Source organism: Sturnira hondurensis, unplaced genomic scaffold (genome assembly GCF_014824575.4).
Source record: "Sturnira hondurensis isolate 20B ecotype Veracruz unplaced genomic scaffold, ASM1482457v3 Scaffold0004136, whole genome shotgun sequence".
Taxonomy (NCBI): domain Eukaryota; kingdom Metazoa; phylum Chordata; class Mammalia; order Chiroptera; family Phyllostomidae; genus Sturnira; species Sturnira hondurensis.
In genome coordinates, this window is record NW_028076767.1 from 555,010 (window position 1) to 695,993 (window position 140,984).

At 43.7% G+C, this 140,984-nt stretch overlaps 1 protein-coding gene and 1 long non-coding RNA gene across 5 annotated transcripts; one reads left to right on the forward strand and one right to left on the reverse strand.

Annotated features, from left to right (window-relative positions):
* Positions 1–12,112: 12,112 nt before the first annotated feature.
* Positions 12,113–96,241, forward strand: KLF7 (KLF transcription factor 7). Of its 3 annotated transcripts, none has more exons than XM_037043492.1 (4): positions 12,113–12,655; positions 52,254–52,887; positions 85,586–85,709; positions 92,506–96,241. In XM_037043492.1, the coding sequence occupies exons 1-4, from the start codon at positions 12,554–12,556 to the stop codon at positions 92,555–92,557; spliced, it is 912 nt and encodes a 303-aa protein (XP_036899387.1). In that variant the 5' UTR covers positions 12,113–12,553; the 3' UTR covers positions 92,558–96,241. The 3 variants fall into 3 exon arrangements, with proteins under 3 accessions (XP_036899387.1, XP_036899388.1, XP_036899389.1); XM_037043493.1 differs by having other exon boundaries at positions 52,254–52,884; XM_037043494.1 differs by lacking the exons at positions 85,586–85,709; positions 92,506–96,241 and adding an exon at positions 67,609–67,810 and having other exon boundaries at positions 52,254–52,884.
* A 33,472-nt stretch (positions 96,242–129,713) lies between these two features.
* On the reverse strand, positions 129,714–131,856 carry LOC118985858 (uncharacterized). 2 transcript variants are annotated; one of them, XR_005066205.1, is made up of 3 exons: positions 131,735–131,856; positions 131,354–131,392; positions 129,714–130,861 (listed from the first exon to the last, which is right to left on the reverse strand). It is a non-coding gene; the product is annotated as an uncharacterized LOC118985858 (long non-coding RNA). The 2 variants fall into 2 exon arrangements; XR_005066206.1 differs by having other exon boundaries at positions 131,132–131,392.
* Positions 131,857–140,984: the final 9,128 nt, after the last annotated feature.

The window sequence follows — 140,984 nt, forward strand, 5'->3', positions numbered from 1 at the left end:
TTGGGGGTTATAATGATAGGTACATATAGATGTAGAAGTGTTATATCTTTTTGGTGATGTTTATATTATAAAATGTCCTTTTTATGTCTGTTTGTTTATTAACTTAAAGTCTAATCTGTTTAATATTCTTAGATTTAAGCCAACTATATTTTGGTTTTATTTGCAAAATTTATTTTTTCTTCCTGTTACTCTCAACCTTCTTCTTCCTTATATTTAATAACATCTCTTATAAGCACCATATATTTCAGGTTGAAGAATGTAAAGTATTAATATAAGACAACTTCTGATCTATAAAAATGGAAATTTTATTACAGTGAGTTTTGTTTATTATTTAGTTTGACACCATCTTTTAATTGAACACTAAAGTCTTTGAAATTATTGAAATAACTGACATATTTTGGTTAAATTCACCAGTTTACCATTTGTTTTCTATTTGTATTACTTATTCTATTTCTTTTTTCCTTTTCTAGATTAATAATTTTATTCCTCCTCCTTTATTAGCTTGTTATTTAATATTCTTAAGCTTTTCCTTATAATAGGAATTATAATATTCTCTTTGATTTTTAAAGTCTAATATACAGAGTCTGGCACAAATAACACCCCTTTTACTATAAAATCTTTTATTACAAAATCAAAAGCATGTAATTCTGTAACGTAACAATATCATACTCCAACATACCATATGACATTTTAGATAAAATGTTCAAAGTAAAACTATATCCCTGGCTAGTATGGCTCAGTGGATTGAATGCTGGCATGCAAACCAAAGGGTCACTGGTTTGATTCCCAGTCAGGGTACATGACTAGGCAGCAGACCAGGTCCTGAGTGGGGGGCACATGACAGGCAACCACACACTGATGTTTCTCTCCCTCTCTTTCTACCTTCCTTCCCCTCTCTCTAAAAATAAATAAATAAATACATAAATATTTTTTTAAAAAATTATAAATTATTACACCCATACATTACCTTACCAATCACACTCAGACAGGAGTTATTTCTGTAGGACCCTGTATAGTAATAATTTTTCCATGACCTGGCACCACCATGAAAGTGCTTTAGAATATTTCAAGTCCACTTCCTTCCCCTTTTTTGTGCTATTTTAATTCCACATAATTTAAAACCTCATAGACCTTATTATTATTTTATAGAATCAATATTTCTATTTACCCCCTACCCTATCTCCACAGCTTTATCTGGCACCATCATCTGATTTACCATCCTGACGGATGAACTCTTCTTAGTACTACTTCCGGGTGGACCTGGCAACAGTTTTGGAAGGACATTTTCACTGGGTATGAAAATCTAAATTGGCAGTTATTTTCCTTCAGTACTTTAAAGATTTCATTCCATTGTCTTCTGCTTCCAATGTTTTTATTGAGAATAAAAAAGTTCAGTCTTATTTTTGTGTTCATGACAGTAAAATAGCTCTTACCTTAAATGCTTTTCAGATTTTGTCTTTGGTTGTCAGCAATTTTTCTGTGAGTTTCTTAGAAATAGTTTTGTTGTATATATCTATTTTGGCCACCTATAGCTCTTTGTAATTCATGGATTTGATATCTTTGTTTAATTTTGGAAAATTCTTAGTCATTGTACCTTTACATATTGCTCTGTCCTATTCTTTTTCCTTTTATAAAATCTAGTTATACACATGAGAATGTTTCACCTTGTCTCATTTGCATCCCCATGTGTTTGCCTGAATATTTTCTTCTAACCAACTTCTAGTTCTCTGTTCATCCAGTTCTAATCTACTTTTAAACTCTGTATTAGTCAGAGTTCTCTAGAGAAACAGAACCAATAGGATATGGAGATTTTATATATAAATATAAATACATTTACTATAAGGGATTAACTCATGCAGTTATGGAGGCTGTGAGTCCCACAGTCAACCATCTGTGGGGTGGAGACCCAGGAAAGCCAGGGGTACGACTCAGTCCGAGTCTGAGGGCCTGAGAACTGGGGCGGGGGGACAGCGGGATAATGATGTAGATTCCAGGCTGGGCCTGAGGGCCTGAGAGCCAGCTGTGCTGAGGCCAGAAGATGGATGTCCCAGCTCAAACAATTAGGTGGGAAGGGCAAATTCTTCTTTTCTCTGCCTTTTCTATGGGGATTGGAATCCACACTGGGGAGGCAAACTTCTTTACTGAGGCCACTGATTCAAATGCTGATTTCATTCTGAAACAGCCGTGCACACCCAGGCAGAAATAATGGTGAGCTAATATCTGGGCACCATGTGACCCAATCAAGCCGACACAAAATTAACCATCACCATTACATTTTTACTTTTAATCATCCTGATTTTTTTGTTACAGAATTTTTTGTTATGGTCTCCAGTTCTGTGCTGAAGCTCTGCATCTTGTCATTTGATTTCCGGTTATATTTGTGAGGCTTATTTCAAAGTGTGTGTTTGGTCATGACAATATCTGGATTTCTTATGGGTGTGCTTCTATTGTCTGTTTTACCTTTTTATGTTTGTTTGTTTTTAATTGAGCGATGGGCATTGTAGAGTTAGTTTGACATTCTAGCTTATCTTTTTTGCAGCAAGGGCTCACTTCTTCCTTCTGAAGGCAGCCTGACTTGGAGCAGATCGCCTTACTGCAGTCAGGTAGGACAGTATCTCAAAGGCAGACTGCAGTCCTGGTCAGGAGGGGGTAGTCTATTTCTGAACTCCCCCCCCCAGCTGCTTGGAGGACCCCATTATTGATATCCTCACCCTCTTGAATTAATGAAATCTTCGCCCAGCTTTCTTTTCCACTGTGTTCTCTGATCATTTTCATAGCCACTCAGCCTTTTCTTTGTTAGTTACTTGAGTGGGATAAGATCATGCTGATTTGGGGGACTTACTTCTTTGTGTTTCCTAACTCTGCGGGACCTAGGTTTGGCTAATCCTTGCTTTGTTGCTACTTCATCACGCAGCTTTTATAATTCATCCAAATTTTCTAGTTGTTCTCCGGGTGGAGGTGGGGTTGATCCAACATCTGCTTGTCTGCCTTTGCTGGAAGCACACAGCACCCAACGATATTTTTAAAGCTCTTTCTAACACACAGCCAGTAGTGGGAATATTGAGTTTAACAGTGCTCACTGCCAGAAGCACTGCTGAAGCACATTCTCACTTTGATTTTGCCCAATAATTCCTTATTATCTTGTCCATTTATCAAGGCTCATGTCCCAGCATTTTGGTTATGTTATCATAGAAGGAATCTATTCCAACAATCTAGTCTGCCATATTACCCACATTACTTTTTAATTAGATTTTTATTCAAATCTGTTTTGGGATAGCAGGTTAATTCCAGAGGGGCAAGCATCATATCTCATTCATCCTTCTAGCCCCGACCCTAACCTACTGTCGGGCAGTATAGGTGCTCAGTCACTGCTGAGTAAATGAAATTACGTGGCTTTAAATGAGATGACCTGGCTACAGCTTAGTGGGTCCACTAGAACTGAGAAATATGAAGAAACTGAAGCTCAGTTTTGCCAGTTTAAAAATGACTAAGTTTATGAAGATGAGATTCTGTGCCCTAGGGGCATTAGTTCACGTGAAGGAAATTTACAAGAAACTAATTTATAAATAACAATGTAGATTGCTCATGTTTAATGGGAAATACAGTTCAATGATAATGAATACCTATTATATTACTTCTTTCCTTATCTTTTGATGCTTGACTTCTGTCTTGTTTTTAATGCCAATAATTTTCTGTGTTATCATTCTTGTACTTTATTGTCTTTATTTATACTCCTCTGTAAATAGAAGAAAAAATAAACAGGTATGTAAATAAATAAAAATTGATATTATGTGTTTACAAAGAACAATCTCATACAAGTCAGTCCACTCAGAAGATGAAATTACAGATCAGAAGACTACTGTGCTAAACACAAATTAGAAAGGGGAAATTCAAGTTTGCCAAATACTTACTTTCAAGCCAAAGTAGATCTCTTTCTATTCTGTGATCTTTAAAGGTCATTTAGCATGAAGACATCCTTTACCCCAGGACACTATAAAAGAAACTGAAATTGAATAAATTTTTGTTCCTAGTTTTTTCTTTTGCTCATGTTACCCATTCCCAGAAAAGTCTGTCATTATATCACTTTTTGAAATGTTACAATATTTAAGATTATGGTCTCTCTTAAAATGTAACAAATGTAATAGTGGCTATTTCCTGACAGACTGGGAAGTGTCTTATTTAAAGACATATCTCTTAATCATTCTGTAAAGTGGGTTCTTTGACAATGTTTCTCATATACTTCATGTAAGATTGGGTCATTTTAATTAGAGAGATTTGTTACTAGAAGTCTTAGATCTTCTATTTTCTTTCAACCACATTTGACATCACTTGAGGTAAAATCATTTCTCCCCATTTAGGCCAAACTAATAGAAGCCTACACAAACAATACCATATCCAAACAATACTGAACAAAGAGTAATTATTATTTTTAAATTTTACTAAACATAGTTTGTGTAACCTTTTTAAAGTTGGTTTTAAAGTTTACATGAGCCCTGGCGCAGTAGCTGAGTGTCGTCCCAATACGCCAAGGTTGTGGGTTCCATTCTTGGTTAGGGCATAAACAGGAGTCAACCAAAGAATGCATAAATAATAAGTGGAACAACAAATCAATGTTTCTTTCTTTGGTTGACCCCCCAAATCAATTAAAAATTAAAAAATAGTTTATGTGTACCACAACAGATATTAGATTACATATAAAGTGAACAGACAAATTTCCCTAGGAATTTATAATCTCAAAAGGGCAATGATGTACATGAAAAAAAGACAGAAACAAGAGGGGGTTTAACACTGATGTCTCTCAAATATCAAGAGTTGAGACTTTAGAAAAGCAAAGGATAGTTTCATTTGTGGCACAGAGGGAACTGGGTAGAATTTCACATTCGGACGCACTGGGTGGAGGGAGGGAGACTTCTACGGTAGGTTGCCCCCTGGCCCCCAACAAAAGGGATTTCCCTAGCTTTCCAAGTAACGGCCAACCCTGAAGTAAAGCCGAAGAGCATGCCACACGTGGCACCCAGCTTGGGAGAGGCCGAATGAAATACCCCTGCGTAAAACATGAGCACGTTTGCTTCGAACAAGCATTTGCAAAGCAGTAGGGAGAGATAAGAGCTGGCATTCTGAGGTGGACACTGGAGCGTTTTCCCCCATTAGACTGCATAAGTGGAAAGTTAGGGCATTTGCCTTGCTCCTGAGAAGAGCAGTAACCAGTACTAATGTCTCAGTTGACTCTTCTAGCCATTCACATAAGCATCCTCCTGGTAAAGAAAATGCAGTGAAATTCAAATGAGCAACCTGTCAGCAAAAAACTGCTGCTGACATTATTAATCTTCCAAACTACCCAGATCTATCACAGGCATAAAAAGTCATCATCGGGCACTTGTGGAATAGGCATCCCTCACTTAGAGGAATGGGCACTGTCAGCAAAGTTGGAAGAACAGAGACTTTCCATCAAATCAATCTTATTCTCCCATTGATTTCCATTACAAAATCTGAGATGCATTCTGCCGTTAAATCCCATTAACTGTGTACCAAACCCTTTGGAAATGGCATGTTCAAAAGAAAAATGAAATTCTGATAAAACATTGACGGTGATATTTAATATATTATAGTAATGCTGTGCTGTATTCAACATGTCAGAACACAAATGCTCAGGATAAAACACAACGTGACCCTACAAACTGTGCTTCACATACAGCAAACGGTAAAAATTCCCCAACATTAGCAACTTCATTTCTTACTAGTTTCACAACTGTCTTGGCATTTCTATCATGACATAGCCAAAGGAGTGTTTTCTTTTTCTTATTTAAAAATATTTTCTCCTTTTCTGTTGATCTCTTCCCCCAAATCTTTGTGCAGAACCCCTGAATAGCTTGTGATGCTATTCTTGGGTGGGGAGAATCAGCCAACCTGGCCCAGTCATAGTGGTTTACTGGGTCCTCAAACAAATTAAGCCTGGAACAGCACTGAAGGCAAAACTCACGAAGCTGAAGCTGTCTACCGTCGGCACATCAAGAGAAGACAGCGTTCTTTGAAAAGACAGTCAAGGCGGGGAAAGCATAGGAAGCAGGAAGAGAGGAGACCAATGTGAGATGGATTGGCTCTGTGAGCGAAGCCATCATCACGAGTCTGCAGGAGCTGGGCAGGGCTGTGGAGGACAAAGCACTGTGGACACCCCTCGTGCATAGGGTCACCAGGAATCGAAGCAGACTCAGTGACACACAGCACACACACTCCTGAGATGTACCCACCAGTGGAGCAACTGCCCATCTCCTAGAAGGAGTGCTGCAGAGGGAAGCAGGCGTCTCTGCAGGCTGGACTAGACACTTACTTCGGAGCTATAGTACCACTGTCTGCCGTGGGCAATGTGTCTGAGTTTGCCATTTTATTTTCACCCTACGTCTTGCATAATCTATGTTAAATGATGAAGTGTTTTGTACCATATCTGTTGAATGACCAATTCCATTTACATAAGAGTTCTACATTAGAAGACAGTGACACTTCTAAGTGCTGGTAGCTCATGCTGGAAAACTGACCTCAGTTACCAATCTTCACAGGATTTAGATACCACAGGTCAGAATGGCATTGAATGTCCAACATGCTAAGGTCTGGGCAGGACCTTCCAGACAGTAAACTTTTGCTGAATTCTTGAATTCCTTCCCCTATCATAGTGGGAATTCAGTTGTGTTAAGCAATGCACTACTCTACTGAGGGCAGCATGTGCATCACCAGCAGTGCACCCGGGCCCCCCTTTAACCCCTTTGTTATGACCCATCGCATTGCAAAATTCAACATTCAGCGTTGGATTTAAGATTTTATTAAAAAATAAATGTTTACTAAACTATAACATACGCACAGAACCCTGAAAAGTCAATAGCAAGATTGAGATGTTTTCTGGAGATCAGCAGGCTACCTGCCAAGAGCTTTTGCTTAAATCACCAAGACCAAGAGGGTTTTTGCCCCCCATCCTATGTCCAGAAATCTCAACATGTCAGAGTCTCAAAAGTGACACACGCAGGGAGTCAGATCCACGCTAACTAAACGCCAGAGGAACACAGTTCCAACTAAAATGTCTTTGCAGGGACAATAACAACCAGAACCGTGACAATGGTCACCAGGCTCCCCTGGTCGTAACCCGCACATTCTTTCCCTGCAGGTGGGACACGTGGGAAGCCAAATTATGAGCTGAGTACACAACAAAAACAAAAGGAGATGTGTATTCTCGAGGAACGTTTTATGTGGGACACGACAGCCCTGGTAAGGCTGCCACCTCCCTCTCAGTCATACAACAACTCTCTGGTTGCATGTGTGCACGTGTGTCAGTGTATGGAAGGCCCCCTCCATTTTCTTCCAGACTCAAATCATGTCTCTCGCAGACTGGTCTGCTGACCTCCCTGTCTCTGACACTCCTGTTTTCTATGATACAATCAAAGCAGGTTACCCAAGTTCCCAATACTCCACTATAGTAAGATTGTGAAGGGAAATAAGTAGTTACTTCATGAAAGTATTTATTGATGATATGGCCACTTATACATTAGTCCACCATTCAAACACCTGTTTAAAACCCCTGGATTCCAGCCCCTTCAACCCCCCATGGTGGCAAGCGGTTTACAATACAATGCAAATACATTGATTCCATTACAAAGTGAAATTGCAAATCTTGCAAAAGGTGTAATGTTTCATAATGTCAAGGAAAGTGAAGTTGGTAAAGCAACAGGCAAATGGGGATCTACATAGTTAAACAAACAAAGGAAGGTAAAGTCAACAGGGATGATGGGTATAATGACGCTTTACAAGAGAAGGAGGGAACACTTTGGATATCAAAAAATTAATTGAGACCCTTGGGAAAACTATGAAACCCTTAAATATTTATGCAAAATGACCCTCTTTTCGATGATGGTGTAAAAGTCAAATATGAAATAAAGCATATTTGATAAGGTATTTCATATTTTGTAGAAAAAATTAAGCCAACACTAACCTCCTTGATTTATTACTTATTTATTCTATATTAGGACATAGTTGTACTTACAATGTAAATTTTGATCAATATTGGATAGAATAAATGTATTTTAATAGTGTTGTTTTACTTTTTTTTTAAGTCCCCAGCAAAGCTTTCCCCCCCACACTAATTGCTCTGAAATTTGGTTTGTTTTAAGTAGCTTTACTTTAAGGAGGCTTTACCAGGGCTAATCACATAGTGCTAATGAGCACTATGTACTCATGTACTAATGAAGCAGAACTTTTCTAGTAGGAAAGTTTGTGTCTACTTGCAAATTAAATTTTTACTCTTTTGTTCATAAAATATCCTCATTTCTTAATTCTTAAGAGGGGGTAACTTATTTACTCTTAGGTGTTTCCTATAGGATCACTTCCAAAGAGTGGTATTATTAAAAGTAATATTAGTGTTTAGAACCTAACCAGCAAAACAAACAAGCCAGCAAAATAGAACCAGAGACACGGAATAACGAACAAACTGACGGAGACCAGAGGGGAGGTGGGTGGTGGGGATGGAATAACAGGGGAAAGAAGGGGAAGGGTCAAGTCCAGGAACATGAATAAAGAACCCATGGACAAAGATAAGGGGGGGTGTAGACTGAATGTGGGAGGCAGGGGTAGGTAGAGCAGGGGAGAGTAACCAGGAATAATGGGGACAACTGTAATTGAACAACACTAAATTTTTTAAAAAGTAGTATTAGTGTTTCCAAAGGCAACTCATTTAGAGGACACAGACTTTGGAGTGAACTTGGAGTCAGACTTACATCTGAATCTGCTTCTGCCATTTAAGATATATATGTTAATGAGCAAATTATGTGCCCTCTCTGAACTTTGGTATCTTCATTTGTGAAAAAGGAGCAATAATAGCTCTGTCACAAGACCGTGGTGAAGGTCAGATGCAAACATGCGGACAATGCCATGTACAGAGAAGGCATTCAATATGCAGTAGTTAGTGCAGTGCTGTTTATTCTGGGTTTGTTTGACTGCCAAAATTCCCTTGTGATCTTAATTTGCTGATTAATTTGTACATTCAGAATCTTTGCATGTGTTTTACAATGTGCACCTAAAAGTGGCTAACTATGACTAATACTGAAAATATACCTTTAGGAGTGCCTTGTTGCGTAAATCTCTTGGAATGAGTTCTAAAATATTCTGTAAAGTTTTGAAAAATGTCACAATGAGGTTTTCAGGATTTACACTGCAAAATTTTGGTTGACTTCTTCTGTAAGTTAGATGGCTGATATTTACATGGGAAAAAACCCCAATGGAAGCCCCCCTTCTTTACACCCAAGCAATTTTTACAAACAAATCTTGACTTAAAAGCAAGAAACTCTGCCTTTTACCGCACAGAGAGTCCCATGCAAAGTGCAATCTTGAAAGTCATATGCTTCTGGATTCGAACCCCTGCTCAACTGCTTCTTAGTTGTGTGACCTTGACTGACCAACATAATATTTCTAAGCTACAGCATCTTCATCCATAAAGTTGGAGATAACTAAAGTACCTACCCCAGGGTTGTCACAAGAATGAAGTGAAACTTTACATAGAAAATGTTCACATGCCCATACAGCCCAACACATTGAAAGTACTTAATAAATATTAACTATTTGCAATAATAGTTAATATTAATTATTTGCAAAATCTTCAAATTCACAAATTAACAGGTATGTCATGCTTTGTGAAAAAAATGGCAATAGTGTAACTCAAAAAACAAAAATTAAGTTCACTTAAGTCTTAAACATCAAGTTATAGGCTTTGGTCTTTTGCCCCTGGAATTTCCTATATCTGAGTTCCTCTCCTTCCCCTTACTTCCTCATGAACTTGGCTTTCTCCCCAGTGCTTCTCAATGGCCTCCTCCCATCCCCACACACAAAAGGAACAGCATGGTGGACAGGATCAGGAGGGGAGACCTTGTTATACATTGGCAAGGGCCTTCTACTTCCTCTCCTTCTCCAAGAGTCTGGTATATACCTCTACGGGTCCCACTCCTTCAGATACTCTTTCATTTACTTAACTAAAGTCAAGGATAACAATGGCTAACATTTGGTATTCACCTAAGAGCACCAGAACTATGTACTAGATGAGTTACAAACACTACTTTGACTCTTCATAACAACTAGGCAAGATAGATACCACTGTTCCTATTTCTGAGGTGGGTAAGCAGAGGGCCTGAGCTGGTAAGTTGCTTAAAGTCACACAGCTAGTAAATCGCAGCAGCATCAATGACCATAAGGATCAAGTTAATGCTTTAATCAGGATGTGATGTCTCTAAGTGGTTTTCTATGTCTGGGAAAGGCCTGCCCCGTCTTCCAGAGGCACAGCTGCTCTCTCACACTGGCGCTAACACCCGTGTGTGCTATCATGATATCATCTTAATCATGTATGACTTTTAATCTTTTTATATCATTTATCACCTAGTAATTCATTTGCGTATGCGTAATACTAAACGAAGTCCCTCACGCATACCATGCATTACTACAATAAATACACCAATTATACAATGGATGCTGTAGATCTGGCCAACAGAATTCCAGATATCAGAAAGTAAATAAACTACACTCTGCGCAATCCCAGTAATTCCTGATTAATTCCCTCTAGCAAATATTTAATTTCAAATCTGTTCGTTCTAGAAAGCAGAATCTTTCATATATTATGATACGGAATTCCATAGTCAGGAGGGAAAGCTGAGATGAGCCACTAAGGTGGACATGTTTCTTCCACTACAAGAATTAAGGAACTGGATAAATAACTAATTCAGCAATCATTCCAAAAGTGGAAGTTCAGCTCACAGTCCATTTGGGGGAAGCTTGAACTACACTAACCATTTAAGGTCAAGAAAACAACCGGTCAACCTTAACAACGAGCGCTCTTCAGGGTTTTCACCTAAGAGATTGCAGGATCACTATACATCTCTACATGCCAGCTTCACAGCACAATAGGGTTCCACCTCCACACAGACACCTCTCCCGAAGCCACATGGGGAGCCAGGCTAACGTTTAACCCCCCTAGAAAGCTGACGGCTCTCGCCTGTGCCGCACACCTACTACCTAGAGTCCCTCCATTCTTTTTAACACACTCGAGCGAAATGCCCCCTTCATCAATTCTCACTGGGAGTCGGACCCCTCGCCTGGCCCCGCGCTGGGGGTCAGAAAGAAGGGGCAGGCGGGTGGCCGCGGCTGCGCGAACCCGGGCGCTGGCGGGGCGGGGCCGCGCACGGCGCGCCGGGCCACTCTCGGAGCCGCTCCCCTTTGTTCGGTGCTATTGTGTAGCGCTTCCTCTCCTGGCGCTCGGGCGCTGCGCCCGGGCAGCCTGTGGGGAATTTGTGAAGGGCTTTTTTCTTCTTTCAGTTTACTTTTTAGTAAGTGAGGCTCTCCCTCGCACGGCCTCTCCTTAAGGTTCCTTAAGTCCTGGTGCCCAGAACCCTGGCGGAGTGGAAAGTGTCATTCCCTCCCTGCCGACAGCTTCTCCGCGGGTCCATTGCCCCGCTCCTCCTGCAGGAGGCGTCCTAACCCCGTATTCTAGACCCCGTATTCTAGACTTGCACCTCCAGACCGGCCGAGTTCACGCCGTAACGGCGGCACGCGGACCCCTTCCGCCCCACCCCACTCCGAGGGGCGCAGGCACCAAGGCGAGGATCGGAGGCCGGTAGGTATTCGGCCCGAGTCTGGCCGCCCAGGCTTCCCGGTTACCGGCGCGATCGTCGCCCAGACCCTCCCCTTGCCTCGCGCTCGCGCTCCCAGACCGCCGAACAGCCGGCTCAGCCCCCTTATATAGCCCTCTAAAAATAGCTCGCCTCGCACCGCCTTGTATGGCAGCAGGGAGATCCTCAGTGCACCAATCCGCGCTCGCCGCCAGGGACAAGCCCCGCCTCAGACCCCGTTTTGCACTACCCATTGGTTCTCAGTGACTTCATGAGCCTCCTGTTTACCTTACATGGTCACACGCGGCCTAATGGACGCCCTCCTCCGAGATCCCACGGCTGCGCGGAGAGCCGGGCGGTGGGAGGGAGTTTGGGGAGGGGGAAGAGCAGGAGGAGGAGAAAAGGAGGAGAGGCGGGGGAGAGACTACAAACTAGCAAGGATGGGGTGGGGGTGGGGAGGGAAGGGAAGGGGGGGTGGGGAGAGAAGCGATCGCGAGAAAAAAAAAATGCAACCTCCCAAAATAAAGAGCAAAGATTGCATTAGGAGCGAACAGCGCTGCAGAAATAGATGGCAGCTTCGTGTCAGTGAGTTTGCATCCCCTTCCTGATCCACGAGCTGGAGTGATTAGAGCCCTGGAAGGCAATTGCTACTCCCGTGGAGAAGTCCCCTTCTCCTGGCAGCCGTCTGCACTGTACACGCTGGATGCCTTTCTCCATCCACCCCACTCTTTTCTCTCTCACCTTCTCTCGCCCTCTCTCCTGCATTGATTTTTTTTCCTTTTTAGTTGACTGAAACAAAACAAAACAAAAGGGCCACTGGATGTCTGCCTTCTTGGGGGGTGAGCCAGACAGACTGACAAACAAACAGACCCAACTGTGTTCGGGGGAGGGTTTCTCCTCCCGTTTTGCCCGGCAGCAGCAGCATGGACGTGTTGGCTAGTTATAGTATATTCCAGGAGCTACAACTTGTCCACGACACCGGCTACTTCTCAGCTTTGCCATCCCTGGAGGAGACCTGGCAGCAGGTGAATGATTTAAATTACTTGTGTAAATAGTGTGGTGGCGGTGGAGACGCAGGGGCTGCGTTGGTGTGGGCTTTGGGTTTGAATTTTTTGTTTTATTTTTTTCCCCTCTTCTTGGCTGTTTGTTGTTTAAAATGTTTTCGGAAACAGTCATCTGCGCTTTACCTCTCCACCCACCCTCTAACCCCTTAGAGTGCCGAGCCGAGCAGCCGGTCGAGCTGCCTGCCTTTCAGTCGCCAACATACATACATCCTTGCGCCCACGTTGTCGGTCTCACTGTCCCCCAGCAGAGACCTGCCTAACTTCTGGGGTTTGGAGGAGCGGAGAGGGAAGGTGGTTTGGGGTTTTACGAGCCGTGGCTGACAGGATACCACGCACGAGCTCACCTACCTGATACCTTGAATCAGGCTCATCTCTTTCAACTGGTACTGACAATTGTCAGTTGGGGGGTGGGGGTTAGTGTCAGTAAAGAATAGGAACTTGATTTCGAGATCAGAATGTGGGCAGCAGCGAGAGGAGCCCAGTGACAAAAGATACTCAAGGCTGTCAGGAGGACGGGAAGACGTAACGCTGACCATGCATTGTAGTTTTCCCCAATGCAATGCCTCTAGAAAGAAAACACCCTCTCTGTGTGTCCTTGTTTCCCCCTTTTTTTTTGTTATTTGGGGTCCCTTTCCAGTTAGCAAAATTTCCGGCAAGGGACACGGTGTGCTTCCATGCCTCTGACTTTGTCTTAGAGGACTAGTTAAGAAACTCCTTAGGATGCTGAAGGGCACCAGTGCCAAGTTGGCTGGGCGTCCTAGCGAGGGCAGCAAAGTGGGGCCGGTGACAAGTTCACTGGGCTTTGTGAAGTGGAATAAAGTGCTGGTCAGTGGAAAGTGCTAGAGGTCTGCTGCAGAAACCGTGGTTTTCTCAGCAAGAATTATTAGCTACCGAGGGGACATTCTGCAGGAAAGACGGTGTGTGGGAGGTGGGGGCTGGTGTAGGTCTTTGAAAATTCTACAATGTGCACCCAAGAAAGTCCAAGAAAATGGTCTGGATTTACACTTCGGAAGTGTGAACTTGCACAGTCCATCTTGGAGAAATCCAGTCGCCCTTGGGGAGGGCTACGGAGGCTTGGTGTGTGGCTGCTCTTGTAACTTCCCCGCTCCGTGACAGCAGCTTGTTATGGCTAATGAACGGGCTGATTTTCCTCTGCCAGGATCCGAAGCGGGATTTGCCAGCTTGAGGCTGGGATGTAACAGTTGCTGCTTTACTGAGTGAGGTTTGGCTTTCGGTACAACTGGCCGAGTGGCAAAGCTGATCCTCTGTACCATTGTTGCTAGTTGCTGCTGCCCCTTGATTGGAGGCTGCCAGTTGTCCTCCAGGTATTGGCATCTGTTGTCTGTGTGTCCACGCGTGCATTCCTGCCCAAGGATGCTGGCAGGTATCCTTGACTTTGTCTCTCTGAGTGCACACACAGTACGTTTTTAGCATAAGGCATTACTCCAACCTTTCCCTGTCCTTTAACAAGATTATTTTATGAAGGGTCTCGCTACATCTTCTTCCTCCTTTTATATCACATGCTAATTGAACCAAAATGACCGAGTTTCATTTTCTGAAATAGCTGTCATTTCACACTGTCAGCTCACTGGTGTCAAATGGTTGGGTATTAACAACTGTCTAGACAGGTTAGGAAGGGAATCTGTTGATTTAGTCAGCCTGCCTAAGGCAGCTCTTGTTTGTGACTAACTGTTAAGCAGTGTTGGAGGGAAGAAAGTTGGCTTTATTTGTTACAACGTTCCCTCCTGATGAATCACACAACTTTGTTTTGGTTCAAGTTTTCACAGTAGTAAAGCCTGCTTTGGGGGGAGGCCTCTCCAGAGGAAACCTGCTTTTTTTTTTTTTTACATCAGTTTATACCACGCAGGGGAAAATCTAGATCTGCAAAGAAACATCATTGGTTGGGTAATTAGGGGATGTATTAGATCTATTGTTTCCTCTGAAGCCTTCTCGGCTTTTCCTTAACCCCTCTCCTCCCTCCCCACTCCATCCACCCCTTTCAAGGAACCTTTCATAGTTTCTCTCAGCCGGCAAAGGAATTTTCAGTTCCCTCCCACCCCCATGTCTTGCCTTAACCCTTTCCAACTGCCAACTACCATCCTCTTAGAACCCTCTGCCAAGCTATGTCAGAGGCACACACGCAGTCCATACTGCAACATGGCTTGTGGGGCAGCACTCCTAAATCACGCCCCTCAGAGAGCTTTCTGCTGTGGACGCTGTAGTCACAACTGCTCTATGTTAAGGTGACTCTGACTCTTAAGTTTACTGATGACAAAACCTCCAACCTCTCTCTCTCCCTTCCTCCCTCTCCCTGCCCCCCCTTCCCCTTTCTGAGTGTAAGGAGGGGGGGTGGCATATGCAACTGTTGGTTCCGAATCAACCATCAGATGGTGAAATTTTCAGAGTCCTTTGCTCAAAAGGCTCAAGAAGGTTGCCACAAAGAACCCGAGGCAGGAGGAAGTTTCTTCATGCTCTGGAGTAATGAGATTTTAGAGGTCAAACAAGGAGCAATTATTAGATGTTCTTTGGAAAGTGAACAGTGTACCTGGCCTTGAGGAGATGGGCAAAATACAGAGAGTCCAGTAATCCGATTTGATTTTGTTTGTACAGAAAGAGTGGCTTGGATGATAAACCCAAGAGCCTCTGTGCATTTGAAAATTGAGGATGAACAATTTGGGGATTTTATTTTAAACATACGTTCTGGGATAACTGTCCTGCTTGATAGTCAGTGACCCTATGATGATGGCCCTTCTGTCCCAGGGTCACATTTTGACATTGAGTTTTCAGGCAATGATGCCTTATCCACATAGAGCACCAACTCTGAAAATCATTATTGGTGTAATTTTAAAATCCAGATGGATATCCGACATTAACTGTTCTGTTCCTGGGCTCTGACTGCGTACTTAAGCACTTGGCCCCGGTAGCGTACTCTCTACCTGTCCGTGTAGCTGTAAATTACACGGTGCTTATGTGGTCTGTTATTTTATGGAATTCAGCTGATGCGCAAGTCTCCAGCTACCAGCCCTAACCTCTTTGGAAACTTGCAGGACAATTTTCCAAGAGCTGTATGAGCAAAAGTAGGAAAACGTCAAAGGGATGACAGAAGCTGGAGTAGCTCATAGGGTACCACTTGGGATGGATAAGGGGAGAGCCATTGATGAGTTTTGTTGCCAACAGAAACCTTGATTTTTCTGGATCCACTGTTGACTTTTAAAATAAAAAGGATTTGATAAAATATACTCGGTTGTTTTTCTTCGGGAAGCTACAAAGACTTAGAATTTGGAGATATTCTTTATACCCCGCCTGCTGATTTTGTAAGTGCAGGTCAAGTAATGAGGTTCTCAGCCTTGTTTGCGTTTAGCTCTGCTTCATGCCATTTCGTGGCATGGTGTTATTTACTGGAAAACTCTTACAGAATTATGCTTGTTGTTAATGCTGATTCATAATTGGCAGATGGGGTCAGTTTCAGGCCTCCTTTTTGCTCAGAAAATTTTCCACTGCTACTGGAAACAAATAAATAAATCATAGAACATTCCTCCCTCCTCCCCCATTTCCCCATTGTTTTAAACTAATAGCATACTTGGCTACTGTAAGAACTAAAACGTCCCCATAACACTGCAATATCATCTTGGTTTCAGGCACCCTGAAACACTTTTACAGGCCTTCGGAATGAGGCGTCTCTAGGGGACAACCTACAAAAATGGTTGCCTTCCAAGAACAGCCTCATGGTACAGGGGATGGGGTTGGATCTGCGAGCTACTTTGCTTCTCCCTCTGTGCGGTGATCTTGCCTTCGCACTCTGCCTTCTGTAGGCCCGAGTGGCCAGGTGCTGTCTCAGCCAGAAAGACAAAGCAAACTGGTCCCTGCATCCGCAGGTTTGCCTCTTTCCCCAATTCGCAGAAACCCTTGTCACGAATTAGAATTTCTTGGCAACAGCACCACCCAGGGAAATTTGTAGACACAAAGGAGCCTTGCTAACCACACTGAAAGGATGAAATAGCTGGTGCTTCTTTTTTTTTTTTAAATGTGATTTGTGTGCTCTTCAGTTACCATAGGTCTATTTTTTTTTGAAACAGTGTCTTGGTGGATAAAAAAAATGAGAACTGTCCCTGTTAGCCAGATTTTTCTGTATAAGGATGCAATCACTACGTAAAGTGTAGCTTTACAGATGAAAGCACATGTGAATGCGATCAATCACATACTTAGCCTCTCGTTAAGATTCATGCCCATGCTCTTTTTAATAGATACATCTTTGTGTAGGTGTAGGTGTTCTCAGACATCATTCAGTCTACCTGTTTGTAGTTTGGCATTTTAAATGTTACAATGCAGATATTTTTACTATGTCTGTCTTTAGTGGGGGGGGGGGATATAAAGGAAGTGGAGACTTCTTTGTTCTCCATGAAACTCCCACCCCCACTTCTTACCCTGAGGAGAATGTGATGTTGGGGTCCAATCCATTTAAAGGGCAGAGCAGAAGATGCACTGTGACAGGCTCACCCTGCAATGATTTATGTATGGGCATGCCAGAGACCTGCAGCCTTCAGATGTGGGCTCTTGCTCCCTCCCAGCCCGTTCTAAATATAAATAAATGCCAGTGGGGACTGTTTGCCTCTCCACTTAAATGGGAAGAGTTTAGAGAGGGTCCTAATGGGGCTTTTAGTTGCCATTCTTTTATAAATCGTCAGATTCTTCTCCTTCCAGAGAATTCCCGTATTTTACATTTTCAGTACAAGAAGGCATTGCAATCTTTAAGCCTGTTGGGGAAAGAAGAATGCAGTTAGCTCTGGCCAGTCCCAGCTGGCTCATTTTGGTAGGGCAGCTGCCCGCACGGGGAAGTAGAGGCCCCTGTCTTTGCCGTCTGTTGTAGCGTGTCAGGGGCTTTCACCACCTTTTGCTGGACCCCAGGGTGGGCAAACGCAGAAGCCGCCTCTGTGATTCTGGTTCACTCAGTTGTATCAGTCAGTGTGTGTGCAGGAATTGGGATTTGCTGAAACTTTAGGACAGCTCCCCAACTGAACCTGCCTGGCATCAGGAGGGTGAGGGGTAGAGGTACTAGTCTCTGCAGTAAATCCCTTTGCTCTCCCTGATCCGTGGAACTCTTCTTTTGCGTAAACAGGTGGAAACATTTTAACCCAAGGTGCTGAATCTTACCAAGTGCAGTGATTAAGAAACTCTACAACCACTAATGCTGTTAAACTCCCTGAACAAGTGACTGTGTCTGATCATTAATGTCACCGGTAACACTCACAAGTTCAGAAGCACTCCTTTGCCCAGTTACATCATGTGTTATCTTAGAACATCTGCATAAGAAAACATCTTTATTCAATTTAGTGTCAGAGTCCCCCAAATCAACGAAGTACTGCTGTTGATAGGACATGCTTTACCTGAGACTGACCGTCACTTCTTGCTCCTCTCCCTACTTTGCCTTTATTTTCTGCGGCTGATTTGGAGGACTGTTTGTATTGCCTGAGTCCCTTTTGTCTTCCTCACTCGGTATTCTGGTGGGACCCTGAGAACTGGGTCCTGCTGAGTACGTTGTGTCCGTTGCAGTCCTCACTGGGGCAGCTCCCCGCTGCCCTGTCTGCCACGTGTGTCATGTGTGCGTGTTACAGTGGAGCAGTTGTCACTTTGAAGTATGGGCCCAGGAGCAGCCCGCTGGAGATGTGAGTGACTTCTGATTGCCTGGTGAAGCCATTCCTGATTGAGCTGGTAGATGTACCTAGTCACACCTTGTGGGAATTTTTTGTGTGTGTATGTTAAAATGTGGTGTGAAAAGGATTTCACAGAAAATACCTCATTTCTTGATTCTAGTTATGTGCAAACTACTGTGTGAGTGATTGCAGAATTGACTTGGATCCAGATTCCGCCTTGGATAAACTTGACTTCAGTAGAGGAGAGTAAGCATGTTCAAAACTAAGCAGGACTAAATTAGAGTACAATTTCCAAAAAAAGAGAAATTTTAAGTTCTCTGAGTTTTTGTACACTTAACTGTGCCTATCTGTATTTACCCACCTTGTTATAACCGTGTTTACAAAACCTGCTTGAATTTTACTAAGTTCTGTTGTGCTTTTTTAGCTAATGGCACTGGTGGGGGGCTGGTGGCCCTTTTAGGACAAATGAGTATACAGTGTGAATACACGTCTGTCCATAATGGCCAGGAAACAGCATCCATGTCTGTGTCATTCGGAAATGATTAGAGGTAATTAAAATAATTAATGTAGAGCCATATGCAATATCTATTTCTGAAGATGGGTTTATTGACATTTCCTGAGGGTCATATTGAAAGTCAGGCCCCAGGCCTTGTACCATAGTTAGGACCATAGACTCTTAGAATTTCATATACTGAAAGGGTCTTTGTTTCCCCAACTCCAAAACACTAGGGTTGCCCCAAGTGATTGTTAAAGCCAGATGAGACATTCACCCTCCAAGTTCACTCTGCTGTTACCACCAGTGGGTCCCAGGCTCTTCTGGAGGCCCAGATCAGTTCACTTGCTTTTCATCACCTTGTTCTGAATATACTTTGAGCCATTTCTCCTTCCCCTTTCTCTCTTTCCTGTTAAAGGGAGGCAAGAAAATCTCTCTGACTTTGGACAGTACTAGTACATGGGATTTTGGAATTGTTTGATCCCTAAATGAATGTGTGGGAGAAGGCTTATATATGCAACTTAATCCCTTTTCCACTTTTAATAATGTTTGGTAACCTGGAAAATGTACACTGCCTTGAAAACAAAACAACAAAAGCCCCCAGTTACAACTTGAGCCCTATAACAACATGTACTGTCACTTAGCCCTGGCTGATGAGGCTCAGTGGATTGAGTGCTGGCCTTCACACCAAAGTGTCCCTGGTTTGATTCCCAGTCAGGGTATATGCCTGCATTGTGGGTTAGGTCCCCAATAGAGGGCGCTCAAGAGGCAACCGCACATTGATGTTTCTCTTCCTCTCATTTTCCCTCCCTTCCCCTCTCTCTAAAAATAAATAAATATGATCTTTAAAAAATGTACTGTCACTTAAATAATAACAAATGGAGGGGGAGTTAAGGAGGGGTATTGAGAGAACGCAGAGGGTAGTTGGGTGGATGATGGAATGGGTGTGAAATGGCTTTGTCTCTGGTGCCTCCCCAACAGCAGGCCTCCATGAACCTGCAATAATGCTAGTGGGCCGATCCAGAAAACTCTTTTTGGAAGTGTTTTTAAATTTATTGAGAGGATTGGATGGACAGTGAGGTTGTAATGTTTTCCAAATTTAAATGGAAAAGAATGTTGTGATAGGCCGTTGGGAAGCAAGTCAGCTTCTGTGAGGTTTTTAAAAAGTCTTTTTTGGGGCCAGAGGATGAAGCAGACCTAGTGTTCAAAATGGGCTAGTGAGGAAAGCTAGTGTAGGGTTGCTCTACACTCCTTTGCCCAGTGAATTTTTGCCCTCGCTACCCAATCTCTGGTGGTTATGATGGTGAAAATTCTTTGTTGGAGGTTGTTTCACAAATCTGTTTCACCACTAAGATCTCTCAAATGGAAATTTCCATCCCAAACGGAGACCACTCGATTTCCTGAAAGCTGCAATCTACATCACTAACTCTGGACCTGTTCCTGAGTTTCGGGCCCACACACCTGAACTGGGTCGTCCTGTGATCACCTCAGCTGGATACACTGCAGAGTTTTTCTGCCTTTCCTGCCTTTCCTGGCTTTCCGATTTCTTTTACTGATAGGAGCGTTCTCCCTGTAATCTAGGTTTGAAGCTCCGGACTTCTTCAGCCCCTCCCTTTTCCTCAAATCTAATCAGTAGAAAAATCCTATTGATGTGGCTCCTCCCACATTTCAAGGTCTGCAGCTTTCTGCTCCTCTGCCCCTGCCTGGGGGCAGCCCCTGTCGCCCAAATCCCTGGGACTGACTTTCTACTTCCACTGTGGGTGCTTCAAGTGGTCAGGGGTGCCCCTCGACACCAAGGATGAGGCCAGACTTCCACGAGTCAAGATGTTCCAAGACTAGGTTTAGAGAATAATTTACACGCTCGTCCTTTTGTGTATAGCAAAAGACATCCAAATGGATGACTCTGCTTTTCCTGCTTCTGTGTTTATTTGTGTCATTTCTGCCAGCCTTTTCCTTCCTCCTCCCTCTTCCCCTCTGATCCTCTTTGTCCAAATCCTACCCATCATTTAACTGGGTTGCCACGTCTTCCAGGAAACTCCCCCCACCCCTTTCTCAGCCAATAAGAATTGCTGCTGTTACTACATTCTTGGGTAGAACTTTGTATTTCCTCATGAGGCTTTTCAGTTTTGTCTTGTAATGCAGGTTTCTTTTTTATTTTCTTTTTTCCCTGTTGTCTTATTTTTCCAGTTGGGCTGTATGATTTAGAGCAGACTTGATGCCTTAGTTATCATTTTGATGATAAACTTTTGGTACAGAATGCTGCAGGTTTTTACTGGGCATTCCATGGATATTTAAGGGTTGTCACTTGACTTAAGATTTGCTTGTCTGTAACAATGGGTTTTCAACCATGGGTGCATCCCAGGTCAGATAAGTGAGTATCCATTTGGGTAGAATGCATAGCACTCAGTGTTTTTAAAAGCTTCTAGGGGTTCTGATGTGCCGCCAGGGCTTACAGGTTTAATAGTGTGTGTGTGTGTATGTATATATATGTCAGAGTTGTAGGTGCCCACTCCATTTATGGAAATACTTCGTTTCCTGTATAACTCGAATCTAAGTGTGACAGAGGCTCATAATGAAGCAGGACAGTGCTGGTGGATGTCATTCATCTAGCTCATTGATGACTCGCGCCCCCCCACGTGTTAGTCCATCCTTTTTGCTGTGCTTTCCCTCACCTGAAGTGTCTAATGCAGTCCCGTTTGGCTCACATTTCCTATGACCCACTAGAGGTTTGCTTAACCTGGTCAAATTCCATTTCTGGTAACTTTGTGTTGTTGGGCCTTAAACGCCAGCCATGCTGTGCTTCAAATAATCCATTCTCGGAAAGCCCTCGACCATGCTTTTCCACACCTCAGCCTGCACTGTGGTTTGAAAGGGATGGGTGTGTGCATGAACATGCGTAGGTTGATGCCAGATAGGCATTAAGGAGTAGCTCTCCATATTTGTTACTGACCTCACTGTTTGGAAGTAGACTCTATTTATGTGGAATTTCACACGGCCCATGCTTCTAGTAAGAGGAACAAAAATAAACTGGAAGAATTGCTGCTGAGGACATTCAGTCAAGGAGGCTACCTCCCTGTCCATAGAAGGCTTAGCTCTTGTGGTAATGACTTTGGGCATGTGGTGATCTTCACAAAGAAGCCTTAGAAATGCCTCTGTTTCAAACTGTGATGTTTGCCAAAACGTATGTACTGTAGTTACATCCTTTCATCTATAAACTGCCTTTGATAGGGGTATGGTTGGCAAGAAAGAACGTTCTGAGAGGAGCTCAGAGCTTAGGGTGCGAGGATGCCTTTTGGAAAGCTCAGTCCAGCTGTGAAAACGGCAATTAGCCGTGCAGCAGTTGCTCTGGAAGGGAGTGCCTGCCTGCTCCTGCTCCTGACCTCACGCTCGCCGTCACCTTCCAGAGCCCAGTGAGCAGGAATCCAATGGAGTGGTCATAGTGTCGGCTCTTATTTTTGGAAAGGCAGCACATTTGCTCAGAGTACAAAGGAGTGGAAATAGATTCCTCCTTTTGAGCTTTTGTTGCCGGTTCATTTGGTCATGGTTAGACCCTGTTAATAGAGCCCAGTTCCGGCCCATGACGGTGAAGGATGACTTCTGTGAGCAGGCCCCAATGCAGGGCTGATTCTCCTGCGAGCTACCTGAGGCGCTGTTCAATGTCACTTTGAGTAGCTTGCTGCGGTGCTGTGTTCCAGGGGTTTGTTCAGCCCTCACCTGTGCATTTGCCCCTCTCTATTAAGGTTCTCGCTTTCTTTAATATGGACCAAGAGATGATTTCTCTTGTTTACTTGTGAGAGTCTAACAAACATCTGTATTGAACTTTTGTTCTCAGGAGCTTAGGGTGTTTTGCTCACCATCCCGTCATTGGCACATTCCTTCTGTGACTAAGGAGCAGGCAGGTCACAGAAATTCCCTTTCAAAGGTGAGAAGACGGGGGCAGATGGAGCTTTGGCAAGTTGTCTTAATGTGGCTACAAAGCAGATGACTTGCAAAACCAGGGCTGGAACACACTTTCCTCTTGGCTGATCTTCTTATTCTCATAATAAGCACCATAATAATATCCAATATATGTAGATCAGATACTTCTTAGAGGTAACCTTTTTGAGCACTTATATTGAGCATTTCCTTTGATCCTTATGACTGCCCATGTGTTACATATTCTGTTTATCCCCATTTTACAGATGGAGACATTGAGGTTATAGGTATTAAATGGCTGTCCTAAAGTCACACAGTTTGGAAGTGGTTGAGCCAGGATGCAAACACAGGCAGTCAGCTCAGTACTCAGAATTTTTCCATGTATACTCTCCTAGTTAGGCAGGAAGCAGTAAGGCAGAAGCCAAGGTCATGGCCTGGCAACTAATGGACCTGTAGAGATTTGAACAGCTCTCTGGTCTTTTTCTTGGGCCTTGGACTTCTCATCTATGAGAAAAACTAGACTATACTAAATTTCCTTAAAGTCACAGTGTTTTTAGTAGTCAGCTTAGAGGCTTTGAAATAGGGCAGAAACCTTGAGAAACCTTGAGAAAGCCACAAAGCATCTTTGAGTCTCATTCCATCACCTGTGGAATAGAGTTAATAATGCCTGCATATTCACGCTCCTGTCCTGTGCCTGACACATAGCATCCACTCAACACATGCTCTTTCCTCCCCCATTTTCAACTATTCTTCCTCCCCTCAATGTGCTTTTTCTGAATAGTATCACTTGTCCCTCTAAGATCCCAGTGATCTGGGAGTATCTAAGAGAAGGTGAATGATGGGAGGCTGGGCAAGGGAGTGTGGTGAGCATCAGACATAGCATCCCTTCCTTCACTCACAGGAGAGGCTCTCCTGAAGTCACTTGTACTGAGAACTGGAGAAAGACTAGCAATACCCATTACCCTCAGAAACTGGTGCTAGTTTTGACGTCCTTGGAATTTGCTTCCTCTGTTCATGCAAATAGCTAACTCCTTCCCTTTTCTTTCCCTCTAGTTTACTTGTGACTGACTTCTCTAAAGTTGTTCCAGTATGCTGTTATTTTTTTAAAGGCCAGAATTAGGCACATAGAACCCAATACAGTGCTGGTTACTACACCTGCCGTTTCTGCCTTACCTGATGACTGAGCTTACAGCAGCTTATGAGAGTGAAGGAGGTTTTATGAGATCTATAAATATCTCAGATAGGATTTTTATTTCATTTCCCCCCTTCAAATAAGACATAATGGAAGCGCTCTCACACACAAGGAATATTCTTTCCGTGATAAAGTAGGGCACTTTTGAATTGGCCTCTGAAAAGCAATAATTTGAGGTGGTGGTTCGTGTTGAGAGTTTTATGGGGGAGGGGGAAGCGCCATGCATATGCTGCTATAAAACTCAGAGATCATTTCCTCATGCGAAGGGTTAGCCCAGCACCTATGGAGAGATTTATTTCAGAGATGCCAGCCCTGTGTGCAGGCTGCGTTCCCTCCTTCCTAGGAGGTGTGTGTTTGTATTTTCTTAGATACATAGAAACCATGGGAGGCAAGCCCCACTGGCTGGCGGGAGGGGTGCCCTGATGGGATGTTTCCAGTTCTCAGTCTGGTGGCTTTCTGCTGTCCCAGGAAGGTTGTTCTCCACTACTCCCCAGTTCGGGGGTTTTCTGGAAAGATTTCACACCACTTAGCTGATCACAATGACATTTTTTCTCCCTGAAATGTCACTTAAAAAAAGTCTTAAGCTTCCCCAATTTGAAAAAAGTATGCATTAACCAATACCAAGGAATAGAAAGATTTTTTTTTTACCTTGCTCATTGACAAGTACCTAGAAGGAACCCTCAACTTGTAACTTAAAAAAATACACATTTTTAAAAACAAGCAATGATAGCTGCAGGTGCCTCACTTTTCCTGTCTGTAAAATGGACATCAGGAACTCCATGTGCCATATCTTTCTGAGGGCCATTAGGACAAATTTCACTATGGGTTTAACTATTGTTTTTGAAAACTTGGTGTCTGACTTTATGACTGCTTAGATTGTTTGCTTGTTGGTTGGTTTTTTGCACTACCTCTCCTTACATATATCTTCTCCTAGTTCTCAGTAGTGTTTAACTAGATGATAAGTCAATTTGTTCTCTGAAAGAGTATACCGTGTGAGTTTAGTACATTTGAACCAAAGGCATGCAGAGGATTTTTCCCTAATGCTGTGTAATTTTTTTCCGTTTAACATCAGCTCAGTGTATAATGTAACCCTAGCGCTTTGGCTCTGTTACATGCACCCACTCTTCTGTGCTTATCATCAAAAGATGTGACTTCTCTGATCCTCAGGGTCCTCGCGTGTGTATTGTCGGGTAGAGGTAGGAGCCGTTAAACGATTGGCCATACAAACAGGAAGCGCCTAGGTTGAGCTGGCTTGAAGAGGTGTTTTATTTGGCCAGCAAACATGTTTCAAATTTCTTTTTGACTTGAACACCTTTAGCCAGATCATGCACTCTTCAATTAACCTTGTCTCCACTGTTTCCACCTTGCCTTGTTTCTGATCCCTGATCTGGTGAGCGTGCATTTGGGTTTCGACCCTTAGACTGGAAGCTGCGACTTGGGGACAACCTTGATTTCTCCATCGCAGCCTCAAGCTGGCTTGCTTTCTACTCTTGCCCCCATGTTCAGTTCTTTCTAGATTTCTGTGCCTTGTTGAATGTCTTTGTTTGGGACTCTATTTGATAAAGCAGCTTCCAAATTGCAGCTCAGTTTCTCCTAGTCATCCAGGTTCTGTTGTAGATCACTGAAATCTGGGATGGAAAGGGCCATCTGGTTTACCCCTCTCTCCTCCTGGGCTGAGCAGTTGCTCCAGAGCATGTTTATTCCTTATTGGTTGGTATTTGCAACATTTTCCAATTTGGAAACTGACTCCAAGTTTCCTGAGCATACAGCTTCTTCTTGGTCTAAGTGAGAACAAATGGGACAATACCAAACAAAAAGTTGTTTTGGTCGGACTGCCCTCATTAACAAGTGACTGCTATTGTCTTGGTTTCTTTTGTCCCTCCCAGAGACCCAACTGGTCGGCGGTGAGAAAAACTCCTTTTTGTGGAAGGAAAACCTGTAACCAGTGCTGAGGTTTCCGAGTCTGACGTTAGGGCATGTTGTGTAGAATTCCATTAACTGCTTTCACTACTTATTTTTTTGTGGAGCTGGATTTTATATGACTTGTTTCACTGAGGAAATGATGCTTTTTGTATGAGGAACTCCAGGGCATTATAATAAAGTACTTTCCTGAGGCTCAAGTAATTTGCTTTCTTCCTACCCTTGCCCTCAAATACTGCCAGCAAGACACTTGGCCTTCATTTTCTAATGCTTTCAGGATGCTATTCTACATTAGGGGGTGTTTAAAAAAATTTATTCTTTTTTATTGACTACCTTATATTACTCAGGATATCATTTAGGTTGACCAGATGGTGCTTTTCAGGGTCATTCTTTTCCTGTTAAAAAAGCCATTCCTTTGAATTACTTGATGTTGAGTATTCCTTTTTGTTTTCTCCAATCTGCAATTCCTTTTTCCTTTTTAAATACTTCTGAGTGCTAAGTAAAGGCCCATTGTCTTGTGTGTGTGTGTGTGTGTAAATTATTTTTAAAACTAATAACTGTTTATTTTACTATATGAATAAGCTACTATTAAAATATTTCTTAAAAAATACTTCTAGAAAGGAGGGAGGGAAGGAAGCAAAGGAGATAGGAAGGAAGGGAGGCGAAGGAAAGAAAGGGAGAGATACTGTGTGGACTTAAAATGCACTTGTGCAGTCTTCCCTGTGAAGGGGAAGCAGAGTGCAAAGCTTTTGTCTTCCCACCTGAGATGCACCTGCCTACTTTTTTCTCCTACTCTTACATCCGTGATCTTTTTTTTATGCTCCTTATTTCCAGAGACTAGGATTTTGCCAATATTAGAGTTTGAGGGCCACTTGACATCTCATGGCAGTCCTCCTCAATTTGTAGGCAACCTGCTTGAGCTTTAGAGATGAGGATTTAAATCCAAACCAGTCCTGGGCCTTCAAGAATTGGGGGCCGCTGTTCAATATTTTCAGCGCATGTGCGCATTGACACAGTGCAGGATGCGGCCTGGCTCACGGCGATGCTTCCCAGAGGGTGCCCCCACCCTATTCTTCAGGAGCACCGCGTTAAATAACATCAGAATCCCCGTGGGAGGCAGTATTTTTCCCTTTTCAGTCTTTCCCCCCCAAACCTTCTGATTAACTGAAGGAGAAAGACTCCGCTTTGTGGGAGTATGTCTTTAACATCCAAGGCTTAATAATCTTTCCTTCTCCTCTTCCTTCTCCATCTTCTTTTTCTTCCTTTCTTTTGTTTTCTAATGAAGAGGGAACAGATCTGTCTCAGGCTCAGAAGTTTTGACAGGTAAACATCATCTACAAGTTAACGTTCTTTTGGTTTGGTTGTTTTTACTTTATGATTATCTTTTACTGATGGACATTTACACAAAAAAGTATTTTGAAAACGTGCAGCCTTAATACACAATGCCTTAGTGAGGCAGTTGCAATATAAAAACAGCAGGGAGATGATTGTGCTGATGAAATGTCGATTTGGTAAAAATGAATAAGGGTGGAATGAAAACGAAGTTGGGGGGACACCGGTGTTGGTAGAAGATCCCAGTGGGTTGTAATAAGAAAAGCTGGAATTTAGTCCTGACTTTAGTAAGTATAAACCAGGGCGAACTGCTAAAGTGCGTTTTCCCATTTGCAGTGTGGGGATTATAATAACAGCATTGTTCTGATCCAGTGATACGTGGCTGCGAAGGTGCTTTGTAGACTGTTACCATGCCATACAATGTTACTGTTTTCTAGTCTGTGGTGGAGGGGGAGGCTTTTGTTTCTCGCCTAAACTAGTACTTCTTGTTGGCCTTGATTGCTGTTCAGTTTTCTGAACAGAAATGTCCGAGCTCCTTATTTGTTAAAAAGGGGCTGTTACTTGTGCCTTACTCAGGGGACTTTAAAAAACTTTCCTACTGGTTGTCTAAAAGGGGGGACATAAAACTTTCTGATTTTTCTTTGTATGTGTGTATGTGTTAGCTTTTTAATAAATTTTAAGAAAGTGTGTAGCTCAGTGGATTGGGCACAGGCCTGTGAAGCAGAAGGTCACCGGTTCGGTTCCCGGTCAGGGCACATGCCTGGGTTGTGGGCTGGGTTCGGTCCCTGTAGGGGACACATGACAGGCAACCACACATTGATGTTTCTCTCCCACTCTTTCTCCTTCCTGTCCCCTCTCTCTAAAAATAAATAAAATATTAAAAAAATAAATTTTAAGAAAGTAAAATTAGTCTGTAGTATGAAGTCTCTCAAAACTTCTAGCTAGAGATAATATGTTTGGCTTAATTGTTTTTAGATACATTTTTAAAAATTAAAATATGTAGCACATGTCTGACAGAATTGTGTACATTTGTATGTATGTATGTGTGTTGGTGCCCAGGGGTAAAGGAAGTTTGGGTTTTATGTAGAAGTGAGAACTCTGAGACAGATTGCTTCTGGAAGTGGAAGTCTTTGTGGCTAAAATGACTCATTAACCATAGATTGTCACATGTGTTAGATGACAAGAAGACGGGGACTTACCTGGGTAAGGAAGTCCTAGACTTACCAGGACCCGTCAGCCTGACTTCCAGGGAAGCCCAGCCCATGCTACCAGGCCGTGTTCTCCGGGACGTGGACTCAGCCCCCACCCAGCACAGCCCTGGTCAGAGCTAACTCAGCAAAAGGGAGGTTGATCTTTCCGACGTGAGGACCACCCTGACGGTGGTGGTCAGGCCCCCTGAACTCTTCAACTAAGATGCTCAGCTCTCCATGCTGCCTAAGACAGGTGCCAGGTGGACAAGGATTTGGGACCCCAGAGTTTCAGATCCAAAGGGCCACTCTCATCCTGCCTTACCTGGAGTGCTGACAGAAATGAGGGTACACTGGGACCTCTGTCTCTGAGAGGGCCACCAGGGTTTTAGCCCATCTCTGTTTTGTGGGCTGAGTAGCACTGCCTTTGTGCATTCATTCGAAGTGAATGAAAACTTGCATCTGGGATGGCTCTGGGAAGCTGTTCGTGTGGTCTAGGGGCATGGGCCTGGCCTCTCTTGCTCTGTCTGCCTGGACCAGAACAGACTCAAACCTCCCCTCGTCCTGGGTGGGGTTGCATGTGGGCTCCACACACCCCCCCCCCCCAGGCTCAGTTTCCAGTTTGCCCTGGCTCCAGACTTTCAAGGGGGAAGTAGAGATGGAGGGAGGCATCGGTGGCAGCTGTTTGACCCACTTCTGTAGTGATTTGTTGAGACATACCTTTGGCTCAACCTGTTACATGAGAAACAGGTTCTGGGGTCAGGCATGTGACAAAGCATTGAGTATGCAGCTGGGTTTTTGCCATCGGTGTGATTTGCACGGAAGTGTGGCCATAAAATGCTTGAGATCATGAATTGGATGGACGCTGCATCTGGAGAGCCATACCTTTCTTTGCAAAATTAAATATTTATGTACTTTGAAAGTTCGGTTTTGATTTTTTAGAAGAAGATAGAAACTCAGTGAACAATTTAAAAAGCCAACCACCATGACAGGTTTGGAATCAAGTGGTAACATTTCCAAGTCCATATAACAAATAGCTTTACTGGAAAACATTGATTTGTTCTTTAAAGAAAACCTAACCCGCTCTTAAACCATGTTAAGAGCTGGCACGTGCTACGACCACCCTGGCCAGCAGGCAGCTTGGAGGTGGCAGAGGCTGGTGGGGCCGGGCTTCAGCACCAGCTCCTTCATCCTCCTCCCCTCACTGTAGGGTCTCTCTTCCCCCATCTGGCGCTAACTTATTTCATTTTAAAATAACTTTTTATTTAAAAATAACTATAGACTTATAGTGAGTTGCAAAAATAATACACAGAGTCCCTTATGTACTTCGTCCAGGGTTGCCTCATATATAGCTGCCAGAGGACTTAGCGAATTTCTAGGCTCTCGCTCTGAGGATGTGGGGTGGGTATGGCAGGAGCGACCCTCTGGAAAGGCAGGGTGATGCCCTTGCTGGGCCAAGGGGGACAGAAGGAGACGGGGCGAGGAATCCAGGCCTCCCTCCCAGCAGCCTCTGTGTACCTCAGGCTTCTCAGCTGTTAGCGTGAAAAGTCAATTGTCTTGTTCGAATGAAAAACTGAGGAATAGAAGTATCTGTTATATACGCTGATCCACATAACGTTCAAGTTAAAAGAATGTATTAGCCCTTGTTGACAGTTTGGGAGGGAAAGGGGAGAGACTGCGGGACCAGGGAAGGGAGAGTCAAACTTTTCAGACCTTTCTTGTTCCATTTAAATGTTTTTGATCTTTATGGATGTTCATTACTTTTATTTATTTTTTTAAAAGAACAATCCAATGGTGGAATAATGGGGCATTTATGCCTTCCTCATTATGTTTTTTTAAAAAGTTTTAGATGTTAGTGAAAAGTATTTCAGACTTCTTGAGAAGATCAATAATTTGGCTGTTCTTTTAGTGGGGCCAGTAAATTAATCCCACTCTCCCTTCCCGACTTCATTTAGAGAAAATAGATAAAAGAACTAGAGAGACAAGAGGTTAAAACTCAGGTTTATTGTTGATAAGGCTGGATTTAGACCCAGTCGGGCAGTGCCATGTCATTCTGGCTCCCCGCTGTTTACCCCGCCCCCGTCTCCTGCTAGCTTACTGTCTGACGCATCTGTGGGGGCCATGTTCCCCGAAAGCCAGGCGCAGGGATCCCCCCACACACACACACCTATCTGGCGCCAGTGCTCCCTCCCCACGGGCGGCGGGCACAGTAAAGCCCTGGAGGGTCAGTGTGATGGGAGAAGAGTGAGTGAGCGTGAGTGTGGCCCTTCTTTTCCTTTTTTTTTTTCTTTCTGTCTTGTCTTTCAAGTCACCACTTTTCTCTCTTGGACAGGAGAGAGTGAAGGGAGCAAAAGGAAGCTTTACTGCCAGGGCATTCTTGGAGATGTTTACTTGTGGGTGCGGAGGCCACTCAGGGAAACATGGGACAAGGCAAAGGCTTCTCCTGGGAGGAAGGAAGACCGAGGACTAGGGGGCACTGTGCCCCTGCGGGATTCCCAAGGAGGGGACAGAGGGGACAGAGGAGCCAGAGGCTCGAGGGGAGGGTCCCGGTGCAGGGAGGAAGACAGGAAGCAGCAGCAACAGGGCTGCGGTGCTCTCACTCGAGAAGGGGGCGTCAAGGGGGCGTCGGTACACTGTCCTGGGCCCGGGGACTTGAGGACCACTGGTCACGAAGGGACTGGGAACAGTCAGGGAAGGGGAGAGGCCCATTGCATGCGTGGCTCTAGCGGGTCTCAAATTCCCCCAGCCTCATCTACAAGTAAAAGTGGAACACATGTGAGGACTATTTACCTGTAGCCCTACTGAAAGAGGGGTACAGTAGTCCCTCCTTACCTGTGGGGGTTATGTCCCAAGCCCCCATTTGGCGCCTGAGACTGCAGATCCTACCGAACTTTATATATACAGTGGTTTTCCCTATATATACATACCTACGATAAAATTTTTTAAAAAAATTTTAAAATTTAATTTTATATTAGGGACAGTGAGACGTTAACAATAACTAATAACAGAATAGAACAATCATATAAATATACTGAACTAAGTGACGTGCGGGGCCCCTCTGCCTCTCGCACGGGGGTAATCCGTCTGATAATGAAGAAGGCCCGAAGTGGTGAATGAGGGGCGTCTGTGTAGTATGCCTGTGCCAGACCGAGGGGGCACGCGTGTCCGGGGGGCGCCGAGCAGGACAGCGAGAGACTTCGTCCTAGGACTCAGGACGGCATGCAGTTTAAAACTCATGAATTGTTTATTCCTGGAATTTCCCACTTCATATTTTTTGAGCTTGGTTGACCATGGGTAACAAAACCGGCAGAAAGTGGAACCGCAAGCGGTGGGAGGGGCTCCTGTGTAGGCGGAGAGTGCGTGGGGACAGGAGGCGCCCGTGCCTGCAGAACATTCCGCTTTGGCGACCGACCGTTGTCATCTCTGCCTTTCCACCTGTCCACTCGCCCCTTCTTGGCCGCTTCACATTCGAGCGGAACCCATTCCTGTCCCTGAAGTCAGCTGGCATTTGCTGATTAGAGCACGCCCCTTGCCAACACAGGATGAAAGCACTGGAATAAACACACGGTTCGTAACTAACCGTTGAGATGATTGAGAAGGAAGTGGAGAAGGAAGTGGAGAACGCTTAGCAACGGAGCTGTGCTCCATCTCCCCGCGGTGATTTCTGGTTCCGGTTCTCTTTCTTGAGGATTTTCTCAGTGGGGCCTGACCCATGAGTGGTTAGTTACTCCTGCGAGAGGAAGTGAAGTCAGCCGTGACCTATATCAGCATCTCGGTGTCACTCTCCCAGTTCTTTCTTTAACTTACTCGCTGAGTTCCTCCCTCTCTTTCTCCTGCCCTTCCTTTCTCTGTTCCTTTTTTGATATGCCGAGGACTGAGGTAGGTGCTGAGGCTGCTGCAGTGACCCAAACGGACGTTGTCCCCGCTCTCTTGGAACTTAGAGTACAGAGGTGGACCCAGAAGACCGGTACCTAATTACAGAAATATGCATTGTGACTGGGACTCAAAGGAACGAACAGGGTGCCAGGGGAGAATATTTGTTTAGTGACTGTCCCAGTCACCCCTGAAAGAGGCAAGGAATTTTCCTATGCCTCTCACAGCTTTTACATACTGCCCCAAAACGTTCTCACAATCTTTTCTGGACGTTTACTCTTCCTGCTCAAAAGGAATCTGAAGTGGTACAGACGTCTGAGACTGAGAACACTTATGGCCCATATTTTACCTGTATTTCACTTGTTACTGGTCTCCTCTCCAGTGAATAACTTCCCGGCTGTGTGGGATATATTCGTAGGTGGTGTTTTAGTCTTGCTAAGCAAAGAAGTTGTCACACTTCATAGTCCATATGTATTGTTGGCCTTGAGTAAATGTATTATTGTTTAAAGATCTGTTTTAGCCTCAATTTCTTTTCTAATAGATTTATATTATTTCTTCCACTGGAAAAATGATGAGGGAAGTAAAGAAAAGGAAAAGTTAGTGGATCTTTCCATATCACATAGCAAATCGTGTTAGGCAAGAGATCTGACTAAGCCTGTCTGCTTAAGCCTTGGTGTGTTACTGTGCAGCGCTTCCTACCAAAGTCTGTGTATCCCAAAGCAGCGGATGGTTTATGGTCATCAGTGGGGGCAATTTTTAAAAGTATAGATTTAAAAGTATAAGGAATGGAATGCTTAAGGAAAGCATTCCATTCCTTAAGTTCTGTCTCAGGATTTATTGGGGAGTTGCCATTGGCCCCTTTGGAGAGATGTGAATAAGATCAATACATTTATCAGCCACATTTGTCTGATTCAAGCTTTTTATGTGACTCAAGGAAAAACCTTTCTGGGAAGAGGGATGCTTTTTTTATTAACAAATGGATTAAATTGATGTCAGTGTGATTTGCAACAGGGATGCTTAACTTTCTATCTAGAGTCAAATGCTGGAATCGGAGAAACTGCATTCAAAAAGGAGATTACAAAGATAAGACTTTTGCTTGATTTGTGTGAGTGGAGGAAAGATTTTGGGAATCAGACTTTGGGAATCAGACGTGTCTGAAAACCGACCTTGTTTATCTTGCATGCCTGCCAGTGTGCAACCTGTCAATGATGATGACTGGCACTACTGAAGAATGGTAGCAGCATATCTTTGTAAGAAGGGAAGGGTCCAATGAACCCCTCTTCACTGGGTGTGCGTGGGAGCTGGTGGTGATGCTGATTTGGTAATAGAAGCAGAGGGATTGGGTCATGTGATCCGGGTCAGGGATGCCTGGACTCAGCTGAGGAAGGCCAGGAGGGATCCTAGGCAAGTCAGAGGGGCGCAGGGTTGGCGATTTCACTTCCAGGAGCAATAGCAGTAGCACAACATGCTATTTCTCATTTTCTCAAGAAAACAGTTGCAGACGCTCATTTTGGTTCTTGTAGGAGACTCAGGAAAGCAGAGTGAAAAATTAGCAACAATAGGAGTCTCTAAATTTTGTGACTGCAGGTGAGAGTCCCATTGATGTGATGTATTTAAAACTTTCGTCTTGGGTTAGTCCCCTGGCATGACTTGTTGGAAGTCTACACCAAACAACAACTCTTTGCCTTCCAGACCTTGCTTGGTCGACCTGTACTTTCTTCCAATACAACAACACCTCAGCCAAGGGTAAGGTGTTTTTAAGAGGCTGTGGACCCCAGGTTTGCCTGTTAAGTTTACACGGCAATCGCCTGCCTAGAGTTGACTTTAATGAAGCATCCTTTCCTTTGGAGCCAGCCTGCCTCTCTCCCCGCCTTCCTTCTCCACTCAGGCAGAGAGCGAAGCCCTCTCTTACGGTTTTGCAGAGTTAATAAGGCTGCTCTATTGATTTTGTGAGCCTCTCAGCCACTGGGAATGTGTGGGGGATGGGTCCAGCGCTCACGGTGTGCTTCCTCCAACTGTCTTTCCAGCCCTGGAGCTTTTGTTTCGAATCTGGAAGCTTCCGACCAGGGCTGTATTTCCAAAGGTCAAATGCGCCTGCACATCTTGTCCTTAATGAATTAGCTCTCGCCGAACTTGCCAGTGTTCAACCTGAGCAGTGGCAGCAGTGGCCTCCAGCCCAGATCCAATTGCTTGCCACTCCACCCTTGAGAAGGGCCTCAAGGAGCCACTTAGGGTTATTGGCCAGGGCATGTGGTCATAAATGCAGGTCTACAGGAATGGGTGAGGTTTCCTCTTTGCTTAGAAAGCCAGGAAAACATCAACAGAAACAGGCTACAAAGGAGAAAAATGTACCTACGCACTGAACCTTCACGGACAAAACAGCGGATGGTTTTTAATGAGGGAATTTCACCATTTTTTTTAAAGGAGGAGATATTTTTTCAATCACCCTTTTTCCTCCTTTTATTCTTCTCTTCCGTGTTTTCTTCTTTTTTCACTTTATTATTTTTTTTAAATATTTTATTTATTTATCTTTAGAGGGGAAGGGAAGGAGAGAGGAAGAGAAACATCAATGTATGGTTGCTTCTCGTGCATCCCCTGCTGGGAAACTGGCCCCTGCCGGGAACTGGCCTGCAACCCAGGCATGTGCCCTGACTGGGAATCAAACCACGATCGTCTGGTTTGCAGGCCCGCGCTCAATCCACTGAGCTACACCAGCCAGGGCATTCTTTTTTCACTTTAAACCTGATGTTCTCAGATCTACTGATCTCTGAGAAACTGATGTTCCTTTGAGGACGAGAATTTCTTAATTCATTGGCCTTTTTATTTTGGCTACCAGGAAACTCAGGGCTGAGTTTACTTCCGTGCTTGATTGAATAGCATTTTTTAAGCTAAGATTTTTTATTTTGGAGGCAGGTAACATTTATTTCTGCTTTGTTCTCTTTTCAAAGTTTATTATATGTGCGTTTTAAATTAGGAGTCCAAATATGAAAAGGGAAGTACCTCAGATGATTTTCTAATACATTTAGTTTCAGGAATATTACTTGGCAACATTAATTTGCCCATGGGGCCTCACTAGTATCTTTGAAACTCCTAATCTTTTCCCAAATTGATATTATTATTATCCAGAAGAACAAGCAATTTCTGTTCAGTAAGTGTACTTGTAAAGCTCAGCCAAGAGCAAACCGACATCATTGTCAGCCGGAAATATCGGCGTGTTTTTAGGCCCTGGGGATGCATTTCTTGCTGCCCTACAACAGGCACCCCGTGCATCGAATGTGTAATTTCCACACACTCAGCAGGGCTTGGGTACACTGTTGCTCACGTTGTGTGCTCTTTCTAGGATGTCACTGCTCCCTCTCTCCACTTGACAAAAGCTCACGCATTTTTCAAGGCCAGCTTAAATGTGACATCTTCGGGTGGCCTTCACTGGCCTCCCCAGGAGTGAATTGGTTCCTTCTCTGTGTTGCCCTACCTAACGCTTGATTCACTCTAGTTATTAGTTGTATACACACCCTGTTATTTTTAATTGCCTGTATTTCTGTCCCTTGGTCCCTACTATACCCTGGCACCTTGTGGGCAGATATCAAGTCCCAGGATTCCCTGAAATGTCAAGCACAGTGTCTGATACAAAGGAGAAGTTCAGTCAATAGTTGTTATGTTAATGTAAAAGAAGTACCAGATACAGTACCTGTCCCAACAAAATTCAAATGGGTACAGCCTGCTTACCGGGGCAGAGTTCTTTCTCCCCAGTCATGCTCCCGTCGGACAATCGGCCCGTTGGACCCAGGCATCCCAGAGAAGAGCGTGCAATGAGAGGTAGTAGTGGCTCCTGTTGAGGAAGTATTGATGGAGAAGCTCCTGGTCACAACAGGGTGCTCAGCCCAAGAAAAGTTTAAAACTTGGTGCCAGACCTCCAGGCTCTTGAAGGCTTGTCACAGCACCTCCTTCCTCCTGCATGGCCTTTCACAGTGCCATTGCAGCAAATTTCCCGTTCTGGTTTGCGATTCTTCTTCAGAGCAGGGATCCAAGCTGAACGGTACCAGGCAAGAGTAGCTGAGCAGAAGACAAAGGAAGAGCTGCTCGTGCCCGATTTGCTCCAGCCGGGCCTCTCTTCACATAAGGAATTTCACAGGAAAGCTGTGGGATGTGTTTATCGCCGTCCCCTCCAGTCCCTGCTGTCATATGCCTGGGCCATTTCACGAGAGTTCGGTGTACACCTGGTCCCTGTAGGAACTTGAGTTTGTGAAGCCCCTCACCCAGTTTTATCAGCAAAGGCATCATCAGCTTTGAGAGGAAAGCGTCCTCGGAGACACTATCTGCCCCAGCTCTCCCAAGTGCAACCATGTGGCCTTGTATGGTAAAGCCTCATCTAGGAGACCAGACAGGAACTGCCACCGTCGGAGTCTGCAGCTGAGATACTTGGAGGCAAGCAATTCCATGAGCACAGGGATCAGAGTAGTGAACTTCATTTTGCTTGTGCCTCGCTCCCCTTAGGCGAGTGAGATTTGGTCATGGGAAACCAGGACCAAGGAGGAAGTGACTTGAGGAAGGCCACAAAGCTAATTGTGTAGGAGAAGCTGGTAGAAGTCCCCCTGACTTTGGTCTGTTTGATCTCCATGACATCTTATTGCCCTTGATTTTATACGCCTATAAAAAGCCCAAAGGTTAAGGGATCTTGATATCCAAGATCAATTAGGCACCCACCCCAATAAGATGCCAAACTACCTGATTTTTAGCAGAGATGATCTACCAGCGCACATTTCTGAATCACAGTGCTGTTCCGCACCCACTGGCCATTGTCCTTTTTAGGTTGTTACTACCAGGTGATTAGAGACAAAACCACTTTAAAATGAATGTTTAGGTTTCATGGAGGGAACAGGGCCAAGTGTCCATTTTGCCCTGGAGCTGATCTGGTACCCAAAGTTTGATGGATCCCCCTCGCTGGAGGCGTGTTACCCGCTAAGGGCCCACAGTTTTTACACAGGCATGGGATGCTTGCAGTTCTCCTGTTTTCCATGGCTGCTTCTCCCCTCCTTTTCTTCTTGCTGCTTTTATTCATTCCTTGCCCCTTTCCTAGTTGCATTTTCTATGCGAAGTTGAACAGAAGGGTGAGGGATTGCTCATAGTGGTATTACAGCGAACCAAGAGCCTCTGCTGTCGTGAAGGACATGGGAAGGGAGCGTGTTGAATGTGGTTTGATCAAATGGGTATTTTTAGATTTATTAAAACTAGGACTCTGAAAAAATGATCATAATGTTCAAATATCCCCTCTTAAAAATATTACTTCTGCTTTCCATATATTTGGCATTAATCCACTAAACAAGGAAAATTAAATTCTCAGTAAACTATTTATAAATTTTCCCCGTTCCTCTCTTTACGAAAAGATACTAGTTCCATTTCTTTCTATCTCAGTGATTCCACTTGATGTTGACAGGTTGGAATGACTGAAATCCTGTTTACTTTTTAAAATCCAGCAAGATACGGAATAGGCAGGGAGAGCTCAGAAATCTCCTAATGAAGGGTGCAGTGTAGACCAAGCGCACTCGCTCCGAGTCTCCCAGGAAGAAATTACATAGAGATCCTAGTGGGAAAGCTTGTGAAAGAAATTTGGGATTGGTGGTTGTGTTTCCAATTTTGGGAGATCTGGGGCCTTTGTCAGGAATCCTGTTCCTTCACGGTTACTGCAGGACGATGGTTGTTGAATTTTTTAGAATGTTTTGAGGCTCTGGTAGAAGATTCAGAGCTGGCCCAGAAAAAGCTTAATCATGAGTAGCCAAGAAACTTTTGGTCGTCTCTGGTATTATTGATAGCATGGCTATAGAACTGCGAAAAGCCCAATTTCCTGTACTAGGCCGGATTCCCCGCAAACAGGGTGGGGACTTTAATTCTTGCAGTCTAATGGTGTCACAGGAGGATTCCAAGATGACATGATAAATATTGATAAGCATTCTCAGAAGCTTTCACAACAGAATTCTCTGTAAAAAAGTATGTCATTTCATATGGCTTGGACTGGAAAGGCCCAGGTTTTCACCTGGCTGCTGTGGCTATGACTTTGTTCTTGATTCTGTCGGCCTGTTTTCTGGAGAGAAGGGAAGGCTTTTGCAGATCTCTGATTCAGTGAATTGTGAGGGGGAGCTAGGGTGTGCTTTTAACAGTAGCCCAGATAAAGCAATCTTTTCCTTAGCAGAAGTGATCCTTTCAATCAAGTAGTTGTTTGCAAATCCTGAGACTGTGAATGTCATTTTCACTTTTCTCCCCCCAAAAGCACATGCAAGAACTCAAGTTGTTCAAGATTAAGCTGAATATGGCCACATTTCATGGCAATCACAAATCTAGACACATCAAAATATCTTCTTAATTAAGGCACTGGCTCTGCTGGGGCCCACATTCCAGGATTCACAGCAGAGAAAACATGTTTTCTTTACAGGGAAATTTTATTAGTGGCAATGTTCCGGTATGTGGTTTGGGTTAATTAATGATGTAGTTACATTGGTGTCTTGCCATGAGTTGTATTCCAGTAAGTAGGGCACTAGGAAATCGCATGGGTATATCCTGTTGTACCAAAGAGGAACCCTTAATTTGGACCAACAAAATACATCTGAGTGAGGTCTGCCAACAGGGTGGTTTAAGAACTCTCAATGGGGAAACTGCCTGGGACTGAGAGTTCTTTCCCCATAAACTATGAGGTAGCATGTGCATTGGTTTGAAGGAGTATATGCTGTTCTAAAACATTTTGTTGGCTGAGGTGATTGAGACCTCAAAGTCCCAGCCCACCCACAAGCTCTGGTGGCCCTGACCTCCGTTGTGCAAGGAGATTTGTACCAAGAACCACCTTTTCCCATGAGTGTTTTTGTTAATTCTAAATCACAGCAGTGTTTTAAAACTTAATTTATGTTGTGCATATGTAGCAAGCTTCCTTGGAGGTTGAAACAACAAAGCAACTGGATTGGAAATTAGATTTCCCCCCTTATGCTGCTAATGTAGTTCTTGTTCCATTGGGATTTCCCCTTTGCATGGGCTGATGATTTCTTTGAAACTGTATGGAAATTGGTTCAGACAGGAACAAAGGGGAGAGGGGATGGCAGTGATGATTCAAATTAGTGTCTCTTCTTCAATGAGCGTCTGGTGTGCCTGAAAGTACATGTCGTCTGATATCAGCTGAGCCACCTAAGGTTAAGTGGCCAGAGCTACTGGAATCCAAACTTCAAGGGCCTCAGCCCTTGATTCTTCCCTGTCGAGTTGGGTTGAATTGTTAATTTGAAACCTGCAACATTGTAATGTGGGTGAGGAATGGGCCAAACACAATTTCTGTATGTGATGGAAAACCTTCTCTTCCTCTCTCCCTTCTCTTTTTCAGCCAGCATGTGACAGTTTCCTCTTGCCTACTATAGCGATTTTCAACCTTTTTCATCTCACGGCTCACTTAAGTAACTACTAAAATTCTGTGGCATACCAAAAAAAATGTATATTTTTTGCTGAGCTGACAAAAAAAGGTATAATTTTGATTTATTCACACTGGACGATTATTGTGTTGGTTGTTGTCATTTTTTTTGTTTGACAGTCTTAAGGGAAAAGAGGTCAGCACCCTGACTAAATAGGTGTCGCATGTTTTAAAAAATCTTGCAACATACCAGTTGAAAATCGCTGGGGTAACATAAAGAACAGAAGAGAGAATGGCTTTGTGGCTATGGGAAGAACGACAGGTTTAGAAAAAGGCATCTGAAGTGCATGAAAAAGAATCTACACTTCATTGTCAAGGGCATGTGTATGCACCCATACATATGCTCACAGACACACATGCACATGTGAAGCTTCTATTCAGTATTTGCACCCTTAGCTCTTGCCTAGTTCAAACGCCATACTCTCTTAATTGGATTTTGGCTCACTTCCAGTTTCAGTGTTTGAGGGTTCCATATCTGTGAAATAATGATCCTGAAATAAATAGCACCTATCTGTAGAGATGTCTTTTTTATGTAAAATTCTTAAAGGGAGCGGAGAGGAAAGAAATGCTTCTGTGTTTAGGAAGTCATGGGAAAGTCATCCAAATGGGCCAAAAGAATTTCCAGGGACCTCATCTGTGTCAATAGAGTGTATGGCTGTGTAAGATGACAGAAGACACAAGTTTTTGATGACTGTGAGGTTTGAATGGCCTTTTCATTTAAGGTCCATTGGATGTGGGGATGACACTATCGGGGACCGAATTGATGAAACCCTCAAGTACTTCTAAGACCAGTGGCTAAAGATGCCTTTATCAAGGAGGTTCATTTGAGTGATAGAAATGGCAGTAAATGATGTAAAGTGGGTTGAGCCCCTGTCTTTAATCGGTTCCCTCAGGACAGCAGTTAATAAGCACCTGGTGTGGAGGCCAGAAGAGGGGTGGGTTTTGTTCATCTCCGTGACACTCAGGGCATATGATGCAACATGGACTGCTGAGAAGAAATACCCTCTTTGGGCCCCTTTGAAACAGGAAGATGTGAGGACCAAGACTGCCTGCTTCATCTTGAGAAGAGACCCCATTTCACTAGTTTCTGATGAGGCTGAGTCAGCAAGTGCTGAGAAGTTATGATTGAGCCTTTCAACCTAATGAGGCAGATGTATTGGGGTAAAATGAGCTGGGGAGACCAGGGAACACCTTCCCTGGAATTCCAGGATTGATTAATTAATTGATCCATATATTCATCCACCTAATACGTTTTGAATGCCTTTTCTAGGCACCGTACTTCCTACACAGGTCCACAGTCTCAATCCTGCCCTGGGGCCTTTTTTGAACCTAAATGGTGCCTCTCAGTTTGGGATACTGGATCTGTACCAGAGAGTTAAGCATCAAAATTTTTTTCCAAATGAAAAACATTGAAGAGATAATAGATGAATATCACCTGTAGTTAAATCTTCAAATACTGATGTATTGTACAGGAAATGTTGGTAATAAATATATACACATTGTTTCTGATGCTCTTGTGGTGAAGAAGGAAGAATTTTTGGTTTTCATCATACTCTTGGACCCCTGCCTGACCAAGGATAGTGCTCACTGTTGCTTTTCAACTGCCTTGTTTTTTTGAGAGTTGCTTTATCCATCCATCCATCCATCCATCCATCCACCCACCCATCCATCCATATGGCAAATGCTTAATGCAGGCCATGAATCAGGGCTCGTTGTCTTTGAATAGCCCCCATCCCAGTGAAATTTACAGGTAGATGCTGCTGGGGCCGATATCCATGCTGAACCAGAGAATTCGTTTTATAGCACCTTATTAACTTGGATTAGTGAGTTTCTCCGGCTTTGTGATCGAGGTGGTGAGGCCCCTGTGCAGAGGGAGGTCTGCTACCACCTCCTTCCAGGTCCCGCAGCCTCTTCCTTTCACCTCCCAGTTGAGCGGCAGAGGCCTGTGTCGGTTTCTTTGATCGTGTTCTGAACGAGCCAGACCATTCCCACTTTTCAGTCTTGACTTTTCTCCTACTGTTTCCCAGCATCATAGAACTCCAGACTAGTAGGCTCCTCGAAAGTCCAGTCTGCCTGGTGCGTGAGGAAACTGATCCCAAGGAGGAAAGTCTCAGCCCTAGTTTCTTGTTTCCTTAACCTTTTATATGCATCAGCTTTACTTGGACAGTGATTTGGTGTCGTTTATTTCCCCTTTCCATCTGTTTACAATTATTATCTTCTTGGCCGTGCAGTGAAAATTTGCCACAGCACACACAGTGACTGTTGCAGGCCCTGCTCCCAGCACTTGACACAGATCAACTGATCTCATCCTCACACCCTCCCATGTGGGAGGGTGTATTATCAGCTCGTTCTACAGGTGAAGAAACTGAGGCACAGCGAGATTAAGCAACTTGCCCAGTAGTGATGGGAACTGGTAAGCCTTTAACCTGAGTTTGGACCCAGGCAGTCTGGTTCCAGGGTGGGGGCTCTTACCCCCTCTCTTCTGCCTCCGAGTACGCACAGGGCCAGTCTATTTCCTTAGCAGCACAGTGGCACACCCACGCAGCCATCCTAAATACTTCGGGAAATTCCAGATACCTTAGATTAAGTGAATGTACAACCACCCTCCTCACAGTCTGAGGAGGATGACAAACATCCCTCCCAGCACCCCCACATTGTCCTCCACATTCCACAATGGAAGTCGAAAACTCTCAGTTTTCAACAAAATATCCTCTGGGATCACCAGCCACTAAATTGCATCTGCCACCCAGGGCCTCAGTGGGATTTGAACCTGTTGTTTTTGGGAAATTTGTATTTTGTATATGTGTGCAAGTGTGCTTTGGGGTAAAAAGAAGCAATTGTGTGTGCGTGTGCGTGTGTATAGGCATATATATATATATATATATATAGGCACATATATATGTATGTGTGTATATATATACACACACGTATATGGTGTATTTAATCCAACTGAGTAGGATATAATATTGTTTCAGAAGGAAGTCAATGAAATGAGTTTGCCTTAAAAAACCCCAGTAGCCCGAATCAGGCTGTGCGAGTGATTTAGGAGAGGAAGGGGAGGTGATGTCATGGGATCGGCATGTTCCCGTCTTGGCTGCTCAGTGCAGAGGGGCCGGGGGAGTTTGGGGAGGGTGTGTACTGAGTTAACTGGAGCCGGTGGGGGTAAGAGCAGGTTGTAAAATAGGATTAATCACCCCTTGTCAGACCTTTCCCTGATACTGTGTTGTCAGTAATTTTGGTTTGAATGAAGGCTGTCTAGCCAATTAATGTTTGTTTCCTTTGGCAAGACCTGTTAGGGAAAAGGATGAGATTGGTGAGTTTAATTTTTTTGTTTTGTTTCTGCATTTTGGAAGAAGAGGCAAGTAATGTGAGTTTGAATTTTTAATGAAAGCTCCCCTGCCTGCCCCCCCCCACCCCCTTAAGAGGCAAGAGGCAAGACATGGCCAGCTGGTGCCTTGAACTGACACAGGTGCAGAGGCTGTGGGGGGTGGGGAGCCAAGAATAATTACAGGTTTCTGAAGCATTAGGCTCTGCCCGACACAAGCGCTGATGGTGAAAACTGCTTTTTATGGAAAATTAATGGCGAAGCTGAAAAACTGTCAGGGCCGTTGTTGTTCTTGGGAAGCCATCATTTCTCGGGGGTGGGGCTTCTCCCAGGTCCTTGGCCTCTCGTGAGCTTCTAGGACAGAGTGCCCTCCTTCCCAGGCAAAGAGGACAGGCACTCTCCTGCACAGGGGTGGCGTTTTCCTTTAGGAGCGTCTCTCATCCATTCTTCTTTCTGTCTTAAACTTCACTTTCAGCCAAGATCTAAGTCTTTGCTGGAGTGTAGGGTAGTTTTTTATGGACTCTTAAGGCATGAATTTAATTTTGTCTATGAAAATGTAATGACCAAAGCAAAGACAGCTAATGAAACTTATTTTCAAGCTATAAAGTAACAAATGGGATTTCTTCCAGTGTGTGTCCAACCACACAGAGGCTTAGTTGGGACGTAAGACAATAGCAGACCCAAGTATGTGACCCAGCTTGCTGTACATGAGCAGTGGTGTCTCTTGACCACTCAGAAGACTGACTTTAGTTACAGTCCGAGTAACTGGCCAAGTACTAATGAGTGAGTCTTCTTAAGGGCGGTTGGAGGGTAGGTACAGCAGTTGAGGGTAGAGGCCAGAGTGATAGACTTCACATTGGCATGTTCTGAAAAGTAGCCTCTGGGAAGACAATCCTGGACCAAGATACAAAGACCTCTGGGTGCATGAGCCATCATGTCCCTAGTGGGGGCTGTTATCTTAGGGATCACGGCCGCTGTGAAGGCAGACGGTGCTTTTCCAAGCTGTCAGAGGTATCGGGGAGCCCAGTGCCTTCTTTCAAGGAACGCAAGATCTGGGCTCCATCTTTGCCCAGGTTATGTGACTTTAAAACTCACTTTAACATTTAATTCAGATTTGAGTTGTTTGGGGCATTTCTTTATATGCAGCAACTGAGGAATCCTTGGAAGATGAAAGAGGTTTTGAGGCATTTATTTCTAAGAAATCACCCTCTTCCCCAGGCCCCTATTCTTGTCTTCTTCCTTCCCTCCCTCCCCAAGGAAAAATATACCAACACACATTTTCCTTCATGTTGGAACAGTTTGTGGAGTAGAAATGCTGAAGCGGTTGTGGTAGAAATTCCCTGACTTTCACATTTATTTAGAATTCAGTTAATTTTCACAGCACTGTCTCTCAGAATTTACAAATTACCAGAGGGAAATATTTAATTTGGCTTCAGCTCCAGCAACCAGTTGACGTGAGAAACAGTGGAGAGGAATGTGATCTTACATGGTTCCAGTACAGTGGTTGTTTTGTGGAGTTCAGCAGTTCTGACGGTGATGTGTAATCCCGGTGTACCTCTGGGGTGTGCTGTTGAGGGTTGTTTTTTGTTTTGTTTTTTTTAACCTAATAGCTAAAAAATGCAGTAAGAGATGTTCTTTTATCCCATATACTTGCTTACCCACATTTTCTAGACTAAATTCATTCTCTCCTAACCTTCCACCTAATGTTCTCTGGCAATGAAAGTCAAGAAAAAGTAAGCATTTATTTAAAATTTATGCAGGAATCACTTTCTGGATCTTAGACGGTTGATTCTTGTCACTGGTTCATATATCTTTTCTGCTGTGAGTTAGGTTCAGTGTCAGGTTCTCCTGCTCAAACCTGCTTTGAAATGTCGAAACCTGGGAAGATGGGCAAGAAACGTCAAGTGCTTGGTGTCACAGGTTTCTCCCATGGGCTTACTGACCTCGCTCCTCATGGTGCTTCTGTCCCCTCCTGCAGCCCCAGAGAAAAATGGTACCAGACCTCTCTGGCCATGCTGACTACTTCCTTTCCCATCTTCCAACTTGGGCCTAATTTTAAAAGACTAGAAATGTGTCAGAATCATTGCATCATATCATCTTTGGGAGGGAAATAAATCATACAGTTCCCATAAGTACCAATCTTTGCAATCCTACAGAGGTTTCCAAGTTGATTTCAGGGGGCAAAAAAAGAAAGATTTTGCTAAAAAGTGTGATGTGTAAGCACATTCATACTGAGCTAGAAGAGGATGAGTATTTTAGAAGATGGCTTTTAAAAAGAAGCACAAATTACCCTGCTATCAGTAGTTTGTTTGTGTCACTTGAAAATTTCGTTCTGGAATATAGATGAAGATTTCAAAGCATAAAAAAGTAATTAAGCTTTGGGATACTCCCAGGAGAAAGGTAAGAGATTCGTCTCCTTGTTGCTGTACGTCAGACCCTCTGAGGACTGTGGCACCATGGTTAATAGCACGTGACAAAACCACACATAGTAAATGTCAGGAAGGGGCTCCCACGGGCAGGCAAGTGCAGTTCACCTGTGGTGTGCAATTACCTGGGAGAGCGTTCTTTCCGGAAAGTCAGGCCCACCTCTCGCTCACTGGAAAAGCATCAGCAGCATTATCATTGCCATCACCAGGTCAAGGTCTGATCTCAGAAGGAGCATGACTTGGCAAATTTCCATGAAGTGGAAAGCTATATTTCTGCATATTTTGCATCTGTGTTCTTTCTCCATTTTTTCTGTCTTTGTACTTTTAATTCTTGAAGGTTTTAGGTGAATGAAATAAGTGGAATACTTGGGATTAAGGGCACTAGCTGAAGGGACCACAGATGACTAATAACTGATTACAAACATAGGTGGCATTTTATTTCAATGACTCTATATTATTCCAGGAAAAAAAAAACTAGCAAAATGCAACTTTTTTTATTTATTTATTTTTGACTCAAGTATATGTGGACCCAGAGATGTCCAAGAATTTCTCACAATGGCACAGTTATTGGGTGGTGGCAAAAATATTGGACCTATGACTTGGTATTCTGTTCAAATGAAAAGACACAGAGATAAAAAGTAGGACATTTTATGTTCTAAACACTTGGTTCTAAAGGGGTGGCACTGAGGAACCCGGACTAGAGTCCGCTCCACCCGGACCCAGATGTGACCACAGCAGTGGTGACGGGACGGGGTTGTGAGGTGATTCTGGCTCACTTTTTCAGAAAGTTCTAACTCTTACAACTCTGTGTTGCTTCAGACACTAAGACACTCCGTCCTCCGAGATGACACAAGAAGTTTAGCTCCAAATGATTATTTTTATTGGTTGAGAACCCATGTGGTATAACTACTATGATCATTGCTTTTAAGGAGATCATGATCTTAATAAACCAGATATTGGGCTCTTAGATTCGTTTTGGAGATTCTGATTAATTGTTGAGGATTGAGGGGGTGGCTTTCAACACTCGGCAGTCAGCTGTTTTCTTCACGCCATTTTTTTCTAGGCCAGACTTTCCTGAAAGAGACTTGATGTTGAACTTTGAATGAAAATGTGATTAGTGGGAAGGAAGATGAAAGGTTGTGTCCAGCATATGGGCAGAATGTAAAGTAAAGAGAGGAAAACAGGTGAAGGATGAGCCTTTGGGGGAGGGTTGTAGGAAAAATGGCGGAAGTGCCCAGATGTGTGTGTAATCCTGACTGACAGGTTTTATGGAATTTATGATGAGATAAGGATCGGTTGAACAAAAGGCATGTTGGTAACCATGGCATCATCATACCCCTATATGACCCAGTTTCGTTTTTTTTTTTTAAAGATTTTGTTTACTTTTAGAGAGAGGGAAAGGGAGGGAGAGAAACATCGATTTGTGAGAGAAACTGATCAGTTGCCTCTTGAAAGCCCCAACCAGGGACCTGACCCGCAACCCAGGTGTGTGCCCTGGTGGGGAATCGAACCTTTTGTTCTGCAGGACAACGCCCAACCCACGGAGCCACAGCAGTCAGGGCCACATGACCCAATTTCTTACCTGTCTCTTAATTTGTACTACAAGGCTTGGGACACCCTGTTTCCCATCAACTTCTCACTTTGAAACCCATCATAGACGTAGTAGGCATGGCAGTAATAGGTTTGAATTTTTTTAAAAATTAGGTCTTGGATTATCTCTTTTAATAAGCATGTTTCAAGTGATAAGGTTATGAACAGAATGGAGAAGGTATTAAAAAAGATTTTAGGGTGATCATTTCAAAACTAATTCCATGTGCTATTTGTCAGGCAACTAGGAAAAGAAGAAACCATGCACTTCAAAGTTGAGATATCAGAGAGCTTTTCAAAAGCTCACCTGTGACTCAGGTAATAAGAAAATCACTTTGCACCAGGTACATTTCCATCCCATTGCTGACCCTAATGGATTTTTGAGGGGGGGTGGTTGAGCCAATGGCTCCAGTCTTGAGTTATGTTGTTAGGTGAGGCTGAGGGAAACATTATTTTTCCAAGTTAAGGGACCAGGCAGACATAATTTGTCATTAAACTGGTATCTGCCAACTCAGATTCGGAGTTTGCTTTCTAGAGTGTCATCGGGACAGAATAAATTTTGGGTTTTGGTGGAAAAACAAACATTTGAACTCTACATCCACATTTATAGTATGAAGATACACCTAGTTTGCTATTGGGTGTTTTCTTCTCTTTCTCCCTCTCTCTTTTGAAATTATTTAGACTTACAGAAAAGTTGCAAAATTAGTACATGAAGTTCCTGTATATACTTTGCTCAGCTTCCCCTAATGTTACATAACCATGGTACAATGATCAGAACCAGGAAATTAACATTGACATGATACCGTTAACTGATCTGTACACTTTGAAACACAAGTTTTTCCCACCAATGTCCTTTTTAAAATCCAGAATCCATGCCACGATTCATTGCACTTACTTGTATCTCCTTAGTCCCCTTCAATGTGTGACAGCATTTCAACCCTCCTTTGTTCTTCATCACTTTGGTACTTTTAAAAAATACTGGCTAGTCATTTTGTAAATGCCCCTCAGTTTGGATTGGTCTGATGTGTTCTCATGATTAGATCAAGGTTATGTGTTCTTGGCAGGAACAACACAGAATAACGTTGTGCTCCTGTCAGCCTATTGCATCCGTGGTACGTGATATAAATATGTCTTATTGCTGATGCTGCCTACTTTGATCCTGTGGTTAAGGTGGTACATACCGGGCTTCTCTGCTGTAAAATTACTGGTTTTGTCTTTATAACTAATATTTTGTTGGGAGGTATACTTTGAGACTAGGCGAATATCTTGTTTCTCACTATACTCCCATCTACTAATTTTAACACCCATTGGTGATTCTTGCCTGCAGTCTTATTATTTTGTTATTTGCCTAATAGAGATTTTCTATTTCTATTGTTCCTTCTGTGTTTATTAATTGCAATTTTACTGTAAGGAGGAGCTGACCCTTCTTCATTTGTTTGTTTAGTTATTTACTTCTAGCACTATGGAGTCATAGATATCAATTTTATTCCATGAGTTGGATTCTTGTTGTTTAAATTGTCCAGATTTGGCCATCCAGAGCTCCTGCAAGTTGGTGCCTGAGTCTTTTTGACATTCCTCCATCATTTTATGAACACATGTCCTTACCTTCTGGTACCACAAGATATTCTAGGTTCTTTTCTGTTCTTTGCCCCAGCCTTTGAATTAACTCTTTCTCCAAGGAGTCCTGATTCCTTTATTGGATAATGATATTTAGGGGCCAAGACCTCTGTGCCAGGTGTGCTCACTGCTACTGAGGTGTCTTTGCTTGTAGATCTTTCCTATAGACAGAGCATGCTATATAAATGTATATATAGAGAGAGACTCATACATATATATGCACATTTATTTCTATATATACCTCTGTGTGCTTGTATTAAAATCTATGTGTAAATCATGATACCTCAAAATCTAATTAAACATCATAGGCATTTCTTAATAGAATTCTTGTAATCATTTAAAAAATTGGAGACAAACTCTTTTTGGCTTGGGAATAATTTAACATTAAAGCCCTCCTCATTCTTAGCATCTCAGGCTTCAACACTCTTGATGAGTTTCTGATTGACAAAGTCTTCTCTACGCTTTATCCCTAGCATGTGTTACAAGAAGTTGCTTTCTCAGGACAAAAATTATTCCACAATGATTTCATAGGGCTATTCAGCACATCTTAATGGGTACTCATGCTTCTGTAATTCTCAGATGGAATAAGAATGTCCTGTATCAGGTTGCAAGTGACAGCCTCTCTTAAGTGGTCCAGATTTTCCCAGATTTTAGTGATGGGAGTATCTTCATACTTAGATCATTCGTATGACTCATGTGTACCTGGTACTCAAACTAGGGCATACTGGATAGGTTATTATTATTATTTTTAAATATTCACTTGAAGATGTTTATTGATTTTGGACAGAGAGGAAAGGGAAAGAGAAACGTTGATGTCGGAGAGAAACATCAATTGGTTGAATTATTTATAGGCTCTAGATGGGGATTGAACCAACCTAGGGATATACCCTGACCAGGAATCGAACCCACAACATTTTGGTTTACAGGATAATGCTCCAATCAAGTGAGCCATGACTAGGTTATATTTTGGTCCTCCTTGGAGAGTATGTAAATATGTCTAAATATCTTCAGTTCCTCAGAACTCTGACTATAAGGAAATAACTTCCTCACAATCATAGCAATTTTTTGGTGACTTTAAAATCTTTGAGCTACAAAATATGTAAAAGGACAGAGCGTACAAAAACTCTATCTATAGACAGTGGTGACTAGAGGCATAAACTTTGTACTTGCACACGAGGCAGGGAGCAGCTTCAAGGATTGCTTATAACCCACGATTCTGCTGATTTTTACCTGGACCATGTCTGTGTCCATGAAGTCTGGTTCTGCTGTTTGGACAAAGCTAAAGAAGCACTACAATTGTGTTCCAGAAGACATGGGTTAATGGTCATGTCTAGGATTGCTAGTCTCAGTATGGTTCAGGATAGGGTGTCTGCACATGGCTTTTGTAGCGTGGGGTAGAGGAGAATGATTAAAGTAGTGGTATAAAGTTGATGTTATCTTTGTTTGATAGGCGTGATGTACTTGTTGGGTTCCAGACACTGTGCTTGGTAGGCGACAGTTTAAAAAGAGAAGGGGAGCCCTGGCTGGTATGGCTCAGCGGATTGAGGGCTGGCCTGCTAACCAAAGGGTTGCCGGTTCAATTCCCAGTCAGGGCACATGCCTGGGTTGCCAGCCAGGTCCCTAGGAGGAGGGATGTGAGAGGCAGCCACATATTAATGTTGCTCTCCCTCTCATTCCCTTTCCCTTCCCCTCTTAAAAAATAAATAAATAAAATCTTTAAAAAAGAAAAAGAGAAGGGGAAGTTTAAGGACGGTTTCAGGAGTAAGATCTTTTCATTCAGAAGTGAATTAACTGGAGCTTAGACTGAGAGTTTTAATGCTGCAGAGAAGAAAATTACAATTTCTAGCAATGAGATGGGAAAAGGAAAGGGAAATTTTGAGACATAGAACTCAGAAAAGGGGCAAGTGTGGACAGTGCAAATTCTTAGACCTGAGAAGGTGGTAGTGTTGCTGGTTTCAAATATGAAGTGGTGGGAAGCTACTCAGCAAGAGCTATTATTTAATTAATAAGTGAGGTAGAATTAAAAGTTACTTTTCCAATAAGCTTTTCTTGGTTAATACCTCCGTATTATAGAGCGTAGAATTCATTGTCCATTCATCTCCTAAGAGCTTATCAGCACACTTTATTGTGTTACTTGCTATCACCTTGCTTTGTAAAGTTACATCATTTTTAGCTTGTAATTGCTTATTTCATTCCTGCATCTCATGGATCTCTCGCAATCTTCTCCTCCTAATGGGCAGACAGCCTTGTACCTTGCTGTGAAGACAGTAGCTGAATGAACACTTGTGACATGAGAGTTGAATGAAGATTGGAACTAGTCATTAGTTTATACTATTAAAAACCAACAGTGAGACCCAGAGGTGATTCATAGCAACAAGTCTGTTTTTCTTATTCAGTAATGCACAGTTTTACCAAAAGGTTGCTTTAAAAACCACTCTTTTGAAATGTTACCACAATAAAGTCTTTGACAGATGCAACACAACTAGGTATATCATTAAAATATATTCTTAAGAGAATAAAGGCCTAGAGTCAGAATACTGGCTGGAAACACAGAAACTATACAGAGGTGGTAAATTAGGAGCTGGTCACATTTAAAATTTGCCATCAGTATTTCTCTGTTGAAGCTTAAAAGGTAGAACAAATTTAGCTGGTATAAGTAAGCACCATGGTTTTACCCAAGATTCTGGAAGAGTAGGATTTTTAAGTGAAGAAAGCGTTTAAACCAGAAATTTAAATATCCATTTTTGCCATAAAAGCGCTTCCACCATCTTACAGAGACTTAGCTGCCCCAGCGATGAAGATTTGTTGAAACTGTGACCTTCTTTTTCTCTATTTCTTTACCAGCTGAAAACTTTCTGTTGAAATTAGATTGGGTTTTGTCTTTAACAAGTCAGATAGCCGCGTTTGATTGTAATGGACTTGTGCTCCTTGCCGGAAAATATGTAGCAGTTGTATTTGGAATGACTTACTGCGAACACCAGGGGTTTGTACGGTAGTCTTGCAGCACAGTGTTCATTCTGGTGGGCAGGGACTCCGCGCTCCAGGCAGGACTTGATGTGGGCTGCTCGTGCCTAAGGTCGTCCCTTAGTTTGGGGGGGGCGTGGTTTGTGCTTCAGAGCAAGCTGGGAAATTGGCTTGGTTTAGTGGTTTGCTCATCTACTTGAGAAATATAAAGTGAGCCTAGGGGGAGTCTTGTCTTGCTGTGGAGACCTTGTCTGACTCAGTTGCTTTGGGCTTAGGTGGGAACTCTTAGGGAAGCTTGGAGCATCTCACCTGCTGAATTGGATTGTGGGGCAGGAGATCAGTTTAACCTTGAATGTTCTCTGGGATCTTGATGGTGCGAGAGAGCCCTCCTGGGCCTCTAGTTTCCCATCAGGTGCAGTAGTTGAACTCATATGATGTGACCTTATGAACCCTTCAGGAGTATTCAGGGAGTAAATAACAAGGTCAGACCTTCCAGTAGGAGACTTTCCGATAGCGGGCCATGAAACCGTTCTCTGTAACGTCCTGGCTCTTCCTCCTCTGCCCCTCATCGTGCGGCCTCCTGGTGTTCTTTGCCTCTGATAGCTGTTTCTCTCCCCTCCTCCCTCCCCTCTGCAGACATGCCTTGAACTGGAACGCTACCTACAGACAGAGCCAAGGAGGATCTCGGAGACCTTTGGCGAGGACTTGGACTGTTTCCTCCACGCTTCTCCGCCCCCGTGCATCGAGGAGAGCTTCCGGCGCTTAGACCCCCTGCTGCTCCCTGTGGAAGCGGCCATCTGCGAGAAGAGCTCGGCAGTGGACATTCTGCTCTCTCGGGACAAGTTGCTCTCTGAGACCTGCCTCAGTCTCCAGCCAACCAGCTCTTCTCTAGACAGCTACACAGCCGTCAACCAGGCCCAGCTCAACGCAGTGACCTCATTAACGCCCCCGTCGTCCCCTGAGCTCAGCCGCCATCTGGTCAAAACCTCACAGACTCTCTCAGCCGTGGATGGCACAGTGACGTTGAAACTGGTGGCCAAGAAGGCCGCACTCAGCTCAGTAAAGGTGGGAGGGGTGGCAACAGCAGCTGCAGCCGTGGCGGCAACCGGGACAGTTAAGAGTGGACAGAGCGACAGTGAACAAGGAGGGGTAGGGGCTGAGGCATGCCCCGAAAACAAGAAGAGGGTTCACCGCTGTCAGTTTAACGGGTGCCGGAAAGTTTATACAAAAAGCTCCCACTTAAAGGCCCACCAGAGGACTCACACAGGTAGTGGTACAAGTTGGCCGCACGTGGTTTCTTCTTCTTTTTCCTCCCTTAGCCTCCTGGTGGGAAGGGCTCCTCTTTGTTCCAAGAGATGGCATCCCTGCCAGCCAGGAGGCGATAGGAAGGCAGGAGGGCTGGGGTGGGGAAGCAGATGACTCGGTTGTTACCTTAACACCTCCCGAGGTCCTGAGCACAGGACACGGGTTTGTCACTCACTGGCTGGCGAGACCCTTTCAGGGGCCGTGCTGACTGACCACAGCGCAGGATCCAACAGTTCTGAGGTTGCATAAACGCGGCTCTGGTGCTGTGACTCCCAGCCCCGTGTGATCCTTGCAGCGGTCACTCTCTGACACTTTTCATTGTTTTGTGAGTGTAGTTCTGTGGTTTCGATCAACACTGGGATCTGAGGAGGTACGTGTGAAAGAATTCAGTTAAACCAGGTAGCCCGGGAGCCCCCATTCCCTCTTTTCCCAGCGTCCGTGATTTTTCATCAAAGCCGTCAACAGCAGGAGGGTTTCAGAGTTCATTAGATGTGATCATTCTGTAATTAATTGGCATCTCCTCTTTTGCATTGTTCTCCGGCGCATGCTTTATGGAGAGATGGCAGAATGGCTTTTTAATGAGCTTGTTACTCAGAAGTTGCTGAAGTGATCAGGTGGCTATGTGTGTGGTAGGCACGGAGTGGGGACCGACGGGGACTGCATGTTTTACCCAGGCCTTCTGTAGTGACTCCCGGGAATCACATCGATCTTTGGAGTGATGGGGTGATTTGGAAGAGTGGGGTTTACAGAGAAAAGGCTGAGATTGACATTTTCCTTGAAACTGGTCTTTGTTTTCTGCATTGAGATGGAAGCTTTAGGGCTGGCATCTCCTCTTGGTGTTAGCATCCTAGGAGCAATCACTGTCATTGGTGGGTTTTAAACAAGTCCCAACAGCACATTGCCTGTATGGTTTCTGCCTGCTGCTTGCACTGTACAAGCTGAATAGGGAAAACTCCCAAAGTATAAGCAACAGAGCAAAGTATTGTTGGAGATAAGTGGGTGATGAGTCTCAGCTAGAAGGTATCTGACAAGAGTTCTTTGGGGGCTCAGCACTTGTCTTTCTGGTGCTCTCCGGTGGTCTCTGGACTGTGCCACCAAGGAATCATGCACTGCAAAGTTCACTGGCTGGAAAAGCAGAAAAGCCTGGGTTCATCCTGCCACTAACTAGCTCTGTGACCTTGAGTGTGTCCCTTTGCCTCACTGGGCCTCACTGCCCCCATCTGTCATATAATCTGGCTCTTACAGCCCCTTTCAGCTCTCCTGCTCTGGGTTCTGTGAAATGTCTTTGCTCAGTACAGGAGGACTTCCCTGCAGTAGGGATGTGTGAGGTGAGCAGAAGAAATGACCATGGTGAGCCATGAAGTTCTTCCCCCGGGAGGATGAGCATTGGCATTGCTTCCTCTCAACCCGGGACCCAGGCACGCACTCCTCTTATTCTGAACTTCATTTCCCTCGTGGCTCTTGCTCGGTTCATGGGAAGGTCTCCTAAGACAGCTTTCGAGCCCTGTAGCTCAGGTGCAGAGTCCCACTCATGGCTTCCCATCAGGGATGGCATTCAAGTTCTCCACTGCACACACACCAAGGCTAATGCTTCCTGTTATCAGCGTTATTTCTCTTGTGGTATTGTCCTCAAGGTCATTTCTTTCTCAAGTAATGACACAAGTCAAATAATGACAACATTGCAGTGTTCCATGCTGCAGTCATGCCTCATCTCCTGCTGCCCTTAGGAAACTAGAGAAAGCAGGATGAGGCGAGAACGTTGAGTTTCTTTGGGGTATAGAATTCATGATGATGGACACGTTTTGGAATTACTGACACTAAGATAGGCCATGTCCTGCCTAGTATGGTGGCTGGAGAGCTCAGGGGAAGCAGAGATTCCTTTCTGGGGGGTGAGATGGGAGTTCAGAGCATTTTCTTCTTTTTCTCATCCCTTCTTCCCAACAGATGTGTTGTGTCAGAAGGATCACTCTTTGGGGCGATGTGTTGTTTGGTACTTTGTTTGAGGGGCATGGTGCACTCAGTGACTATCAAGGTGGAGCTCATTATGTTACCTGGCACGTCTCACCACTTTACATCTGGTGGACTGAAGTGGAAAGACCCGGCCCCATGGGGAAGTCACTCAGGCCCCGTGCATTACTGGAAAGGCAGCATTGCAGAGTGACTGAGAGCAGGGCTTTGTAGTTGGGTGAACTTGGGTTTGAGCTTTGGCTCTACGACTTGCTAGGCTTGTGACCTGGGTAAGTTATTTCTCCTTACTCAGTCCCATCTTCCTCATCTGTAAAACAGGGACAATTGTGTTTACCCCCGAGGTTGTTTTGAAGATTAAATGAGAAACTATATGTAAAATACTTGTAAGAGCTTATTAAAAGATAGTAGTAGGGTTCATTGTAGTTATTACTATTGCTATAGATATTGAGCAGTGATGTTCTCATGGGAACCCCACCCCCACTTCCAGCTCTATATAAACTAGCAATAAGCCACTTAGGCAGAGTTAAATACCAGCAAAAAGCAAGAAGCCCTCCATCCCCACTCGCACTTTTCGGGATGCGGGCGATGATACTCAGGGATACCAGTTGTGGAGGGTGAGACAGGACATGCAGGCATCGGCCATTGAAGCCGACATGAATGTAGACCAGGGTTTTTCTCAGACAACACAGGAAGCAATCGCCTTGCCTCCTCAGAGACAAGCATGGAGGGAAAAATATGTGCTTATACGAAAGAGAAACAGACAGGAGGGAGGCAGAGATGGGAATGAAGGATGGAGGGAGGGAATATGAATTAATTTGGATTAAATGGATGAGAATCAGAAGTATTTATTTGGAATTGGTGTGAATGGGGCACATGGGGAACTGAAAACAAAGGTGATAATTTATGTGGTGTGGATGAACTAAGAATAATGAAAAAAGCATGAAAGATGGAACCAAATTAAGTGCAAACAGATCAAGGGAATGGACTAGTAAAAGCTTGAGGGCAAAGGTATATGGTGCTGGGAATTCGAGATGAGTCTGCTGATAAAAGTGAGCAGACAGGCGGAGAGCTGCTGAGGAATGTTGAAATAAAGTTTAAAAAATGGGTTCTGGTTGAATTCAAAGAAGCTGTTTTAACACAGGGCTCACTTTAATGCAGCGAAAATCCTGATTTTTCAGTTAGGAAGTGTTTGGGGACAGGAAAAAAAAAAGGATGAGCAAACCATCCAGGAGAAATATTGGCATTTTTATTCTTTAGAGTTGTATATATGCTCTCTCTTCTATATGTTGATATGTTGAAAAGGAGACAGTTGCAAAAAGGAAACGAAGTCCAATGTGCGGGTCTTTGTCTGTGCACAAGAAAGACAATATTTTGTTGGCAAGGTGAGATTGCTTGCATGGAGGATTTTTTTAAGTGTTCTTCACTCAATCTTTATATAGACAGAATTTAGAATTTACTGAGCTGGAAAAGGTGTGCTCCGCCACTCTACCCCCTTGGGCTGTTCTTTGAGGATGCTGAATCCTTTAACCTTTTTGCCCTGGAGGATGTTAGACAATGAGGTGATTTTTTTTTCCAGGTAGCAGATGTTCAAGTTGGTAGCTGGGGCACAAATAGGGGTTACCCCAGGAGGTGAAGGTATGGATGGGGAGCCAGGGGGCGGGGGTGGTGGAAGAAGATTAGGCCTGGACTGGGACAAAGGGAATTATGGGAAGCAGTAAAATCTCAGTGAAGGGAAGCACATGGAAATGGACATGTGGTTTGTTCGTGGGGAGGAGCGCAAGCGCAGGCAGGAGCGGAAGGTGCCCTTCAGCAGCCGAGCCGCTGCAGACCTTTCTCCGCCCCAGACCTTTCTCCGCCCCTCTGTTTCTGCCCTCTGGAGATTCTATTTTTCTCTCTCAGTGACTCAACCATTACGGTCATCTTCTTGGATTCAGCTCAATAATTCTGATATTTTGATGCAGGAGAAACCTTTACTTTCGTTTTTCTGAAAACCAATGTATTGTGCTCACTTTTAGCAAAAATCAGTGTGTCAAAATGTTAGTAGATGTTGTGAAAAAAAAAAAACAGTTCTTTTTCACATTTCTTCTTGATCAAGTCTCAGATGAAAAAAAAGCAAAAAGCCCGTGATTGAAATGATGCTTTGTTTAAATGAGCAGGCCTTTCTAGTATGGAAATTCATATAACAGGATGTTCACATTTGTACTAATAAGAGTGAGTCATGTTAGTAAAGTCAGGACAAAGGGTGGCAATGAAGTCTTTGGTGGCTGGTCACAGAGGAGAGAGGAAAGAGGCCATGTTCTCACACGTGCTGGTTGGAAGGTTCTCTCTGGGGACTGGGGTTACTTTAGTCTAATCCATGGGTGGTGATGAGAACATTGTAGATTGTGCAGTGAAGGATGAAAAGGATGTTTTCAGATGGAAAGGTAATATAAGCATGCAGTGAGCATTTTATATCTGCTTTGGGCCCGGTCATAATTGATCAAGATGTAGCACAATCTCTTAAGTTGAATTAGGGTTTGTGGAAATGGTTTGTTTTTAAATGAAAAGGTGGCCTGAAATATTACAAACAAAAAGGTGAGTGTCGTGTTTAAGAGGCAAACAAAAGTGGTTATGTTGTACATGTAATGAAAGTTTGAAATATATTTCTTTTACTTATTCAACAAATAGTATGAAGCACTTGCTGTGCATTTTTGAAGTCTTCTGCAAATATTAATCCTTTTAATCCTTGTATTCATACAATGACATAGGTACTCTTCTATCTCATAAATGAGGAAAATGAGGTCCAGACAGGTCAAGCAACTTGTCCAACTTCACATAGCTCCTAAGTGGCTGGACCAGGACTCGACCAAAACACTGTTGCTCCAGTCCAAGCTCTTCTGTGCTAACTAATGAGAGAAAAAGAAGTCAAGTAGACATTTTTCTTAATAACCGATTATTAAGAGGAGATGAGAAACATAGAGTTTAAATACCAATCGGCCATGAGAACTACTCTGTCTCCTAAATAGAGAAGAGGTGGGAGGGTCTTTCGAACAAAGTGCCTCATCGAGTGACAAAGACCCAGAACAAGGAAACTGCAAAGGGGTGGGCTTCCATTTCCAGGCCTATTGCTGTTACTACTCTAGCTACTATTACTGTGGTCCTTACTATTAAACAATTTTTAAACCTAAGTATTAAAGAGAGACTTTCTTGTAACAGTCCCAGTGGACTCATTAAAGTGACAAATGTTAACACTCTGTACCTGCGAAATAAGAAGGGCAAACGCTATCACATGTAGGGGAACTGAGGATCAAAAATATGAAAATGCCTTAGCCCAGGTTATATAACCTGCTGTGGGCAGAATTAAAGTTCGACCAATATCTCCTGTTCCCTAGGCTTGTGTCTCTCGTTTGATAGATCACCTTGCATCTTATTTACTTTGTTCATTTGGTCATTCCATAAGCAGGTGTCAAGTGTCCGTAGCCATCGGGCACTGTGCTGTGGGGGGCCAGCAGAGGAAGGAGGAAAGGCAGCTTAGAGAACGGGGGTGCCTAAGGCTCCTTAACTGCAAGTGGGGGCTCCTGTCAGTGGCCTGCAGCAGCACGAATGGTTCTGAGATAAGTCGTCTTTCTCTTCCTGGACAGGGTGTTTATTGATTCTGTGCATGTTCTTAAACGATGCCAATGTGATAATACACTAATGTATATAAATGGAAGCCCTAATTCAAGGTCAGGCATATCAGTAGGACAAAATTGAATACCTAAGTCTAGAACACTAGGGGACCCATCGACCACTTTCAGCCTCCTCGGTGCCATAGATAAGAATTCTTTGATTTTATACAATAGCGACTGAAATAGGGCAATTTTAAGACATTAAAGGGCCTTTAATATTCTGAGACACGCGGCTGCTGATGTTTATCCATGTATTTAGGCAGAAACTCATTAAACCCCGATTATGGGATAGAAACTAGAATAAGGGTTAACTGTTCAGTTCACAAGGTGGAGAGAGTTTAATAGGAATGTTTGATATCTTGGATTTAGCATATTCAAGATTTAAGAGAAAGAGTTTGTAAAAGGGTGTGTGAATGAGGTGGTGGGAAACTATGGGAGAATTTTATGGTTCGGAAAATCTTTGAGTTTCAACACATGATAATTTAGCAATTAATTCATGCCGGCTCTTAACATTTATGAAGATAAATTTAGGTAAACATATATTGGGCAGAATATCTTAAACTCAGCACATACATAACGAGCACATTTATGTTATCATTTTAATATGGTAATAAATGTAGGCTTTGTGAGATGCCTATTCCAGATGTCCTTTTAATGGGTAATTAGTAGTCACACAGTAAATAAACATGTTAAAATAAGAATGGAGGACAAAATAAGAACATAAACTTAATACATATTTCATCATACGCTATTTATTGAAAACCTGCTGTACAAGACACTGTTCCTTCCCCGTCTCTGAAGACCTTGCTTTTTGATGGAAAAGCCTGAAATATATTTTTCATAAAGTCATTACATTTAAAAACTGGTCCCAACTTGAATTTAGGAGAAATTCCAGCTAAAACCTTGAAAATGCATCGTGAGAAAACACCCTTTCCATGTAAGGAGGTTAGTTCTGATAAGTGAGTGGAACTCTTTGGAAATCCCGCTGACCATGGCCTGTTTGTAATGGGACTCAAAGCTCTGCCAGGCTACTCAGGTGCCAGCGGACAGAGGCTGGGTCTTTCTAACCCGACTGGTCCTATTTGTCCCCACCCTAGTAGAGATGAAGTGAATTGCCCTGGGCAAACCTGCCTCTGGCATTTCAGTTTCTTCCTTCCTCACGCCCCATCTTATGCCCGATGTATTTCTGCGCCCAAGTCACTTCCTGCCTTTGAAGCCTTCCTTTACATCAGAAAGGATCTGGTGGCGATACATGGGATTGGTAGATTACACGTCCATCAGCCATTATAAAGCACTGAAATCTTTCATTATTATGTTTTTAATGTTCAGTTGTGGGAAACTGTTAATGGAATTTCAGGAATCTGCAGGCAAGTAGGGAGACAAGCTGGGGGGGGGTGTTGGGAGCTAACTTTGCTCCGCCTCCACTCGTACTTCATTCCCTCCCCTGCTACTAGGTTTTCTACATTTCCTAAGAGTAACTTCTGTTCAAACACTTAAAAAAGTAATGTCTCGTGATGGCAGCTATGAGGCCAAGTGTTAGTAGAAGCAAGACCATTCACAGCAGTCAAAAGTTAGTGACTTTTGAATGTGCTGGTTAGTTGGCCAACCGGTAATGGTGTTGTTCCCCATTCCGGCCATGTTCCCATGGTCAGTCGCCAGTGGGAAGACGTGACTGGCTTGTATTCATGGAGGTCAAGCCACTTAAAGTATTTAAGAGTGTCTGTAGTCAGGGTAAGTTTTTCCTGGTCTGTTGCATATTTCTGTTCACCCTACCTTCTTTTTTATCCTCTGTGCTTATTGACTTGGGGACTGACCAGGATGCCCCGTTGCCAGTTCCTTACGGAACTGAGGGCCAGCTTTGTCCCAAATCAGGCCTACAGGGCAGGCTCCCTTCCTTTGGGGACTATACATGTTTTCCTTCAAAGGTTATGAGTTTTAAATTTTAAGCAAATTTATATTACAAACCACTCATCTGGTATGAGAAAACATAACTGGGGCTTTTTTGTTGTTGTCATGTCTACCTTCAGTACGTACCCTCTTCCCATGACTAGAACTGACATTTAACTTATGGAATTCAGTCACGTAACACAGTACTACGCATGGTATTTTCAGGCAGCCAGTGTAAAATTTTAAAAAGTCCTTTTGTTGGGAGCAGGAAGCCAGGAGCCACCCTCCTCTGAGAAAGTTCTTCTCATTCGAGGTGGAGAATCGCCATATCGCCCCGTTGGGTGTGTGGGAGTGTGCGATGTCTTTCTCTGGAGCAGCGCTTTTCAACCCATGTGCTGCAAGAATTATTAAAACATTCAGTACCTGACTATTTAGTCAGGGGCACTGACCTCTTTTCTCTTAGACTGTCAAATAAAAAAAATGACAACAGCCAACACAACATCCACAGCTGTCTGGTGTAGATGAATCAAAATCATACCTGTTTTTTTTTTTTGTCAGATCAGCAAAAAATATATTTTTTGGTGTGCTGCAGAATTTTAGTAATTAATTTTTACATGCCACGAGATGAAAAGTTTGAAACTTGCTGCTCTGGAGCCTTTGCTGTTTTGACAACAAGGATTATAGATTGTTCCAGGACTAAAGCCACTGTCAGGTGAGGCAGGTTCTAGGAGTTTCATGCAGAATTACATAATCTGTACCCTGATGAGTTAGAACCCAAGAAAAAGGTTGAGCCTGATATGTATTTTAGTATATACAAGAGTAGCAAGATACAGTAGGAAATATTTTAAGTTAGCTGTGCAGTAGTCCTGTTTAAAAGTTGTCTGTCTTAATTTTGTGTGTTTATGTGATTTAATGTTGCCTCGCTGGAATTCATTAGTGTGATTATAAACTTCTTATACTATGTTTGAATCACCTGTACTCAATGCCTGTTGTAGAAAGGAAATTACGATTCTTTGTATTGAATTCTCAATTGGTCATGAGCCTATTGAAAGTAGTATTGGTATTTTAAAAGAAGCAACAAAAGGTACATCTTCCTTCTCTGATATTGGTAATAAGACATTTTATGTTCCTAGTGTTCAGCAGAGAGTGTCAGAAAATCAATATGAATAAATTCAAGTACACAGGATTCAGCCTATTTGAAAATGTAGTGAATGGCAAAATGAGAGTATGCATTATTAATTTTTTTTTGCTTCACCCACATGTAAGTGTTAGCATGTAGAAAAGGTACCATAGACTACTTAGAAATTTAGGCAGAAAGCGGTCTGCTGGCTTTTTTGTTTTTTTTTGTGGGGTTTTTTTTCATTCTTTGTTGTTGTTTAGTGTCTCAAAGCTTACAACTAATCTGAATTTGGAACTAAATACTGTCATTACAGAAGATTTTTTTTCTGAGTTCTTCCAATTTCTCTGGGGACAAAATAATGGCCGCTTGAAGCAGTGGAGAAACAGTAATTAGGGCAAATAGTAATACTGTGCATGATTGAGGAAAATGTGAGGCAAGGAGGGAGAAATGCAACAGACAGACTTGTACAGCCTGTTACTAGGAAACCACATCAGCATTAAATACAGTGTGCTAATTGGCTATCCTGTTTCTGCCTGGGTACCAGCCTGGGCCTGCTACACAGCTGTTTCTGCTCTTTCTGGTTGCTAGGTAACTGCATCATTTCCCCCCCCCCCCCTTTGTGTTCTGGAGGCTAATTGGCTACTTCTGCTTCTGGTGTTGCTGCTGGGTACCAGTCTGGGCCTGCTGCTCTGCTGTTTTCCAGAGGGATTTAGGGGTGGGGGAGAGGGGAAGGAAAAGGGAAGGGAAGATATGCTGGCAATTAATGGAGCATAAGTGCAAATTCTACACAATGTCTGGCACCTGCGTCCCCTCATCCTGCTTTCTCAACTAAATCTTTCAGCTATGAAAACACATTAGAATCTTGGAAGTGTTTCTTTTCTCTGAGTACCTTTTGAGTATGTTTCAAAAGAAATAAGACATTTGAAGACTTGCTACTTAAATGGTGGATTCGGTCTTCTTAAGAAAGAACTCACAAATTATTACACACCTAAATTTGATATGGGCATTGATAGAATTTGCACAGACATTAAAATTACTAACTTTATTAACAAGGCAGCATTTTAGCATATTAAGAACAGTGCCACTTTCTCTCTTAAATGGTCCAAATTCCTTTGTAGCCATTCTGTTTGATATCAGACAGGTTTAAAGTAAGAAATAAAATGGACTAAAAGTGATTATGCGATTTTTCCCAAATGTCGTATTTATTTAGAAGGAGCAAGGGGAAGCTTCTAGGCCCATGAATTTGTATTATAGATTTCATTCCTGGCATGCGCGCAGCACACGTCTCAAGTGCTTTTTGGTGATACATTGTATTTATGTAGAAATAATGTATGTTTTGCACACCTTATTTTCCTTACAACAAACAAATGTGGTACAAGATAAATCTAAAACCAGTTTTGTGATTTAAACAAGTGTAATTACTTTCCATATAGTTGTACCTCCTAGTTAAGTAAAGCTTTCCATTTCATCGATACTGACATTTTCACCGGAAGTGTAGGGAGAAAGATCCTTTAGAAGTGAAGTGTGGCTTTAAGAAGGTTTCGCTTTATAAATAGTCGAGAAATGTATGTAAATTGGGGCTCCTTGAAGAGGCGACTCCATCCCCTGGGGAAGGAGCTGTTTTGCTGAGAAAACTCGGAGCATGTTGTGTGACTATCGCTGTGACTACGCACAGCAATAGTTCTCAAAGGCAACTCTTACTTGACGCCAGTGGCTGGTTCTGGTTTCCCCTACTAATGAGACCTCCCATCCGCGACTGAAAGTGAAGCAGGAGGACCTCTATTCTGAGCAACAAGCCCTGCCACTCTACAATCAGATCAGGCTCTGTGGAATCGTTGCAGCTCAAAGCATCCTTAAAATAGATCGAAGGCCTCAAATGAGGCTAGGATGATGGAGAGAATATTCCATAGGTCTTAAGGAAACCAGCTAGCTAGTACCGATCAAACTGCAAAAGGAAACCTTATTATCAGAGGGTAACTATGGAGCAGATATAGTCCTACATCTGCTACTTTTGTTGTGAGGACTAGTTGTTAATCACTCAGCAGTATTGGTTCCTTAAAGACCTGGCCATTTGATTATGAGGAGCTGTCATAAGTCAGAACATCCCCTTCATCGCTTGACAAGTTTTATGTCGTCTTTGGGAGGAGGTGGTTTTGATTGTTTCAGTGTTTAGTCTTTGTTAATGGCAGAGTGTCGGAACAACGACTTTCCGTGTGTTATTGAGTGTTGTCCCTTGCTGACTGAAGCAGGACCTGGGGCGAAAAGGCCCCCCCGGTGTCTGTCTTGTCCACCACTCTTCAGCCGTCCCTCGGCTGTGGTTATGTGTCTGCACTCTGCCTCTGGTAGGACCTGGGGGACTCAAGGCTTTGAAAAGGCTGAACTAGTCCTGGGTAGCCTCAGCGGTAAATGAACACCAGTTCCCACTTCTGTGCTGCTTTCCTGTGCTTCCCGGTGGGCTTATCTTTATCCTTTATCCTTTAGTCTGCCTGTTTAGAGATAGTGGGAGCACAGGCACACTTTGGGGCTTGAGGAAAGGAGGTACTCCTCTAGCTGCTTCAACCTTAGGATCCCCCTCCCTCGCAAAAACCTGCTTTGCTAATTCTCCTCTCCACACAAAGCAACCACCTCGTGCACGAGGTGGAGCAGTTGACAAAGCTGGGAAAGCAGGGCTGCTGCTCACCCACGTTATGCCTTCCTGCAAAGCAGACACAGGTGCTTCTTCCGAGGGCAGCAACTGCCTTTGGATTCAGCCCCTCAGCCCTTAGGTGGGACGCCCTGCGCTCACCCCTCAGGTGGCTGCCTGCTCGCCACAGGAGCTGATCCAGGTCTTTGGGCCTTTCTGACCCTTCCAGAACTTGTGAGGCTGATGAGGTTCCGGCAGGAACATGAAAGTCACACGACTGGGTAAGGCGGGTATTGAAGCCTCCTCTCAATGGCTAAAGAGGCCATTCTGTGCGAGGGCAAAGCTTTTGCCCTGCCAATCTCCCCAAATGTGAGATCATTAGTTGCCTAATGCAGCAATTCTCAACGTGGCCCGATTTTGCCCCTCAGGAGACATTTGCCGATGTCTGGAGACATTTTTGGGTTGTCACATCTCGGGGGAGTTGGCTGCTGGCATCTGGTAAGTGGAGGGCAGGGACGCTGTTCACATCTGACAGCACAAGGCCAGCTGCCACCGCAGTGGCCGCAAATGTCAGTGGTGCGGAGGTGGAGGAACGCTGGCCCAGCGCAGCCTTGGCTGTCCTCCCCGTTTTCTCTTTGGGTTACACTGCACCGCCAGCAAAATCCATCCTCATTCTTTTAAGAATACCGAACAGGTCTTGCCTTCCTTCTTCTGGTCTTTTAAAAGTTGACTAAATATAAAAATTGCGTCATCTATTACTCCTGTCGGGACTCAGTATCCCCGATGATGAGAGGGCAGTCTCCCCGCCTCTGTCGGAGGCTCCGCTTTGTAGATGCCACGTTGTGCTTGCGGCTGTTCACCGGCCATCCACTCCCCGCTTGCTGCAGGCTCCTGACCTGGGCCACTGTGAGATTTTGCTGAGGCAGGGGTTTGGGTCCCGGGAGCTGCCAGGCTGGTAAGTGCGAGGGAGGCGTTCAGCCAGGAAATGGGCCCAGCTGACCAGACACTAACGATCGTTTCCTACCTGTCCTCTCATGGAGAGCAACCTCCCTGAATTAGAACTGTTGTTTCCCATCAGAAAGGAGGTTGACTCTTAGGGCAGAAATAAGACTGAGGATAAGTGTTTTCAGCAGAAAATAGAACTTTTATGGGGAAAACCGTATTGAAGTATGTGGTACTTCAGTACACTTCCTTTCATTCACTATTCCGGTTCCAGGGAGAAAGGCGCCCTTGCAGGTAAAAGGATTTAAATGGCATCATCCAATGACGCTTGCATTTGTCAGGAGATGTGAATTATGCATTGGCCCCTTCAGCTGCATTCATGTACACAGAAAATAACATTGTCAGACGTGTCATCCCCAGATACAATGGACAATATGCTATTATAATTGTGGGGCATTGTCCTAGCTGTTTGGAAATAATACTGCTGACATTATTCTTCTCATACATGTCAATGTGGCTGTAGGGAGTATGTGACATCTGTGTCTTTCACACAGATTAGCTTATCCCCTGCTGCTTGGAAAGGTTGCGATTAGTGAGCTCGCCTCCTGGGGTCCTGGTAAGTGCCATGTTGTGGATCCCAGTTGTTGTTGGACCTTAGTTTTAGGTCCTATAGGGAATTAGCAGTGTTGATCCTGATGACCAGGCGTGGCGATGGTTGTTTAGTCAGCGCCCCCAGAGCAGATGTGCTCAAGAAAGGGTAGGCTGAGGCACGCCTGCTCAGATCGGCTTTGGGAAAGAGAAGCGATGGAGTATCAAGCCTGGAACAGGTGCCTCCACATCATGGCTTTATGCAAGTTAGCAAGCAGTGACCAGGCCACCTCTACTGCTCTGTATAGCTTACCGACCGCTTTCATATCTCTCATTTTATGTAGCCCCGACCTGCCTATGTGGACAATATTCTCATTATTCCCATTTTACAGATGAGAAAACTGAGGCTCTGCATGACTTTTTCTTTCCCCAAAGGTNTGGGAAAGAGAAGCAATGGAGTATCAAGCCTGGAACGGGTGCCTCCACATCATGGCTTTATGCAAGTTAGCAAGCAGTGACCAGGCCACCTCTACTGCTCTGTATAGCTTACCGACCGCTTTCATATCTCTCATTTTATGTAGCCCCGACCTGCCTATGTGGACAATATTCTCATTATTCCCATTTTACAGATGAGAAAACTGAGGCTCTGCATGACTTTTTCTTTCCCCAAAGGTTTCTTTGCCAAACTGTAGAGCCTACCCCATTCAACAGAATTTCCTTTAGAAATCAATGGTTTTTTAGGGGTGGGGGTCAGTGCTAAATTAAAACAGGATGGAACCGAACTTAGTTGTATTTACGGTTCAGCAAAACAAATTGCCTAATATTTGCCATCCTACTTATTTCACACATATGCTAAGTAACATGTGAGTTGTTGCTTTTCCAATGTGACAACAAATTCAGAATAGCTATGAAAATGGAATGACTGTCATATATTCTATTTTGATTGAACTTACGAATCCTTGGTCTTAGTTGATTTTTTTTCTATTTTTAAGAATGCAAGCTAGTTTTGAAGATGCAAACAAATGCGAGGTACTGATTCTCAGAGTGATATCACGCCACCAGTGACCTGCATAGTTTAGAAGATTTTTGCAGAGAAACTGTAGATGGAAACTTCTCTCTGGAGTCCTCTCTTATCACTGAACTGGAAAACCCCCACAGAGGTGCCTTAGAGAAGCAGTTGAGGGAAGCTGTGGGTAGGTGGGTGTTGGTGTGTGGGTCACATGTTGTTGTCTTAGGCAAATCAGAGTTTTTCTAGGGGAGTTCGAACAAATCATTTTTAATTCTATTTTTATTCATACGATAAACGTGTAGTTAAAGATAATCCTATTTTATCTCCCTTTTGTCTCACTTATATGGATGTGCTAAATGTCTTAAGAGAAAAACACTTGCTTGACACCAGAATTACAAATGCCCGTGACAAGCAAAGGTCCCAGACCCAGGTTAAGACCTGGCTGCTGTGTGCAGCCATTGCTCCTCCGTGTTCACAAAAGCCCGTGGTGAGGAGCTGCTTTCTAACTAAGGCTCTGCCAATGGGATCAACGGGAACCTCCCAGCGACGGGCGTTTGCATCCTCTTCCAGAGATCCTAGGAAAGAAAAGACGTTAGCACCAGAAGACGAATTCCTGGAAGGCACAGGAATAACACATGTGACCGCCTATTCGGAGGCTTATTCGCCTCCAAACAGTGGATTGGTTTCTTTGTCCAGTTCTGTGTCCCCGTGCATCTTGGTATTTTCAGATTTACTTCCCCCTTTTATTTATTCTGCCTGCCAAAGAAATGATGGTAATAAATCGTTATGACTGGCAGGACCCCACTCCCATTTCATATTCGCCTTTCTCTTGCTCAGGATTTGCCACTAGGCATTTGGAAAGCTTTCTAACCCACCTGCGTGTCTTTTGCCCCCTCCCACAGGCAGACCTTGAAGTTTCTCTGTGGTTTTCCTCGGCGTCCATCTTCTCCGCGGAGAGTGGTTAGTAAGCAAAGGCAGGCACTGGAAAGAATCCTTGCAGCTAAAGGGACCCCTTCATACGTCTTTCCCACGGCTGTGTTCGCGTGAGCTGGGAGGGCCATAGGCACAAAGCTTGCGGGCTCAATTACCACGAGCTCACTGGTAAACATTTTTTTAATCTGTTGTGAGAAGAATAAAGCAATAATTAAAATTAACTGAGCAGCTTTTGCTCTATTGAGGCGTTAAATCTTTGTGTAAACACAATCACATTGTGCAAACATAGTTCTTTTCAGTTGACCGATTTAGACAGTGAAACCACTGAAGTTTGGAGGTCTCTGGGTCAAGGGCCCATTTTGCCACGGTTTGAAAGGTCACCTGCTCATTTGTGCCTCTGCTGTGCCGCACAGAGGGCCTCGAGCGGGAATGATTCCTTGCCCTCCGCAGCACAAAGAGGAGCCGGCTGGCCTTTGGCAGATAGTGGTCAGAGCGGAGGGGGCAGGAAAACCGCGCACAAAGCGAGACTGTTGAACACAGGCCGGTAGGGAAGTGCTGGCAACCCCCCTGGCCCCGGCAGTGAGCCGACTCGAAAGTGGAGAAAACAGCAGTTATAAAATATAAATGTGTTTATTATTACACTGGGCCCATGCTATATAATTTTACACACACTCATATTGGTGATTTATGGCTGCGGCTCCGTAGGAGAAGCTAATTTACCCAGATTGATAGGGAGGTTTCCGAAGATGCTCAAACTGGAAGGAGCTGTAACTGGGGAAAATGTTCTCCTAAAACAACCAAAACAAAAAAAATTAAAAAGTGGCTGCTATGTCACAGGCATCCTTTGTTCATTTACTTTAATAAGCTGCGCTTCACTTTAATTATTCATGATAATGTGTGTCCTGGAAGGATTGTACCACCCGTGTCCCCGCAGCAGAGGCTGTTACTGCTGAAACAGCCTGCCCAGCTTTTCCCAGTGAGAGGTGAGGCAGCTGGAGGGTGGCAGGTTTACACATACCTGCTGCCCCTTTCTGGAGCAAAGGGGAGAAGTGGGGAAAGGGAGAGCGGTCCCAGGCCAAGTTTGGGGCAAAGCGGTCCTACGCCTGTGTCATTGCCCTGAACCCTCCCCAGGTAGGGGATGATTTTTCTGTCCTCGAGAGCAGAAAACGGAAGTCTAGAAAAGCCCAAGGGTAGGCAGCTAATAAGTTCGGGTCTGACTCCGAAGTATTTGGAGCCTCCTGCAGTATTTTGCTGGAATTCCCCAGAAAGGAAGCCAGGAAGGGGCAGAGGAGCAAGACCTTCTTCCTCCCTGCTTCCGCCACGGCCCATCCCATTTGCTGTGCTTCCCGGCCCATTTCCTGGTCTTAGCAGCAACTACCCTCATCGTTTCTGACAGCTTTCCTAAGTGTTTCTTGTCTTGGCAGAATCTTGAATTACTCGTTCTGGGAGCTCTTCAGAAGGAGAGCACTTTGGAACAGCATGCACTAGTTCCAGAGTACCCAGAGCATCCATGATTTATGCTCCTTTCGGAGGAACTCCACCATGACCCAGGGTAACCTGATGGGCAAGTTCTACCCGAATGTTTAATTACTAAAGGGGAGGTGGGGCTCAGTGGCCACCCACACTTCGTAACAGAACCCTGGGAGGCACTCCTGATACGTACCCTTTTATTTCCCCTTTATTACATCCATTTCCATATCTCATTGGCACTGCTTTCTGTGTTTTGTATCTGTTCACTTGTCTCCATCCCTGCTGCTAGGAGCAACACCATCACTGCTCCAGCCACTGTCTTGTCCCTCCCAGACTGTTGTAGAATCTCCTGAAGTGTCTCCTCACATCAGCTCTCTTCCCTCTGCAGCCCATTCCCCATTTGGTGGCCAGAATGACATTTGTCAAATTTAAATCCAGCCATGTTACGCCTCTGTTCAAAATCTCACAGTGGCTTCCATTGCTCTTTGGATGAAGTCCACACTCTTAAGTGTGGTCCCCTAAGAACACTGTGCAGTGGAGACACATAGTGTCAGCCACGTGTGCCATTTTAAATGTTCCAGAAGCTTTATTTTAAAAGTAATTAGTTGTGCTAATTCAATCATTTTAATATTAGGCTTTTATTTAACGCAGTATATCCAAACTCATCATTTCAACATGTAATCAATATAAACAATGATTAATGAGCTATTTTACATTCCTTTTTCCCCAAGTCTTTGAAACCTGGCGTGTGTTTGATACTTGGAGCACATCCCGGTTTGGATGGCTCACATTTCAAGTGCACAGGAGCCATATGTGAAATCCGATTGGACCGAGCAGGCCTTCGTGGTCCGGCCCTGCCTGATTCCTCAGCCCCATCATGTCTCTCTCTCCCTTAGGACACACACTTCCCATCTTCCTCTGCGCCAGTTTCTGGGTGAGGTGTGGGTGACGATATGGCAGGGAGTGAAGAACCTCTCACCCTGCCAAGGAGTTTGTGACGATAGCCCCACACTGAGCTGTCTCATTTCGCCCTTCTGCCCTGCAGCACCTAACGGCAGCCGAGGTGGGGTTAAGAGTGAGGTCCTTGCTTTGCAATTGGCCTCGGGCGTTTCCAACTCGGGTTCGTTTCTCTAGGGCTGTGTCAGGGGATACAGATGATTTTTGAGAAAGTGAGCGGAATGAAATGGAAACACACTGGTAACGTGAATTCGTGGTTATCAGTCTCCTCTGAAGAAAATTAACTGCCTACCCCCAACTTAGGTCCTGCAGCAAATGATACTGTTGCATGAGCTAAAGATGAGAGCGTGGGGCCTGGGGCAGGAAGAGCAAGTTGTTGGTCACACCCCTGGTTACCAGTCTCAGGAGATGACATTCCTTTACTTACTTATTTTTAAAAAGAACAGCTACTATGTGGGTGCCTCTAAATGGTTCAGACACTGTTTCCAGTTGAAAGATTTCTTTTATCTGCAAATATTTCCCAAGGAAATGTAACATGCATTCTGCTGTGATTGTAAGTAATTAAAGAAGAGGTAGAGTGAGGTAGTGGTTAAGCCTGTAGACTCTGAAGGTGAGACCGCCTGGGTTTAAATCTTGACTGTGCCACTTACAAGCTGGCAAACTTGGTAAGTGGCTTGATTTCTCTGGCCCTCAGTTTCCTCATCTATAAAGTGAGAGAGGATAAGAGCATGTGTCTCATGGGGCTATTGCGAGGATTGAAGGGCAGAATATACATAAGACCCTTAGTGTTTTATAGTGCCCAGCACAGAACACATGCGTGACAAATATTAGTGGGTAGCCCATTTCCCCAGGATTTGTAAAGCACTCTCCTCAGTCAAGGTTGAGTGGAATTGGGGCATAAGGCTTGGCACAGGATGACCGTTCGAGGTATATTCTCTGGAAAAGTACATTTACTCTCTGATTTGTGTACAACATTCTGTATATCTTTGTGAGAAGACAAATATAGACATCTCATCAGGATTTGATTCTACCATCCATGTATCCAATAGAAAAGCCAAATATATTTCACTGAATATGAGACCTGGTAAAATACGAGGTCTGTCCAGAAGGTATCTAGTCATGTAATATGAAAAATAGAGGCATTTATTGAAGAAGATACAAGAGACTTTGTACATGGGACAATGATGCCTCAGTCCCCTTCAAAGTAGGCACCTTGGGACAGTTCTCCCCAGTCACCATCAGCTGCCCCATCCTATTTTTCCTGAATCTCACAGTCTGAAATCTCTTCCCTTTCAAACATGATTTTAGTTGGGGAAAAGCCAGAAGTTGCAGTGCGCCACATCTGGACTGTGGGTGAGGCTGGATCACCTGGGTGATTTGATGTTTCACCAAAAAACTCTGTACCAGATATGATGCATGAGCAGGTGATGAAGCTGCCTGTCTCCAGTTGCCCATAGCTGTGGCCTCTGAACCATCTGAATAGTTTCCATGGAGGAATATTCAAGCTGAATGCAAAATTGGATGCAGATTCGCTGCTCTACTCTCTCAGTCATCTTGACTGCAACGGCTACACAGTACACACGCTCACTCAATGGCATCTGCCACCCCCACTGACTAGTACAGTGAAGTGTCATTGTTCACACATGCACATTCCAGTCCACGCTCCTTGGCTGCCAGGTTATAGCGATGTCACACAAACTGTTCTCATTATAATAACAATGGTTGGACTTCTGGACAGATCTGGTATGTACCATATTTTAGTGATGCACAGGCTTTGGGCTATTTTTCTATAGTTGGTGTTTAGTTGTGGTGTTTTGTCTGGTTCCTTTGGTGTTTTAATCAGTGACATTTTGCTAGTTGAGGAGTTGAGGCTTGAGGTGTCATCACTGAAATGAAAGACCAGCCCGAGGAGGTAGCCTGCTCCTAACACTTTAACCTTGATGTCTAACCATCTTAGCTAGAACCAGGTGATTTCTGGCCCTTTCTTCACCAGGGAGGTATATCTGGGCACTGGGTGCCGACAAGAGCCACTTTGAATTAAGGTGGATTGAATAAAGGTGGGTTGAATAGAGAGGAATTTTTATTTGGAGTGAGTTAATAATCTCCTGGCCTTTATAGGACTTAACAGTATGCACAGCAGTTGCACACATGTCATCTCTCTTCATACGTCACAGCAGTCCTGTGGGGCCAGCGTTGAAGAAGGGGATAGCCCCGTTGTGCAAAGGATGAAAGTGAGACCCAAGAGTATGTAACTTTCTTAAGATCACACAGTAGTAGGAAAAGCTAGGACTAGAACCCTGGTCCCCTGATGGTGAGTCGTGTGTGTTTTCTCCTAAAATGCTTGGACACCTGAGACGCTATTAATGAAGGTCTGGCGACCTTTCTGAAGAAAAGAAGTGAGATCAAGATGTGAAGTAATGTTTGTATTGCAAGTTCTGGCCATTTGAGTGTGTATCATTTATTTGTGGCTGTTGCCCGTTGAACTCATAAGAACATAAATGAAATTATTTGTGATGGAGACACAAGCCAACAGAAACTTAAAGATGTAAGATTCTTTTTTCTCTTTCACATAAAAGTCTGGGCTCTCAGAAGGCTGTGCTCCGAGAAGTTGTCAGAAGCCCATATTCTTTCCATTGCATTGGTCGCCCATCCTGAGGGCTTCCACCCTCAAGAAATTGCCACGTCCACGCAATTCAAGATGGCTACTACCCCCAGGCCTACTTTCTAGAAACCTAATTTTTGTGCAGCTATAAGAGAATGCAGCTTGAAATTGCACTTGTCACTTCCATTCGCATCTCATCAGCTAGAACTTGATCCTGTGTGAACATGCAGCTGCAAAGGAGCTGCGACAGAGAGTCTTCATTCTGGGTAGCCATGGGCTCAGCTAAATTTGGGGGGATCTCGCAGTATAAACGAAAGGAGAGAGTGAATACGGAAGGACACGCGGAGGTTGCAGTTGCTGCTGTGCTCTTCGTCTTCACAGTTTCTTTTTAGCCTGCCATGCAGACATTTTAACATGAAACATTTGACCTCTGAAATTCTAATGTATACATGGTAAGAGAAAAATCCTTCTTCACTGCAAAATCAGTATAACTGTGTGAAAACTGGGTCCCTGTGGAATGCCAGAATTTTCATTAGAAACCATGTACATTTTGCATTTTGTGACAATATTGCACTATTGGAATCCTATGAAATGACTAGGAAATTAATTACTTGACAGAGCAAGAATATAGGGTCTCATTTACCACTTCTTAATATTTCTTATGTCATTGCATTGTCTTTTTTGTAGCACGATGAAGGTTCAGTAGAAGAATGAAGAGAAAGTATTTTGTAGCCTTGGGTTTGGCACTGACAAAGTCAGGACTGTTTGAGGTTAGAGAGATAGAGGCTGACAGATTGCATGAGGGTGTTTCTGCATATGTGGGTGTCAACATGTTTGTGCTGAATTGTTTGCAGATTAGGGTGTACGCACGTGTCTCTGTGTTAATGTGGATTCTATGGGTGGCTTTAATTATTGTGTTTTCTTATTATGGAGTGGCAGAACAAGGGTGTGGGAAGATTTAGGCTACAATGCTTAAAGGAAGGTTCGAAAGGACTAGTAATGTGTGCGTTTGTTTGTCCGATCAAGTTGATCAGGGGCCTCTGGCATATCTCTAATAACGTTCTAAGTCTTGGGGATTCTAGGGTCATTAAACAGGGCCTTCTGTTCCTGAAGGCGCGGGTGTGCCTCTTCCCACCTCTCCGGTTCACTCCTGAAACTCCTTCTCATGTACTCGCCATTCATCTCAGCTGTAACAGACCACTGACTTCAACCTCTCGGCCTTTGCACATGCTGCTCCTTACCCCTGAAATGTCCACTGTTCTTGTCTCCAGCATCCTTCAAGTGTCCGTGAGGCTTATCTCCTCTGGGACACCTGTCCTGATGGTTCTACAGCATCTTAGGGTCCTCCACACGTTCATGCACATGCCTTTATCAGACACTGTGGGTCTTGTGTTGCTGGCATGCAAACGTGGGCCTTTCCCACCTGGGGACAACTCTGCTGCAGAGACCCTTTCCTTGACCCCCCCCCGCCCCCCCAGTCTACAGCAGGATCCCTGCTCAGTGTGTCTTAGAACCAACAACTGGTGTTGGTTAAATCCAATGACTCATCCCACTAGAGAGGCTGTATTTTCACCATCTATGCATTAGACTTAGGGAAATCTAAGTGTTTGACTTTTCCTGCTTACCTATAGACAGAGATGAGGTGTTTTAGAGATAATGCATGTTAGGACTTATGAATCTGGAAGGCAAGGTGGTAATGAAGTTTTTGTATTGTTGATTTCTGATTAGTCACCAATCTCTTAATTAGCAAGCATCATACTGAGTGCATATAACATGCCTGAGCCTGCGCTAGACGTTGTGGGTGATGATGAGGAAGCAGGAGAGAAGGCATCCAGCCCAGGGCCTGGGCACTCATTGGTTTCTTAATCCAACTTTCAATTCGAGATGTAAGATGTCCCAGATTGAAATTTTTTTTAAATAACTGCTTCTTTTTTAAAAGATTTTATTTATTTATCTTTAGAGGGGAAGGGAAGGAGAGAGGGAGAGAAATATCAATGTATGGTTGCCTCTCGTGCGTCCCCTGCCAGGAACCGGGAACTGGCCTGCAACCCAGGCATGTGCCCTGACTGGGAATTGAACCACGATCGTGTGGTTCTCAGACCCGTGCTCAATCCACTGAGCTACACCAGCCAGGGCCCAGATTGAAAATTTTAAGTACCTTTCATGCAATATGGGTGGGGAAAAGCAGGGCAAAGGATTAGGTCATAAAAAGATAAGTATCTGCAAGAAATAGTAGATAACAAAGGGTAAGAACTCAGAGAAAGTTTTAGTTTTCTGACCAGGAAATACTTAAGGCCCACATGACATGTAGAATACAGACACATTCTGAGTAGAGGACATCCTAGTAAGTGGGAAAGGCGAGGGGGCACTTCTTGGGGCTGTTGGAGAGTGGGGGGGGGGGGTTGTAAGGAGTGGAGGGTGGATAAGAGAAAAAAATAAGTGAAGTGTTTTTTTTCCCTAAGTACATAGGCAATGGTTTGTGAAAAGCATCTGTCTTGAGTTGCTATTTATCAACATAAGAAACAAATTTTTCTTTTGGGTTACTTCTTTTTATGCTTTATACCTGGGTGAGGTACTTATTTGGATTGCTTTATAGCTAGTCAGGCAATTCAGCCTCTAAAAAAAACAATGTTTGATCATCTTGGAAGAGAGTTATGGGGACAAACTGATGTTTTAAATCTTGACTGAGTTAATATTTTCCTCTAAAAATCTCTGGGGAATTGGATCCCTGCTTTTTCAAGCTGAATGATACCTGGTCAAATTTGGGCTTCTGGGGGGGTTGATGTAGTTACCTTTTTTGGCTTTCTAATTTTGGGATAAATTGCCTTGTAAAATATTGATATGCTTAGCCCCCTTCCTCACCATCTGCATTTATATAACCAGGGAATAAAAATTAAGATTAGCTTTAGCTTAATCATAACAAATTCAGGATGCTGAAGCCAATCACTTGATAAACTTCCAAAGTTGAATCCGAGGTGGTTTGGGGTTATCCATTCCTATGGGGCTTTGAAATACCATGGATCCATCTTGTTTATATGTACGTCAGATCTGTAGCAGAAAGTTAACTTTGCACCCTAATAGTAAATTATTTAAATTTATATTTTCCAATTTTTGGTTAGCAAAAAATTTAGTTAGCAAAAACAGAAAAAAATGAGTGTACTTAGGACAATAATTTGGCATTGGCCACTAATGTGATACATGCCAATTGATGACTGCCGTGGCCCTGGATCAGACCAGGTTTGATTTAACTTTGCCTGCCTGCCCTCCTGTCCTGGACTTCCATGTTCTTCCTTCCCATGGCTCCCAGGTACCCAGTCCTCTCACCCTGCCCTCAGGCTCCCCTAAGTCCTTCCCAGGAAGTGTCAGGTGGGCCTTTGCTCTGCAAAGCCGTGTGCTCCACAGTTACTTTTATTTTTACTACCACACTCCATGCACGAAGAGTACATTTCTGGCTGCCCCCACTTGAAGTTGTACACCTGAGTTGCCAGCTTCTGCAATCGATAGCCTCTTTGGGGGAAGGGCTCCCATTCTCTGTTGGCTTATTTCTAAAGGGTGTACTTTTGTACTAGAGGTATCATCACTTTCAGACTGGCATGGTGATACTTTCATATTAATTTATCTTGGTACATGTGTGAAGCTAAACAAACATTTCTTCATTCCTGAAATTAAAATTTTAAAAGTGATTCAAAAATTAATGGTTTGGTCATCGTGGTAGCAATAGACTATTCCTGTATGTGGCTATGAGTTTAGAGCTCATATTTTTAATAATAAAATTTCCCCCTAAATATATCAAATTGAATTATGGGAACCTGGCTCACAAAGTAATATCTTTACTACTAAATGGAAGAGACATCCTACAGATTCATTTCACATAAACTCATGCAATGCAGTTGTCATCTTGATAGGGGAAAAGGGGGATGTTTTAACAACTTTTTCCTTCAAATTTAGTATGCTTAAACTTCTAAGTGGACATTAAACTCTTTGGGATTATCCCTAAGAAGCTAATAAAAATAATGTTTGAAATTAATGTGGGACAACAACAACAACAAAAGCAAGGGAAAAGAATAAAAACAAAACAAATTAACCGCAGTGCCAGTGAAACATTTGTTTCCCTGAACTGTCATGTGAGAACGTGGAGTTTCAGGTGTGGATGTTGACGTCTGAAGTTTTAGGTAAAGTCTACAGTTTTGGAGAATTGCATTTGTGAGAGTCAAGGGATTTTGTTTTACTTCATTGGGGAGGGGATTAGTTGTACCTCACTCAGCCCACTGAACAATATTAGAGAACCGTATACATATTTCTTTAAATAAAACATCAATTTGACTTTGAAAATATTATGAAACTCCCTGGCTTATGGGAAACATGCTGTGGTATCTAAAAACACATGTATTGAAGTCACAGGTTGCGCATTACAGAAAACTCCACGTGCCAACAGCTCTTCCAGCACCTGGGCTGGTTGCCAGATTTTTAGGACCAACCAACCCAGTCTTCCTCTAGGATTTCAAACAAATTCACCAGGAATCTAACACTTCACTTCTAAACGAATAGTTTGGAAATGTTAATAGACATTAAGATGGAATATGACCCCAAAGGTTTGTTTAATCCTATATATTTCCTGACTATGCTTCAAAGGCAAGGTGGGCGTGACAGGTGACTCACTGCGATGCTCGGGCTCCACTTTAAGCCTCGTGGAGAAGCCCTTCTGCCCTTGCCCAGAGGTGATGGAGGTCTCTACCGTAGCTTTCCTTGGCCTCCACGCCTGCCCACTCACTTCCTTTTGATGTCACTGTTATCATCAGACTCCTTTTATCCATTTGGGACTTTGTAGTTGACCAGTCAGTGTCACATGCTAGATTCCATTGAATCTCCCTACCTATAAGGAAGCAAAAGATTTGTTTTTAATTCTTTCTTCACACAAAGAAGTTATAGACCCTGCAAAGCCACATTGCTGTTACGTGCCAAAGACAGAACCAGAAGAATCTGGTTTTGGATGATTTACCTATTTTGTTTTGGTGACGAATCTGGTTTGAACCACTAGGGCAATGATTCAAGCTGCATTGAGGCATCAAGGGAGCCTTGCCCTAATGGTCTGCTCCTACAGAGGCCTGGGGGTGCCCTCCTCCACACGTCCGTGCACATGCCCTTATCAGATACCATGGGTCTTGTATTGCTAGCACGCATGCATGGGCCTTTCCCACGTGGGGACGCCTCTGCTGCAGAGACCCTTTCCTCGTCCCCGCAGTCTCCAGCAGGGTCCCTGCTCAGTATGTCTTAGAACCAACAACTGGTGTCGGTTAAATCCAACGACTCATCCCACCGGAGAGGGTGTATTTTCACCATCGGTGAACTAGATGAGAGGTCAGGCTAGTTTACTTTTCCTGCTCACCTGTGGGCAGAGATGAGGTGTTTTGGGAGATAGTACATGTTATAACTTACAAATCTGGAAGGTAAGGTGGTAACACAGTCTTTTGGGCTGAGTATGGGGAAAAGTTTAGGAGGAATAAGTGAGTGCTTCAGTTGACAGTGGAATCTCCACATAGAAAATATATTTTAAACCAGTGCAGTCCAAAATAGAAATGCATGCGAGCCATACATGCAATCTTAAATTTTCTAGGAACCACTCTTTTTAAAAATGTAACAAGAAATAGGTGAAAATATATCCAAAATATTATGATTTCAATATAAAATCAATAAGGATTATTCATGAGATATAGTTACACAGTTTTAAAATTCCAAGTCTTCAAAATCCAGAGTGTGTTGTATATTTACAGCATGTGTAAGTCCCTTTAATGGTTAAAGTGTAGTTTTACCCCCCAAAAAGAGTATAAAATATTATTGATGTTGCTTCAGCTTTTAAATTTTAATTAGAATTAAATTAGGAGTTCAGTTCTTTAGTCATGATAGCAAGGTTTCAAGGGCTTATAGCTGCATGTGGCGGTTGTCAGGAGCTGTGGGATCAAGCAGAACCTTTCTCACCTGTCTCCATGTTGAAGCAGGGCTACACGTCACTGAGCATGGGATTTAAATGTCAGTTTACACACTTCTAAACAGCCATTGTAGGGCAGTAATTCAGGCCATGGGGAGTGAGCCTAAGTTAGGCAAGTATTGTTGTATTTGCTTTTTAGGAATAATAAAAAAAGAGTAAATATTTGTATGCTCTGTAAAGTGACAAGTGCTTTGTGCAAATTGAACAACTCAGGTGCTAGCGCCTAGTAGGCCTTCGGGTGAGGCACTAATGGGTAAATGAAAAAAATCAATATGGAATATATGTATTGAGTACACATTCTGTGTTATATTATAGTTATATATACTTTTGAAATTCTGGGAAATAAAGCCCTGGTCTTATTTTCCATTAATCATCTAATCTAAACACTGTGAAAAAAGAAAAGATTTAATATTCAAGTGAAAATTAAGAGAAACTCACAATTTTCCAAAGCAGAGTTAAAAACTTAGGGTGTTTTTAGTTACAGCACATAAACATGAAAAGGATTGCCAGCTGATGGAGCAATGCTCACTGCTTACTCTCTTTCCAGTGTTAAGAAAGCGTAGTGACATTCTCTCTCTCTCAATGTCTTTATTCCCCAGGCGGCTGAAATTCTCTAGTGCTGCTGAGTGTGCTGTGAAAGCGATTGATGGGTCTTTGCTGATTTTCTCTAGACATACTCAGTGGCAACATAAACCCATTACAAAGTATTCTTCCTCCGTTCCATTTTGCCTTTCCATTTCCTGATCTGCAAAATTTCAAGCTCCTAATCCAAGTCCTAAAGAGACTGGGACCTTGACATGCCCAGATAACAGACATCTAGTAACCACATTTTTAAAAAGTAAGAGATAAATAAAATTAGTTTTAACAAAAAACTGGGCATGCCAAAGTCCTAAGTCTCCTTAGGATTAGGAATTGGATTAGGAACTTGAAATTGTGCAGGTCAGGAAATGAATGCAGAAAATTTGCATTAGTGATGTTTATTTTCAAGGGACTTTTAAACCTGGAATGCAAGAGTTTGGCACATGTTCATATTTCATGCTAGAGTCTGTATCTTAAAGGCAAGTTTATACTGCAGTACATTTGGCCTGTCTCATATGCTCTCTCAAACACATCTTCACCAAGAGCCTTTACAAATGAGTTCCATAAAATGACGCACTTGGTCTCCCAGAGGGGCTGTTGCCCAGGAGACCGGGATCCCAGGTGTAAGATGGATGTTTCAGGATACTCCTTCATTAGGCCTGGGCAGATAGGGAAGCAGTAGAAGTAATCTTTGATTGAAGGAATATTAAAGCCATTGTAGAGCTCCACATTTTAGTCCCTGTCCCAGAAGAGTGGCCAGGTTTAGACAAGCAGGCAAACATTTCCTGCTCTCCAGCCAGTTTAGTACCCAGAACGAGAGGGACTGAAATCACACAGGCTGTCCTGCCTGTTGTGAGTGCTTGGGTCTTTGTTGCAAATCAGGATGCTCTGTGCACTTGATGTATGCGACAGCACTGGGCTGGGCCTTGCTATAGGGCTTTTGGTGTAACAGTGACCAAAACAGATGCCTGCATGAAGCTTATGCTCTAGTAGGGGAAGTAGACAGTAGTATGAAAAACAATATTCAATCTAATTATAAAGTGATTAAGTGACGTAGAGAAAGAATCTGCTGTTTTCCAGAGGATGGTGAGGGTAGGTCTCTCTGAGAAGGAGGCATCTGAGCAGTGATGTGAATGAAGTGAGGGAGCCAGAGTGCTCCTGGAGAGGGAGGAGCAGGTGCAAAGGCCCTGAGGTGGGGAGCAAGTGAGATGGTAGGCCCTGGTGAGTCTGGGGGGATGGGAACGAGATGTGATTAGCAAGGTAGCCGGGGGCCAGATCATGTAGACTGCTTTTAGGGCCTTACATGTTTTCGACTTATTCTGAGAGTGCTAGGAAGCCACCGGAGCACTTGCGTTTTAACTGCTTCTTCACCTTTTCGGGTCTTAAGCTTATTCGGCAGTCTAGTGAAGCCTGTGGAACCCTTTGCAGAGTAATGCTTTTAAATGCATAAAATGAAGTCCAGAGGATGTCACAGAAACCAATTATATGGAAATCTAAAGGATAAGGCACCCTGTAAAGGACACACATGCTCGAAAACTTCTCTGATGCATGGAGGTGGAGCAGGCTGGAGGGGCCTCGGTCGGACGCGGCGAGACAGGAGCCCTTGCAGCCCCACACTTTTCATTTACACCAAGGGCAGCAGCCTCTAACCCCGGGTTGGCAGCATGGCTTCCTGAGTGCAGGAAGAAAAGTGTGTACCTTCTAGTTATATTTAATTTACCCTAATTTTTAAAAAAGTCAGCCTAGTGCATCACTTCCTTTTTCTTTCTGTAAATGAACTGGAATCAAATAGAAAATAGAGTGCGTTCATTAACCCACAAGACGGCGGCAGGTTTCGTTTTCTTGTGGCCTGTGTCACTTGTACACATACGTGCACGTTCATGTTCCCTTGTGTGTGGCAAATTCCAGTGTAATGTGTATTGTTTTCTTTTTGGACTACAGATTACTTTCAACATTAGTTTGCATTGGTTTCGGGTATACCGCATCGTGGTTAGACAGTCATATACCTACAAAATGTTCCCCCGGACACTTGCCGCGCCCACCTGGCACCATACATATTTATCTCAGTATTATTGCCGATACTGACTGTATTCCCGATACTGCACTTCTCTTAAATTTCTATATTGAGTGTGTGTTTTATAATATCCTAATATATTAAGACTTCAGTGTATTTACATAATTCATGATAAATCTGCATATGCTGAAAGAGCATGTTCAAATAGCTTTGTTCAGAGTGCATTTTCCATCCGTCAGATTTGATGATCTCGGTGTAGGGACAGTTAACAAATGCCACCCTGGTGTAGACCAGACGGATGCGTTCCAGAGGCCATTTTGTGGAAGAGCAGGAGTTCTTGCCACAGTTCACCCTTGCTGAGTGTCCTTCCCGTTTCTCAAGCACCCTTAATTCTCTTCAGGAGCCCTCATTTGGTTATAAATCTATTTATATCCGATTAGACTTGCTGTCACCTCGAGGTAACACATACTCCCCCAGGGAAACAACTTGTCTAGGGTTTATGTCCAGATAGGAAAAGTAGTTACTGCCATTCCTCCCCAAATGCAGGGGGCTCTGAGGAGTGTGTCCCACCCCCAGCACTGGGAGCTGCACGGGCCCTGTCAGGCTCCCGTGACACGCCCGCCTTCGTTCACCCATGCCCTCGGGACGGGAGTCCTAACGTTGTAAGTCTCTCTCCCACCTGCCTGTCTCACCCAGGCTGTTCTTGAATGTGTTCACTCCCTGCAGAGGTGCGGTGGGGTGAATGGCCGGCATTGCCCTGGGCGCCAGGCAGTCCTGTTGTGCGAGGGCACACCGTTCTCTGCTCTACACCTGGGAGCAGTGTCTGGAGTGGAGCAAGGAGAGAGGGGAGGGTGAGGCAGGTGAGCAGATTTGGCATCAAATCTGCTCCAGTTATGACTGAACTGCTTGTTTCTTTTTCCTTCCTTCCCCTCCTCCCTCCCTTCCTCCCTTCCTTCCTCTCCCTCCTTCCTCCTTCCCTCCTTCCCACACTCCCTTGCTCCCTTCCTTTTTCGCCTTGTTTCTGAAACAAAAGACTTTCTTTCTTTCTTTTTTTTACAAAGAAAGAAACCCAAGCCTTTTATAAAATGAGCAGAAATCTTCGGGTAGACTGTTGCGGATATAGGTGGCTTCATCCCCAAGGGTGAACAGTGGGTGCAGGTCATCTTGGCCATGCAAAATTCTGACAATTTCACTGACCTGCTTGCCCATAGAAATTGGTTTATGGAAGCGGGGATAGAACCTGGGAATGAGGTCAGCCTAATCCCACTATTTCTGAGCCCTAAATATGACATACTTTCCATTCTTTATGGTTTTCTTCCTGCTTCTCTGACTTCTTAACGCTGCCTGTTTAAAGCACTGCTCCTTCATTTGCCTGAGTTCTTTCTTGGCTGTTTTAAATTTCTTGTTAGTATTTGTAGAAGTGGCTACTTCTAGGTAAATTAATCAGACACTGCAAAAATAGCGTGATGAATCACTATAATATGACTTGGCTAAACTATCAGGGTACAAAGGGGTGTATCCTCAGTATGGTTCTGTGTAGCACCTCGCCATAAGCAGGAAACTATTAGTGATATGATTCAAAGTCAGGTTCGAGCTCTCTGTAGTTGCTGTCGACACAGTTGCCGAAGGGATGCTGGAATAGCTACTGGATAGGACAGTGGGTTTGTGCCAGAATTAACTAAGAGCCTACGTTAGTTCCTGGGAAGTAACTAAACCCTTGATATTGGTTGTCAAAGCAAAATAGAACCGATTTTTAAAATTCTGCCATGGAAAAAGCAAGCTGTTTGAAATAATGATAATAAAAAACCCAGTAAGGACATCCACTTCAATCTCTTTCGTTTTCTCCCTGTCCTTCCTGTGTCCTTCAGAATGTGGTTGCCTGTGATGGACGGGGCAGTTCGATGGTGGCATTGATTCTGGGGACTGGATGTCTCTGCTTGTTGCTGCAGAATATCATAGGATTTCCAGATACGTCGTTGCATTTCGGCTCTGTGGGGCCCTCGTGGCTCCAGGAACCTCCAAGTTTGCTTGTACTGGGACGCCTGTGGGGATGGAGGACATGTTGAACTTCTGAGGTCTCTGGCGCCTCATTCCCCCTTTTCCTTGGCGTTGTTCATGTAGATTTCCTTGAAGTAACGAAGCCTTGTGAGTATCAATAGCATTAAGAAGGAAGCCGACATGCCATGGTGAGAGGGGCACTTCTCTCTCTAACTGGGGTCACTTTTCCCCCCCTCAAACATCCTACTCATTCAGAGCAGATCTAAAGAATGCCCAGTTTTTCTGACCTGTTCTCCATCTATAACTAAGAACGTGTTTAAAGCTTACACAGACTCTGTTTTCTGAGAGTTAGGTTGCTTGGAGTGACTCCAGACCCATGTCTGGAGCCTGTGCTCTGGGAGTTATTGACCCCCGGCTGGGCCCGCCTCCGCGGCAGCCTCCGGGCACACCGGCGAGCTGAGGAGGCAGTGAGTTCAAGTCAGTCGACTGTTCACCCATGCCGGGCCCAAGAAACGTGTCTGATGCAGGGCCACTTATTTAAACCTCACGATAAATGTGGGACGCTCACCCCCATCTGACAGACAAGGACACTGAGGCCTAGTGTGTTTAATGAACTCAGAAATATCCCAGGTGTGCTAACTCCAAAGTGGATTTAACCTCCCCTCTTCACCTACTATTCAGCAGGTGCACTTTTCTAAAATTTTGGCTGTAAGGATCCAGAAGGTGAACTTTTAACCCTTCTCAGGGATTCATTTTTTGCTGCTTTCCAAAGCTGAATGGGTTTCCTCCTGTGCTTCCAGCTCTCCTTCATGTCTTCTTGGTTCCCTTTCAAAGAAATGCCCGTGCTTCTCGCGCCTCTTCTCTACGGGTCTTACAGAGCAGCGGCTCACTAGGGCACCGATTTAACGAAATAAAAATTTCCATCATGTTTGGTTTGATTCCAGGTGATACAAATAAAGCATTGTGATCACTTTGTAGTCAGGCTTAAAGGGAAGAAGAAAGGTGGAAAGAAGAAAGTGAGTCAAGTCTAGTCCCGGGCAATGTCTCCTTACGTGCGGCCTAGTGAAGGTTTGGCCATGAAAAATGGAGACATAATGGGACAGCCACAGGTGGTCCTCTGGCACCTGTGTATCCTGAAGTTTGGGGTTTGGCAGTTTTTAATAATTACAAGTTACAGGAATCTTCCAGGTGCCAGGCACAGTTCTAATTAATAGATAGTATATATGAATTCACATAATATTAATTTATCCTCTCCAAACCTGGGGAGGTACATACTGTTGTTATATCGCAGAAAACAGAGGCAAAGAGAGGTAAATGCGTTAACTTGGACACCTGGGGGCAGAACTAAAAGCTGAACCCTGGAAGGTTGGCCCCAGGGCTCATGACCACTATGCTAACCCGCCTCTCAGGTACTGGGCTCACTTCTCAATGAGAACCCACAAGCCATACAGCTGGAAGGGTAAATATGTGTCATGTTTGGTGACTGACATTGACAGGCTAAAAAAAAAATGGTCTGAGCAAAGCTCCTGTACTTTCTTTTCCGAATCCTCCATCTGTTTGCACTGTGCGGAAAGGTCACTGGAGTCCAAGAGCTCGTATTTCGTGCTTTTAAGCAGCTGCCCTGTGGCTTAAACCCCGGCTGTACAAATTGACTTTAAAAATATTGTGTAATAAATATGTATCTCTCTCTAATATGATGCTCTTGGAGTCATTTAAGTTATGGGCTTCTTAAATAGGACTTTGTGACTGTGTTTCACAGAAATGCCGGGAATCGTCGAGTGATGTTTCCTTTCCTCTCAAGCTGTGGCCCTTTCTGGTGACTGTCCATCCACTCACACATTTACTGGAACGAGCCATGTTCTGGGAGACCTGCCTGGCCGGGCAGCTACCTGGCTACAGTTGTGGGAGGCGGGGAAAGCAGGGAGGAGACTGAAAAGGCTGAGACGGTAAATGACTGTATGTTCTGGAGAAAAATAGCCTAGAAGCGTTTGTGGTTCTGATGAAAATAGCACATTTCCTTTCTGCCTGGACTTTGGGGGTCAGAGTGCTCCAGGGAATAGCAAAGAAATAAAAATTGATCCCTCCACAGTCCAAGGAAATGCTGTGACTTTGGGAACTGAAGTGACAGCTCCAGATTGGAGGTTGTTTTGAAACCCCCTTTTGAAGGTTAAAATAATAATAACAACAGCAACAACCACTGACGTGCTGTGGTTGGGAGATGGAGTCTTTCAAGGTGGATGTATACATCCATTTTCCAAAACTGATGGGCAGGTAGCAGACTCTGATCGGTGTGTGGCCATTTTTCCTGTCACTGACCCTGGTCATTCCATCTCTTTGCAGGTGAGAAGCCTTATAAGTGCTCGTGGGAAGGGTGTGAGTGGCGTTTTGCACGAAGCGATGAGCTCACGAGGCACTACAGGAAACACACAGGTGCAAAGCCCTTTAAATGCAACCACTGCGACAGGTAAAGAAACCTAGAAGCTTTGGGATGGGGAGGGAAGATGGTGGGGGTTGTCGAGTGGGCTGTCCATGTGCTCTGGGTTTCATCGGAAGCCCCTCTCCCAGGGTCTCAGATCTGGGAATACCTTTTACTTCTCCTCCGAGGCAACCAATGAGATAAGGGGGCCTCCATGTATGTAATCGAGAGATTGTACGAATTCTTGGTTCAGATGCACGGGTATTTATACCCGAGTTAGTCACTGGATATCAGTAAGACGCAATTCCTACCCTCAAGGAAATGGTGAGACAGATCGTTTTAGCATGAGATAAAAAGTACTGGGATGGAGAGTGGTTACCTGTAGCTGCTTCTCCTGATCTTTTTATTAACATCAATACCATTTTCCCTCATCCTTAGAAATGTGAGTAAGAGTAGAGAACCTGCTTCACGGAAGGACGGTGAGCTATAAGCTTTCCTCCCAAGTGTTACCAGACATGAATTTACTGAAGACAGTTCCCATTCTTTGGGGGCCTGCACCAGTCTTTCTCCTTTGAAAACAGGCACAAAGGTTTCAAAGATGGCAAGGCTTTGAGAACTTATCCTGTAATTCCATTTCAAACCTTCAGCATTTGATGGTGCAAGAAAGAGCACGGTAGCGGCAGATCCTACACAATAATAGTATCTGACAACCTTGGCATTATCAACCAATAAACCCCAAAATGGAGACTCTGCAGGCCAAGGTGAAGGCAGGATTAGGTTTAGACATAATCAAATAATGGGCTTGCATCTGAGCGTGTTATCCTTCTAATCCTATTTCTGTGTTTAAAAGGAAGCTTAAGAAAATTAACCATCTTTTTAATGCAATACTAAAGGTCTCAGTTATGATGAGAAAAATGCTTCTAATACGATAAAAGCCCTGAAAGCCTCAGGGTTCCCCGGCTTGGCCGGCAGCTCGCAGGACGGCAGGAGGGGCTGCAGGATGCCCGGAGAGGCCTGGCTCTCCTTGGAAGGAAAGTCGATCTCTTTGCATCCTGCCTCCCAGGGCCCGGGCAGGCGCCTCCCCTCACCAGGCCTTCCTCCGGAGCGCCCTGTGTTTGTTTGGAGAGCAGGTCAGTGGTGGCCAAGTCTCCCGGTGGCCCGTTGCCTTGGTGCTCCTTTAAGAAGAAACATTCATGTTTTTCCTCCTTTCCCCCCACCTTCTTCCTGAAGAGGCTATTTTCCTCTTATCTTCATTTTTTAAGAACTAAATAAAGCCCCCCGTGCCTTCTGGAGCCCAGAGATAACCCCCCACCCCAGGGCTGAGGAAGTCCACTTGTCGAAACTATTGTCATTTGTTCCTTTAGAGCTTTCTTCTGCTCACCAAGACTGCGACCTGTTTTCTCATTTCTATCCCATGACCTAGAAGTCCCAGCAGCTCCTCTGAGGATTATACTTCAGTCAAGTTTCTCCTTATTTGGCAGCTTTGCCCCAACTCCCACCTCAGGTTGACCCCTCTCTAGCCCTGGCAACTAATAAAGAAGCTACACAGACGGGGATGCTTCGTCCGCAGTCCTCTGGGAGAGAGCAGCATGTCCACTTGAGAGCTGTTAGACTATGGTGCAGGAGGGCACACAGGTCCCCTGCCCCTGGGCGGCGGTGGGGCCGTTCCTTGCAGGTTGTGTGTTGTGGGTGCTGTCATCCTTGGACATAGACAGAGAGTTCTTTGGGGGAAATGGCCAGAGTTAGTATTTCTTTCTTCAAATGAACTGACTTACTGTGAAATGTATAGTTGTGTAGCCATGGACATATTCGGATAAAATCTGATTGTACAATTTATGTGGGAAATATTTCAGACCAACTAGATATTTCAGTGAAGGATTTGTCAGAGATAGGCAATTTGGTTAGTCTTTTTGCTTTATCAAGATATACTGTGGTTTCTGGAGCTAGAAATTTTCTAAGCAGATGGTACAAATTCTGCGACATACGTGGTAATTGAGAGAGATTGTGAGTCGCTGAAGGCCTGTGGCATAGGCCAGTCGTCAGTGCATTTCCCACAGTGTCAGACACGAGAGGCTGGACTCATTCGTGTCTCAAGACAGGGAGAACCCTGCCTTTCAATTGCAAGGATTGTTCTAAAAACCGTGCAGGCCCAGGAGGTGGCATCGGGAACTGGAGTGATCCCAAACAGATGAAAGGGAAGCGTGGAGTGACCGAGGACTTGGCGTTGCTTAGAAGACATCTTCCTTCAGAAACAGCATATGTGGCCCTTAGCAAGACACTAGGTCCTATTGGTACCACAGTGTGTGTGAGCGTGAGAAATCTACCTCTGGCCTCTTTAATTTGAGCAAGCTACCCTAGTTCGGGGCCAAGGGAGGATGGGGGTTCCCTTTTCTTAAAGCATGTACCATGCAGATTTTTATTTTGTGTATAAGCTAGAAAAAATGCATAAGTGTTTGTTTTGCTACATTTGAAGTTGCTAGATGCCCTAAAAATGCCTGTATTTCTGGCTTTGTCTGGAAAAGTCAGACAATCCTATAACAGTGGGCTTGTGTTCCCACATGGCCATAATGTACTGGAGCTGAGTACTGCTCACTGCCCATCGGAGATGGCCATGTGATCGCCAGTTTCTCACTGGTGGTCCCACCACTCCCTGTGGTTTCCCAACGCGAAGGCAGACCGTCAGGTGACGTGAACTATCACACTTGCTCCATTGTCTACTCTTAGCAATATTTCTTCAGATCCACGCCTTCTCAAAAGTGGAATTAGAGAGTGCTGTGTGTTTCTTACATGTCACCCACTGCCCTCATTGACTTCACCTGCCCGACCCCTGAAGACATTGCATTTTGTGACCCTTGGCTTCAGGCCTGGGGTCGGGGATGGGGTAAACAGTGAGGCGGCTCTGCCCTTTCCTTACAGTCGGCCTGAACCGTGCAGCCCACTGAGCAACCAGCTGCTGGAGAACAAGCCTTGTCTCTCAGCCCTCAGAGCACAAGGCTGCTTCCACTGGTGGTAATAGACAGGCCATTGTTCCGCCAACTTGGCATGGTTGTGGTCCAGGGATGAGGCTGCCAGGTAGTCCCTCAAAGACCTTGGGCAATTGAGAGGAGGATTTTGGTCTTTGAGACAGCCCACTTCTGGGTGGTAAGAAATACCAGCCAGGCTCTAGCCCTTTGGTGCCCTAGAGGGTTGCCATTGGCTTAATGCCCGAATGACTTTAGTGTGCCTTTTTCATAAGCAAGAGAAATGACCACTGGGGTTTGACTGGTTCTCTGTAATGAACAAATTTCAATCATTAAGGACTTTCTTATTTAAGGTCACCTGCCTGTTGTATAGTCATAAACACCCTCTAGGGGTGTATTACCCTTAGAATTATTTAATTTTGTATTTCTGGATGCTGAGTTTATCTATTACCTTTTACTATTCCTATGTGGATCTCAGTAAGCATATATTAATATGAATAAGTATCTTGCTGGTATATTGAATTTAAATAAAAACCTCAATGGTGAGAGACTTAGTCTAATGTTGAGTATCTTTTACTCCTTAGAATTTGAACAGATAATGATGCTAGCTTAATTCTGGAGGGATGCATTACATTTCATATCATGTTAAGGCTCTGGTTCCCATGCCCCCACTTGTTTTTTTCCTGAAGAAATTGAACTCTTGTATGTATATTGCTAGGTGCCCGGCACAGAGTAGGCAGTTGGTTAAAGGCAGAGTAAAAGTCTAGAGCGCACGCGTTACTGAGTGGTTATTTCGAATGAAGTTGTGTGTTGAGAATACTACTTGCCTCTAGGTTTCCAGAATATAGAAAGGGAAGGAAAGAGGTTTTGTCTGCTGCCGAGACCTCTCCTTCACTTCGCTTCTTACCCCCTCGGGTCCCCCTGTCTCCCTTTAGGACAGGCGGAATGCTCCGTCTCGGCTGCGTCACTGTCTCACAGGCCTTGACTGATCAGGCCTGCCCAGGTGAACTTACGGGCTAGTTTTCTAGTTGCCACCATTACCAGTTGCCACAGATTTAACATCATTTTTATATATCTTTACCTATTTATCATCTAGTAGTGCTGTAGGTCACAAATCTAACACAGGTCTCACTGGGTTAAAATCAAGGAATCAGCAGGGCTGCATTTTTTTCTAGAAGCTCTAAGGGAGAATTCATTCCCGTGTCTTCTCTGGCCTCTGAAGGTTGACCACATTTCTTGCCTCCTGACCGCATTCCCCCATCATCCAAGCTGTTGAGTCCTTCTCATGCCGTCAGTCTCTCTGGTTTTCTCTGAACAGTTTCCCCTCCCATTTGGAAAGACCCTTTGTGATGACGTTGGCTCTACCCAGATAATGCAGAATGATCTCCCTATTTTATGGTCAGCTGATTAGCAAATTAATTCCATCCACAACTCTAATCCTTCTTTGCCTTGTAACCTAACATATTTACAGGTCCTGAGAATTAGGTGTAGACATTATGGGGGAACCATCTGTTATGTTGCCTACTACAAACTCCTTAACTTGACATCTCAGCCCCCTTCTTCTCAGTCTGAAAAGCAGGTATGGCTCAGAGCCTGGGCTCTGGAGTCAGACGCCTTGGGTTCAGATTTTAGTGATGAGTATCTCATCTGGTGGTGGGAGTAAGAATGGTACCTGTTCAGAGCGTTCTTGTAAGGATGTTAACTTTAAAAGGGAAATACCTGCAGTGAGAACTTTTCAACTTACATCTTCTTTCTCTGGGCTGTTGGGACAAAGGAAAAAGAGAGGAAAGGGAACAGGCAGGGAGGGAGGGAGGGAAGAAGAGAGAGCAGTGGGTTGGTGGGCACTGCTGTGTGCGCACCTTCTGGGTAGAGCAGGATCCTGCTCATTAAATGCTAAGTTCCCCGCTGTCTGGGTTGCTTTTCTGTGTACCAATGGCACCAAGTTCTTGTTTTTAAAGAAAATTTTATCGGTGCTTAATAGTAAACCAAATCCCCTTTAAGTGGTGCCCTGAGGGGTTTTCCAAACAACTTGCTCATTCTAAATCAGAGCCTGAAGTAAGTTGGTATGAGTAGAATTTATTATTATTCAACATGTTACTGGATTAGAATGTTTTCTACTATACTTTTCCCATTCTGATGTGTTTTTTATTTTACCTTTGTTCTGTTTTATTTCATTTCCTTGGGGTTCCATCCTGCACATGTATCTGTTTCAGAAATAAACACAAGCAGTGTGTAGAGAATGTTGGGAGCAGAGGATAGAGTGAGTTTTGTTTGTTTGCTTGTTTGTTTTAAGAATAAACAAACATAGGGAAATTCTATACTGAACAGGAAAAATTGCTAACCTAAACAGGACAACGTGCTAACATCCTAATGAGAATTTTGGACTGTGCAGTTTTCTTGGGCCTCAGGGTAGCTGGGAAATATTCTCACAGGTGAACATTGAGTGGCCAGTTTCAAGAGAAGAATCCAGAGCTAAGAATGCCTGCTTTCTCATGTGCCAACTTCACTGGGATTCTCTCTGGAACCTTAGTTTGTAGGTTGTGGAGATATAGAAATGCCCACTCTGTTAGTTAGAAGATACAGACACCTGACTCAGACTTGTGTTAGCCTCAAAGGGTATTTCTTAGCTCAGGTGACTGAGAACAGAATTAGATTTGTCTTCAGGCTTGGCTGGATCCAGTTCTCCGATATTGTCATCAGGACTCTCTCTATACACTGGCCCAATTTTTCTCTCTTGACTTGGTTCTCACACAGGCTCTTTGCCACCTGGCAGCTCCAGGCTTCAATCTTAGTAGCTTAGCAGCCCCAGTGGAAAGAGCTTCTTTCTTTCTATAGTTTCAGTAACTATCCCAGGACTGGCTCTTATTGAGCTATGTGGGTCTTGCTTTGCAGACCACTTAGGAGGAGGGCTAGCCCGGTACAACTGAGAATGCAGGAGAGTTGCTCTCCAAGGGAAAATCCAGGTGGTGACGTTAGAAGAAATGAGAAGGGGTGAAGACAACCACTGCACCTACTCAGAAGGTTGAGGAAGACACCCAGGGATAGACCTTAGGTACCCAGAAGCAGTTCAGAAAAGTGGGCTTACAGGTCCACCCAGGATCTAATCTCAAGTCTGTCACTCAACTAACTGTGTGACCCTAGCCTCCCCTTATCACACATATACCGAAGGGTGTGAATACTTACCATGGGAGGTTGCTGAGGAGGTTACTGGGGTGATAACGTTGGGGCAACACCTAGCACATGCCTGCCTATTATATGGTACTCAGCGAATGTGAGCTCCCTTCTCCATGCTTTTTCTTGAGGTGAATAGAGAGTGTCTGTGTAGACCCGTACATATCATAGGCAGCATTTCTGGGCTTTCATTGTAAAGCTAAAGACTGAACTTTGGGTGTTGAAATGTTCAAGTTCTGCCATTTGATAATACAAGCCACTCATCCGTCGTGTATTTATAATATACGGGCATGACACGTGTTTGCAAAGCCTTTGCACATTCATTTCTTCAACGATGACAGCTATGATAATAATAGCTCCTATCCATCGAGACCTTCCTGTGTGCCAGGCAGTAGTTGGAGCACTTCACATGGGTAGATTCACGGAATCCTCCCAACCCTCACAGCTAGGAGGTGGGTTCTGTTTCACGGAGGAGTGGCTGAGGCACAGAGACGTTAACGTGCTAGGGGTTACACAGCTCCTGGGAGAGCTGGCACTGGAACCCAAGCAGTCCGACGCCTGAGCTCGCCTTCCTAACACACTAGCTTATTTCTCAACATACCTGTACTGTCTCTCTTTCAGGTAGAGTCAATCGTTTTCTTAGGGGTGATGGAAGTTGAATTTTCTACCTGGACCTCTCTGATATTCTTGTTGTTGTTGTTTATATTTCCTAGGTGTTTTTCCAGGTCTGACCATCTTGCCCTCCATATGAAGAGACATATCTAAAAAAAAACCCTAAAGGCCAGAGTTGCCATGACGCCGGCCGTTGTCTGAAGGAAACGCCATGAGGCAGAGGGCTGGACTTCAGGCGGGGAGCCATTGCCCCGAAGAAGAAAGTTCTCCCTTCCAAACCTCTGTGGACACACACAGACACACACACCCACATGCGCTCTCACGCACAGACCCCCACCACACCACACTGGCGTGCACTCCGCTGTATCTGAAATATGTACGTCTGTTCCATGCCTTGCCCTAGCCAGACGGCAGAAGACGAAGGAGGAAACCCGGTGAGCTCAGCAGGGCAGACTGGCTGCTCACTTCAGCACCATAGGAATTATTTCCCGCTGTTGCCAGTGGAAATCAAAGAAAACGGATGTGACGTTTCTGCCGGCAGACAGCCGTAAGAGGGGCTTATTTAACTTGCTTCTCAGTGCAACTTGATAGGAGAACACAACGTCTTAAAGTTGCATATGTGTAGCACTAATGTTCCTTTTTAAATAGCTGGGGGAAAATGACCTAGAAAACCAAATTGCAGTTTGGTAGCCAAAATTAACTTTTGGTTTATTTGTCCTTTGTGTGTGAAAAATCCTACTATTCCATGCGTCCAACTTCCTCAAAGAACTGTTGATCAGTTTTGGTTCTTCTTAGTACCACTGAGATCTTTCCAGTCGATGCCAACGGCCTTAGCGGCGACAGACTCTGGAATAACACCTTACACCTTTCTGGCCTGCAGTTCTCTAGACTTCACTCTTAAGGGAGGAGTTTTCTTTTTTTTACTTTTTGACTCTTGCACACCATATGCACTAGGGATTCTGGAAACTTCTAGCATGACTGCAAAGTGGCCAAGAGAATAAAGTCCTCGATGATAAATCACAGTCTCTCCCTTGAGCCTCACCTTATTGCCAGTGCTAGATTTTTTCTTTTTAATCTCTCTGTTTTTGCTAATGAAAACTTGAAAAGCTTATTTGGAAGCTTAAACGTTGTATCTTTTCTCCATGGACTAAACCTCTCCAGGACTCCCTCAGCACGTGGATGTCCAGCTCTCAAAGCATCCAGTCAGATGGGACATCACAGTTCTCTCGTCCCCTTGAGGCGTCATGACCTCAGCTCGTAGCGACCAACCCCGTGCTGTGTGTCATGGCCACCCTCTATTCAGTTTCAGCGTACATGTCGCGAGTCTCAAAGGGCAGCTGCATATTGAACCTAACTCTGGGTTATGACCTGACAAAAAGCCAAAAATATCACTCTTTCCAGGAGTGGGGAAAATGGAAGATGCCTCCCAAGTCTAGTGGCTTCAAAAAAACATCACCCTATCTTCCTGTCATCCCCACAGAGCTCACGTTCCTCCACTCGTTAAAACATATGATGCAACGATGCCATTGTGGGAATGAAGGGTGGACGTTTCAGGAAAGGGTTGAGATGTTGCTCTCATGGTCTGGCTAAAAGGAGAGACGTATTTCTGATTTTTTTCTGGCTAGGCCCATCATGACTTGTGACCTAGAGCACCCAGGATCTACAGAGGCCTCACATTTACTCTGCAGACTGACTCCAAGGGGGTTACATTCCTTGCTTTTCATCCCACACACACACACCCGATGTTGGTCTCTATCTACTCACATTCTTAGCTAGCTGGCATTGGCCTCAACTCCAAAGACTGCCTTTAGGACCATTAAATGGCCTATGCAAGCAAGCGGGGTGGTTATTAGGACAGATTGTATATTTTGTATATTCTGGGACCATCCCTTCAAGACACGTCTCAAAAACAACAATGGCATTTGGTCCGCACACGGTTGCTGCTCCTTCATACCAGCTGGCTCCCCTCCTGCCCTCCTTTGACTGTTTGACTCATTGACTGTTAAACCGCCACCCCATACCAATCTGGGATGCAAAACTGAAGTCTCTAGAAGGAAATGATAATATAAGAAACACAAATACATTTATGACAGCAACCTTCAAGATCCTTGGCATTTGCTTCCTCAGCTTTCTGCAACCTTTGATTTCACCGAAATGTTGAAACTTCTCATCTGAGGGTAACTTCCTTGTCACAAATGTTGTAGCTGCCAATTGGACCGTGGGGGCATCCTGAGGTCTGGCCCTTAAACTTTGCTTTCTCTTTTTCCTTTTTTCAATTTAGACCAAAAACAAAAAAAAAAATTTACAAAAAAAAGACCCACAACAAAACAACAATAAAAAAACCACCCTAAAACACATCCACAAACATACACACACAAAATCTGCCCATTTGCCAGAGGCAATTATGTATATGTTAGTTGGAGGGTATTTTAAAGAATCAGTTTTATTCCAAAGATTTAAAAGTAGACATGACTTAGAAACAATTTCTGGAGCACTGCTTGCTGACAATCTCGTAGTTTTCGACTGCATTTGACTGCATTTTGTGGCCAGTCCATCAGGGCGTACCACGGGATTATATTTGAATGTGTGGTGCATCCTTTCGGGATGAAGGATGTGTGAGGGACCTTGAACCTCAAGTGTATTAAACTGTAGCGCCTCCAGTCAGTGCACTAGATGAAACATTAGATGCCCCCGATTTTGTTGGTTCGCTGGTTTCCCTTCCTGCAGCAGCCTCCAGCAGGAACGCACGCACACTCCAGAGATGGCATTGGCCATGGCCACCACGATTTACAGATGTTCTCTCCCCAGCTGGAGCTGCTCTTGCCTCTTGAAATGCTATTATTAAGAGTTTATAATACTTAATTTAATTTTTGAACTGACCAATGCAAGGCTCTATTAAAAAGAAAGTTAAAAAAAAGAATGCAAAAGAGTAATCGTTGCTTGTTTGCTCCCTGTTGTCATCTGTGGTCTTGAAAAGCTCTCATTTGAATGTGGCAGAACAAAGGCCCTTTGGTCCTCATCAGTGTCTGAACTGTTCTGTAGTTCCTCTCTCTTTTGTATCAGTGAGGTCCTTTGTAATCTGCTCCTGACCTTTCTCAGAGCAGGGTGCGCTGAACTGCGCTGGTGGGGCTGGCTCGCTTCAGAGTCATTTGTTGACTGAGAACTGGCCGAGAATATGGTGGGTGCTAAGTGTATGGCTTTGAAACTGTTCCTCTCTAGCCCAGTTGACACCTGTGAATGATAACCAGTCCTACCCGTGGGAGTGGGGGAACAACCCCAATCATTTTGGAAAAAAGATTTGTCATCAAATGCCCAGCATCTCCAAAACGGTAGAGATGGTTGGGCAGAGCCTGCTGGAGTGAACAGGCTTTCCAAGAAATGACTTGAAAATATTTTGCTCCCACGAGAACAGGTTATTTTAAACAGTGCTTTAATGGACCTTTGAAACACATCGAACTGCTTTTTCATTTAAATGGTTACCTCCTAACGTTCCAGGCGATCCCAAATTTAAAAGGAAAAACCTGGCGTGGTGTTTCTTGTGATTGCCCCCTCAAGCACACTTAATCCAGGGTTCAGAGTATGATGTACAGAACGAGAGTGTTTCTAAGCCATTGCCAATTTTGACAATTTATTTCAAGTTGTGCTTCTTTCTCCTACCACCTGGCTGTAAGTCAAAGACGTGGAAACCTGAAATGACATGCTGCTCCTAGCTACTGGCCTCCTGCCCCACTAGCGGTTAATCTGCCCAATTTAATGCCTGGTGGTAATGACTATTATGTCCAGAAAGAGATGGTCAGACTCCATGACAAAGCTGCATTTTATAAAATATCAGAGACCCCCAAATGAACTCCACGCTGACCATTTCCTTCTCCTCTTCACGTGCTTTCCCTGGCAAAGCCCTTCAAATACCCGCATCTCCTCCCGTCCTGCACCCCTCGTGCCCTTTTTACATCTTTGATTGCCTGATTCTAACAGGGTAAAAAGACAGCCAACCTCACACATGATTAGCAGAACTGATTCCTATTTTTTGAAAAGTCTTCTTTCCATCTAGAAGCCAGAGAAGATTTTTTTAAGGACTTTAGTTTGGTATAAACGTCCAGATTAGCCATGTCTATTTGCATCAGAGGGGAAATAAGTGGGACTTTCTGGGCGGCCCATCCAGGACACTCAGAGCATTTTGCCTGTAGCCCCCACTCCTGAATTCCGTGGCAAAGCCAAAAAGAAATAAACAAAACCCAGTGATTACTATTATTGGCTCAAAATGGCACTTCGTAAAATATAAAATACCGTGCGGAGTGCTTTTGCCTTCTCTTTTGCATGACTTGGTTCTAGGAGAGGGAAGAAGGTGGGGAAAGTCAGAGAGAGGCAACACTTAACTACAAAAATCAAGTTCGTTGTTTCTTTCTTTTTAAAAAGTCTGATGAGGGCCAGCATGTCTGGCCACAGTTTTGCACCCAGATCTTTGCCAAAGTGAAAACTCATTAAGTCGAACCTGGTTACGGAAGCTTTCCCTGGCCTCTTCCGGAAGTGGGCACCTGCCAAGCGGGGGCTGGAGGCAGGAGAAGAGAATTTTCATTCTGGGTGTGGATTAAATTTCGGTAAACATGGTGATATCTCAGCGGGAAAACAAAAGGGGCTGGCCCGAGTATACATCAGTGCCTCTTTGATGGCCCCCTTCCTCAGCGAGGGTCATTGGGGTTGCTTGAGATGGAACAACAAAGACAGAATGTGTCCAAGGAAGCAAAAACTGCTTCTCAGGGTGGGCTCCCATGACCGAGTGCCTGAGGCTTCAGGGTTTTCTCTTGCTTTTAACACTCTCTCCCAAACCTCTGTTGGTTTCTAATGGATCCCAGAAAAGGGGATGATTAAGCTGCAATTACCTTTTCTTGTGTGCACCCTTCCGATCTAGTACTGTATTCTTCAGGTGTTTTGCATTTTAAGTATAAATCCTCGGGAAACAGGTATCAAAAATGGAGAGAGAAATCCTAGGTCATCACTTCACAAATATCCCAAACAAAATACTCTTTTCAAACAGGGCTCCCTCTAAGCAGCCATGAGGGAAGGTTGATCTGTTCTTGGTTGGGGACTGTTTATACAATTTTTTTCAACTGTGAGCTTTGGAATCGTACATTGCTTTGACTCCAGCTTCTGTCTACTGCCATAAAATGGACCCCACGTCAGAATAATGAGGGTGGTATGTCTGTGCACACCTAGGTGTGTGCACATGTACCTATTGTACCTTCGCGGAAGGAAAACAGGCTACTGACATTTAAGAGGAGTAGCCACCAGTGCCTAATATCTTTTTGGGGGGATGGATGCTTATAGTTGCCAGTATATTGAAACCACACTGGGAGTTCCACATGGAGGGGAAGGGCTGAGGGTGGGGAGAGGGGACATTTTAATCCTGGGCCTTTGGACCAGAGACAGAGTACTTTCTGCATATCTAGGTCCTCAGAGGCTTTTGGACTCATTGGCTAGTTCTCAACCTTTTTTTTTTTTACTCCCCAGCATGCATTTTCTATACTCAGACTTAATTTCCTTATCTTTTACTTTTGCTTCATTCCAGGGAGGAAAAGTACACCTGTTTGGCCAAGATCTCCTTGCTAACACAGAGGCAAAAATAAATGTTTCATAGTTTTGAAGCCTCCCCTTCCTTTCCACAAATCTCCCCAAACTCCTCTTGTCATCCCTCCCTGTTCCCACCACACATCTTCCCAGCCATCACCATTTTTCTTTCAAATCTCTATCCTCCTCTTCACAGGCTTGAAGAAATTTATTTTTGCACTATACATTTTCTTTTTGCCAGATGTGTCTAACAAGTGTGTTTGGAGAGACCCACTCCCAGCCCCCTCCCGTCCCCTGCCTCCCCGGTCACATTCTCTCAGGCCTTCTCTGGTATTTATAATATATCACAGAAGTACCCAGTCTTATAGCCCTCGGTTATGCCTTTTTTTGACATTTTATTTTTTTTAAGCTTTTTATATATATATAAATATATTACTTTGTCAAGTTTTTTTGCTGTACAAAAGTCTTAAGATTTAAAACTATTATTTGTATTATATGATGGTGGTATGTTAATGTTACAAAATTATTAATGAAGAAAAAATTTATTTTTGTTACTGGTCTGTTTCATAATTCTTTTTTAAATTGGTATATTGTAAGATATCTATGCAAAAAATGTTATGTGACGCATTTTTATTTAAGAATGTAATATGTGTAATAAACAGTAGAATGTGTTTGGCCTTGGAATGCCTCCCTGTATTTCTCCTTAGCTTATTTCGTTGAGAAAGAAAACTCCTCAAAGAGACACAAATGGGTCCTTATCTACCGCATGAGAACGTTTTTCTCAGAGAAAGGGAAGGCGAAAGACTGTATTAGGCCATTTTTCTTTGTTTCGGAGGTTGCTGGGGGTGGGGGGTGTTTTATGGTTTCAATGAGGTGGCTCAGTGCCCAAATGGAACAGAGCACTGACGACTGATTATTTCTATGAGGAGGAAAGGAGCAAATTGTTGGAGGTTATGCAAAGCAGTATTTTAGAGCGAGGAGGGTTATGGGATGCTGTTTGTTTAGCGGGGTAGGGGAGCCTTACTAAAAACAGTTTACTTGGGAACACAGGGTCAAGTTCGTTGTGGGATAGTGTTGAATAGAAGCATCTTTGGAAAGGATGGCTGGTGGAAGAGTGAAGAAGGGCACAGGTGAGGGGGTAATTTTGGTGAGAGGTGGGAGGAGTCAATTTACAGGAGGCGGTGGGTAACCAAACCGGGAGGAGCCAACTAACCACAGGCAGAGGAATCGGGGGCCTGTACGTGGTACGAGAGGCTAGGTGCAGTGCCAGCTGCCTGAGACACGGAGGAGGGGAGATGAAAGGCCCGGGGAAAATTCTCAGAACTGAAAGGAACACTGACCGAAATATTCTCTTTCACACATGACTTCCAGTAACGAACATCAAAGTAAGGATGACGACGGTAGAGAGTCTAACTGGTGTCCTTATCCCAGCATCCCTTCCAGGGCGATTCCCCAAGAGGAGTTGTCTCACTCACTGGAAACAACAATAAACGCATCTGTCACCTACTTGGGGCAAAGTACTACTCACGCTTTCTTATCACGCTTTGGACTGATGAAGGATACAGAGGTGAATCGCTTCTCTCACCCATCAAATGAATGTGACAAGGAACTTTTCAATAAATGTTCACGTTCAGGACCGTTGCTACAGTGACTGACTTGCCACCTCTGTGCAGTCAGGTCTCGGAAGGGGAAAGCAGCAGTAAGGAGTATCGCAGGGGGTTTGGCAGGGGAGCTGAGGGATTTGGTTCTCACCCTAATACAACTTAAGGTAAAGAAAACAGGTGACGTTGCAGGGGCCAGGAAAATGTTTTTGAAAACAGGCAAGTGAGCTAGCTGGGCGACGGGGCCACCCAAGGCAAACTGACGACAAACTACATGACCAGTGGGTAAAACATGGGGTATTATTATTATGGGTATTATTACCCCATAATAATGAGCCTGACTTGTAAAAGAATATCGAATTGGACATTTTAGGTGGAGGAAAACCTACCTTGTGCTGAAACGTTAAGAGGAGAGGGCGGTAAGTCTAACCTATTTGGAGTAAGGAAACAAGCTGGTTTATTTAGGTGAGTGTTCTGGGTAACAAGCTCGCTCATATTTAGAAATATCTTTTGCTTAAAATATTATCTAAAAATTGCCTACTTCACAACATTTTCAAGCATCCATTTTTGCAATGTAATACACATTTGGGGTGACTCCAAACTGAGGCCGCCTGACCCCACCCTAAATCACTCCGCACTTCATACTGAGTGACTATCCTTTCTTTGCTGTGCTATCCCTATAAGTTTCTGTCACCTAGCAATATTTTTCTTCTCGTCAGCTGGCACATATTAGAGAATCGAGCTTGGTAAGTTACTACAAAAATAACTATAATTTGAATTCAACAGACAGTAATCTGAAAGTGTAACCTGGATATTCTAGGGGAGCGAAGCATACAAACCTTGTGACAGCTGTAATTTGAGGTCACCTATTCAATTGGGAATTCTGGGCTAATGGACAGGAATCTCGTAAAAAGCAGAGCTCAGTGGGATTGATAAATAATTTAGTATAGCTAGCTCATTTTCCATCTAAACCTTAGATGATAGGTTTAGAAGAGGAGGTGGTTAAAACTTTTAACTGAGACACGGATTTGAGGTGGTTGGTGGGTGATGGTTTCCTGGGTTTTCCACCAGGAGCCAATTCACCGTTCCTTCTCCAACCTTAAGCGTTTTCTCTGAGCTCTTACAAACTATTGATGTTGACTGGCTTAAGTGTGACCTATTACTTTTTAAAAAACCCTGCCTGATTATAATATAGTTACATGTACCACCACATTTTATTTAAAAATAGCAGCGGTGAGGGGAGGTACAGGGTGGAGGGGAATAAGGGGGAGAAAAAAATGGGACAGCTATAATAGTATAATCGATAAAATATATTTTTAAAAATTGCTTATTTAAAAAATAAAAATAGTGAAACGATACAAAGAGNTGGGTGATGGTTTCCTGGGTTTTCCACGAGGAGCCAATTCACCGTTCCTTCTCCAACCTTAAGCGTTTTCTCTGAGCTCTTACAAACTATTGATGTTGACTGGCTTGAGTGTGACCTATTACTTTTTAAAAAACTCTGCCTGATTATAATATAGTTACATGTACCACCACATTTTATTTAAAAATAGCAGCGGTGAGGGGAGGTACAGGGTGGAGGGGAATAAGGGGGAGAAAAAAATGGGACAGCTATAATAGTATAATCGATAAAATATATTTTTAAAAATTGCTTATTTAAAAAATAAAAATAGTGAAACGATACAAAGAGAGATACAAGAGGGTGGGAGGACCAGATTGATGTTTATGTAACATTTTTCACTTCACACCGCTGCGTCTGAGCTGCCCAACAACACTGCATAGTGATAAGTGCCATCCATCGCCAAGACCCTTTGCCCTCACAGATAGAGAAACTGAGGTTCAGAAAAGGCACGTGGCTTTGTGAGGGCCCAGGGGAGACCGTAAGTGGTAGAGCTGACCCGTAGGTTCCTGACGCTCAATTTAGTGCACCTCCCTCTATCCCTCACTGCCTCTGGAAAGTCAACCAGGAGCTAACTCAAAGCAATTCTGACTTCATGTGTCCATTTCCTCTCCATTAACCTATAATATACATCAAACACTGCAATTGGAAGGGCTCCTGGAGACCTCCTTCAATGCCACCGAACCGTGGCTCAGAGAGGTTGCAGTGTGCCCAGGGTCATAACAGGAGTCAACCCAGGGCTGTTGATACTCAGTAATGATCTACTGTTTGTAGTAGTATTTCTTAAATTTTAGTCACCTGAGTACAACCTTCTAGATTCTTGCATGATCCTTGCACTGTTATTTAATATGTTTCTTTAAATTGACCCACTTTCAGCCCTGGCTGGCGTAGCTCAGTGGATTGAGCGCGGGCCTGCGAACCAGACAATCGCAGTTCGATTCCCAGTCAGGGCACATGCCTGGGTTGCAAACCGGTTCCTTGCAGGCTAACTACCAGCAGGGGATGCACAAAAAGGCAACCATACATTGATGTTTCTCTCCCTCTCTCCTTCCCCTCTAAAAATAAATAAATAAATAAATAAATAAAATCTTTAAAAAAAAAAATTGACCCACTTTAAAAATTTAACCTACGCTAGCTTCATCCAAAGCAAAAATATTCCTAAAACCTCCCATTTGACTGTTCTGCCTTTAAACACAAAGGAAAGTTAATAATGTAACTCAAGATAAAAATACCTTTGTGTTACATTAAAAACCTCAGTTAGTACTGCTGGTACTGGAAAGGCCCTGTTCTGCGCCATTCCCTAAAATCTACTCTGTACCATTTCTCTTGAGCTAATTATTTAGTCCATATGATGCTCCTTGGAGCACGTTTCAAATTGAATCTCAAACTAAGTGCATGTGAAAATTTAATAAAGACTGATTTGATGACTGGGAAGTTACTTAAGGACCCAGAGGTCTCTCAGGAGGAAGAAGATAATATGGCCCTAAGTGAAGTGCGTACGCGTTCCCAGCCGCGCCCTCCCATCTGCAGAGCACCCATCTCCCCTCAGGGAAAGGTGCTGGCAGTGGATCGGCTGGTGGCCAGGCCCTGCCATTACTCTGGGAGTGGCGCCCTGACCATTAGGCATGGATTGCCTCAGGGAAGTCACCCTTCCTCGTGTGCCCCAGTCAACAGTCAATGCCTAGAAACAAATGCTACAAAAATGCATTTCCTATGCTGTAAAATGGCTTCCAAAAGTGGGCTTGTGTTTACGACATGTTTCCTGAGATCCCTGGGCCACCATCTATACATGCTCACAAACACACAACTCGGCCCCCGAGGTGTCTTCCCAACCAGCTTCCAGCACCTGATATTTACATCTGTTAAAGCTTCTCTATTTTTAAAACTACCACTAGCCAGGAAGAGGTAACTCTTTATGTTTTATTCATCGTGGGCACTGTAATATGAATCAGTTTATTCTATCCTTTCACAAGAAATGGTTTTACGTACAAGGAGGATGAGAGAGATGGGGATTATGGGGAGGGAGAAAATGTAGAAGCAGGTGGCCCACTTTGGGCCACAGCAGGTAGGGAGGGGTAAGCAGACAGGCAGGCAGTTCTCTGCCCATCACTGTGGAGACACAGGATATCAAATGACTTCATAAAGGCACTGGAGAAATGTTTTGTTGCCAGCAAAGTCTGCTGCTACATGATCAAAATGAGCATCTACAGAAAATTGGGTCTGCGGAGCTTATCACAGGAAACAGCTACTAGTATCTGGGTGGCCTCTAGTTAGGTGAAAGTAACGGATCTCTGGTTATGAGCTTGATTCTGTTCCTGAAGCCACAACTTCCAGGGTCCTGGTCCAGTGAGCTGAATGTCAAGTTTCCTCCATAAAGATGGACCGTACCTGAGTTCCTGGGGGAATTTTTAGAGAAACATTATTTGTGGAGTCTAATATCAGAGCCAAAGCAATGATATGTCTTCCGAAGCTGTATAATATGCTGTGTGTTTGGGATTAGGTCTGCAGGCCGTTGTGAAATGTAAGAAATAAATGCCCTGATCTTATTTACATGCTCAGGTACACTCACGAAGGCAGAGACCGGAAGATTTGTCACTTGAAGCCGCAAATGAATTGTCTCAGTGTCAAATTTGTTATACAATCGTTTTTCATCCCTGCTTAGAAATACCTTCTTACACTCTAATGTACATAGGATATGATGACAATATTAATGAATGGGCAATATATGAATCTTAACTTTGGGTGTAGGAACTTTTAACACTTTTCTGTTCCCAACCTTGATTTTTTTGTTTTCATTTTCTTTCCCATTTACTCTTTTTTCCTCTTTTCTTTTTAAAGATTCTATTTATTTATTTTTAGACAGAGGAGAAAGGAGAGAGAAAGAGAGGGAGAGAAACATCAGTGTGTGATTGCCTCCCACATGCCCCCTATTGGGCACCTGGCCCGCGAACCAGGCATGTGCTCCGACTGGGAATCAAACCAGCGATGTTTTCACTTGCAGACTGTCACTCAATCCCATGAGGCACACCAGCCAGGGCCCTTTTTTCTTTTCTGTCTCCCTTCTTTCTACACTCTGGTATCTGGAAAAAAAAAAAAAGCCCTGAGGAACTGGCTCCAAAGCCTGTCCTGGGCTTCCCTGTGTGGTGTTGCCTCAGTGACCTGGCCCCAGGCGCTTCTTCCCCCCCCTCTCTGCCTTCTCTGCACCTTTAGAGTGACTCTCTGCCAATTAGGGGCCGTCCATTCTTTCAGCATAATTTCAAATGGTACTACTAAGAGAGTTTTGGTTGTTTCCCTGGTTTCCTTGGACACAATTAGAAACAGAAATCCGCCGGATGGCACGGATGCTCCCAACACAGCCTCCAAGTGTTTAAACACGGTCATGTGCCAGGCAGTGGATCAGTCACTGGGACATGCACATCATACAGAAGTGTGTCACCCCCATACATACCCATTGGAATGTTCATTACCAAGACACAGGAGCACTAACAAAAGAATAATAAAATAGTTGTTTGGTGATTCTTAATCCCAAGTATCTTGTGAGGTCTCATATATAAATTTTCTCCCTTAGCTCTCAGTCCTGTCCATTGCAATACATGTGGGTTTTGATTTGTGCAACCTGATCATCCCCCAAATGAAAACTGACTTCTGTTTAAACACATGCCGAGGCCAGCTGCGTGGGGTGTTCCCCGTGGTGTGGGCCAACAACCACCGGCATCGGAATCATTGAGTTCTTTTCAAAACCACAATTTTCTGAGTCTTGTTCTTTGGGAGTAAGAACTAGACATTGGTATTTTAACAGGTTCTCTCAGGTGCATTTTCAGAGCACCTCGCAGTCTGAGAAGCACTCATATATAATGCAAAGCAACATTTCAAAATGCAAATAAATGTTCTCTAGTTTTTTGCTCCGTAGAAATGTGGATTTTCATATGTACTTATGATCTGCTCAGAGTGTAGTATTTTCTTCCTCTGACTGCATTTGCCTAGGGACTTGTCACAGTGACAATTGCCCTATCACCAATTTCGTGGGTGACTTCTAAGGAGGTAGCTGATCAGGTAAGGTCCCAAGGATTCTCTTTGGAAGCGCTCCGGGTGTTGTTTCGGAAAAGCGCTCTCAGGTGATGACTCTTTGTGGCCAATGGGTTTCTGTTTTGTTGGTGTTCGTTCAGCCCTCCCACTTGGCCTTGGCAGGGCATGCCCTGTGCTGAGAGGGTCTCCAGCAGAGGCCCTAACCCGGAGGGTGGCCGGGGGGACACCAGTCTGTTACTGGGCCTGGAGGACTCACCCGCTCCGGGCCCTGCCCTTGGCTCATTAAACACCAGTGCCCCCTCTCTGTGTCAGGTCCTCTCTATTTTTTCAAACCTTTGCGTCCTTCATCACGGCCACATTTATGCCATTGCATTTCATCTTTGATGCAAGAATTACCTGGGACCAAGAGCTCAGAGGACCCCAAATGAGTGCTGCCTGTCAACAAAGCCCTTTAAGCGAAGCTCCATTTTACTTCCAGATTTTATTGTAAAATCCATGTGGCAGTGGATAATATGGGCTTTTCTATAGTCTGGAAAGGTCATTCTAAAAATAGGCCATGGAAGACCCAGCAGGAAAAAATACGCGCAAAAGAGGAATTTTCAACTGATTGCAAAAGCACTTCCTGAAAACAAACGTTCAGATACAGGTTCCTGCTGATCTCCTTCCTCTGGCCCTCACACCCGAGGGATGAGATGGTAGGCTCAGAGAACAGGAAGGGAGTTGCCATAAATCTGAGCTAATTTGGAAAGGGAGGGATGAAGCAGATACTCAGCAATCAATAGAGCGACGTCTTGTTTTGTGGTCATTGTTTACGGCTCTGTTGCTGGAATGTGATCCTGCCGCATCGCAACGTGTGCCATTAGAAGTGAAATGAGTTCACCCCGTGCCTCCTGGAGTAACCGGTGTGCACCACGCACTTGTGCGCACACCAGCTAGGGAAAAGGTTCACGATGATGCTCTCCATCCTCTTTAGCTTTTATCGTTTCATGACTCCCAAGAAGGAGAGAAAAATGACCGATGTCTCTTTCCTCCTCTCCTGTTTGCAGGACGGCATGCACAAATGCCATCCCTCCACACCCGAAAGTGCTGTTGGGGGAGCAAATAGGGAAACGGAAGCACAACAAGAACAGGGACTAGATTGTTTCTTAAGTTCGACGAGTGATACACTGCTCAGCTGCCTAGGGGGAAAAAAGCAAAGCATATGTTTTCTTGTCATGGAAAGGAGAAGGTATAAAAAATGCTTTGACTGAAAAGCAAGTTCACTAATTGATTGTTAATGACTACACAGCCCTAAATGTCTGGAATTTGGTGTAGATTCAATGTAATTTGACATTTGCCAACCGTTATTAAATCTCTTCGGTGATCTCCTGGTGCAGCGAGGAGGAGCAGCGGATTGGCTCTTGGGGATGGAAAAGCAGGCAGGCTGGGCATGGAGTCAGTGGGGCACCTGGAAAGCAGCCTTGTCTCCCAGCTCCCCTCTGCTTCCCCAGGCCCGTGCCCGCGGGCGCTCCCGACACTTGGGTCTTCTGCCGTCTCCTTCCCGTTTCTGCGGGCTCTCTTCTCTTCTGTTTCTCCTCATCCTCAAAGTTGTGTTTCCTTGCCAGCACCCGTTCACCTGCCCCGCTAAAAGCAACATATCCTCTGCTCTATGGGTTTCTCTAACTCATAAGTTAACATCTCTTTGCAAAGAACAAAAACGTATTACAATCGTATTGAGATTAAAAAGATTAAGATAAAGATGAAGGGGTATTTCATGAAAACCCCTTGTAAGGAAAATAGTTCCTGGAATTTGAAAGTCATTGGGCCTTCTATCTCATTTTCTCTCTCTCCTTTCTCTCTCCTCTCTCCTTCTCTCTCTCGAATTTCTGTGTTTCTTTGCCTAGTGCTCTGCCCTTCCTTCCGCAAACCAGATCCTACAAATGCCATCCTCATCCATTGTGCGGGATCCAGCGTACCTCCGTGCCTAGCTGCTCTCAAATAACTCCCTTAGTTCTAACCTCTGTGGGACCTGTCCCTTGGCTACCCACGGGCACGGGCAATCTCCGGCTCCCAACTCTAATTTCCCGTAAGGAAGAACTTAATTGGCCGAGCCTGGGTCTAGGGCTCATTACTGGCCAATCAGCTGTTGCCGAGGGAAAGGGGTAGCAGGTGCCAGGCAGGTACATGGTGTTCATCCATCCAGAGCCGAGAGCGGGCCATGGGCAAAGAGGAAAACACGGGCAGCTCTGGTACACTTCCTCAAGGCCATGTCCTGGATGCCCCTCTTCGCCTGGGGGTCAGGTATCTCCGAATATCCAACACAGCCTTGCAAATAGTTCTATTTTAATATATACCAACACTTGTATCAACCCACTCACTTCAGCAGAACCACCAACTCCTCCTCATCCATACTTCAGCTGCATCTCCTCTCAAAAGGTTTAGGAGGGGGAAAAAATCAGAGTACCTTTCAAGACTGTTTCAGAAGAATCGAGAGAAAAGCTGCAGCAATAGGAGGGGAAACCACATAACCCTATTATAGGAAGATGAAGATGAGCTTTCTTTCACTAACCTGTGCGTGAGGCAGCGCAGGGTGCAGGCAGAAAGGACAGTGTGAGGAACCAGGAAACATTCCCCAGCCCTAACTGCATCTGCTGAACTGTAGGACCTGGGGCACATCACTTAACCGTTTGGGGCCTTGCTTTCCCTTTCCAGAAATATAAAGAGAATAGACCAGATGAATCTTTAAGTCCCTTCTTATTCTTAAATTCTGTGATAATATAATTTCAAGAAGTACTTGATTAGAACACTCTAGAATACCCATATAGAATGGCCCCAGAGAGTGGTTCATCTTTGCATACACTTTTTTACTCATTAAACGGAGATTTGCTGAGAATTTTTAAGCTAGCTAATCTCTTTGCTAGGCTCTGGATGTGTATGTAAATGGCAACAAACAGATGATTTCTACACTCACAGTTCAGCACATGAAGGAAAATCTGTATCATCTACATTGCAGTATTTCCGAGGCAGAGTTTCCTTTCATGCAAATGCTGTCCCCCCCTACAGAACTCTGCATCATTTGACGAGAGATGGCCCCTCTCTCTCTGCCTAGCTGGGGCGGGAGCCTTCACTCTCTCGGTGAGACAGGTGGAGACCTGACACTGAACCGTGGCAGAGACCACGGGCATGGATGGAAAGAGAAACTTGCCAACTTTTCCACCTCCCGTGGCAGGTCTTTCTAACAGGACTCCCTCTTTAGGTTTGGAATAAGTTCCAAAAACATCGAAAGCCTTTACATTCAAAGATAAATGCAAAAGCGTTATGAAACGCAATCAGACACTAATTAGGAATTACCTCTCAGGTTGACCATCTGAGCCTCTGTTAGCAACTTGAAGAGCGTTTTAAGTATTACAGGAGTTTGATACATGGTCGTGATGAGAGATGGGCCTGGGCACATGACATGCTCCGTGGTGCCAGTTTTCGTTATTGTTACTAACGAAAAGCTCGAATGTTTCAGGGGAGCGTTTCCTGGATATGAGTCGAATCCCAGTCCTTGAGAAAAAAGACAGGCTGTTCACACGGTCCCCAAATCTTGGGCTGATGGCCTCTGCTCTGGGCTCAGGGGAGGAAACCCATGGAGAGAGAGGCTCCGCTGGGCTGGCATTGTGCAGCCGCTCTGATTTCCCTTCTCTCCTGCAGCCGCCCCAAGTCTGCGGCTCCCCACCCCAACTGCTTGCCCAGCTCAGCTTTTCCTTAACTGTGGAATCGCCGGGAAGCTGGGGACAATGTCTCCCAGGTTCCATTTTGTTCTTTCTCAGAGACTTCATCCTGAAAAGCTAGGTGATGTGTTCTCAGAAAACACAACCCTGGTAGGAATGTTGGTCATTTTCCTTGCTAAGTGTTATTTTTTCCATATTAGAGGTCTGATTTCCTGCAATTCTTGGAGAGTACGGGGAGGAAGAAGGGTCAGGAAGCTGGGCACAGAGGGGAGCAGTGATTAAGCGCCGACTCATTTCCGGCCTGTTCCTTCACAGCTGCAGGGAAAGCGGTTTGAGGTGTTCCTGCATTGGTTATTTTTGGGTAGAAAGAACAGTGTCTTTGTTAATGGATCCTAGATGATGCAAGCAGAAGATTCAGCATTTTTCCCTTTGGTTGTCACCAGCAGTGTGGCTTTCCTGGTGTGTCACCTCATGGGGCCATTTCCTCAGCCCTTAAAAAAGGACAATACTTGCTTGTTGAATGATTTGGATTTCCTCCAAAATAAAATGTCAGGCCAGTCTAACTTACTATTATTATTGTAAAAGGCTTCTGTCCTGCAAAGTGGTTTTCACCAACCAATCACTGTTTGAGTACTTGCAATAGTAAACCTATTGTAGGGTTGCAGGGTTTGACTTAATTGTTTAGTTTTTTAATAACAGCTCTCCACAGCTGCAAAGTGAAGGAAACTACTTATCCAAGTGCTTACTAGTGACACAACAGGATAACAGTGAAAGGTATGAAGTCCATCCAGAACGGATCCAGCCATATAACAGAGATGTTTATTGAAGAAGATACAAGCTACAAGAAACACTGTACATAGGACAATGACGGCTCGGTCTCCTTCAAAATAGGCCCCTGGGGACCTCACACAGTTCTCCCCATTACCATCAGCCGTCCCGTCGTATTTTCCTGAATCTCACTGAGGGTCTGAAATCTCTTCCCTTTCAGAGGTGATCTTAGTTTTGGCAAAAGCCAGAAGTCACAGAGTGCCAAATCTGGGCTGTAGGAGGGCTGAGTCACCTGAGTGATTTGATGTTTTGCCAAAAATCTCTGCTCAAGACGTGATGCCTAAACTAGAGCACTGTTGTGGCGAAGCTCCCAGTCAGCAGTTGCCCATAGTTGCACCCTTCTGAATCAGCCCAATAATTTCCACAGAGGAATGTTCCAGCTTAATGCGAAATCTGAAGCAAATTTGTTACTCTACTCGCTCATTTTCATTGCGACAGCTACACAGTACACATGCTCACTCAGTGGCATCTACCGCCCCCACCGACTAGTACATTGGAGTCGTCATTGTTCATGTACATGCACCATTCCAGTCCACCCTCCTTGGCTTCCAGGTTACATCGATGCCAAACAAATCACTCTCATTATATTAACAATGGCTGGACTTTTTCTGGACAGACCTCGTACACCTCTTTTAGTTATTATTTTAATAGCTTGTTGATAGCCTTAATAAAGTGCTTCATTTAATAGTCATAATAAGCTCCAGTAGGATAGGTATTATCTAAACCTAACTGCTACCTGCTCTTCGTCTTTTGAATGAGGAAACAAGTGCAGGGAGGTTGAATGATTTGCCCAACGTCACAAAAGTACTAAGCAAAAGAGGTGAAAACATCCCTTTGCTGTTCATTCTGTTTCCCACCTACCAGGTGCTGATGAGCACTTCACAGAGCTAAGTTTACCCTACGGTGATGAGATGCCCAAAGGTTTGGTTCACTTAATAGATGTTTGTGCTTATAATTAAATTATTATAGTGTTCTGGAAGTTTGTTCAAAAACTGAATTTTACTTTACTTTTATTAAAGTAACCAGTCCACATTTAAAGGGTTGAAAAACAACTACATATTATATTTGGTCATTTAGAAGATCAAGCCTTTTTATTTAGTATTGTGAGAACTGTATGGCACAGGAATTGAGATAAGGATTAATTAATTCACTAACTTATCTAATGAGTACAATAAGGTAAAACTGTTCAACACTGAGGATTCAGAGATGCCCAAGGTAATTGACATTCATTACTGAAGGAGGACTGTATATCTATGTTAACTTATTTATTTTTGGCAGTGACAGAAATTTAACTTGGAATAGTCTATGCACAAAGAGGGGCTGATTATTAGGACTGGGGTATAATGCATTAAGATGCCAGAGTATCTTTGTAGAAGCTGTAAAACTGAAACATGATTTCTAGAACAACTAGAATGGGGACTCAAGAGCTCGGTTGGCCTCTGTTCTCAGCTCATTGATTCCATGCTTCTGTCTGGAGACTTCCACTTCTTTGGCCCTCACGTCAGTTCACAAGGCTGCCCATAACTCTGAAATTTGTTGCTTCAAAATCAAGAGAAGTTGAGTTCCTTTTATCAGTTCCACTTCCTAAACTGGACCAGGAGCTCACCCAAGACTGACGAGTCTGTCCTTTGGGGGGTGGGAGGACACTGTCTGGAAATGAGCTGACACTAGGGAAGTGATGTGGAGAGAATCCTGTGAAGGATGGACAGTCTCTATATTCATGAAGCTCCTAATTTCATGATCTATAAACAGATAATACTCTAATTACATCAGTCAGTTACAGAAATATATCAGGTCATTCTAAAAACAGAAAAAGGAGCAATGACTAGACCTAAGAGAAATCCAGAAATTTGTACTAATTGGGGTTCAAGTTGTGTCTTTAAATACAACGAAGTAAAAAACAAGAACATTTCAGTGAGCAAAGGGCTTTCCAGGCAGAGGGAACAGCATGTTCAAAGGCTCAGAAGCATGGAACCACAGCATGGGGCAGTGAAAAGATGAGGCCGGAAAGAGGAATATTAGCATTTATTCTATGTCCCTTTCTACCTATGATTCACCTACTTTTCCACCTTCCAAGGAGCAAAGGAGATCCTGAAAGGATGGAGACACATTGCATAGCACAGTTGGCTTTTCAGAGAACTTTTACATTAACCCTTTCATTGGACCCGCACAGCACTGCTACAGTTGGTGGTAGGACACACATTTCCCCCGCCCCTTTTTATTGATGAAGAAAGAAAGATATTTTTAAAGGACTGTGAGTTGGCTAAGGTTAGTTCAGGGGTAGAACTGAGAGTAGAGCCCAGGTCTTTAATTCCCAACTCGATACTCTTTCTACCCCTTCTGGAAGTTTTCCTTTACTGCCTTTAACCTAAGGCATCAAAACTGTGTCACTAAGAAGTCAGTCTATCATGACAAATCACTGGGATAGTCCCAAATAGAGTTATGCATATTTTATTTTGGCCTGTTATTAAAATATTTTGTGAAATCTCCATTCCAGAAAATTATATGAAAGAAGAGATTCTTTTTACCTGGAACAGGAAGGGAGAAAGACAAAGAAATGACCACTCAAGAACTTGTTTATTCCTATGATTTATTTATTATAATCAGTACATGCAGATTTAAGCAAATCATATAAATATGTATAATGAATGGGTGATCATTTTTCATCTTACAAAAGAATTTCCTGCTATATTTTAAGCTACATTTTAAGTTAAGATTTTTGAGATGAAGACAGGGAATGTGTCCCATTTTTTAAAGAGCCAGAATTTGCCCAAGGTGGCCTGTTGTGCCTGACACCTAGTTTGTAAATGTTCAGCAAATGTATGATGAATGAGTGAATGAACACAAGGAATTTTTTAAAATAAGGACACAACATAGATCTGTGATTAAGAGGAGCAGATCTTGGTGTATATTTAGGGTTGATTTTTGGCTGTACCACCTACTAAATGTAAAACAACTGACAAGTATTTGGCTGAGCCTCCATCGTCTTAGCTGTAAAACGAAAATAATAATTGAACTTATTTCCAAGGTTGTTTATTTATTGAATACAGATTTACTGAGCACCTACTATGTGCCAGGCATTGTTCAAGGTTCAGGAAGATAGTTCAGAAAACACAGGTGACAGGTCCCTAGGCAATAAACAAGGAAATAAGTGAGTTCATTCAAGTGGTGCAGTGGTGTTCCGAAGGAAGTAAACAGGGTGATGTAGATGCAGTCATGCCCATGTGGGCTACTTTAGATGAGGGCAAGAAGAGGTTTTTCTAAGGAGGTGACATTTGAACTAAGACCTGGGGAGAAGACAGTGGGCATCCACGGGTAGAGCTAAGGAAGAGGAGGAAGCAAGAGCAAAGCTGGGAGGGGCCAGAATTCTAGAGCTGAGGAACAGAAAGGAGGTCCCTGGAGCAGGAACACAGGGAGTCAAGGGTGTGAAATAGGAGAGTGGTTGGAGACTGACCAGGTCACAAAGTGCCTTGTAGGGCCATGGGTTGGGACTTTGCTCTGAGAGCAGTGGAGATCCACTGAGGAATTTAAACAGAGGAGTACCTTTACCTGATGTACATTTTTAAACAAGCACTTTGGCTCAGTAAAAAAGCATTAACATCCATTGAATTGCTCTGGTGAAAAATCTGAGTCCTTCTCTGCTCATCAGTTTCCCCCCCTCTCCCTATCAATATATCCAATGAACTCCCTTTTGAAAATATACCCCAGGCATCTTAATTTCTATCTGTTTTCATGAAAACCACTTTCATCTAAGCTACTATCTCTTGTCTAGGCTATTGCAATATTACCTTAGACATGGTATGTTGGAAAACGTATCAGGCTTTCAAGGGGAGAGGGCAAGGAGGCAGTTAGATATTTAATGTTAAAGCCAGGCTGAGGATTACATGAGATAATGGACATAAACATATGCCACAGCACCTGGCTTCTAGAATGTTCTTAACACATGTGATTCTTTTATTTATATTAAAAAATAACACTCATTCCCCTGGTGCTTTTCAACATGATGAAAAGATGAAGGGATTTGGAGCAGGAGACTGGGCTTTTTTGTCCTAGTTTAAAAGAAGCGTGACTTTGGACAAGTTCTAATGTCTCTGAGTTGCTGTTTCCTCCTGTGGGAAATGAAGATGTGAACACCTGTTCTTCCTATTATACAGAGCTGTTGTGAGCTTCAAATACAAAGATGGATGTGAAAATGCCTTGTAAGCTGAAAAGCATCTTTTCATGAGCGATCAACCATATGGAATTACATTTAATTCAGTTTCCTTTTATACCTGACCTCTTAGGTTCCTATACTGTAGGACAACATTATAAAATAAATTTTATTGTAGGGCTCCGGGGTATTCAATTTACAGAAAGATCGAGTCTCAAATTCTTGAACCTCTGCCTTATATAACCCAAACCAGGGCTGTCCAATAGAGCTTCCTGTTGAAATGGAAATGTGTATCCATGCTATCCAATACCGTAGCTACCAGCCATTGTGGTTATTTAGTACTTGAAATGTGACTAATGTGCCAAAGAAACACAGCATTTTATTTTTTAATTTTAATTAATTTAAATGGAAGGCGCCACATGTGACTAGTGGCTATTGCATTGGACAGTGCAAGTCAAAAACCCCTTACTTTTTCAGCATCCTCACCTATAAAATGATGAGGTCTTTTCTAGACGGTTACAATGCACAATTCAGGAATAGATAAGCCAATTTGGATAAAATAAGGCCTGAATCCTGAATCACTTTTCTCATTCTCAAGTTGAAGATAATCCTAGATTTCTTAAAAGTTCAGAGCTGTTTTATTTATTAATGAGATAAAAAACTTCAAAACAATGACAACAGTCTCAAAGTAAAAGGCCATCGGGAAGATGAACTACTTAATAGACACATTCTCCTGGGAGTTATGTGTTGGTATCAAGCAGACTACTTGTTTCGAAGTTAACATTTTCCATTTTTCATCAAGAAAAATCATTAGGTAAAAATATCTGGAATTAATAAATAAACAGATGGCTACAGTGGGGATTTTTTATATGACGCCGACAGTTGTGAGGTCATAAGGGGTTTCCATGATGAAGCTGGCACTAATTTTGTCTCTTTGCATAAGGACTGTTATGTTGCTATCGGATATTTAGACCATTAGCTGAAGTATATAGAGAAATAGACAAAAAATGATAATGTGATTGAGCTGTTTGAGGGGAAAAATGAGAGCTCAGCCAAAAAACAAAACAAAAAAAAATGAATACAAGACAACCCACCAAAAGGACCAGAGATGGGAGATACTGAGAAGTGCAAAAAGCTTCTGAAGGGGAGAAAAATAATACAGAACTGAAATAAGAAAGACGGAGAGGGAACAGATTGGGGTAGGCGGTGAGAATCAGAGAAGAAATTCCATATCCATTTGTGAAAGACACCAGGAGCTAAGCCTCTGTGTGTGTGTGTGTGTGTGTGCACGCGTGTTGGGGACAGGGGCTGTAAGGAAGACCAGAAAAAATCCCTTTGGAAAGAAAGAGTGATAGGTAGTGAGGACAAGGAGGGACAGCTGTCATATCATTTAATTAAGAAATTATTAATGGAACAGACGGGCCAGCCATAGCGAACCTTTACTGATGAAATGCTACTGAAACTGCAGATAATAGCAGCTGAAAAGTTATTGAGAACAAAAGTGGTGAGAATGCTAATTTAATTGATAACATTATACTTAACACAATGCTTATAAATTTTAAAATCACACATTAAATAAATTAAAATGACTCTAGGTATCATCTAATTATGGTTGTTTAAATAATGTAATACAATTAAATGTTTTTTAAAAAGCCCCAATTATGGTAAACGATTACTCTTGTGTTCTGAATTCTCCTTTCAAGCAGTTAACTGTTCAATCCTATAGTCCTAGTGGAGGTAATTTTCTCCCGATGGCCACACTTTTACCAAACCTTATAGCTGTGGGTCAAAAGAAGATAAATGGCAAACTTAGCTTCTAAATGCCTTGGGTTTTCCTCTTCTGTTTTTTATTGTTTCATGATAAGGGTATCTAGCTTCTCTCTCTCTCTCTTTTTTAAAAATTTTTATTTATTTATCTTTAGAGGGGAAGGAAAGGAGAGAGGGAGAGAAATATCAATGTATGGTTGCCTCTTGTGCATCCCCTTCTGGGAACTGGCCTGCAACCCAGGCATGTGCCCTGACTGGGAATACGAACCTTGGCTGTTTGGTTTGCAGGCCCGCGCTCAATCCACTGCGCTACACCAGCCAGGGCTGGCTTCTTTCTTCAAATGACCACCTTGTCTATTCTTTTTCCTTCCCCCACCAACTAGGGTTCCCTGACAACATCCCCTGCCTTCATCATAAGCAAACATGGCATCCATCATGTTAGACTAAACATAAAATACAGGTTGTACAGGAGCTCAGCCACGCAAGTTCACTTCACTAAGGGCTGTCTGGGTTGAGAGCCAAGAACCATAAACCCGTGGCTCTGACCATGCTGTTGACTGCAGCTGAAGGAGAGAAAGGCAACGTTTTGCTCACCTGAGTCCTTTGTGGGCAGTCAGCCCTGAAATTAGTACTTGGAATAATTGCCTCATGGTGAGTAGAAAGAAAAACACAAAACAACTGATTAATTAAAAAATATTTTTATTTTTCCTAATAATACAAGAATATTGCAAATTATTCCTAAAAACACAAGTAAAGTTAAAGCTGTTATAACTCTACCTAAACAATCATCATTCAGCATTTGATACATCCCCAGAAATCAATCTACCTATTAACATAAATGGGATCTTATCTATGTAGTGTTCTATAGGATTCTTTTTTAACTGAAGGTATAATGGCCATATATTTTTTTAAGATTTTATTTATTTATCTTTAGAGGGGAAGGGAAGGAGAGAAGGAGAGACGTATCAATGTATGGTTGCCTCTCGTGCGTTCCCTGCTGAGAACTGGCCTGCAACCCAGGCATGTGCCCTGACTGGGAATTGAACTGTGATCATGTGGTTCGCAGGCCCGTGCTCGACCCACTGAGCTAAACCAGCCAGGGCTGTAATGGCCATATTTTATGTCAATATGCCATATTTCACTGGAAGAAAGACACTTGTGATTGTAAGATTATGTACCAGGAGGAAAAAATGCTGCAGATTATAAACTATAGGCTCTGTAGACGATAAAACACATCTTCATTTCAGAGATGCTAAAAAACTTAAAAGGCATCCTATAAGTGGTGAAATACAGTATTGAAAATTTTCTTAACCTATTGACAGCTGTATAATATTCTATTGTAAAGCCATATCATAAATTACTCAACAAATCTCCAACTAGTAGACATTTGTGTTGTTCCTCATATTTTCAAATGTCTGTGAACTTCCTTAACGTACATCTATGCCCATGTTCTATCACTTCCTCGGGTTGAATTCCTAGAAGTAAAACTGATGGATTAATTGTGTTAATCCTCTTCATGTCAGGTCTACACACTTATCAGTTGTGTTCCAGGGTGCTTATGTCTTCAGATCCTCAGCAATTGCTGTATCATCCTACGTAAACCTAGCCAAGAAAAACTGGACCTCAACCAAAAAAATCTGAAGCCATGCACCTCATTTGCCATCCACTATCGTTTCTATTTTCCTTCTTGGTATTTCCAATACTCGAGAAACTTCAGTACTTTGAAATGGTGAAGTCCGTAGAGGGTTCCTCAATAATGAATGAAGCTCAAATCCATTTATTTGTGGAGAGTCACCCTTAGCACAGGGCTATAGTCAATGATCTGCTTTACTGCTCTTCATCTTTCTACAAATTAGGGACAAGGCCTAAGGATCACACCTTTGGTTGAGGCCTAATATGAACAGCGCCAGTAAATTAGATTGGGGCTACTTTCCTGAACCCTTTTGTTCATTTGATCTGAAATCAGTGAACCCATACTTTGGAGACACAAAGATGAACAACTTATAGTTCCTGCCCAAGGAACTTACTTACAATCTAATCAGGGAGATGAGATACACTCATATAAAGTTATAGAACAATGGAATATAATCTCATCAATTGCATGAGACAGGATATGATTCAGTGTCAAATGTGCAGACATTAAGCTTAGAATTTGAATGAAATCTGGAGACAAAATGCCCTGTCCCTCTGAGAGGCACCGAGATCAATGCTAATATGCCATGGCCCTCTGGAAGCACAAAGATGACACATGGCTGATTCTACTCAAGGCAGCATCTGTGTCCTGTGCTGTCCCTCAGGAGGCTGAGGCATATCCACAAATGCTCAGTCTTTTCCCGGAGCCCCAGGAGCCAGCTGTCCCAGCGTCCTGTGAGCTCTGGAGGGGAGGAGCCAGAACATTTGACTCCAGCTCCTCTTCAGGAGCCGAGCCCTGGGGCAAGGTACAGAGTTCCAGGATCCTGAGAGCACAGACTCACCGTTCACCCACTCACGGCTACTACACTAAGAAAGGGGGAATTTACCACATTTCCATGTCCAGTGGTATAGGGACTAAAGTCATATTCATAAAGCAAGCTTCCTAGTTAATCAGTAATTCAAGGTTTGGGACATATGCCTTCCAAACCAAATTAAGAGAGAGAGGGAAAGGGAAGGAGGAAAATAGCAGGCCGGGGGGGGGGGGTGGGGGGGGAGAGACAGAGAGAGAGGGAGGGAGAGACACAGAGAGAGAATTATTTTATTTTATTTTATTTTATTTTATTTTATTTTTTTATTGTTTCTGAAGCCAGATACTCATAGCTTTTAAGAGCCACCATATCCCGTCCTGCTTCAGAGCTCTGATTTAATAAGGGTGATAAAAACCAAAGGACTCACTTGCTAATATGGAAAGAACGTAAAAGTACCTGCCCTGGGTCCTCTAGGTCAGGGTAAATGACAAGCAGGCTGCGAACCTGTGGGAGGAGCCCTGGGTGCTGAGTCAGGAGAGACGCCTTCATGACTCAGAGATGTGGTCAGAATGCCAGGGAGCATTTCAGAATCAGTGCAGGTTTGGACACACTGGAACCTCCTGAATCAGACTCTTCGGGTGGGTGAGGCATTGTTTTATCAAGAAATTCCACCAGTGACTCAGATGTGCTCCTTTGGTTAAAAAAAAATCACTAAACTTGGTATTCTCTAGCAAGGAACTCCCAGCCTCATTTCTGATGTTTTGGGGCTTCTTTGAAACAAAAAACAAAGAAAAACAAAACTGAGGCTTTCAATCATTTAAATAATACATTTTAATTCCATTGTTTATGTTTTTATTTAACCTAATAAACCTTGACATAAGATTGCAGTGCAATTGAATCTCACAAGATAATTAAAGATTTATGAAAATATTCATTCTTGGGGAACCATAGACAGTCTGATCCAAAAATGGAACACAAGTTTAAGGTTGTGTGATGAATGGCTACTTTCAGTCCTGTCATGGTAACTCCGAGACTGAAGATAGCACCTCATTTGGTGAAATGATTAAAGTATAAATTTGGCCTTCTTCATTAGTGGGAAGGCCAGGCCCTCGTCTTCCCGCCTCCTCTTCCTCACCTCCCTTCCACTCCCTCCCCTTCCCGTGAAAGTCCTGGATTCGGATGTGATGATCAATGACCCCTGGGTCATACCATCTCTAGGCTGACTACTTTCCCCCAAGGGGAGAATTGTTAGTGATAATATTAATAAGAACAGCTAACATCTGCTGAACTCTTACTACGTTTCGGGCTCGATGCTACAGGCAGAAAATAGATTTTCCTTTCTATCCCAGTAGCGTAGGTCTCGGAGAGTCTGCGATTCTAGAGAAGCCTTTTGTTTTCCACAATGGGCTCCACACTAACATATTACAAGGGTGGAGGAGGGTTCTCTTCTGCTCTTTCAGCCAGTGTGTTGGCTTTCACATGATCACTATCACTTGTTCGGATACACCAGTCAGACCCCGAGTCCTTGACATTGGACAGAGTCTTATGATTTGCTGACCAAGAAATACATGGATGTGGTGAGGTCAGACTAGATATGTGAACAGAAAGCTCCAAATGAAATGAGAATGAGGAGTTGATGGGAGGACTTGCAAGTGTGCACTCTGAAGGGTCACACTTCTGCCGCTTGCTCCTTCTGCTTGCACCTGAAAAGTGCTCCTTGCACCTTTCCTCCTTCCCACCTTGGAGTCTAAGCAACGGCTTCCCTTCCCCATTTCCTCATAGGAAATGAGTCCCTCTGAAGCCAGGGTTGCATCCCTAACGATGTCCCTCATGCTATTATCCTCCCGAATTCTCCTCCAGAGGTTTCACATTCCTTCTTCCTTCTCTGTCCCGCAGCTTCTGTAGGTCCTTCTTCTCCACTCCCACACACTTTCAAGCCTCCTCTTTCCTCTGTGACTCTCTCTAGCCATTGACACAGCTTCCAACCTTTCACAGCGACATTTCTTTGGGGGGAACAAAAGAGGATTCTACAGTCACTCAACGCACAGTCTTGTCATGCCACCGGCATGCGAGACAGTTACTCCTCCACTGTGTTCTAATCCACCACATGCCTCAGCACCGGCCAATTCTCTGACCTTGTCGCAGTCCTGCATTTGGGGCCTCTCCACTGGATTTAGGACACTCAGTTTCTGTGTCCTTAGTGCCTTTCAGAGTCAATTCTTCCTAATCTCTAAAGTTAGTGATTTTCAAAAGATTCTGCCCATTCGGTCTCTATGTCCTCTCTCCAACCAACTCCATCTACTTTACCCACTCATTATAAACAAATCACACCCCAAACCTTGTCCTAAACTCTGGGTTAGTTTTTTCCAACTTCCTTTGAGACATTTTCAACCAAACATTTTTCTGAAATTTCTCACTCCAGTTTCTAAAATCATACTTACTAGTGTTCCCTACATTCAGACATAAACTACTTTTCTCTTTTAACTTCCCTATTTTATTCATTTCTTGATCTGGAAACATGTCTTGATCTAGCAACAGCTCAAGGCAGAAACATCCCCTGGCCCTGCATCTGGGTAAAGACAGAGGAGGGGCGGGCTCTGCTGTGCCACTCAGACCAGGAAAACAGAGGTTCTGCCATCTTCAATGCATGGCTTCCAAGCATCTAGATGGCAAGAGGAGAAAAGGACATTGGGACTCCAGTAGAGGCTTATTCAGCCACCTGGGGAAGTGGTATGCATCACTTTGTTCACATTCCACTGGCTAGAACTTGGTCACATGACCTAATTGCAAAGAAGACTGGCTAATGTTATCCAGCTGTGTGCCCAGAAGGAGACAGGTTGTGTTCAGTAGTTAGTTGTCTTCTACACTCCCTGTAACCAGTGTTCAAATTCTTAAAGCAATACCTTTTCCCCTTCCTCTCTGTCCTCCTCCTCCCCTCTCTCCCCCTCCTCCTTCTTTTTCTTCTCCTTCCCCCGTCTTCTCCTTCTTCTGCTACCTTTTCATCTATCAGTTCGTCACCAGGTCCTGCTAGTGTTCCCTCTGCAATACCACTGCTTATATTTGGTACCACCATCTCAGCTCAGGCTCTTATAAGCTCTAACTGCACAACCATGTGGTCTTCTAACTCCAGTCTTTCCCCTCTAATCTCTCACTTACTCAAGCCATTATATTCCAGGCCCCATGTTAAGCGGCTAGGGAAAAATAAAGAAATTGATAGACCTTGCCCCTGCATTTATAATCTCCTGGGGGATATAGATGAATAAATGGCTCTTACCACATTGGATTATTATTTGTGATGAGGAAGTGCAAGATACAAGAGACATGTGGGAGGGACCGCAAACTCCCACTTAAGAGAACACAAGTAGACCCTACTCACTGACCCCCTCATTGCCCTGAATGGTCCCTGGCACACCATCCTTAATGCCACCAGAAATGATCCTGTATATTTACATGTTTGTTTGCTGTTTTTGTGTCTTCTCCCAGAATGAAAGCTCCGCCAAGAGCAGAGGCCATGGCTAACTGGTCAGCAGTGTATCCACAGGGACTAGAAAAAGTGCTAACGTATCAGAAGGGACCTAGTCGTGGAGGTCCAATTAGGTTTCTGGAAAAAATCATCTTTCGGGTAAGGCATGAAGATGCCTAGGAGTTACCATGGTTGTCTGATGGTCAGAGGGAGATGGGATGGAAGACATTATTCTAGGTTGGAAGGAGAGAAAGCATGGCTGAAATTCAGCATCGGGAAGGGGGGAGTTGGTGGTAGAGGGGTGAGCATGGCCTTGTAAATTGTGTTTGTGGGTTTGGATTTTCTCCTAACGCCAATGAGAAGCCATGAAGAGTTTCAAATGGTGGAGCTGCATTAAGATCCTATTAGAGCTTTAGATTCCTCTGCTGCTCTTTGCAGACTAGATGGGAGGAGGCAGGACAGACGGCAGGACTGAAGGCAGCACAAGCTGTGACAGCCCAGGGGACAGATCTTGGTGGCATGAGCCAAAAACTGCCAGTATATTTCAGATTAATTTTTCAAAAGTATCAGCTCACATGTTATTATTCTCCCCCAAAAAGTTTTCAAATGGCAAAGGTTGCAAAAAATTGGACAATGACTACATTTCTCCACTTCTGTTTCATCTTCCCTTCCAACTCAAATGCTTTCCCTTCCTTTTAGCTTTCCATGATTTACCCCTGCTCTGAATTGTTCTGATATTTCCTATTTATCCCAATCAATTGGTAGGAATGCCCTGTCCTATATCTTAGGAACCTTCACATTCATCCCCAGCCTTCCCTCAATAGATTGCTAAGATCTTTAAAAAGTGACCTTTGTGTTATTTCATAAAAATGTGCTTATAGAAATGTAATTTGAACAAACTAAGTCACACTAGGGTATTTGTCACTGATTATGAGAGCTTCCCCTATGATACTGAAATTTTAAAAAAGGAAAAAAATTGGGGGGAAAGAAAAAGTAGGTATTCCAATCTGTCTGAGATCATGTCTCCCTAGCATGTTCCAGGGTTCACATATGGCCCAATGCTACAAATCAATCAGCATAGGATCTCCGACACCTTTGGGAGGAGACGTTTGGGTGAAGGTCCCCTGCAGGCAGTACCTCAGCGGACCAGAAGCCAGCACACCAGCACTCTCCAGGAGGCCAGGAGCTCCTTCCCGCCTGAGGCACATTCAGATGCTGACTCTCAGACACCCAGCAGGACCCACTGTCTCCAGGGAGTTTGTGCCCTTTGTCTGGTCTTTTATTGAAAGGCTCACAGAGCAGAGAAATATGTTTTAATTTCAGGTCATGTTGGTGTTGGAGGGTTGCCTTAGTCTGAAAACATTTCCTATTAAAAGTAGCCTTTCTTTTCCTATTTCATTCTCCAAACGACCTCCACACGACCTCTGGTCTCTCTAGGTCCATAGAGACCAGACTTGCAATTCAGAGGAAGAAGGGTACTGGGGGACTTGGTGGGGTTTCTATTACTTAAGAGCTTGTGCTCTGAGTGGGTAGAAGAGAGTAGGGAACAGTGTTTGGAGCAGCCAGAACAACTGTCACCTGGGAAACCAGTTATGTGCAAACCAGGAAGTAAAATTGAAAAAGCCCATTTATATCCCCGCTTGTCTTCCCTTGTCGGGCCAGAATAAGCCAGTGGCCACTGCTGCTGAGGCAAAACACCTCAACGCTGAAACATCCTTATCACACTTCTAGTTATCTTCCAGCCCGCACATACCATACGGTTCTTCAGCAATCTTCACCTTCTGTTTCTCTTTTTCTTTTTAATACTTTTTAAAATAGCAGGCATTTATCTGTCGTAGGATTTATCTTTGGATATGATTTGCTCTTTTCATTTCACACCATCCTTTTATTTACATTAAAATGCCACCTTTTCATAAAAACTGTATTTTCAATGGCTCTTATGAATGCAGTATTAAATCATTGTGGCACTTATTGGCTTTGAGTATAAAAAGATGTGAGCACATGTCCGCTCAGGCACTAAATATACATACCATTCACCGGTTTGTGCAAGAAGGTGAACAAGAATATCACCACCCCCATTTTTTCTTTACACAGTCAAATTGAAAATACAGTGACTAGTAACAGAGATCTAGACTAGAATTTATTGAAAGAGTCACCCATATATCTCCTGATTTTTTTACATTGAAAAACAACTTTCATGCACTCACAAAAAAAAAAAAAACGCTGAAAAGAAAAGAAAAAAAAAGGATGGCTAAGTAAGCAACACCAACATTGCTTAAAAGCAAACAGCAACAGTTGACCAGGCTGCTAATCTCCCATCTTCCCATTGCCTGCCTCTTTGGAAGGGGAGTTCATGGTGATAGCAAGTGAAAGAACAGAAAATCCAAGGATTTTCATCAGTTACACACTGGTAACCTGCTTCCATAAAATAAAAAGTTGACTTTTTATTCATTGACCCTCCCCTGGACTGAAGGACCAAAGATGTTTTGTACACTTCACAGGAAGCAGTGGGCTTGCAGGTTCTCACTGATGCCCAGAAAGAGAAAGGTGGTATGTTTATATATGAGTGACCATTTTGGACTTCGCACTTTGCAGATTGTCACTGTTTTTGCTCAAAACCAAACCCTGAGAGGAGTGTGAACTTGATTTATGCAATGAATCAAGTTCTAATTCAGGGTGAAAGTCTGAACCCCTCTCCTCCCAGCCCCACCCCCCCATGGCAATCCTCCACATGCTTCCAATGCTATTGCAATGATTCAGAGAGCTCAAACTGGGCTGTTATTTTTATCACTTAGTCCCCAAAGTGAAATGTTTGGCTAATTTGGTCCTTATTCCCGACACCCACTCCCCATATTTAGACATGGAAGAGAGAAGACAGAAAGGAATGCTTAGGCAAATTAGTCTGAAAACAAAGCTCAGGAAAAAAATGAGAAGAGAAGGGAAGGGAGAAGCCAACAGAAAGGATGTGTCTAGACAATCCCCCTTTGTTTTCAGAAGGCTCCCCTACTCTCTAAGACTCTGTCTTTTTTCCCTCATTAATTTTGCTCTGCAGCTTATCTCTTAGCCCCCAGGTAAGGAGAGATCAGAGCCCGTGCATCCGCTCTGGAGGCGGCGCTCCCCAGGTGGCCACGACCTGCAGGGCGCTCAGAGAACACCCGCAGCAGCCGGAAACCGGCAGGCACCCAGCAGGCGCCCAGGCTGCCCTCCCCGAATGGAAGGTTTTCTCGTCCCTCCAAGACCCTGAGGGAGATTAATAGTCACCCTCCGCTCTGGGCGTTTGTTCTTTCCCCAGTGTCCTTGACATATTAAAAATATCTATTTTAATGTCTCTAAGCAGAAGGAATAACCCCCAAAAGGTGAAGGCAGGTTGTGGACAGAATGATTCAAAGAGGCCACTGGGAACCCGTAATAATTACACTTTGGATCTCTGTGCCTTCCCAATGTGGCGTTGGTTGTCACCAACACTCTCGGAGGGTTTAAAAAGAAGGCTTGAAATGAGCAGGCTTGCAAAACTGTGCCTTAATACTTGTTATCTGCATGACCTTGACCAAGTTGCTAAAACTCTCTTAGCCTCAGTCTCCTCATTTAGAAAATGGGGATAATAATAATCCTTACCTAAGAATGCTTTGAAAGCATTAGATGAGCTAATGGGAGTATGGCTTCATCTGGCTGGTATGGCTGCACGTGAGATGTCACACAGGCTGGTGAACAGCAGCAAGAGGGGCTGGTGTGGGTGTTGTGGCCGTGCACTGATTTTCATTGTTGGTGAGGTGACCTGAAATCTTAATAAAGGTGTACTCTGTATCTGTGGCTGTGTCGAATGAAGAATTTCAGAAAAAACAGAATGGGCTGTGATACCTGTTCAAGTGAAGTCAGGAAAACAGAAGTCATTCCAAGGATTTTAACAGAAGGAATTAGATACAAGAATTGATTATGTAGGTGGCAGAAGGGACAAGAAGCCAAACAGGATGTAGTGAAGCCACCCAGAGATGAACAACAGTAAGAAGCTGCTGCTTAAGACCAAAAAAATAGCCCTGGCTGGTGTGGCTCAGTGGATGGAGTGTGGGCCTGCAAACCAAAGGGTTGCAGGTTCCATTGCCAGTCATGCCTGGGTTGTGGGCTAGGTGCCCAGTGGAGGTCGTGTGAGAAGCACCCACACATTAATGTTTCTCTTCCTCTCTTTCTCCCTCCCCCTCTCTCTATAAATAAATAAATAAAATCTTTAAGAACTAAAGAAAGACTGAATAGGGAAAAGGTGATATTATAGAGTCGAGAAGCCAGGGACTAAGGTAAGAGCTGTCTGGGACCTCGAAGGGAGGGGCTTATGCCACAGAGGAGTTTGACCACTGTTGTAAACTATCACCTGGAGCAGAGACAGAGAACTACCTGGGTCTGCCCTTCCTCCTTGCCCTCCAGCAGTGACGGATCTTGGCAGTGACGGATCTTGGCCTGCAGCCTGTCGTTGAGGCGGTCTGGAAACTAGTTTGCAGAGCATTAATGGCTACCGAATCAGCAGAGATGGACTCTGACCTCAGAGGAAGATGGACTCTTCATATCTACGAGGTTGATATATTGAAAAGAAGCCATTGCGGTTCTGGGACTCAGCTGTTAGCTGCAGCACCTAAAGATCAAGTAGCTTGAAGCCAAGGGCTTGTTTTGTCATGGACGTAGCTGAGGCACAAGATGTTAGAAACACGGCAAAAGAGGAGAGCTGACAATCCCACACCTTTTGGGAAGCTTTCTGAAATTTCTTATCTTCTTTTTTTTCATCAAAAGAGCTCTTATCCATAATCATTCAATAACTTCCATCAGAAAAGCGCCATCATTATTTATCAATGCTGGTTGATCAAACCGCTCCTTACCATGGTGAGAAAAGGACTTTGCCACCATGAAAAGCCAACTGTGATCCTTTGGCCCATTAAAGAGTGCAAAGGGGAAAGAAAAATAGTTAGTGTCTTTGTTTTCTGCAAGATTGCTTTCCAACTGAGGGATGTCCCTTTGAAAATGTATTAGTCTTAAATATGAGAGAGCGCACTAGATAAAGACTCTACCTGACGCATACTATAAATGTTCAACCAGCACCTTGGCTGCGCCTCTCTGTCCTGGACCATAGCACTTGTTTCTTATAAAGTGCCAGGCTCTGGCTCTCTGCCCAGCACAGAATGGGCTCCCTAGCCATTTCATTACCAGAAATTACAATGATCATCAGCCTAACTGGGAATAGCGTGATCTGAAGCACAATTATAAGTAAACTGAAAGTCTGGGTGGCCCGGTGATGACTAATCAGAAATATTACTGCCCGGCACATGGCACAGGATCATATCTCAGGATCGTCACAGGTTGTTTTCATTTTCAGAAGCATTCGATTATCATTAACATGACTGGAAGGAATAAAGCCATTTTTAAAATCTTCAACTTAGATATCAAGGAACTGAAGCACCCAAAGGTCCTGATAACAGGGTCAAAGGCCCCGGTCAGAACAGTTTCTAAACTCCCATGTATACAATCATGATTTGGTCTGGTGTGATTACAACTCTGGAATTCCCACCCTGCACAGTGTGAACAAAATGATGCTGAAAAATGGAATTTCTCATGGCTGGAATAGTACACACTAATTTATTGAGGTCGGGGACACCCAGTCCAGGAGAAGCATGCTACGGGAATTTCCCAGAAGACAGAAAGTACTGGAAATTGGCTCTATTTGCATCTGGAAATAAGTGTAGGAAAAAAGATCACCTTCATGTGAGTTATAGGGACCCAGCCTCAACATCAATGTCTCTAATAAAGCCAAGTCTCTCCTCTCTGATGTGAAACAAACAAGCCAAAGAGAGGCTATGGATTTGTTTGCCAGGATGGAAGAGAATGTTCCAAAGTGTGTTGCATGGGTTTAGCCTCACAGTAATGCAGTCACACCATAGCAGAACGATCCCTTGTTGTTCTAAGTCTGAACTTTTGGCTAAAGTGTGGTTCAGGCTAATCCAAGACGCTAAGGACCATGAAGTAAGAAAGGAAAGTCAGTTGCCCTGCCTAACATAGTCCAGATGAGAACAATCAAGAACCTTGACCGTCAGTGTTCAATCCACTCTAGATTCTCTGCTTCTAAACTGCAAGGCTCATCGGAATGGGTGGAAATAGCACTGTGTAGCAGTTCCTAGTAGGAGCATTCACTGGGAACATTTCTGGAGCTGCCTCAGGACAGCCATGGTGGCTGGTCATCCCTGTGGCCTCAGCAAAAGGGTAAAGAATAATAAAATGAAGATAAAGTTTGTATCAGCCCCCCCTGTGCATTCAATATAAGAGAAGTGTCCCTAAATGAATTCAGAAGATCTTCCTGAAAATGATGCTCTAGAAAAAAAGAGCAAATATTGACACTTCAATAATGTTTGCCCAGCAATCAGTGAGCTGTATACAAGCACTCAGGGTATCTCTGTTACTGGAATCAATTAGGAAAACGGAGAATTGATATCCTCCAATGAGAAATATATGGTAACTGCTGACAGTACAGATAACGTCAGCTCTGCAAATCATCTCTGAAGTCACAGGTCTACCTGATGCTGTCATCCAGGCTTAGGGCATCTGTCTGAGAACACAGATCTTAACTTCAGTAAGAGCCAGCTACTGTTATTACACACTGTCTTCTCTAATGTGCAACTCCCTTCCCCTGCAACTCACTCTTCCTATCCATCCACCCACCCATTCAGCAGATTTATTGAGAACCTACCTAGTGCTAGCAGTATTTTAGGATGGAACAAATCTCTGGTTCCAGTACGTGTATATAAAGTAAGACATGATCCTATGTCTTACTATTAAAAATAAAAATAAAAATGAATGAGCCATGTGAAGATCTGAAAAAAGAGTGTTCCACTTAAGGGATCCACAAATGCAAAGGCCCCGAGGTGTGTTCAACTGCCTTCTCTTTACCCTCCTGGTATGTTCAGTTGTTCTTCAGTCTCCCACTGCTTCTCAGACTGGGCCGTCCTTCTTTCCTTTGTCCCCACCTTCTTCTCTCCTCCCTCCCTCCCTGCCTCCCTTCCCTCTTTTTATTTTACTATTTGTTTATTATTTATGCTGTCAGAGGTCTTTTAAGGAAATCTTTTAAGGCCATGAAGGTCTTACACCATAAAGACTTCTCAAATAGATGTGTGTTGTCACAGTTGCTTAGATGCCTCTCTCACTCTTCCCAGAGTTCAAGTTTCTTGAAGCGAGGATACACTCAAATGTCTTTGATTTTTGTGGGTTTCCCAAAGTGCCCAGTATAACAGGGGCCACACAGGAGAGACTCAGTGTAATAAATGTGGGCTCAAACAGAAATGCTTGTGGCTGGAGAAGTTTGTTGAGATGAAATTGCCCACCCAATATATTTTGTGGCTATTCCTGATCTCTCTCCTTGTGTTCATTGTAGTTATTCAGTTTATCTCCAGACAACTAAAAATTGTTTAAGTACTCTGGGCAAGAAACCCTGAGATGTTGCTATATTTATGGTTTTAGCTCTGTTTGGGGTCTCAACTGTCATCCTGTAAAGTCACTGATAACATTTTTATTGATAAAGGCAGTTCAGTAGCATGTATCTGGTGTTTAGCCTGTACAGTATAATTGGGCGGATAAAATTGAAAGGCAAACTTTATTCACTTCCCTTAACAGGAGGTGATTCCAAACAGCCATCTGATGGTTCGTACTGTGTTTGGGAAAAGCCCCAATCCTCCGCTTTTGGAACCAGTGGAAATTTTGTTCACAGTGTTCCTCTTCTGAGACAGAAAAGATTTCATGCCTCCAGGTGAGATGGGGAAGGGTGGTTAACATAAGTTCTCAGCCCTCGGATTTCAGGGTCACAGCTCTGGCCACCTAACCTAAAACTAGTGTAGATGAAAAGGGTTTTTATAGCTGCAAGCTGGTGCCATAGCAATGGGATGGTTGCTAAGGATGTCATTATCACTCTGATTGCAGGAATCGGTGAATTAATTGGCATGACCTCATTTAAGTCCTTGGGGCCTACCTGTTCACAAATTACAAAGGAGACAAAAAGCAGATCTTTCTATAGTGTCAGGAGGCAGCACCTGTTCACATTTAACATAGCAGTTGAAACAAGCTATAAAACACATTATTTATCTACCTGTTATATTTTTCTCACCCTGTGCCCTCCTTCCTACTCTTCACGACATAGAACTAAGACATGGCCTGCTTACATTTTTTTTCACTGCTCTATTTTTCCTGTTTCCTCTAGAGGAAGGGGGAATTATTTTTTTCCCCCTGAAAATCAGCCATTAAACTGAAGAAGGCTCAAGGAAATGAACTGAAATGTCTTGTAGGAAGAAAAATGGCACTGTGAAGATGAAAAAAAGCCCGGGATAATGGAGATTGATTGCTCACGCTATCTACGGCCTCAAATAAAACTGATTGAATTTAACATGTTAGGTTACAGTTAAAAAGCTTAGTTGTTTCAGTCGGGGTAATACAGTTTCAGGTTTTCACAGGGAGCCATTTATTTATTTTTGCATTTGTGAGTCATTTAGTCATTCCCCTGTGAGTGAGAATACATTTATTTTCCAACTCCCTGCTGTTAGGCGTTCTATTAATACCACACTAGTTGAAATAAATGGAGCAGTAGAAACTCTTTGGTGGTGAATTTGTTTTTCAGATTTTTTTTAATACTGCTATTTTGGTAAGTTGGCTTTCCAACCTCTCCAGTGGTTTAAATATTCTTAACTTCTCAACCTTTCCCTCTCTAGCTTCACTTTTGATTGTTGCGTTTGACTCAATATTGACGATCTGAAGACCACCTGAAGGCTTATAACCCAAGAAATGCAGACAAAAGATGGGGTGTATGGTGAACAAATACTAATCAAGTGATAAGGTTGTCAAGAATTTTGGGAAAAGCCACAGTTTTTCAAACACACGTTTTTCCCTCCAAGCTTTTGTACTCTGCCCAAAGGGGAAATCCAACCTAATAGAGAGGGAAATTGGTTCTTCATACATGGCAGTGGCCAGGGTCAAGTTTTCCAGGGTTCTAAAGGGGATTTTCAAAAGTACTTTATTGTGTAAGCACAATAAGGTTTGCTCATGCGCCTTTGCAGTAAAGCTGAGCAAAGATAACGTCCTTGTTATTCTGAGCAGCTAATTACTGTCAGCAATTGTTGTTTGTAATGAACGCGATGGGGATAAAGGCAGGCTTGGGGGGGAGGGGATGCGCGGGGGGAGGGTCTATCCAGCTGGGTTTTGGACCAAGTCCAGCCCTCGGAGGCTCATGGGAGGCAGCCGCAGGAGTGCTCCTTTGGGGACACGTTCGGAAAAGCCCCAAAGGGGCGCAGGAGAAAAGCACGTGGATGCACACACTTTCCGGCTCTTGCAAAGGTCAGGCAAATAATCGAATCACTCTTCCTGGGCTTTCATGTCTTCCACTGCACTGAGGAGGATGGGGGAGGAGAGATGGATGAAGACGGGGTGGTAGTAGTGGTCCATCCTCCTGCCTGGGAGGGGGAAGGGCCGGTCGAGGCGCCGCGTGTCTGTCGCTCCTCTCTGGGAAGCCTTGGGAAAGAACAAAGAAAGAATGACAGGGAAACAGACATGCTGGACACGCGCGTTCGCAAATACACACAAGCAGCACTTCCAATAGGGAGTCGATAGGAGCAAGAATAATTCATGCCTCGGCTTGAAACACGGAGGGGAAACCAGCCCAGAAGTGGATTGCGGGAGGGGGGAAAAATGAAAGCAGTTTCTTGCTTCTCTAAGTGATAGGCCACTCTCTCAGATCTTAAATTATACCTATATCTGAGAGAGGTGTAAAAAGGGTAGCACCTGCAAATGACAAGTGAGGAAACCGAGGCTCAGAAAAACCGAGGTGAATCCTGCAGGGGCACAGATCAACCACCAGAGCTCAGATGCTGAGGGAAGGAAGGACCTGCAGCCCAGGTGTGTGCGGAGAACAGGCGTCCAGGAGCTGAAGGCAGCGCATGGGAGGAAGAAGGAGAGATGAGAAGTCCCGCGGCCGCCGTCGATCTACTTCGTAAGGAGACTCACAGCTTGGCAAGGCTCCGAATTGTGTCTGGCTTTTTCCTCCTGTTTTATGAAACCAATAAAGTCAGTGAAACATTTTACTGGCAGTTCCGGTGTGTTCTAATTAGCCCGAAGTTGGAATTCCCATTCGAGCCAGGAGAAAGCAGCCCCCCTCCCCCAGTCTCCCCCGAAAACAATTCTGGCTGTACTGTTGAGAACGGAGACTCCACTTCCTAAAGCTACTTACTCTCCCTGATCTGTGGGGGAAGCTCTGGCCACCGATTTTCTGCCCACATTACTCAAAATTTTCACCAAGCTGCCTCCTCCACTCTCTACTCCTCAGTACACCTGAAATTTCCCACGATCGCCTTTCAGGGCCCACCTCATCCAGCGGGGAACCATCACCTGAGACAGGTCCCAGTCACCTCCACCTCTGTCCACGGGCCAGGCCAACTGCTGGCTGGGAGAACTGGAGTTCTAGTGTTTTCCATCCCAGCCTCTCCCAAGCTTACTTAATGAAACTAAACTGAAAGGGAACTCACTGCCGCGGCTGCCCAGGGCCACAGTGACTTGGCATTATGCTGGGGACAATGAGGATAGTGTTTGCTGGCTGTGGCTCTCACAGCAAATGTCACTGAATACATTTGGAAGGAGCAGGCCTAGTTGGACACTGAAATCAATTGGAAAAGGAAGAAAGAACGTAGAAGAGTTTCGTTTCTTAAACTCAGTATCCAGGGTCTGAACTTGGACGTAGGTTCAATCTCCCCTGAAGTAGAGTTCGAATCTTGGTCAAGTTATTTTGCCTTCTTTGTGCCTCAGTTTCCTTATCTGTAAATACACACACACACACAGAGCATACAGGGAGTCAGTACCCAATTTACAAGTTTATTATGAGGATTCAATTATATTATTTGTGTGAAGTAATTAGCACAGAGTTTGAAACATAATTAGTACTTGCCAGAGTCAGTTTAACAAGCCTCACTCCCTCCAATTCCCTGCATCTCAATTTGTAGAATTTAATTAATATGCTTTAGGTAGAGCCATCCTGAGGAAATGAGGAGCAGAAAGAGACTTCGCTTTTGACTTTTGTATTGTGCTGTGGATGTTTTTTTCTAACTACTACCCATGGAGGTGGTTAGAGAGAACCACTGCTGCAAAATGAGAGAAACTTTTAAAAAGTCATGTAAACATTGACTTTCCTATTCCACTTCGTCTTGTGATTTGACACAAGTAAATGTAATGCCTTGTGAATGAGAGGCTTGTCATGACTCAACGAAGGACCCACATACTCTCCACATGCGTCTACTGTTTCAGCAGCTTTGTGGTCAAAATGAGTACTTCCCACCTTGGCGGAGCGTGGGAACATCCAGTCCCAGCGTAGACATGACTCCATTCACTACAGGAAGCGAGAGCAAACATGGGGCATCCCACCTGCTTGGGGGCGTCTGGGCAGGTTTTTCAGGAATAGTCCAGCCCTTTAGATACAAAGCAAGTCCATTCTGGCTGGCAGGTGGCGGGTAACAGCCCAGCCCTCTGCCTTGCCTGGAGGGTTAACGCAGAGGATATCAGATGACACTGCGGGAGGGTGGAGCCCAGGAGTAAAGAATTCAAAGCATTCGGACCTCCTGGCAGGGGGGCAAGATTAGGAAGTCTTTGGGGAGATAGCAGGCTCACAGACGCTGGGTTCCCTATCAGGACAATGGGTTGAGGTTGTAGAAAGAGTCTGGTTTCGGTCCTAGTTCTAGAGAAACTGAATATGAGATAAGCTATCAAGGTAAGGACTTTAGGCCCGAGGCTAGGAACCAGCTGCTGGTACTGCAGAGCAGGCAGGGCCTAGATCTCAAGGACAACACACAGCAATAACAGCACACACTTACATGGCACGGACCATGTACCAGGCTTTAGCTGTGTTAGCTAATTCTTACAGTAAGCCCATGGGTTGGATGCTGTTATCATTGTGCCCATTTTTCAGAGGAGGAAACTGAGGCTTAGACAGTGCCTTGGCCCCAAACACACAAGTAGCAGAATCAGGACCCAGGCACTGCAGCTCTGACATCCATTCTCAATCACTGAAGCAAATGGGTGCTCAAATCAGTTGCTTTTAGAGGGTTATAGGGTCCGAGACTTTGGCCAGGCCTGAGCCTGCAGGTGAGTACGGAGAGTCCCCAGCAATGGGGTGAGTGGTACCCAGAGTGAAGGAGTTACGCTTGGCCTGACTCTATGCCCCTGGGAGAAAAGAATCCTAGCTCTTCCCTGTAAATGGCAGTTTACATTCCAGCTCAGACCTAGACATTTTGGTTTGGGCCTCAGTCCTTTCTAACCCAGAGGTCCCCCAGGAGAGGGGTTACTTCTGGCACAGATCTGTAGCATTTAATGCTGCTCTAGTGGACTCAAAGGCCCATCTGCCAGCTGGTCAGACCATACTGGAGTTCAAGAGAGAAAGTGAGCAGTTTCTGGCTGCATTCCAATGTATAAATTCTTTTCTTTGAAAAAGAGAATTTGACTTTATTGAGGGCCTACTATGTGCTTTATATAAACAACTGCTTTAAATATTTATAATGACTTAATTTCCCAGGGCCACTGGAACAAAATACCACAAACTGGGTGGCTTAGAACAATGGAAATGCATGGTCTCACAGTCCTGGAGGCTGGAAGTCTGAAAGCAAGATGATGGCAGGCTGTGCTCCTCTGACGCCTTCTTTGCTTCCTTCTAGCTCCCAGTGGCTTGTCGCCACCCTAAGCCTTCCTTGGCTTATAGATCCATCACTTCAGTGGCCCACCTCCACAGAGTGTTCTCTCTGTGTCTCTTCATAGTGTCTTCCCTGTGCGTGTGTCTGTCTGTTTCTAAACGCCCCCCTTTTATAAGGACACCAGTCTTATTGGATTGGAGCCCACCCTAATGATCTGCTCCCGACTACATCTGCAGTGACCCTCTTTGCAAATGAAATCACATGCTGAGGCTCTGGGGGTTACGAGTTTGTGAGGGCCACCTATAAACCCTATTCAGTTGGCACCCCTCCTTTTTTCCCAGACAAGGAAAATGAGTCACAAGTTCACTCAGCTAGTATGTGGCAGAGAGCAAGAATGAAATCAAGACTGATTCCAAGGTCTGCTTTCTTTATGTGCACACGAGGCTCCTTTCTTAGGGGAGTAAGCAGTTTGCTCGGCTCCTTAAGTGACACAGGATACCTTTTAAGAACCAGTGTGTTTGTTTATGAAATGTCTCAATCTTGCTAGTGACTGGAAGGCCTGGTGCCTACACAGTGCTTGTTCTTTGGACAAGCCTCTTGTCCTTGCTACTGAATAAGCAAGATGTACACCCCATGTGATCAAGAGGAGTCTTCGAGAACACATGCTGGGTACCTCTAAAGGTAGATGTTACATCCCCAGGTCTCCAATGCTCAGGAGAGTTTCTCTCCCTGTATAAACAGCAGATGCCTTATGACACTTTTTACCCTGGAAAGATTCACTGTTGTGCAGTCAGAGACTTGGAGAGAAAACTCTCATATTGGCACCTGATGCCTCAAAACTTAACATCTTAGCCTCAATGTCTGGGACCTGGAAGCAATGAAAGCCAGCTCTTTGGAGGCCTCAACTGGGCGGCTTCAGAAATGGCGGGAAGACTTTGGCAAATGGAAACAGTCCACGGACAGCAACAACGTTAACAGAAAATAATTGGTATTTATAAGATGCTGTGCATAGAGGTCCCAAATTTCTCATGGCTGATCTCCGTTCCCAGGCCTCAGGAATTGGAAGAATTGGCCTGGAATGTTGTTAAAATGTAACTCCTCCCCATCTTCCTCACCGTTCAGTTTGCCATTAGAATCACAATTTGAGTTCTTGCTGAAAAGTGAACACTGGGTCAAGGGGGAGGTTTGGGATATTAACCACCATCCATCTTCTGGGACTGAATGTGCTTCTGCATCAAATTCTTCTTCCAATTTCCTTCTTTGATAAAATGTCTGCAGCACCCAGCTCCTCTCATCTTCCTGCCTCACTCAAGTTATATAATTATATTGTTTTCACTACCCCTTACTGTCTGGCTTTTGGATACCCATGTAATTATCAGATTAGCTCCCATGTGAAATCCTTGCTTTTGGTTTTCCTTCCAAAATGCTAAATATACATCTAGTAGCAGAGAGCTGGCACCGGCACGTTAAGCAGCCTGGGATAGAGTGGAGCCAGATGTAAGAGGGTCTTATCTCACTTTTTATTAGAACTTGGGCAAGGGCTGAACAGACTCTTACTCACGTTGAAGATCTGCACAAAAGAGAACCACATCATAGCATTGTTTTGCAGCATGGGTCCTCTTTATCTTAATTAATAAACAACACATTTACAGGTTTCAAATAAAGAGGGCAGTGCCATCCCAGTACACTGATTGTTTCCTATAATGAGTAGGAAGATGACTAATTAAAATAATTTGAGGTTCCACCTTTGATGTTCAACCTGAACTTTCTTCTTGCTGGGGGTTCGTTCCCTTCTCTATGTCTCTATTTGTTTTACAAGAAGATTGAGAGAGATATGGAGTGACCTGACTTGCGTAGGAATGTTTTCACCTGCATATTTCCTGGCAGTCAGCTATCTGATGAGAAGTAGAACGTTATTTGATAGAGTACTGAGTCCTCAGATAGTGGTCTCCTCTTGAGAACAAAGTTAACTTACACAAAGGCCGTTGTTCAATTACTCATCCGCAGCAGACTTGTCTCAAAACCAGTGACATCTCTCTCCATCCAGATCAGCACATTTCCACTGCGGCATAGAAATGAATGGTTAGCCAAGAAAATCTCTAAGTGGCATTGTTTTCTTCAATTCCAGTTTGCTTTCTACTACTGGACTTCTGCAAGAACTTGAAAATATGAAACTCATATACCTTCTAATCCAGGAATGTCAAACTGTTTCTCACTAGAGGGCCTATCAGCAGAGGGCTGAATATAATTTTAGGACATTTGTATAAATGTAACTACTCCTTAACTAGGGGTAAGGACCGCTACATTCAGCCCTTTGAAGGCAACTGCAAAGCTGATGTGGCCCCTGGTGAAAATGAGTTTGACGCCCCTGTTCTAATAATAACACTTTTTAAAGTAGAGAGACTTGTTAGAGGAACTCCAACAAGGCCTTTATTTTATTTTATTATTTTATTTCATCCTATTTCTTTTTGTTTCCTCCTGATTCCCATGCCCAATGTCCCCTGGTGCTCCCATCAGTAACGTCTCAAGAGTGTTTTACTTAGATTAGCCTATTCCACCTTTCACATATTTATTTAGTTCATTACTGTTTATTTAGAAGATTGCATTATGTCGTGCATGCATGTTTTTTAAAAGAATGTGCTGTAGGTGTCATTCTTTTCCTTACTTTTCATCTAACACAGTGTTTTTGACATCCATACTTTTTTCTATATGTAATTTCATTGCTTCTTAGCCCTGCAGATTATTGCAGTACTGCATATGCCATTTCTGACTCTTGCATGTAGTACATTTTACCTGTTCATCTCCCTAGTGGATACCTAGATTCTCTAGTGGATACTTATATTGCATCTAACTTTTTGGTACCACAAAAAATGCTACAACAATCCTCTACCATCCTGTTTCCTTGTGGAGCTCTGAGCAGGAGATTTTATGTATTCCCAGCACCAGAATTTCTGAGTTGTGAGGGCATGCACCTACTTTATCTCACTTCCAGATTGCTATACAGAATGTTTGCACCAATTTATTATTTCACTACCAATGAGGGTAAAACTTCCCCACATCCTTGCCAGCACACTCTAATTTTTGCCAATCTGGTGGGTGTAAAATTGTATCTCATTTCTAAAAATTTGCATTTCTCTGATTACTAATTAGGATGTATATCTTTCATATACTTAGTAACTGTTTCCATTTCCCCATCTGTCAATTGCCGGTTCATGCCCCTTGCCCATTTTTTTCTTCTTTTGGATTTCCTCTCTTTTTCTGGCTTACTTACAAAGTTCTTTATACATTTTAGATATCAACTCCACATCACTTTTGGGAGTGTCTTTCCCCTAGTGTTCTGCTGATTTGTCTATGGAAAAATGGAAGTTTTTAATTGAGATGTGAAATCAACCATTTTTTCCCATTAGCAAATTTTCACTAGCAATCCCTATATAAGGTCCTTGTTTGATCATTTTTCTTCAGCTATGTTCATTCACCCTGCTAGGCAACCCACCCATCGAGTTCTTGATACTCTGAACTCTAACAGTTCTCGAACTGGATGTTTGTGTTGCACATTCCCCATAGTTAACTACCTCTGGCTGGCACTGGCCTGCCTTGAGGCAGCAGTGGCTGAGCAGGAATCTGCCAAGACCCTGTGGTGGAGAGAAAGCAGTTCCCCAGTAATTCCCTCTCCTTGACCTCTGACCTGTATTCCAAGGCTATTCTTTATACCACTTTTGGGATTCCCAAGGGCTACTTGCAGTTAATGGTAAATTAAGGGTCTGTGTTCCTCTAGCTTCTTAAACTCTCTTGTCGCGTCTCCAAGGCTGAGTTGCAGAGGGGATTCTGGGGCAGCCAATAATCTCTGCTAACTCATGGTCTTGTTCAGACTGTTCAGCACAAATCTGCATTGTTGTTGTTTTTTCCAATCTAGGATCTTCATTAAGTAATCTGGTTAAGCTCTAAAAGTCTTTTTTCTTTTATATGTAAATTGAGAGTGGTAGTGTTCTCAATTTTTTAAGAAGCTTGGGAAAATTAAAAGCTTATGAGAATTATAAAATTATTTTATAACACCTAGAAATGGTTCTGATTTTTCAAATTCTCAAGAATCTGTTCTCTTGATGCTAAAACCTTAGAAAAAGAGGTTCTACTCTGGTTCTTGGTCTCGTTTTCATGTCTGGAGAAGCGATCCTGACCCAGGGGATGTTGCAGGGGAAGCATGTAGGTTATGGCCTGGGTTTGGGGGACAGATGGACAGGGGTTTCATTCATGGATCTGCCACTTAACACTGCATCTTCGTTATCTTTGCATCTCAGGGCCTAGCACAGTTCCTGGCAGATGGTCAGTCTTCAGTAAATGTGTATTAAACAACAACAACAACAACAAAAATACTTAGCATCTCTAAGTCTCTTTTCTTCTCTTTACGAAAATGGGGATACAAAATCCCTAACATAAAGGAATTGGCAAAGAGTAGGTGTTCAGTAAGTATTAATTCTCTTTTCTACCTCCCCTTCTTGTGGCCTTGATCCCTATGTTATCCCGGTGGTTCGTTATCTAAGCACCCCCAAAAAACTGAGCTAAGTTGCTGCTATTAACTCAAGATATTACCTATATTACCTATTTTTAGACCAGAGCAGAGAGGATGATTTCCTCTAGCTATTATTCATATAATAATTTCCTAAAGAGTAAGTTATGAATGAACTCAAATTATAAAATGCATCCTAGAGTCTGAATCAGGTTATAAGATACATTAAAGCTAATGAAATACTTAATTTGGAGCAGGTTTTGGAATCTGCAAGACTGGGGAATTNTCTCTTTACGAAAATGGGGATACAAAATTCCTAACATAAAGGAATTGGCAAAGAGTAGGTGTTCAGTAAGTATTAATTCTCTTTTCTACCTCCCCTTCTTGTGGCCTTGATCACTATGTTATCCCGGTGGTTTGTTATCTAAGCACCCCCAAAAAACTGAGCTAAGTTGCTGCTATTAACTCAAGATATTACCTATATTACCTATTTTTAGACCAGAGCAGGGAGGATGATTTCCTCTAGCTATTATTCATATAATAATTTCCTAAAGAGTAAGTTATGAATGAACTCAAATTATAAAATGCATCCTAGAGTCTGAATCAGGTTATAAGATACATTAAAGCTAATGAAATACTTAATTTGGAGAAGGTTTTGGAATCTGCAAGACTGGGGAATTGGCATGGTCTGAGAGAGAATTCAAAATTCATTTTGATTATAATTTCCCAGTGCTGCCATTTGAAGGGACACTGATGGAATGTCAGATGGAAATCTAACCTGATCTTATTTTTTTATGGAATGATATATTTTGTTTGTTTGTTTTTTGATATCAGAATTGGCTTGGTGCTTGAGACTACCAACCAGGGTGCAGAATGCAAAAAGGCAAATGCTAGAGAAAGTTAAGTCTTGACTCCTTCTTCAAGAGATTTGGTGGCTAATTAGGAGATTCCACTGTCATCTTTTTTCCTCCTCCAGATGTTTCTAAAACAACGTAAGGGAGAGATGAGAGCCAAGCCAGAACTATTTAAAACAAGTCATCCACACCCTTGGCTCAGTTAGATCTTGGTCATAACATCATTGCTTCCAGTTCAGGCCTTCAGATTGTGTATTGAAGTGTGTGCTTGCAAGGAAAAGCAGCAGGTTCTAGCTAACTTAACAAAATGGGAACCTACAAAAAGTGGGAGTACCATTGAGGGAGGCTCACAGAATTGAAGGGAAAACTGAGAAACTGAGCTAAGAAGGAAGAGAAGAGTCAGATTGCCTTAAAGTTTCCAGTTTCAAGATTTATTCACCCAACTCACCCAGCCTCTGCGTGGGTACATGCCACCCTCACGGTATTTAAGAGGGAGGCTGCAATGACCAGGTTTTAGTGATGTTTCTATCGCTGACTCAGGGGAAGGGGAGGAACCTTCATGTATAGTTCCCTAGAGAAATATACTTTCCCTAAAGGGAACTGGGATTTCATTACCAAAAGACAATGGGATAGATTCCGGATAATCAAAAATAGAACAATTATTCACTATGTATTATTCCAAAATACAATTAAAAGGAATCTTTTAAATCAGCAAGCTTCTTAATGAGTCCATTCATGAATTTAGAATTCAAATGTTAACAAGCCATGCTGTAAATTTAGTGTTCTCTTGTTGGAATTATTGGGAATAATTTGAGGAAATACCATAATCTTTGTAGACTGCATTCAAGATGGGAGTGATTTCCCTGGAGAATCATTTCAGGTGGAGACAAAAGATAGCGGTGAACAAGTCAGCCTTCGGGGCTTGCTTGTTGAGGAAACCTAATCAACAATGGGGTTGATCAACAATCAACCTTGAGTGATTCAATTTACCCAGCCTTGCAAATCATTCAATATAAATAAATAAATAAACAAACAAATAAGGAAATAAATAAATGGACAAACAAACAAACCAATAAAGGCCTGCAAGAAAATTTTGCTAGGCCTGAAAAATGTTCTTGGCTGTCATCCATATTGCCAACATTTCTCCGGGTCTCTACGGCTTCTCCCGTGGACACACTGAGGACGTACAAGCTCTGATCTAATCAAGGTTACCTGCACATCTGTCGTACGTGGCTTCCAGGGAACCAACCCCACTTCCAACACACACCCTAGACAGACAGAAATGGGGGAGTGCGTATTGAGGGTGGGAGGTGATAGTTTTCTCATGAAACTTAACATAATTTCCACCCAGAGCATGTGGCAGGAGGTGATTTTGCAGATAAATTAACCTCCGTGCTCTTCAGGGCCAGTGATACTTTCCCACTTGACTGGGGAATTTGAATTATTGACCCTCTTACGTCTTCATTCTCCAGGTGCTAAATTGAAGAAGTGAATGTTTTTGAAGTGGTGTAAAAAAAGAACTTGTTTCTATCTTTCTAATGATTGGCAGTTTGCTAGTATTATTTAATTCAGCCTTGACCATTCTGCAAAATGAGACAATGCCTAAA

Excerpts from the sequence above, each read along its gene's own strand:
- KLF7 (XM_037043492.1), top strand. The coding sequence starts at position 12,554 with ATGGACGTGTTGGCTAGTTATAGTATATTCCAGGAGCTACAACTTGTC. Across the intron at positions 52,888-85,585 it reads CCAGAGGACTCACACAGGTA|GTGAGAAGCCTTATAAGTGC; the intron begins GTGGTACAAGTT and ends ATCTCTTTGCAG. Across the intron at positions 85,710-92,505 it reads AAATGCAACCACTGCGACAG|GTGTTTTTCCAGGTCTGACC; the intron begins GTAAAGAAACCT and ends TATATTTCCTAG.